We start from the raw sequence: 144,179 nt of genomic DNA, 5'->3' as shown, positions 1-144,179 counted from the left end.
TGGAGTTTAGATTTATGTGATAAAAGTACTTAATTACATCGAAAGTTATAAATATACGGCAGAATTCGATTTATTAACCCATCAATGACAATTTTAGATTGGAGTTTAGATTTATGTGATAAAAGTACTTAATTACATCGAAAGTTATAAATATACGGCAGAATTCGATTTATTAACCCATCAATGACAATTTTAGATTGGAGTTTAGATTTATGTGATAAAAGTACTTAATTACATCGAAAGTTATAAATATACGGCAGAATTCGATTTATTAACCCATCAATGACAATTTTAGATTGGAGTTTAGATTTATGTGATAAAAGTACTTAATTACATCGAAAGTTATAAATATACGGCAGAATTCGATTTATTAACCCATCAATGACAATTTTAGATTGGAGTTTAGATTTATGTGATAAAAGTACTTAATTACATCGAAAGTTATAAATATACGGCAGAATTCGATTTATTAACCCATCAATGACAATTTTAGATTGGAGTTTAGATTTATGTGATAAAAGTACTTAATTACATCGAAAGTTATAAATATACGGCAGAATTCGATTTATTAACCCATCAATGACAATTTTAGATTGGAGTTTAGATTTATGTGATAAAAGTACTTAATTACATCGAAAGTTATAAATATACGGCAGAATTCGATTTATTAACCCATCAATGACAATTTTAGATTGGAGTTTAGATTTATGTGATAAAAGTACTTAATTACATCGAAAGTTATAAATATACGGCAGAATTCGATTTATTAACCCATCAATGACAATTTTAGATTGGAGTTTAGATTTATGTGATAAAAGTACTTAATTACATCGAAAGTTATAAATATACGGCAGAATTCGATTTATTAACCCATCAATGACAATTTTAGATTGGAGTTTAGATTTATGTGATAAAAGTACTTAATTACATCGAAAGTTATAAATATACGGCAGAATTCGATTTATTAACCCATCAATGACAATTTTAGATTGGAGTTTAGATTTATGTGATAAAAGTACTTAATTACATCGAAAGTTATAAATATACGGCAGAATTCGATTTATTAACCCATCAATGACAATTTTGGATTGGATTGTAGAATTATGTGGGAAGCATACTTGATTAAAATGCAAATGTATACTGAAATCTCTCAAGGGGACGCAGTCAACTATCACTCAAACATAAGTATTTCTTAGAATATAAGTAAACATCTTGGTAAGCTTCATTTCCGCCAGGGAATGAGCCCACCAAGTCCAAGCGGTAGCCTACCAAGATCGCTGAATACGGGTAGTTCGACCCAAGCTGAAATTCTAAACAAACTCACTGCGTGGTATTCCCCCCCCTCATGTTAACATGAATGTAAGCAATTAGGAAGATCTCCATGAAAGCAATCTTCTCCATAATCAGCCTTAGGTTCTTTATCATAATAGAATAATATTATCCAATTCCATAAGACAACATACCGTAGGACATCAAAGTGGAATCGTGGGTAGTGCATTTTCACCGTATTCTTCATGGGTATGGTTAGTCCTTGATTTTTCAAGAGTAGTGAAGGGATTTGTTTTAGTGGCGACGAAGAAATCGAAGATATGCATATTTCGTAGGCACTTTATATCTAAAAATGTTTAGAAGCTGGTCTTGAAACTTAACTCTTGGCATCAACACTTTACCATCAGAAAGCAGATGTTTCAAAAGACAGTATTAAGTTGATATGTTTGCCTCCCATAGACGCAGGAATATTTTCGAATAGTTTCAGTTGCTTTTAACTGATCTTGGTTTTATAAAATTTATCATTGGAATAGTCGGTCCTCATATTGAGTTACCAGTATGCCATAATGTTATATATATATATATATATATGTGAAAACATCACTAACACTCATAGAGTTATTAACTAAACTTCGATTTATTTATTCATAAAAAATGATAAGAAAAAGAAAAGAAGAAGCATCGGCACAACCTTACACATCTGCATTCGTCATCGTCGCTCTTACTCATCTAGTTGCCGCAGGATAACTAATTACATCATTCAGGTACAGTTACAGTTGCTTAGGCATTTCTTGCTTACTTAAGTTAGCCTAAAAAGAAATGGATTATAAGTAGAAAAATATTTGTTTCAATCAGGAAACCTATAGTATTGTTTTATTGAGAAAGTCTTCTTTCGTTTGTATTTGTGACATCAGCGTCATGTGATCGCTTTTGATATCGTTCCAACAATATGACCGCTAATCACGTAGAAAAAGTCTTCTGTGTTTGAATATGGAAAGTAAAATTCCGTTACAGTAATTGTTTTGTAATTTAAAAAATATACAGCTGTATATACAATCGGGTAAGTAATGTGAATGATTTTGTCTTAACCATGCTAAAGGGCGAAGAAATTTATTTTAAATATATTTATTCTGCACACATTTATACATGTATATTTTAATAGAACAATATTTGATTCTACATAAGATAAATATTGTTAAGAATTTTGTAACTATGTATGCTATTTATTTAAATTATTGCTTTAGTACTGTATTCATTTTTCATTAGTGGTAAGTGTAGATTCCTGTGCGGGGATTGTACTGCCTGGTACCTGCTGTTCTTGGGAAGGGGGCAATGTTCCGAATTTGTTATATATATATATAAATAATTTTAGTGAACTTATACGTAAAATTTTCTTTAACATTGAGTTAAATGGCTCTCTCGTTAAATTGGCGAGATATCGCCAAGATGACGATGCTTTTAGCGACCAAATTTGGCAATAAATCACCCAAAGCCGCCAAACTTGTTGACCATTTGGCGATATTTTGGCCCGGTTACTATATAATTGTAATTGCTACATAAAAGATCCTTATGTATAACTTAAAACGTATATGCTTTCCAGTAATTTCGAGAAATGGAAAGTACTAGAGATTTCTCGGCGGCCGGAGAAAAACTATATGAGATCATTAAATCATTAGATTCATACTAAGAGCATTAGTTCTTAGTCTTTAGTTCACAGCTGCCTTCGGAGTATGAGAACTCCGTATGAGCCTCTCCAGATGCGCTTTTTATTGTGTTGTGTTTATATTGCGAATTTATGAGTGAAATTGTAGTATTTCTTGTATAATGCAACATGGAATGCTTGGAAGATTCGATGCTCTGCTGGACAAATAAGATTACAGGGGCAAATATATTAAACACCGAAGTAAATGGCTCTCTCGTTAAATTGGCGAGATATCGCCATACTGGCGACAGTTTTGGCGACTAATTTTTGTTATCAAATTTGGCGAGACATGCCAAAAGTTGCCGAACTTGGCAAACATTTGACAACATTTGGGTCAATAGTGATCACAGTTTAGTATTGAGAGTGAATAAATGTAATTGATCCCTATATGTAACTGTAACCGTATCGGACCCTCATATGCCTTCCAGTAACTTCGAGAAGTGGAAGGTACTAGAGATTTCTCGTCAACTTCGGGAAAATTATATAAGGCAGGAGAAAGCATTAGTTTCTCAGCTGTTAGTTCAGAGTTGAATTCTCAGTATTCAGTTATCTCCGTTTGAGCTTCACTCTTCAAATGCGCTTTGCATTGCATTGTATCTAACGTTCTTAGTAGTTTGAAGTAGTAACTACTGACTGTGCTTTGTGATATTGAGGAGACCTGTACGAATACTTTCATGGAATATTCCATAACTGTAAAGTGTTTCTTTTGGTAATATAAATTTTATCAAGTTATTATCGGTTCTGTGTATATATTCAGTCCATTACAAACTTGTACGCACACGAACCGTGTCTTTTTATTTATGCTCCTAAAAAAGTAATAAATAAATAAATAAAAGAGATTAAGTCGTTAGTATTTATTCTCAATCTTTTCACACTTGATACATTTTAATAATCTGTTTATTTTTATTGTAAATAAAGTAAGTTATTTAATGAATAACGAAACATCTTAAAATGGCTTAAAAGTGACAGTCTAATAATTGAATATTTCACTTGCAGTATATTTGAATTACAAAGTAAATCCAATAAAAATGTTTTACGATTTTAGATTACAGATTAGAACATAAATGTAAATTTGAATTTTTTTTTCTTTACGATATTATTATTATGTTTGTATATTATGATAAACATTTAGTAGAAGTTTAATTTTTTTGTTTAAAATAAAATAAATAATTAAAAAAATTAAAAATCTGAAAAGTTTCATTTTAAAATTACGTCCAAAGTAGCGCTTTTTTAACGTTTTGTGTGTTACCTTTATTTATTAAATATCATGTTCTACGTACTCAAAATATAAAATTCTATTCAACAGCAATATCGCAAAATTATTTTAAAATGAACATGCTTTTAGAATTTCCAATACACAATCTCGCGCGCTGGAGATATTTTTTTCCCCCGTACAGTGTTGCCATTGCTGGCTGGCTTTGAAATCGTTTAGTTTGTTAATAAAAAATTCGTTGAAGTGTTACAAAATATGAAATCGATCATAAAACAAATTTCAAATTCAGATTAGGACTTCCACATGCCCCTATTCTAAGGAATATTACGTTATTCAAATTTTGATGATTCTAGGTACCGTTGTTTTTTTTATCGCAGTGCGAGAAACATACATACATTCATGCAGATTCTTCATTATTTAATTTCTTTAAATATGGCGATAATATTTGGTGGCAACAACTTGAAAAGTGATTCGCCGTTTATAGTTTTCAACGCAAAATGCGAAAATGTGAAAATGAAATTAATAGTCCTTCAGGGCAAATTGGCCCTTTCGACTAATAAGTTAATAAAATACAGTAAGACCCCGCTTAACGCGGGGGATACGTTCCATCAAAGTAGAGCGTAATGCGAAACAGCGCTAAACGAGGCTATCTTTACATGTAAATATTGGGGTTAGGGGAAGATGGCTAGGAAATTGGTTAGGTATTAAATTTAAAAAGTATGTTTTTTTAATAAAAATAAAACCAAACATTTATTTCTTAAAGCCCAAATTAATACCACATTATTATTTCTTGCAAAAATAAAAACAAAATATAAATAACAAAACGAATATTCTTAAAAAAACAAATAAAATTCTCAGTCAGTCATATTTAGTTAGCCTTCCGCGTTTTCAGTGTTCTGCCTTTTTGTGACAAAAGCATCTAATGTTGTTTTCCTTTTTCTTTTGCGTTGTTCTCTTAAAAGTTCTTCATAAACGGATAGAGCATCTCTAACACCACGCCTTACTTTTGAGCTCCTGTCAAAATTCGGATCATTTTCAATGAATTGATCCATTATTTCAGTTATGGTAGACAAACTCCTTTTTACAAACGCCATCGAAAGTTCTTTTTGCTCTTCTTCTGAATCACTGCTGTCAACATTTTTGTTTTCTTCTTGTTCAGTTAATTCCTTGAGCTCATCATTAGAAAGACTAGCCGCTGCTTCTTGAATTATTTCTTCGACATCTTCCACATTTACCCCTTCAAAATATGTCTGTACAATACCGCACCAAACAAGAAATACAAGTACAATCTTTTGGATATGTATTTGAAACCTATCGCTGCATAATATTTCGGGGAATCCCCGTATGCTGCGAGCGATTTCGTGGAATCCCCGGGTTGAAATAAAAGAGCGCTAAACCGAAACAGCGCTAAACGAAACAGCGTTAAGCGGGGTCTTACTGTATAAATTTGAATTTTTTCCCTTTGCGATATATTATTATTATTGTATGTGTTTATTATGATAAATATTTAATAAACGAATTTAATTTTTTTTGTTTATAATAGAATAAAAAATTAATAAGTTGATAAAATTTTTCATTTTGATATTTGAAAAAAAAATTCTTGCGTGCTAACTGTTTTGAATGTGTATTCGGCCAGCATGCAATCTAAAGATGTTAATCAGTTGCGGTTTGAGGGACTTTGGAAATAGTTGAACTGGTTAACTGGTTAAGATGAGGAATAAGGGTGGTTTTTTTTTTTTTTTTTTTTTTGTTTGTTTTTGTTTTCTTGAATGCCATTTCGGATTCAATAAATTCTGAACTGATTTTTAACTTTTGTTTTTCTGGAATAAGTAAACTTTTAGGAAAAACATAACCATTAACTATGATCAACACCAGATTTTTTCAACGGAACTTATAATGTTAAAATCAGTGTCTCCTCTTTAGTGATGTGAAAATTTCAATCATTCGTAAATTGGCAGATTTCGAGTTCTGTATGAGAAGAACTCGATAAATCCGAAGTCCTTATATTTATGAAGCTAATCCACAATTCCCTATGCAGTTATAAATCTGTAGCCGTTTTATACATTTGAAAGAACTCAGCAAAATACAAACTATAGTAAAATAGGTATTCTCTTCCATTTGCAAACTATGAAATAATGTAGGATGGTTCTTTTTTACTTCCTTGTACGAAGTAAAAAGGAAGTATTGTAATCGCGAAAAGTTTCAGGCAGCATATTTCAACGAAAATATCCACTTTGACCGCTATCGAATGCAATTTAAGGATGTTTTTGCGTGATATCTGTACGTAAGGACAGAATAAAAGACTCGTTTCCTCCAAAAAAAAACTAAAAAACTGCTTTAAAATTAATTCTGAAGAGAATTTTTCGTGGCGTCTGTACGAACGTATGTACGTGCGTACGTATCTCTCATAACTCGAAAACGAGTAGCCTCAGAACGTTGAAATTTTGTATATAGGACTGCTATAACATGTAGATGGCACCTCCTATTTTGGTTGCAATCGGCCGCACCAAACGTATATAAATATATTTATATATATATCCACTCTGTAACCCGGCTGAGTGATCTCAGTTTCTTTACTCTTATATGTTTGTAAATTGTACATTTTTTGTTTTAAAAATGATTGAATTATGTTGTTTTTATCTTCTGGTTAAGGTTTTTATGCCTTTAGTAAATCTGTATGCAATATTTTTAGAATTATCAATAATTTTAAAGTTTTTTAAGTGCCTCTAAGCCTTTTTTTATGGCGGTTATTGATTGTTTACATTTGAAACAGCAGACTAGTGGATTTGTTGCCAATCTAGAGAAACTTAGCTTCGCAACAACAAAGATAACGCCTTCATTTATTATTGTCAATTAAATCATGCTTAATCCTTTCTGGAATTTTTTCGAGGAAATAAGTGTTTAAGATTTACTTCGTAATTTTTAATATAGATATTTTGAGTTTTTATGTATTTTTGCCTTCTCGCGGAGTAAGAACTGAATTAATTGAATGAGAAATATTCAATCGTCTGTGAAAAACTGTTTCTTTCTTTTTTTTTTTTTTTTCTTTTTTCTTTTTTCTTTTTTTTCTTTTCTTTTCTTTTCTTTTCTTTTCTTTTTTTTTTTTTTTTTTTTGGTTTGCTTAATTTCTTTTATACATCGTTCTAGCTTTTTTATAGTATTTGAATAGAACATGTGGCAACGATTAGATAATTCTATTCTTTAAATGATATAAATTTTGTACATTATGAGTTATAATATGAATGAAATATAATACTGTTAAGTGAATCTAGCGCCAGAGTGTCGCTATGATAAATAAATACTAGAGTGAATTTTAAAGAATGCGTTTATTCTATTGTGGTTTATGCGCTGTCGGCGAAGTAGATTTAATTCAATCCAATAAGTTTAAATGAAATGCAAGAAAAATATTCCGTACAAGGAAGTCATGTGGTGTACACATCAGATTTTTTAAATCTTTTACTCCCGAGAAACGGGCTGCCTGGTTTTGCATTTTCCTGGTTTTCTTCCTGTGTAAAGTGGATAAGAAAGAGTTTCGCTTAAGAAGTTGTTAAGTCATTATTTGAAAGTAACCAGTTATTATGATTTAGATCTGCAGTTTAAATTTTCCTTCTAATTTTCCTCACGAGAATATAAATGAGTTAGGTGATATTTAAACTGAGGTTTTTGTATTTTTTGGTAAGATAAATCTTGTTTCTTGCAGTTCCTGCTAGCATTGATTGCTGTCATTCTCGGTTTTGCCTTGTATTCGCTACCGGCAAATTAATTTTTATACGCCTTTAGAGTTACTGGACCGCCTTAAATTGTACATTCTTTGATTATTGTTCCAATCCGTTTAGTTTATTGAGTGTAGAAATGAGTATCGTATATGTGTCATAAGCACAGCGTAACGTTTCACATAATGTGTGTTATAGAAAGCATAATGTATGAAGCTTAGCAACGAGATTTATGTGTAGTAGTTGTGTCAATATCTAATATGACCTTGTAGAGTCATTAGGTTATTTTGAAGCAGGAGACATGAGAAATGTGCATTGACCTCGCCGGGACTCGAACCCTGGACCTCTCGAAATACGCCTCGAGTAGGCTTCCAACTACACCACAAGAAACGCGGAAAGGAGATAGAAAATACCTTATAACCTGAAGAATATTTAGATTTTAATTTCTAGTGAAAGGTAATTTAAGCATAGATGTTATTCTTGAATTATATACGAACGTTTTCGTGGTACTCTACCAAGCATCATGAATATTTCATCAGAAAGTAATTTCTGCAATTAATATCTCTATTACTTTTCGGTTATGTGTATTTTCAGTTGTTAATTTAAATGTGATAGTACATTTTTCATTAGCGAGAAAATGATTTTTAACTAAATTTTTATTGCAGTTAGTTAGCGATCAGCAATTATTGTAATTAAAATTCTTATGGCTGAGCTTATTAATTATTTGAGTTAACTAAATTCGAATCCAGATGAATTCTAAAAGGAAACCCTTTGGATATAACTCCAGTAATGAAAGCTGCTTTTAGTTGAAGAAATTCATTTGGCAGCTAATTTGCAAGAAAATAGGTCTTCAAGATGGTAACTCTTTTGTATTGGTATAGGAAGCCGTTTGCAATGACTTTATCGTAAGGATCGTTTTAATTTTATAACCCTTTATTTTATGTTAATTTCCTTTCCTTTCAAGCCTCGTTTCATTTTCCTGCCAAATCTCCAGCGCGCGCGACTTTCAAATTAGGTAGTGAGAAGGAAGTATCTAAAGGTTTCTGGAGGGTGAAATGAGGGCGTGTTCTGCCTGTTTGAAGCCCACATGGCTAGTTTTGATTCTGTAGCGTTAGAATTCTCTGGCGTTCAATTATTTTTGCCGTTAAGCTTGTTTACACTGACTTCTTTCACAGCGAGCTTCCGCGCTAGTTAAACTGTGAAGCACTTAAATTTCCTTAGCTGTCCTTAAATTTCATTAACCTTAGTTTACCCATTATATATGATTTACAGCCAAAAGTGTTGGCTTCTGTAAGCAGGAGTTTGTGCCATCTGCTAAACTTTCTTTGGATTAATAAAAGTTTCCTTTACAACCTTTCCCTGTCACTGTGGTATTTACAAGCCATAGCGATAATTCGCATATCGTCTTTTAGAGTTTTGCATCTTAGTTTATGTCCCAAAGAATACCTGTAGAAATATTAGGTTAATTCGAATTAGGAGACATGAAAAATCTGCAATGCCCTCGCCGGGATTCGAACCTTGGACCTCTCGAATGCGCGTCAAGTGTGCTGACCATTACACCACGAAGGCAGGTTATGAAGGCGGGAGAAATCCCTTATATACTCCCCCCCTTTTTTTAAGGGTGACTGGAGATTATCGCCAAATTCTGGTGGTGGATACTCATCATACATCACGTTTTTTATTTCGGGCGCCACTGTCGAGGCATTAACCCGGCGGAAGTCGCACCAAGAAAAGTTACTAGAGTGGGCGCGTGGGGTATCGCATACCCCAATATTTAAAATACGATAAAAATAGTTTTATTTAATTTTAAAGCTGTTTTTCTTGTTCTCGAGTATTATAAATACGTGAATGATAATTGGGTTTCAAATAATTAATTTCGAAAATAATCTGAAGTTAAAATTAAGATAAATGAAAATAATAAAAAAAATAAACATCATGCCTCTAAGTTTCGTTGCATCTCTAATATAGAATGCATATTTTATTTCTTCACACTTTGAACGAAATAAATTCATGTGTTCTTGGAACAGAATGTTTTCACATTTTAAACATTGCATTCACGTTCTTCTGTCCTTAGCACGAGGGCAAAAAAAATTATCACATCTTTCATACTTAGTTGTTTCGAATTTCATGTATTCGTTTTAATTCTTCGTCGAAACTTCTGCTTTTGTTTTGCATGCAGTACGTCAGTTTCTTGGTAAAGTATTAATCTCTGATCTTTGTTCAATACTTTTTTCATTAATTGCAATGCTAAGTCCTTCAAAAACAGACTTCTGTTTCTGGTTGGTGAATTAGCAGTTGAATGTAATATAATTCAAGCATTTATTACAGCAAAATTCAGTGTAGGAAAGAAAATTACCATTGGCCACCTCCTTGTTATTCTGGCAGTTGAATAATTATCTGACATTTCATCCCCCATATCCACTGCTCCTTTAGTCATATTATAAAAACATACAATTCCTGACGTTTTATTTTCTCCAATAGTATCATCTATAGTATGATCGTTATATAATGTAAAAAGCATAAGAATAGTTTTTCCTTTTTTAGGAACATCAGAAATTAATTCCTAATTTCATCTTCAGTTTCTGAAATGCAATCTTCATCGCTTTCAAATATTTCTAATAAATCTCACAGGCGTTGCATCTCCAATTCATAGGGGGTCATTCTTTTTACCTTAATGCAGTTAGGAATTTTTTTTAATTTAATGTCAAGTACTTTAAAATCACTTGCGAGTAGAAATATTTACTGTTACACTCTAGGAATAAATTTCGGAACTAAATATTCAGTCAGAAAAACACTTACGCGGACAGGCGCGTGGGGTGTGTCATACCCCAGTTCCAACAAAATACCGATAAATCTTTTTCTAAAACACACAGGCGAAGAAAAAGCGGTTCTAAAAGTCAACCACAACTAGAAATTCAGCTACTGAAAGCAGCACAGAATTTCAGTTTCACAAGTTAGGAATATTCCACTTTTATGTAGGGTTGGGGTAGGATACACCCCACGCGTTTTCCCGCGGGTTAATTCGAAGCAGGATGCATGAAAAATTTGCAATGCCCTCGCGGGGACTCGAACCTTGCACCTCTTGAATACGAGGCGAGCGTGCTGACCATTACACCATGAACGCATGCTAAGAAGGCGGGAGAAATACCTTATACACCAAACTCTATATTATTCAATTTTTTATAAAATTTTTTCAAAAGAAAAGTTTCCGAATACTTACTGGCGTGTTGCCTAGATTTCGGAAGACCTAAACATTCACTGAAAATATCCTTAAAACAGGTAGTAAAAAAGCACTTAAAACGGAAAAATTGCTCTTAAAAAAAATCCCCCCCCCGAAATTTAAAAATGACACAATTACCGTAAAATCCAAATAATTGCATATACTGTCACTTAAATTTTATTTTTTCATCCGAATTTCAACCTTACACAAAAATGCATTATAATTGCTTTGAATTATTAAGTGCTTCTTGACGTTATCGAAACTAAAAGACCTTTTGTTGTCAGAATGAATTTTTACATCGGGAGAAGCTTCTTTTGACGTGTACTACAGTTATTGAGCTTCTTCGACATGTATTACAGTTATTGGAGCATACTTGAAAAAAAAAAAAATTGCATCATTTATTCTAACTTTTCTTCAGTTTCAAAAGACTCTTTTTCTCCTGTCGAGATGAGGGATATCTTTAGCGTAGTTTGGAAGCCACCGTTTTTTTTTTTTTTTTTTTTTTTTTTTTTTTTTTGGAAAAACAGGGTTGAATTTAGCAAATGCAATATTTGAAACGTTGCATTTGAACTTTTTTAAAACTTCGTGTAATTTACTGCATCGGCAAGTTTCATATTTTACTGTTGTAAGGATTTAATAGATGATTGAAATTCTGATCCTGAAATTGGATCTGATGTACACCAAATTTCCTTCTTATGCATATGCACAAAAAGTCTTAAAGAGCCGGTATGGAAATAAGAAATGCTGGTATCATAAGAAATGCCGGTATCGAAAATTTCTTTGAAATGACACTTATACCTTTTGTAAAAACCCATTGTGATAGACGTCGTGTGTCGTGTGGGAAAAACCTGTCGTGACTAACAAATGACATAATCAATTGTCTGTGGATAGGATGTGGCTGCATAGTAAACAGTGTTGTTTCAAGGGTAACTTTATTTTTCAGTTTCATTACTACAGTGTTCCTCAAAATGCTCTGAAATGTCTCAAAAATACTCTAAAAAATTTTAAACTGCTTTAAAAAAGGAATATACTCAAAAAATGCAAACGTCATTAAATGTTATCCGGACCTTTCTTATCGGCATCTTGGAATTTCAGATTATTATAAAAGCTACTCATTAAAACTTGAGATAGGGAGCCTGCATTTCAGCGTCCTTCTATCAAGTTTGACGTTCCATTTAACAAACCAGCCGATATTATTTTCATATGGCTATACTGGCATTCCATTTTCTGTATATAGAACAAATCCGATATGACTGATATTCATTCATATCCGATCCGATTAATCCGATTCATATCAGATCCGATATGAATCTGATAAGACTTCAGTGTACGGTCTTTTAAAATATACTCATTTTTCTGTGCACCTCATTTAAACTCATTCCCTCTTACTATTTTAACTTCATTTACCGATCCCTGGAGGTAAGTTAAAAATGACACACACATACACACACAAGAAAAAAAAACTTCCTTGTACGGAATATTAAATTATACGCATTTATTCTTGCATTTTATTTAAACTTATTAGATTGAATTAAACCTACTTCGCCGACAGCGCATAAACCACAATAGAATAAATGCATTCTTTAAAATTCACTTTGTTTACTATAGCGACACTCTGGCGCTAGGTTTTATATTTCGTTCATATTATAACTCAGAATGCACAAAATTTATATCATTTACAGAATTATCTAATCGTTGCCACATGTTCTATTCAAATACCATAATAAAGCTAGAACTATGTATAAAAAATTAAGCAAACAAAACAAAAAAGAAACAGTTTTTCGCAGACGATTGAGTATTTCTCATTCAATTAATTCAGTTTTCACTTCGCGACAAGGCAAAAATACATAAAAACTCAAAATATCTGTATTAAAAATTACGAAGTAAATCTTAAACGCTTATTTCCTCGAAAAAGTTCCAGAAAGGATTAAGCATGATTTAAATAATAAATGAAGGCGTTATCTTTGTTGTTGCGAAGCAAAGTTTCTCTAGATTGGCAACAAATCCGCTATCCTGCTGTTTCAAATGTAAACAAGAGCAATGGCCGCCATCAAAAACATTATTAGGCTTAGCGGCACTTAAACAATTTTAAAATTGTTGGTAATTCTAAAAATATTGCATACAGGTTTACTAAAGGCATAAAAACTTTAACCGGAAAATAAGAACAACGTAATTCAAGTTTTTTAAAGCTAAAAATGTACAATTTACAAACATATATGAGTAAAGAAACTTAGATCACTGAGCCGGGTAACAGAGTGGATATATATATAAATATATTTATATACGTTTGGTGCGGCCGATTGCAACCAAAATACGAGTTGCACATCTACATGTTATAGCAGTCCTATATACAAAATTTCAACGTTCTGAGGCTACTCGTTTTTAAGTTATGCGAGATACGTACGTACGTACGTACGTTCGTACAGACGCCACGAAAAATTCTCTTCAGAATTCATTTTAAAGCAGTTTTATAGTTTTTTTGGAGGAAAAGAGTGTTTTATTTTGTCCTTACGTACAGATATCACGGAAATACATCGTTAAATTGCATTTGAAAGAGATCAAAATGGGATATTTTCGTTGAAATATGCTGCCTGAAACTTTTCGCAATTACAATACTTCCTTTTTACTTCGTACAAGGAAGTAAAAAAATCGCGGACAGTTTTGTCCTACAGGAGTTATACTTCTTTTGTTTTTCATAACGAGTACGCAATTGTACCAGATATCAATATATTCGGGAGACCACATTAAAAGTTAGATTTCGTTATTTGTTCAAAATTATTCATTTAAAAAGTTGACATATCCGAAACATGAATATTTTCATCATTTAAAATATTTCTGTAATTGGAAGTATATGACTACGATCAACAATTTCAAAAATAAAGGCCATGCTTTACTTTAGGTACTTATATATACATGTATACATATATATTACATAATGTTGGTACTGCGGATTGCAATAAAAAAAGAGAGCTGCACTAGTAGATGTTACAGCTGTCCCATATTCAAAATTTCAACGTTCTACGGTTAATCGTTTTTCAGTTATGAAAGATGCATACGTATGTACGTCGCGAAAAGATCGATCTTAAATCCATTCTGGTTGCATTTTACAGTCCATTTTGGAATAGAGTCCTTTATTATTCTGTCAATGCAGACGTCACGTAAAAAATATAGTCAAAATGGATCAAGGAAAGGTCAACATGGGTATTTCCTTTGAACTCTGATAACCGAAAACTTTCGTGATTACAATATTTCCTTCTCTTCGTTCAAGGAAGTAAAAATTCGTATCAGTTTAAAAATTTTAATTTTGATGTATCATTTATGAGTATAGTTCGACCGCCCCATCCTCGACCATGAGCGCAAACACGCATGCGCCATTCGGACCGAATTATTCTCAAAATAGGGTGGAAGGATGGGGATTTTCTTTCCGTCCAGCATAGCTCTTTCCGGAGAAGAGAAGACCTTTCACGTCGCAGCAAGTAATGCCGCTCCTTTTGGACGAGGCCCACCAGCGGCCGAGCGGTAAAGTCGCTGAACACTGGTAGTTCGGTCCGAGGTTCGAATCCCGCGAACGGGCTGGCTGCATGGGCGTTTTCGTGGTTTTCCCAATGTGTAACGTGTATACGAGCCAGTTTTCCTTAGAAAGTCCTCCACGAAGGCATCCCTCCTCTTAGGCAGATAGCCTTCGAGGCTTTGCCACACACACACACGCATAATCCCTTTTGGACGAGTCTATGTGTTTTGGCAGAATGCCAATCAGTGTTGCGCTTCCAGACGGTCGAACTATATGTTTTGTATCATTCTAAGTCAGTATGTTTTAACATGCTTAACCTGGCGGAAGTCGCACCAAGAAAAGTTACTAGAGTAGGCGCGTGGGATATCGCATACCCCAATATTTAAAATATGATAAAAATAGTATTATTTAGTTTTAAAACTTTTTTTTTTTTTGTTCTCGTGTATTATAAATGCGTGAATAATAATTGACTTTCAAAAAATTAATTTCCGAAATAATCTTAGAGTTAAAATTAAGATAAATGAAAATAATAAAAAATAAACATCATGCCTCTAAGTTTCATTGCATCTCTAATACACCATGCTTATTTTATTTCTTCACACTTTGAACGAAATACATTCATGTGTTCTTGGCACAGAATGTTTTCACATTTTAAATATTGCATTGACGTTCTTCTGTCCTTGGCGCTAGGGCAAAAAATTTGTCACATCTTTCATACTTAGTTGTTTCGAATTTCATGTATTCGTTTTAATTCTTCGTCGAAACTTCTGCTTTTGTTTTGCATGCAGTACGTCAATTTCTTGAAAAAGTATTAATCTCTGATCTTTGTTCAATACTTTTTTTCATTAATTGTAATGCTAAGTACTTCAGAAACAGACTTCTGTTTCTGGTTGATGGATTAGCAGTTGAATGTAATATAATTCAAGCATTTATTACAGCAACAGTCAGTGCAGGAACGAAAATTACCATTGGCCACCTCCTTGTTATTCTGGCAATTGAATAATTGGCTGACGTTTCATCCCCCATATCCACTGCTCCTTTAGTCATATTATTAAAACATATAATTCCTGACGTTTTATTTTCTCCAATAGTATCATCTATAGTATGCTCGTTATATAATGTTGAAAGCATAAGAATAGTTTTTCCTTTTTTAGGAACATCAGGAATTAATGTTTTATCTTTTTCGAAACCAAAACATTGTAGAAAATATTCTTAGTTTCATCTTCAGTTTCCGAAATGCAATCTTCATCGCTTTCAAATATTTCTAATAAATCTCACAAGCGTTGCATCTCCAGTTCATAGGGACTCATTCTTTTTACCATAATGCAGTTAGAAATTTTTAAGAATTTAATGTCAAGTACTTTAAAATCACTTGCGAGTAGAAATATTTACTGCTACATTCTAGAAATAAATTTCAGAACTAAATATTCAGTCAGAAAAACACTTACACGGACAGGCGCGTGGGCTGTGTCAGACCCCAGTTCCAACAAAATACCGATAAGTCTTTTTCTGAAACACACAGGCAAAGAAAAAGCGGTTTTGAAAGTCAACCACAACTAGAAACTCAGCTACTGAAAGCAGCACAGAATTTCAGTTTCACAAGTTAGGAATATTCCACTTTTATGTAGGGTTGGGGTAGGATACACCCCACGCGCTTTCCCGCGGGTTAAATCAGCCAAAATAAAAAGCTTCACAATTTTGTATTTTCAAAGAACACGAATTTCCTCTCAAGAATATCAAGGAAGGAAAGGGAACCGTATTGCTGGATCAAACGAATTCCTAATAGATAAAACTTGGGATAAATCTTCTTTATTACCATCAAAAAGCGCGAAAGCGTCGTCTGCGTAGCGAATCCAAAGACAAAATGATAGTTTCTCAAATAATTTGATCTCAAAATAGTTCATGCAAATGTTAGCAAGTTCAGGACTTAAGAGGATTACCCATAGCTAATCCTTCAATTTGGAGATAATATCTATTTTGGAAAACAAAGCAGATTTGTATCAAAGAGACTTTACTAAGAGAAATTATCCTCCAATTTCAGTATGAGTGAAATGGAGTTCTTAAAACTTAGTTTCAAGGTATTTTAGTGCTCCTTCGACTGGAACATTAGTAAGCGGTGATTTAACACCAAAAGAAACCATAATTGAGTGCATAGGAGAAATATCATAAGTTTATCAATGACTGCAAAAGAATTTTTTACAACGTAAATATTCCTAGAAAGTAAAGGAGAAAATCTAGAAACTGAAATTTGACCAAATTATATGATGCTTTCGCTAAGTTAGAAACTAAGTCGAAAAGGAATTCTAATTTTATGGGAGAGTTTAAAACCTGATTAGCAATAGATGGAAAGAGTTGATTTTTCAGAAGTGATTTGATTGTTTTCCAGAATGATTTTGCTTCTTTAGCGAGTTGATCTGCGCAGTAGTTACGAGAGAGGTCTGCCTGAGCTTTCACGCAACCATTTGTAATGTAATATTTAGGGTTATTATCGATTATCGAAAAAAAAATCTTGAACTACTCGTGAAGAGTCCTTCATGTTAGAAAAAGCGTAGGCATTTGATCGTTAGTTTGAGATTCTCTTCCAGATGACGTGTTCTTTCGATGGCATGAAAATCACATAAGCAGAGTTCACCCATACATCGATCTCTGAACCGTCGGTAAATGTTAATTATAAAGGCACCATAATCGGCTACTTGCTTTTTCTATAATTTGTTTAGGTTTCTTTCACCTGTTTAAATAATTTGTATCTCACCTGCGGTGTAGAATTTTTTATTTATTATCGAAAAGTCATCGTTTACTTTTTTTCTTCGAAGTACATAGGATCGTCTAAAAAAATCAAACTCGGTCTAAGGCTGAATATTTATACAACAAATATTTAACAGCTCTGTTGAAAAAGCATACTAATTTGTTGGTTAATAGATCTTGGAAGAAATGCATTCATAGAGAATTTTGTGTGGAAACCTGGTCATTTTAATAGTACATACAGGAAAACACACAAAATCGCAACCAGCCAGCCCATTTGTCGGAAAACAGACTTGGAACAAGTATCGGTACTCAACAGCTGTTGCCATCCAATCCATATGAATTTTAAAGCATTCACGTAGCTAATGCTTGCAAGTACAAAGATAAGTTCTCTGCGAGGGTATAAAGGGGTTACTTATTATTACCTATTATTTATATATTCATTAGAGATTTCTAGGATTTTCTACTCTATTGTAGTCCTCTCTCCGGGGGTCGACGTAGAGAACTCTGCGGCTAGAATCTGTACCTAGGCAGTCTCGGCCACGGGGATATACAATTTATGAACTTAGTGGTTCTGAAGGTCCTGGGAAAGGTCACTTATTGGCCAGCCCCGGGGTCTGGCACCTCCTAACGTGGCGTGGTTCTAGTAGCCCGGGGGGGGGTAGAGTCCTCAGGTTTGCTAGGTAGTGTCCCGCTTCTACGGGCAGCCCATGCGACTGGCAGGTAGCAAACCAAGAGACCAGTGCTGCCTGGCAAGAAGCCAGGTGGTACGCCCTCTCCTAGAGGGGCGGGGCAATAGCGGAGGTTGAAATTCTGAGACTTGCTCTAAAGGGAGAGGTGACTTGTAATGTTGTAAAGTCGAACGAGGCAGGGAAGCCCAAAATCGCTAGTTACTCTATTGTAGCATTGGTATCGCTTGAACACAGGCTTCTCTTTCATCATTTTCAATCTTGCAACTGAAGAAAAAGGTTCTATAGCGAAACCTTCGAAATTTTACCTTAGAACTGTAAATTTATAAAGATTACCATTGACTCCTGTCGCATGAACTCTACAATAACTGTTATTCGTCGTGTTATTTTTACTTTAATATTCTTTTATTTAAAGTAAAATGCATTACATTTAGAATTTTATAGGGTACTATTCCGTTTTGAGGACCGTAAAAAAACTGTATCGAAAATGTATGTTTAAAAGCGCCAAATCTAGCAAATGCGCCCATTTAACAGCGCGCCAAATCTAGCGTACGCGCTGATTTCAGATTGCGTAAGTTTATATAGTTCTATATTTCTTAAGATGCCATTGAAATACTAGTTTAATTTTTAAATCCTTTTTTGATATCCTATGGATTTAACAATTTGGGAATTGCCCATGACGAAAAGTCTGCAATAGAATTTTGGGTAAAGTGCAGAATCACCCACCGCTTGACACGTTTTTAAGAATTGCACATACTCGGTATCCATGTACACATCGACCTATTTTCACTTTAAAAAAAATCCCAAAATTGCACAAAAATGGCACTGCGCACACCCTTGACTTTATCTATGTACACATCGACCAATTTTCACTTAAAAAGTAAAAGAAAATTAACAAAAATCCAATTGTTTTTACCCTTGTAAAAAGTGGCAAACAAATAAGTGGGCGATTCTGCACTTTACCGAGAATTGTTTCAAAAGAAAGGCATTATTCATTATAGAAAATTATGTTTGCACAGCCAATGAGGTGAAACTATACTTTAGCGACAACTCGGTAGCGAAATAGCGATGCAGACATCCATTCAGTTATGTTTAGCAATTTTTACATAAATTATAATAATGATCTGAAATAGTTATTGACTCTTATGCTTCCATTCAGTCATGTATTTAGCCTTTTTTATATAAATTATAATAGTAAAAAAGTATTATATGAAATTAACCTTTCATCTAAATTAAAACATCAATCTTAGATAGTTATTTACTATTATACTTCCCTTCTTGCGTTAGGGTTGTCGCAATTATATTTGGCAGCACTGGCATCAACAATAGTTTGGCGATTTTTTACGGCCCTCAAAACCGAATACTAGTACCTTTTGTTGTAATATAGTTTGAATTATGTTTGGGAAAAAAGAAAGATTGTGAATTTAATGAAATAGCTGAATCAAATGTATTTTTTTATATTTGTACAAACAGTAAGCAAAACTTTATAGACATTCTTGATGGTTGCTCGCATATTTAACTGAATGCAGTAAAGATTACCAGACCTATCTCCCATAAGCGGATGAATGCCTTGCTAGAAGACTTAATAGAGACTGGTACATATTCACGTCATACATAGGAAAAAGCGGAAAAGTTTACTTAACATGCAGTTTACTTAACAAATTCCTTATAATTGAAACAGGAAGTCAAAATAGCAAAGATGAAATAACGTTTTTAAAACGAAAATGTAATTGTTCATCAAATAGTTCAGTAAGAAGTATCTTGACATGGTTTCATTTGAATTAAATTTTTGGATATGTTATCTGCAGTCCTAAACGAATCTCTAAAATGTTGCGGACATTCATTGTTCACCTCTTCGTGGAGGAGGGTGATAATCAAACTATACTATAAATAACATAAATATTTTACTTTGCTCCAAAATACAAAATGCAAACACAACGTAACATAACACCTTTAGAACAGTTATAATAAAAATAATCGTGTGTTTCCACATCGGTGAAACAAAATAATAGGAAAGTTAGTTTATTTAAAAGTAGAAAAATAGTTATTTTTAGTGTATTATGAATAACAGCAGCGCCCTCTTTCGGCGAGCAGCAATACAATGAATGTCGTAACATTTCGTCGTTTTCATAATAAGCAAGGATAAATTGTTTTCCCAGTTCTCCGTCAAAATATGGTAAAGAAAAATTTTGTTTGTTCAGGTGAAATTCTTAATGAACTAATCATTTCTTTCTGACAGCAAAATTTGATGGGTCACTTAGTAACGTGTCGAACACGGCGATGGCCTAAGCCTGTAGTTTCAAAAGTGCATGCGGGTCCAGTCCACGACCTAAAAGCAGATGAGGGGCTGAAATTTTTTAACCAAAATAAAAGTTTATCTTTATTTATTTTTTTAAACCAAAACAAAATTTTAGCTAAATTTAAAATTTTATCTACTGAATATTTATCAAAACTTATATAAACAATAATAACAACGCAAGGGAAAACTCCAATTTATGTTTATTTTCTATCTGAAAATTTCAGATAACAAACATGGATCAGATAACAAAGTAGTAATGGGCTTGCGATCTGAAGACTTCCGTTTTGAAGACATGTGTGTCATGTTTCTGGTACCCAACTTAGCAAGCTTTATGCAATGAGCGAATTCAAGGAATTATCGAGAGTATAAAGATGAATTACCGATCCTTTTTATATGTCCATGTGTGAACTTTAGAAATAGTGTTTACGGTTTTCTGAAACAGTTCACACCGAAGAATGCCATATTTACTTTGTCTCTTTCCTGGAAAGATATGAAGAATATTACGTTAGGTCGGTGTTGGTGTAAATTGCAACCAATGATCATGTTCTCAGATGTCGAGTCGAGTGACAAATATTGTCTTGGCTTTAAAATGCTAACATACATTTTTGATTTACTTTCATATTTGGAGAAGATTAGTATTAGTGAAGAAGAGGTGCAATTGGGATGGATGTAGACAATTATGTTTCAGTCGCACTCTATCGTGATGACTACAGAATAATTGGACATGCACTGGTAAAGGAGAGAGGTGGTAAGTATCAGAGAAGGGTGAAATTGAAGGCGACAGGCAGAGAAAGAAAGTTATGTGGAAGGAAGCGATGAAGAATTAAAGACTTTCATAAGATTTCCTGTGGAATGTTCATCTACGATCGTATATGTTACGAAGCTTCGTATCCACAGCGAATTCTTAAACCTATGGCTACAGTCTTAAAAGTAAGTAGGCATTCGAAGTTAGATGCTATCATTAAAGCATTCATAAATTTCATGTGATAATAAATATGGTAATTTTAAAGTGTTGTTTAACTTTGTTTTCCTGAAGTATAAAATCATGTTATATGTTTTAATTTTAAATAATTTGTACGTTTTACGATATTTATTTAATTGTGGCTGATAGATAAAAAAAACGTGTGGTGAGTGGGTGTAAAAGAATTGTCCCAACGTAGTCTAAGCGTGTCGTAAAAGGCGACGAAAAATAGGTATCCAGTGTCAAGGGTATGACCCTGACGCTGGATCAGGGGACACTAGACTGTCTATCCGAAGGCGACTTAGAAGAAATTTTAGGGATCTGAGTTTTGGAACATAGAATTTGAGGCTATTTTAACGGAACTAATGGATGATTATAAAATTGACGTGATGGCACTTCAGGAAATGAGATGGATTGGACAGGGAATTCAGGGTGGCCGAAAATACCCTTTGTTTTATAGCTGTGATCCTGGGAAACGTGTTTGGCACGAGTTTCATTGTTCATAAGAGGATTATCCATATTATTATCGATTTTGAAGTCTCCCAGCTTATGCAGGATTAAATTGAGAGGTAGATTGTTCAATTATAGTTTAATTACCATACATGCACCAGCTGAACGTAAGGAATCCTTAATCCTTATCTTCAGCTGGTGGAGCTGAAGATAAGGATGAGGAGATGGATAAAGGGAAGGTAAGGATAAGGCTGAAGATAAGGAGAGCAGCTGGGAAGAGAAGGATACTTTTTACGAAATGGGGCTGGTCATCTGGCCAGAATCCATGAAGATCGGTGTTGTAAGAAAATCTTTCTGGCAAAGTTCATGGGAGCCAGACATCGGGGTAGACCGACTCCCCCTGCCGGTGAGATGGCTCGATTGTGTTGCAAATGACCTAAACATTCTAAAGGTAAAAAAATTTTGAAACGGTTGCCAAACGTGGAGTTGACTGGAGCAGGCCATGGCCCACCTGGGTTGTTGAGCCAATGCAGAAAAAGCAGATTAAAAACATTATTGACGGACTTCGCATGCTGCAGCAAATATGAGCAAGATTCTCTTACATGGAATCCGCGTGGCTCCGTTGCTGCTGATTAAAAAGGATTCTCCTATAGTTTTTAGCAAAAAATGCTAATTTTTTAGCATTCTATTTTATATCTGGTATTTTGAATCACTGTATATAAATATGAAGTTTCTTAAAGGGAAATTAGTCAGATATTGAATACTGGAAAGAAATTAATTTATACGAATTTAAAATCATGCTGATTCCAAATTCTTTTTATTTTACTTCGCATGCTGTCAAGCGCTAATTTAAAATTTCATTCCATGAAACTGAGTCATAATTCACATGCTTCGTCTTGCAAATCGAGAGTTATGTTGGATGCTTCTTGAAATCCAAACATGTTCCCACATCTATATGAAAGTAGAGTAAACTTGTTTATTATTGGTAAAATTCAACAGATTTTATTCAGATATGTTATCTGTAGGTTACCGAATATTAACAAATTAATTCTAATGAAAGCGTGCCATTCATTACAAATAAAAAAGTACTTTAAATGCAGTTTTATAAAATCCCGTAGTTAAGATAATTTTTGTAAAATGTGCCAACAATATGCATAAGATTTGGAATGAAAATCATTTATTTGTTTGCTCAAACGGGCACAATACAATGTGAATTCTTGTAGTTCTGTAGAATAAAAAAGCCTAAAGATCAAACCACGTTCGAGTTATAGAAAAACTTCTGGCGAGACATAATGTACTACAGCAGACGTCAGCAAATTATGACCCGCGGGTCACTAAGTGACCTATTTCGTGATTTAGAATGACCCACATGGGTTCCGAAAATAAAGTATATGGAAATAAATTATGAGTCATAAATATGAAACGAACACTTAAAGAAAATAAATAATAAATAAATAGTGTATTTCGTAGAGTGTTGCCACTGCTCGCTTTGAAATCGTTGAGTTTGTTATTCAGAAATGCGTTAAAGTTTTACAAAATATGAAAATGATAATAAAACAAATTCGAAATTCAATTTTTCGGGCTTCCAGGTGCCCATGTTCGGATGGAGGACTACATACTTCAAAATTTAATAGCTCTAGGTATTGTTTATCTCCAATGCGAGAAATATACATATATTCATACATATTCTTCATTATAAATTTATTAAATATAATAAAGGGCGATAATGTTTGGTGGCCACAATTTGAAAAGTGATAAAACGTATTTAAGTGTTTCGACGCAAGATGCCATTTCGGAGGTAATATCCCATTCGGTACGAATATGTCTTTTGGGCCAAAAAAGAAAAAAGGGTTAGCAGAATTGAGTTATAAGAGCAGACTGGTTGACTGCGAGTTCAGCGACAGCATAAAAAAAACCTTGACAGGCTCATTAGAGCAACCCTTTAAAATCTGAACCTTTTATATTTTTTACTCGCGATTAATTTGTTTGTGTTCATCTCAGAATCGTTAAAAGATGCGTAGTATCCATCTCAGAATCGTTAAAAGATGCGTAGTATCCATCTCAGAATCGTTGAAAAATGCGTAAATTGCGTAATAGCTATTGACTTGCCGCTGTCGGAAGCACTCCCAACTGCGCACTACAATCCGCAAATTTCTTGTGCATTAATTTTTGCTTTATTTTGCTATTTTGTTTCCCAGTATTTGCCATCGTTGTTTATATTTTACCTTTATGAAATTGTGATAATGGCTGTGATAATGTTTGCTCTTAGTTTTAGAAGAAAAAGGACCTTTATAATAATTAACCTTTCTTAAAATGAATGACGAGGAGTATTTGTTTCATTGTGTGATGGTTTTAATAGCGTTGTATTCTAAAAATCTGTGTACATGTAAAATAAGTAATTGTAATAATAAATATTTTTTGTTCTTCATAATTGCTTAAACCTAGATGGCAAGAACAATACAATAGATGTAATCGAATTCTCGGTTTACTATTATCGAATCTCTTAAGTCCCGCCAGTTCGTTCACGAAAACATGGAACATGCATCTCTTTTTATTATCAGCAATTCGGTTAATTCGGTCAAAATTTTATAGAATAAACTTTTCGAACTGGAGTAAATTATGTAAAAATAAATTTTAGAAGTTGCCAAATGACTGAAAAATTTCACCGAGTAAGGGATAAAGTCACCAGATTGCTTCATTTTTATTTTAGTCAACCATTTAAAACTAGGGAATAAATAACCTGTTGTTTAGCTTGGCACATATTTTAAATAACTCTGTTGATTTCGAGAACGATCAGACACAGGTCTCCCTTCTTCAACGTACTACGCCAGAGGCTGTCTGAAATGAATCCAAGCGCATGACATCTTTATATGCATTTTTTTTTTTTCCCTGAAACGGTCCCTTCACGCAAGCTGAAAGTGACTTCAAAAATTGAAGATTTTGGAATTAAATATCCTGGTCAATTTAAATCGGACACGGAGGGTCAAACTTCTTATAATTTTATTTTTTCATAACTAGTAGAAAACTTTCCCACATAAAAGTATTCGAATCGGGGGACCACATTAAAAACTAGATTTCGTTATTTGTCCAAATTTATTTTATTTTTAGTTTGAAATATCCAAAACAGAAATATTTTCTTCATTAGAAATGTTTGTGAAAATCCTTTAAATGTGCAATCAATTGAAATTTTTTAAAACTTTTTTAATAGAGTTAATTTAAATGTAGCTAAAGATTCCTTTTAGAATACTCAATAATATTTATTTTAGGCTTACATCGGAGAAGATTATATCGTAATGATTAATTAAAATGAATTATAATTTAAAAGTTTAAAACATTTTTGCCTTATTACACTTTTAAAGGAGTTTAATATAATATTTTTATTGAATTAATTTTTGTTTTTTACAACTTTCTTTTGAATATTATTTCAAGAATGTGTAATCAGCCAGATATAACTTAGAAAGGGGTTTCTGTTGAAAATTCTTTGGCTGGACATTTTAACACTTTTTAAACATAAATTTTACAGTATTTCGTAATAATTGTATTGCATTACGTTATTCTATTCAATTGCTTTTGTTTCAGTTTTGATATGTGTACTTCCGACTAGCCGGTGAACTGCTTTTTACTTCCTTGTACGAAGTAAAAAGAAAGTATTGTAATCGCGAAAAGTTTCAGGCAGCATATTTCAACGAAAATATCCATTTTGACCGCTATCGAATGCAATTTAACGATGTTTTTGCATGATATCTGTATGTAAGGACAGAATAAAAGACTCGTTTCCTCCAAAAAAATTATAAAACTGCTTTAAAATTAATTCTGAAGAGAATTTTTCGAGGCGTCTGTACGAACGTATGTACGTACGTGCGTACGTACGTATCTCGCATAACTCAAAAACGAGCAGCCTCAGAACGTTGAAATTCTGTATATAGGACTGCTATAACATGTAGATGTGCACCTCGTATTTTGGTTACAATCGGTCGCACCAAAAGTACATAAATATATTTATATATATATCCACTCTGTTACCCGGCTCAGTGATCTCAGTTTCTTTACTCTTATATGTTTGTAAATTGTACATTTTTTGCTTTAAAAATGATTGAATTATGTTGTTTTTATCTTCCGGTTAAGGTTTTTATGCCTTTAGTAAATCTGTATGCAATGTTTTTAGAATTATCAACAATTTTAAAGTTTTTTAAGTGCCGCTAAGCCTTTTTTCTATGGCGGCCATTGATTGTTTACATTTGAAACAGCAGACTAGTGGATTTGTTGCTAATCTAGAGAAACTTAGCTTCGCAACAACAAAGATAACGCCTTCATTTATTATTGCCAATTAAATCATGCTTAATCCTTTCTGGAATTTTTTCGAAGAAATAAGCGTTTGAGATTTACTTCGTAATTTTTAATATAGATATTTTGAGTTTTTATGTATTTTTGCCTTCTCGCGAAGTGAGAACTGAATTAATTGAATGAGAAATACTCAATCGTCTGTGAAGAACTGTTTCTTTTTTATTTTATTTGCTTAATTTCTTTTATACATCGTTCTAGCTTTATTATAGTATTTGAATAGAACATGTGGCAACGATTAGATAGTTCTATTCTTTAAATGATATAAATTTTGTGCATTATGAGTTATAATATGAACGAAATATAATGCTGTTAAGTGAATCTAGCGCCAGAGTGTCGCTGTAGTAAACAAATACTAGAGTGAAAACAAATACTAGAGATATTTTAAAGAATACATTTATTCTATTGTGGTTTATGCGCTGTCGGCGAAGTAGATTTAATTCAATCCAATAAGTTTAAATGAAATGCAAGAAAAAATGCGTATAATTTAATATTCTGTACAAGGAAGTCGTGGTGTACACATCAGATTTTTTGGTTTAATTTGGGATTTAATTATTATTTCTTGATTATGTAGTTAAATTCGCAGTATGCTGCGTGATTTTAATAGTTTATTAATTTAATTTGAAATTTCTAAACTTTTATTTATCTGTGTATGTATATATTTGCACACACACGTACGAATTTAGTTATATAGTTGTAGTTAAAATAATATAATAATAAATATACGTATTGTAATAATAAATATATTTGTAGTTGCAATTATGTGTCTTTTTTTCCCTTTCCTTTTAAAATGTATGTGTGTGTGAATACTGTTTAGAATAGTTTTGTATTTCAAATGTCTAATTTGTTTGCATGTTATTTATTTCGAAATTAAATTATTCAATACAATAAATTAATTAATAAATAATAATAAATTTAAAAAAAGGTAATGAGTAAGTATCCAAATCGATTTCTCTTTATGGCTCGTAGCTAATAAAAAGCTGTCATACTGGAATGAATACAAGATATCCTCTAAGACAATGCTATACATTTGAAGTGTTCTACAAATTAGAGCGGATATAAAATAGCTTCACGTGCACGAATAAGACGCTAAATAGTATTGTATTGTAGTGAGGAACTATTGTAGGAACACTACAATAGAAGGTATTAAACAGAGTAGCTTTACTGAAACACGGAAAGATTTGAAAATTAGAAGTATGTTGTCTTTATTTATTTTAAACATTAGGCTAGGCTCATATGACGATCGTGGATTCTAGAAGGGCATTTTAACGGGGGAGGGGAGAATTAATATATTTGAACCGCTGTGGTATATTTCAGTTGTTTCTATTTTCATTTATTTAAATACCCATTTTAGTGTAATTTACAGGCCAAAACGCTTACAGCGTTTTTTTTTTTTTTTTTTTTTCCCCTGTTTGTTTGTTTTTTTAATCCTTAAATCTTCCGTTACGTTCTTTAGTTGACATGCGATTTTGACTTCGGTCCGATTGTTTATATTTTGAGCTTCGAGGACACTCCACTAGATGACGCAACTGTAGCGTGTTGTTACTTTTTATACGGGGTTCTTCCTCGTTAACTGCGTCGCATGGAAGTTCTATCGCAAGGTAATTAAATGTCTTATTTATACACGCTTGAATATAATTTAATTATTAAAAAAGATATATATTTGTCAAACTTAATATAAGTCTGATATGAATATCAACATATTTCTTTTAGATAAATTACTTATAAAATTTTTCCAAAAATTGCTTTCTAGACTTAACGATAATAATAATAATAATAATAATAATAATAATAAAAAGTTTATTTAACTAATTTTTAGAAAATTCTTTTTTTTCTTATAAAGAGAGCAGGATAGGTTTTTCTAGAAATAATTGAAAAAAAAACCTAAATGGTAAACCTATGACGTTTGGAACTTAAAAATTTTTAATACTGATATGAGAATTAAAAAATTTTTGAATAATTAATTGCAATTAGAAATTAATTCATAATAAATGGTTGTTAAATCATTCCAACTGTAAGTAATAATTTCCTGTAATTTAATGCCGAGTTAAAAGTATTTTTCAATTTTATTATTTTAACTATTTCTTTTGATTGAGATATTGCAATTTTGTTTGTTTACGCTCCTTTGCAGGTTAAATTTTATATTAACATTGGTCTCATTAACATTTTCTTAGATTGCAATCCGATTGGACCGGTGTTATTTAGAACTGTAATCTGATTAGGCAGATACGTACAGATATTTATCTATGCAATCAATAAAACCTATTTAGATGACTCTGCTGTTGTTAAAACGTTTCATGTTTATTTCTTGTTATTTTTATATTAGTGCATAAAATTTTTCCTGATATTTTATTTAGCACTTTTATTTAGTGCTACTGAATATTAAAATTCACTCATATGTTAATATGTAACTATCATTTTTCGTAACGTAATTTATACGTTCAATCATATAACTCTATTATCAGTTTCTTAATACATCTTAAGTTTATTAAATGCTGAATTTTGAAAGGAAATTTTGTATTTTCCTTCTTTACGCCTCGAATCAAAAACAAAAAAAATCTTGAAAATAACTTTATTTAGTTCTTGTTCTTAAATATCGACGTCTCTTGTAAATTCAAAATCTAGATTTGTTGGAAAATGGAAAATAATAAAAAGAAAAGAGAAGTAACCAGTATTATAATTAACAAACGAAAAATACTATTAACAGTTAATTTTTATTTTTAGTTTGATTAGAAGAATAAGTTAATTTACGTGTGGAAATTAAATTGCCATTCAAAATAAGAAGAATAAATTTCAAAACCGGAAAAACAGTATTCTTTTTACATAACTCTATTTTGATAGTAGTCAACAAAAACAAAAGATAATTGGCATAATTTATTTTTACGATTTATCAATTTATTTTGTATAACAATTTTAAAATATTTATACATACCAAATCACGTAAAATTAAATTACATACTGTTGTGGATTAAAACAATTCCAAAATAATGCGATATCGTCTGCTACTGCTGCTGTTATCCTTCGCATTTTTTTCTTCTTTTTGTATATTTCATAGAGACTTTACTTTTTCGTGATGGACTGTAATAGTAATTTTTCCATCGCTTCGCAATCAACGAATTCAGAGATTTTTAGAAAGACTTCAATAATTTAGCTATATTTTTCTACTGTGTAAAATCTAAGCTGCGTATATAGAAATTGTGGAGCCCGTATAGCACCCTCAGTATTGCATCAATCAAAAGATTGTATTGTCCTAAGAAAATAATAAATTATGTGTTGAATAAATTTATGTGTTGTATGCAAATCCATCATTCTATCTACGCAAGTTTTAAGCTGTATGCTATCTCCGTTCCCTCCACGACTGCTACGCAATTGGATTTACTTTTCCCCGAAACTGCGATTAAATATGGAATGATTTGTTAAAAACTCATTTTAGGTAATAAGTATTGTAAATGAATAAATGTAATTAATCACTGTATTAGCTGTAACCGGAATTCAGCTCTTATATGCCTTCCATTAAGTTCGAGAAGCAGAAAGTACTAGAAATATCTCGGCGACCGAATATTTATACTATATAACCTCGGAGCATCTGCTGTGTTATTAGTTCCGAGCGACTCTTTTTAGATGCGTTTTGCATTGTTTTATGTTTAACGTTCGTACTAGTTTGAAATGCAACTACTGATTGTACTTTGTGAAGAGTTATACGACTATTTTTGTGGGAAGTTCTGGAATTCTGAAGTGTTTCATTTAATAAAATTAATTTTATTAACCTATCTTCGGAGCCCGTACACAGGCTACAAGATGCTCTTGCTAGTCCCATTTTGAAAAAAGAATATGAACTATAATTTTGAATGCAAACAGAAATTAAAAGATGTGCTATATTTGATTTTGGGGAAAATTATAATGAATAATTTTCTTCAAATTTGTGTTTTTTTTAACAGTGGATGTTGGGTTCTTAAAACAAATCTAAATTTGTTTAAATAGAGAATGATCCGAAACGTCTCGGAATAAAAAATCTAAGATCTCTTAAAAAGACAAATTCTGACAGCAATCTACATTTTTGCAAGTAATCTTTTGTTACGAATCTCACTTCCTTGATGTAATCAGAACAAGCTCACGAATTAATCCTGCCGAAGAGTATTAGATTGCGTCAGTCGTCTGCGTCCGCCTTGAATACTATACAGGTGACATTCTGACTTTATGCTCAGTTCCGCCCCAGTTTTAATTCAGAGTATCCGAGGCGGACACGAGAGTCTCTTACCTCTTTTGCCCTGCCTCCAACCTCTCGAGAGGGCTTTAGGCTCGCCGCATGTTTTGAGTGCCCATATGCCGCACAGATATTGTACATTTACTAACATCCATGCATTCTCTGGGATTCCAACTCGGGCCCTTTCGTATGGCAGTCTGCATTGCTAAACAGTTTCTCGTCTGGGCAGCAAGTAATGTCTAACGTCGTTTAGAAACTTCATAAAATAAATCTAAAGTCATTTGTAAACTTCTAAAAACGTGTGTCAAACTATTTAGAAGCAACGAAAAGATTGTTTGGGAAGTTTTGTTTGTTTAGAACAGTGGTCTCAAACTGGTGGTCCGCTTTCGGTTCCCAAAACAATTCTATGCTATCCACGAATGACTTATTTGTTGCAAATATGGTGTCGCAAAGCTTTCAAGATTTTAGTTGTAATCTTTCATATTTACAGTATTTACATTTTATTCGAAAATGAGAATGAATAACGTAACAGGAAATCTGTAAAGGATTTTATTAATATACAATGTGATATGAAGATAATATATTTTATTAATTTTTATTTGTTCTGGTCAATAAATAAATAAGCTCAGTTACAAATTTTTGCGTCTAGAATAATCACTTTGTTTGGGAATACATTTATGTGTGAACAGCTTCTTTTTACTGTCGAAAATTAATAAGAACCCGTTTGACCGGTGACCATCTATCCTCATGGAAATAATTTCTAGTAATTTCTCTCCAACGCTGCAAACTTTATCAGGAACGAAAAGCCATCAAGCTGTGGTATGAAATAAAGAAGTTTGTAATTATTTACTTACACACATGTGTATTTTTATTTTTGCATCAAACAAAAATGTAATAAAAAGAGAAAGAGATTTAGTTGTCGCAGATTCTCATATCTCGACTGTGTCCCACTTGGTAAATTTTCTCTGAAAACTTAGAAAGCATCCGTAATTTTTATATTTAAGTAAATTAGGTAAGTTTAAATTAAATTCTTTAATGATTAATTGTTAGAATTATTTGAAATAAATACCAGACTGAAATATTGATATTAGGTCATTATATAACCAAAATGCCACAATTCTAATCTTGTTCGCTTCTTAAGTATTTTATTCTTTTCCTTTAAAACTAACATTACACTGAAATTATGTGTGTTGGTATTATAATTACGAACTTTATTACTAAAATGCATCCACATTATAAAAAGAAATAATTAACAGTCGTGTAAAAGGCTAAAGACAAAATATTCGCAGAACTCTAGTCCCATCGCTGACATTTTTCTTCAGTTTCTGTCCACTTAACTTCGTTAAAACGTTCTTTATGCTTAACATATTTTGTCAGTTACTGTCATGGGTCATAAGGTCATATCTTATTTAAGTGGGTTTCGACCGTTTTGGCTTTTACCACTCTATGTTGCATGTCCCAACAGGAATCCTAGAAATAATGAAAATAAATAAAAATCCAGAAATTTGGAAATTACTTCTACACCAGCTGTAATGCATCTCCAGTAGCAGAGTAAGATCTTTTACTAATTTATATGGCAGTTTTATGGCATTTCGGTCATACCTTTGAATCGCTGTGCCAGCAGCGTCCATTCAGTTTACTCTTATTCTGAAACTCTTTTAAACTTTTCTTACTGTTGCCATTTGCCATTGTCTTGCCGTGAACACGCGCTTGAAAGCCGTTTTGTTACAACTGTCAGTATATTTGAATGAGATGCATTCCGATGACCTCAGAGATCTTGTGCCTTATGTATAGCTAATGTATACACGGAAGTTCGAATAGATGGAGTTAGCATGACGTCACAAAAGTGAAGGCAAGGTAATTTCAGCAAAGTGACGTCGCGACTTATCATGGCAGCTATAGAATTTAAATTTGAAATCACTGATTTAGAAAATGAAAACCGTTTTATCAGCCTCTGAAAATTTATTTAGAAAATTCTGAAGGCAGGTTTAAAAGTGATCAAAATTTCGATTATTAAAAGTTATTTTATAGATTTATTTTGATAACACAAATTGTGTGTTTTACATTAAATTGAAGAGGACTAGCTTACAGATAAGACTGCGAAACATATTGTTAAATAAAATTACACCTCTTTTGAGAACAAATATCTATATCTGCACGCTCAGAAAATATTCTTAAGGCGTAATTTGAATACCACTGAAGCTTTCACTAGTAGTATTCTAGATTTTGCCATATGTTCATTAATTAGTCTTATAATTACTAGGTATTTCTCACACCTTTTAGCATGCCTTCGTGGTGTAGTGGTCGGCACGCTCGGCGCGTATTCGAGAGGTCCGTGGTTCGATTCCCGGCGAGGACATTTATCATTTTTTCATGTTTATAGCTTCCAAAAATCCTAATGTCTGTACTGTGGCGCCCGAACTAAAAAGGGCGGTGGATGACGATTCTTCACTACTAGGATTTGAAGAATGGGTCCTCTAATTCCCAGTCGTCTTTTAAAAGGGGAAGTATATAAGGTATTTCTCCAGCCTTCGTACTTGCCTTCGTGGTGGGTTCGAGTCCCGGCGAGGGTATTGCTCATTTTTCATATATCTTGCTTCGAAATAGCCGCCAAGACGGTATAGTGGTTAGGGAAGCCTGCCTGCGATACCGAAGGGCCTGGGTTCGAATCCCGGAGAAGGTATGGTTGTAACTGTCCGTCCCTTAATAGAAGGCGATAGTGGCCCACCTAATTAGGTGTTTACATAATAAAGAGACCACCATATCTGGCCTTGTATAGATTATTGGACTGTGTTACGCTGTTTTGTTCACCATCTGCCATTGGGGGGGGGAACAAAACAATGCTCAGAAATAACCCAATGTCTCCACAACCTTTTACACATTTTCATGTATCTAGATTTTTATTAAATTCAAAATTGCATTTATTTTCAACTCTTTTGATTTTTCTGTGCACTATGAGAACAGGAGACTTATAAACGCTCAATTATGAGCAGCTAATATGCAGACAACACCGAATAGAATGTCAACAAAAGCAACCAGAATTTCGCTTATGGTAGCGGCCATGATAGTCGTGACGTCATACCGTGATGTTTCGTGGCCTCGTTTTCCCTGCATTGGACTCGGGCAGGAGGCTTACACCATTTATTCTAACCTGAGTACATACAAACAAGTAGATAACCTCACAGCTCACCTGACTTATGTATGGCTAATGTAAACAAACAAGGTCATTCTTTCTCCTCATCTCTTGCGGAATGTTTCTCATTAGAAAGGGTAACCAGTAAAAATGTCTTGACTTCAGGTAGACCAAACTTCAGATTTCCGATAGAAAATAAATATCAATTTGATTTTCTTTTCCCTTTGCGATAGTATTATTATTGTTCATGTATGTTTTCATAAATGTTTAATAAGCAAAATTTGCAAATTATTTTAAATACTTTTTATATGAATAATAAAATTTTTCATTTTGTTCATGAAAAAAAAATCTGACCCGTCAGTTGTTATTTGAGAATTTGAATTTGAAATCACTGATTTAGAAGATGAAAACCGTTTTATCAGCGTCTGAAAATTCATTTAGAAAATTCTGGAGACAGGTTTAAAAGTGATCAAAATTTCGATTATTAAAAGTTATTTTATGGATTTATTTTGATAACACAAATTGTGTGTTTTACATTAAATTGAATAGGACTATTTAAAACGTCGCATGTATCTGTAGAATAAATTTAGAACCAAATATAAAGTTTTTTGTTACAGTAATAATGGAAACCGCAGGTTTCTTTGTTACAACTAAAGGATTAATTTTACCAGTTTGCTAATTATTTTTATTTCTGGAATTGCTGACTTTATTTCATTCAATCTGAATAATAAATTTAAGTGAATAGTTTTTGTTTTTTATTCATGAAGATAGATCCATGCTGTTACTTATTCTCCTTTAAATAATAATTATTGGGCTTTAACATACAATAATTAGCACATAACTATATCATTTCCAATAACGCTATTTTTACTGCCTTATTCTCTTGGCTCTTGATCGGGGCTCGAAACCCAGTGAACAGATTGGCTGCTTAGGTGTTTTCACGGTTTTCTCCATGTGTAACGTGTATACGGGCCAGATTCCCGTAGAAAGTCCTCCACGAAGACATCACTTCTCTTAGGCAGATAGCCCTCTTGTGCTTTGCCGTAATCAAACAAACCAAATCTTTACACTTTTTAAAAAATATTTAATAAAAGTAAATTTAGTTTAGCTAAAAGTGGATTAAAGAATTCATAGAAGGAACTCCAGGAACAGAGTAGCTGGTTCACTTAGGAGTAGTGCTTATCAGCCTTATTCTCAGCCTGTTTATGTCCTGCCTGTTTATCAGCTTGTTTATGTCCTGCCACTGATTCTAATTTCGCTCACAGGTCCGAATGCAGGTCTTTGTAGCAAAGGACAGCGAAAGTACAGTGTTAGGAGTGAAGTCAGTCGGCTAAAAGCATTATATTTTGTCTGCTCAACTGTTAAGCTTTGAGCGGTAAAATCGCTGAACACTGATAGTTCGGTCCGAGGTTCGAATCCCGCGAACGGGCTGGCTGCATGGGTGTTTTCGTGGTTTTTTCCATGTGTAACGTGTATACGAGCCAGCTCCCCTTTTTGCTCCACGAAGGCATCCCTCCCTTAAGGCAGATAGCCCTCGAGTGTTTTGCCGTAATCTAATAAACCAAATCAAACCAAGCCAACTGTTAAGCTGAAAGGGAAAGTGCATTTGTGCGGTTTTAAAATGCAGTTGTCTTACTCTGGGTTCTCCAAATACAGTACTGTTGCAAATATACTTTTATACTCATTTGAAAGTATATGCATGGTCTTAAACTATTACACATTACACAGAAACTAACACTGTAAAAGATATGATATAATTCATTAAAAAAGCACTTTAAAAATTGGGAAGTTCTGCAATAAAGAAACACTTGGTGTATCAGTGAAAATACATACATATAACGATACGATACAATTATAATATTGGCCTACCAGTGGCCGAGCAGTGAAATCGCTGAACACTGCTAGTTCGGTCCGGGTTTCCAATCCCAGCCAACGGGCCGGCTGCATGAGCGTTTTCGGGGTTTACCCCATGTGTAACATGTATGAGGGTTGGTTTCCCTTAGAAAGTCTTCAACGAAGGCATCGCTCTACTTGGCAGATAGTCCTCGAGTGCGTTGCCATAACCAAATACATCAAATCAATTATAATATAAGGTATTTTCTCCGTCATTTGTGCATGCCTTTGTGATGTAACGGTAGTGTTACGTTTTTGTCTTCCTCTTCTGACACCAGTTGTTACGCTATTTTCTTCCTTCACGTTCGTACGGGTTCGTATGGATTTGGAGTGAATTATGACGACACTACTTGATGAAGTATCGAAACACGCTTTATTAACCAGTATTGTTAGGACAACTCCAAAACACGTTTTACAGTCGTCGATGAACTCCTATAAACACGCTGACACGATCAGCGACACAGCTTTCACACTATCAGGCTATCACGGTGGAGACAGCTTCCTGCAAAGCACCCGACTCTGCTTTGCGGAGGACAGCTCCCAACTTCGCTTGGTTGTTCTTGGAACTCCACGTACTCTCGAGACTCTTCACGCTACAACTCGCGATGCACTCGACGACACATAGAGCACAGCTCCCGACTCTCGGTTCAGTCATTTCCGGAGCTCAACACGCTCTCCCGACGATGCACTAACCGCGATACTCGACGACCCACTCGGCACTCGCTGGCCGGCTGTCAACGCGATCGCCTCCGCAGGGATTGACTCGCTAGGCGAGACACCTCACTCGATGAGAGACGCACACTTCCTGACTTATGACTTACTTTTTTCCGGTCATTAACTACTAAAGCGTTTTCGCCAGTAGATCGCATTAAAGTGCACTAGGCAAAGATATTTTCAAATAAATGGTACTAGGGAAGTACCAACACCCGTGGGCGAAGAAAATTCAGCTGCGTGACCAGGCATATCTTAATACTTACGAAAGTAGGCGTTCATCAACACTTCCTGACTGTGGACCAGCAGGGTTTTGGCTTGTGTTCGGGAACACAAGCTGGTTTTGGGCTAAACCGGTAAGAATTCGTTCCAAAAGGATGGCACGTCGCCAATTTTGTTGCCAAATAGGAGATTTCTTGCCAAATGTGGCAACCTTGCCTCCTTTGCCATTTATGGCAACCCTAAAACTGCTTTGCGGGGAAGCTATATCTTACCGCGATTGTACATTTCGTAACAGTAACACACTCGGCGCGTATTCCAGAGCTTCAGCTTCGATTCCCGTTAAGGTCATTGTTCATTTTTCATGTCTCCTGAATCAAAATAACCCAGTGATTCTAGAATATTAGTACAATACTATGTTGCATTATTATATTCCTATACAATGCACTTTACAAATCTGTTGTACTTATATTAATAATGTTATACAGAATTTACATTAGAGATACAAGTTCGAAGACAACTTGAAAAGGTGTGCTGATATGCCACTATCTTGAAAAATATATGCTTATTATGCATTTTTCAAATTCATGGCGGGTTTTTTTTTTTTTTTTTTTTTTTCTCTTCTTTTCTCCCGACAATCCACTCACTCACTTTGGTCCACTCACGTTGATGGTTCTGGATTTTAACTGCATTCGTAAAAGGCTTAGAAACCATTGCTAATGAATCATTAGGAGTTAGTTCGCAAATTGCACTGTCTTAGTTAACGAAATAACCTGTATTCTAAGTCTGCCAGTGTGTTTGTTAAGAGCAATTGCACATTAATAAGTGCCTTATATTTTAAATGCTTTTTATTAAGAATAAAAGCTCTCATTTCTTGGACTGAGAACATTTATTCTTCGTAACAGGCATATTTTTTTTAGGAAAATATTATTATTTAAAATTATTGAAAAATGTGAAGACCGTCTCAAGAAAGATCTGAACGTTTTCATTTAAACGAGAGTAAAATTATTCTACAGAACTTTTCAAATGACGGTAAAATGAAGTATATGAATTTAAGTATAGTCTATAACGAAAAAATTCTCAATAATTTATAAATGCTTTCAAATAATCAGTGTGAAAATTTCTTTTCATCTCCTTAAAGAAAATTATATTTTAACGTTTAAATGCAACTTATAGTTTTTTTAATACCTCAGATTGATAAATAGCTGTTACTTAAACGTTCTTGTGATTGCACAGGTATCATAATGATTTACAATTTCCCTTGCTAGATGTAAGATTTTTACTTCCTTGTACGAGGTGAAGGAAGTATTGTAATCGCAAAAAATTTCGGCTATCATATTTCAATGAAAATATCAATTTTGACCGCTATCGAATGCAATTTAACGATGTTTTTGCGTGATATCTGTACGTACGGACAGAGTAAAAGACTCTTTTTTCAAATGGATTTAAAATCGATTCGATTCAGAATAGATTTTTCAGACGGCTGTACGTAAGTACCTACGTACATATGTATGTATCTTACGTCACCCAAAAACGATTAGCCGTAGAACGTTGAAATGCTTGTTTTTTCTTAGAAACTCTGATTGTAATTTATTATATTATTTGTATACACCATATCGAAGGAAAGAATATTTCAAGAAGAACGTTGCATTTATTAAGTTGAATGGCTAAGAATATAATGTTTTCTTCGAAATGCTGAAATATTCTAGATATTTTTTGCAATAAAAATGGCGAAATACTGAACATTTTGAAAGCAAACATCGGTCATTTTCTGGCGCATTATGGCCTTTATAGATAATGATGTTGTGAAAAGAGATTCTTTTATAAACGTCTAAAAATTTTCTGCAAAAAGTGAGTAACTAAATTTGAAACGAGAAAAGATGAAAATTTCTGAAATAGTAAATAACATTTTTTTATTCTCATAATATTCGTGGCGTATAACATAACTGCGTTAAGAACCAGCGGAACAGCGACTCTCTAGTGTAGAATTGGGTGCCCCTTCGATTAGCGACATTTTTTATTTTAATTTTGAAACCTAGCATGATAGTTTTAACTTTGTTTTAGCTTTCTGATTTTATTTAAATGAAAATTGATTGATGTGTATAGGGACAAATTTAAGGAAGTGCGCAATGCCTAGTTTGCAATTCTAGGATGTTAAGCGAAAAGAGATCGATGTGTACATGGACACAGAGTTTGTGCAATTGTTTGATTTCTTATTTTGGTTTCGTGTATCGGCCCTCTTGAAATTGTGCCTTCCTGGCGCCGATCTCGGCATCAAAAAAGAATCGCCAAAAACAAAGGGGCACCAAATTGTAAACTTTTACCGGAACAGCTTCAGTATAGCCCACCTTCAAAGTTTGGCGAATTTGTTTTGGCGCCAACGCACATGAAATATGTTGTTTTGAAAAATGGTTGCCATCCAGATTTTCGAGGAAACTCCGTGATTGAAAAATTGCGGCCATTTTGATTTCACCAGAAATCGTGGATAATAGGAATAAATTTAAGACTATTATATACGATTTTAAAAGAAATATTAAGGAATGATTAGTGAAACTGATTAAGGTTAAAAGAATGTAATTTTAAAAACAATGCCGGAAAATCTCACCTTTGCTTGGCTTTCCAAATGTAAGGTACCTATGCATGGTATCTTGCATTTTTCACAACAAGTTTTATCCTTCAATAATCCACAATCCATCAAAAATCCTCTAAAATGTTCATACTCTCTTGTTAATTCATACATAAAATATGTGTTTGGAATGCCTGGCTTTCCCAAACTTTTACGCTGGTTTAAAAATTCCCACCTTAAATTTTCCTTTAAAATCTCTTGATACTTAATTACAACATCACTAACAGCAGGCTTAGAGCAATCCATAACTAAATGCAAAAATCTGATCTCCAAAACAGTATTCTCCACAATATCTGAGGGTTAAACAATCGCCAAAAATAGTGTTACGAATTTTCTGTTTAGATAGTTAATTTCAATACAGTTCTAATTAAAAAATGTTGTATTTCCTCATGCAATGAAGCGCGAGATAAATTTTAAGAGAAGCTATGCCGGAAAAATATATTGGCACGTGCATTTAACTATGAGTAAATGGATATCTCGGTAATTTGTATCGAAATTGAATAAATGTAACTGACTACTATATTAGCTATAACTGTAATTCCATCCTCTTGTTTACATTGCGTTTGGCGAATAGTATGGGTTACCACATTCATATCATTAATCGCCGCTCTCGGCGATATTTTTTGATTCTGGGTCGGCTATACTGAAGCTGTGCCGAACCGGCTGACATGCAATGCTAATTCTTAAAATGTTCTTAATGAGAAGAAACTTGTGAATCATATCAGGTCTTTTATTTTAGTTGCTATGTGACATCGTAAGTTAGTAATTAAAATTAGATATTTACAGGTAAAAGAGGCGAAAGTTCTTTTTTTTTTAATTCAGAAGACTTGAAGCACAGTGCATAATGGAAAAGAGTCCGCGGTCTATGAGAAAGCCATGCAGTACATTATGTAGTACCTGTATCAAAATTTTAAAAATAATTATTTTCCATGTTTGGTTTTTCAAATTGTTGGTTTTCTTTTCGTTATATAAAAGAAATTCTCCAAATTATGGCTACAAGCTGAAAAGAGGACCGAGATCCGAATGCGAGGGTGGTGAAATCTATCTCCCAGATCGGAATCATAGAGCAAATATAAGCGACACAATTTAGAAAGTTATATTTTCATAACGCGCAAGACAGTTAGCATGGACGTACTGTATATTAGTGATGGCTTTAACATATGCATCTCACATTAGTGTAATTAATACACTAATACTACAGTATTTAATACAGTATTTCACATAGTGTATTAATTTACTGTGCCTATATTACCATATGTACTTTTATTCGATGAAGTAATATTCTTTTTTATACTTTTGTGAATGTAATTGAAAATGCAATATTTCAATATGGTTATCCGTGCAAATCATACGCCGTGCCTGCAGAAGTCCTTTTGTGGCCTTTACTATCTCAACCTTTGGTCGTACAGATATAATAATTTACATATCCTGTTCATTGGTTATTAACCTTACTTAGAGGACTACTATAAAATAAAATTCTCTTTTACAAAAATATCAAAAATATATATATATATATATATTCCACTTTATTTAGTTAATATTTATGCAGCATTCTGCATCATTCATGTAGAACATGACTGATTTAAGGATTTCATGCAACATTTTTAAACCGATACTAATAACAATAAAGATAGTAAAAGATTGTCTTTATTTTCTCCCTTCTACATGATGGTTTCCAATACATTCTACTGCCAAATCTAAAACACTGCAACTTAATACGCTGTTATCACTGCCTCCAGCTAAATTCTTCCATATTCTGTCTCATCTGTTTTGAAAGGTGAAAATATACTGCTTATGTTATTGCTGTTTTCGTCAATCGTGTATCTCACAAAAATGATCGGCCACAACAATATTTTTACTTTTTTAAGTAATAGGAGAAAAGATTTGCAGTAAACTAATGAAGAATATTTTCCCTTTGAATACATATGTTCTTTAGACTATCTAGTATTTATTTATACTACTATCTTGTATCTATTTGTACTAAATAAGTTTAAAAAACCAAAATGGTAAATTTAAAAAATAGCATTTTAGATTGAAATGGAAGAAAAAGATACCACAAAATTAACTGAATTAACTGAAAAGATTAAATGAAGTGAACAAGTGTAAAGGTTATCCTACAAAATATTAAGAAGGAAAAGCAATGTAAGTTTTTTTCACTGATGGCTGTTACAAACCGTGCCCGATTATTTTTGTGAGAATATTTTTTCTCATTAAACAAACGATACCGATTTTTTAATTTAATTTCATCTTTTCGAAAATATATTTACTACAAAAAATGTTAAATTTATATATAAAGAAATAATAATAAAAAAAAAAAATCTGAAATGTTTCAGATTTTAAATTACGTCCAAAGGGGCGTTTTTTAACATTTTGTGTGTTACCTTTCTTTATTAAATATCATGTTCCTCGCACTTAAACCATAAGATCCAGTGCAACAGCAATATCGCAAAATAGTTTTAAAACGAGCATATCTTTAGAATTTCCGATACAGAGACTCACGCGCTGGAGATAAAAAATGTTTTTTCTGCAGAACGTTGCCATTGCTCGCTTTGAAATCCTTGAGTTTGTTAATCAAAAATTCGTCAAAGTTTTAAAAAATAGGAAATCGATCATAAAACAAATTTCAAATTTCAAATTTGGTCTTCCACATGCTCATATTCGTTGGAGGATTACGTTATTCAAAATTCGATGACTCTATGTACCGTTGTTTTATCACAATACGAGAAATATAATACATTTATGCAGATTTTTCATTATTTAATTTCTTCAAATATAATGCAGGACTCTAACATTTTGTGGCAACAGTTTGAAAAGTGAACCGACATTTATGAGTCCGACGCAAAATGCCAAAACGAAACTAATAGTCCTTCGGGATTCAAATCCCTTTGGACTAATAATTAAAATAAAAGCCTTTTTTTGTTTTAATTTATTTTAGTTTTCATGTTCATTAAAGAATACAAAAGAAATCAAAGTTCCTGATCATTTTTGTGAGCCACTTAAATTTATGATTTAGTAGAAGTAGTTAATATATATGTGATATTTTGGCAGTCGTTGTGAAGTGGGAGGTAGCCGAATTGAAGAAACAGCAGAAAACTCCATATCTTTATATACTTAAAATTGCCAAATCATTATTTTTTTAGATTCTCCAGAATTACATATCCAATAACGATTTAAATTAAAATAAGATTAAATTTAAGCTTTCGACGCCATAACTATTCTAACAAAGGGAAGAAGAAGGGACAGAGCAGCGCAAGGTCTTACAGCAGCGACGGCAGGCAGCATTCTGACAAAAAATAGCGCGAACTCTACGTTTATACTAGCAATTACATACATGCCAGAATGTTTTCGAAAGCACTGGTCCAGGGGGAAGATTCTGAAATGGCGGAAAATTAATTAGAGGTTACCTGTTCGCGTAGAGCAAAGTCATCGTATTTTTTATATTTTAAACACACACACACACACACATATATATATGTTTCAAAAGAATATAGTAAAGTTAAATTAAATTTAAATAATTCTCTTGCGCCATTGCTGCCAAGGAATGAAATTTGAATTTAACAAACTGTCTCTTGCCTGCTCAACAATTAATCACGTATGCATGTGGTGTTGCGCGGCCCCAACCTACACGCAACAATAGTAGTGATTGCTATGAACTTAAGTACACAAAACTCTTAAGAAGGGTTTAATTCCCTTTTTATTCTACTTTAGAAGTTACAGATGCGTGCACTTGACGCTCACAAACTACGCCGACCCGGCGGTAAAATAAAAATAAGAAACTAAAAAATGAATAATAACAAGTTACTACCTACGAGGCTCTCTAAACGTAACTAACCTAACCGCGTTCTAAGATACAGCTGATATTTCAGCAAACTTTCTGAATATTAAGTTGAAAAATTCAACTATCTGCCGAGGCAAGCACACAGGCCGAAACGCGCGGTTCTTCAATTTCTACCTAGCAACCTTCACGCTCGTGAAGCAAGAAAGCACACCTACAAACTCGTTTCCCTTCTATTTAACTCAAATTATTTCTGCTTAAAGATTTGAATACTTTGCGCGTTCTACTAAAATTTACATACTCTGGCATTGGCAATTCCAGGGGAAAGTAAGGCTTGACAGGAAAGATAGTTTAAACTTAAAATAAATGTTAGTTAAAATAAATATAAACCCTACATGCATTTTTACAAATGTTTAGGATTCAAAAATTTATTGCAATTATATATTTATTCATAGATTTTGATACTTGCACTTGATTTACATATGCTCTCAGAATTTAAATGATGTTGTAAATTAGTTCGCAGCAATAATTAATCATTTATTTGTAAGTCAATTTCATTTAGAGTTTAATTAACTTTAAATTTGCTTTTTACGAATAGAGAATGTTTGTTAATTTCAATAATTCCATAGAAAATGTAAGGTCTATATTTATAACGCAGATCTTCACTATGGCATATGTTGGATATCATGGCTCTAGTTCAATGTATTTATCTATGCACTGTACCATTTTCTTAGGAAACTTAAGAAGCTTTTCCGTACCTGTTACTCAGAATGGTAGCTATCACCTTCAGTTTCAGATCTTTTAAGTTGCATGTACACCTTTCATAAAAAAGGACAGTTTTGTATCTCCAGTTCTATTGGGACGATTGACGAAATATAACATCCGTTTTTAATGTGTCGAAACCGCGACTTAGGATATATATTAGATTTATATATAGCATTGTTCTAACGTTAGGTATTTTGATATAAAATCGGAACTTTTTTTTTAAATGACATAACCTTTTGTGTGTGTGTGTGTGTGTGTGTGCAGCGTGTACCATTCAAACATTATTTTATATTTTCCCTCAAAATGTAATAAAGGCGGATAAATTAAGAGGTTATACAGTTTTCAAATAAACTTTAAATAAAAGATACCGTTAGCATCATCGTAGCAGAATTTTCAAAGTGACATTTTACGCCATCACGCTTAGATTCATATTTTCGTAATGTTTAACTTTAAAAAATAAATTTTGTGTAAAATACGAAATCCAACTTTTTACACATTTCTCTGTTTCCTATTCTTGTATTCTCTTATTCTTCTTTTCGTTTTGCAGGAATTGTGTATCTACTTGTTGGACTGCTTTCTCCAGACCTTCAGAAGTTGCGTAGCATCCGGGGGAAAATTCCCACCGCAACCTTTTCTGTTCAATTGGTCGGTGGGATTTTCGTCCGTCTGTAACGCATTCTCGAAACAACGAGTAACATATGACCCAACAAAAGAATTCAGCAATGTCCTTCTGTCTTGTGATGCTGGTTCTGCATCTTTCATTAATAAGGAAATCATAACGTCTTTTGTAAGTTTCATCGCATAATTATTTATTTTTTGAATCTGAATCATTACTTGAACTGGTTGTAAAATTTTACATGTGAATTACAGTTTATTTGTTCCAAGTATTCAAATGTTCTACTTGAAATTTCGAACGTTGTACATAATTTTATTCAGTGAAGTAAAAAGATTTTCTGAAATCCTGCTGTTTACTTTCTTGCACGAAGTGAAGAAAGTATTGTACTCGCGCGAAAATATTTATGTTTTGACAATGCCAAGTTAAAAAAAAAAATTCCACGAATAACGAAATCTAATTTTTAATGCGATCTTCTCGATCCTGTACTTATACTTACTTATATTTGGGTTTATAAACTCGTTGTGAAAAAATAAGTTAAAACACTTCAGTTTAATTTAGAACGTCAGTTAAAAAAATTTGTTCTATAATATTTTGATCATATTAACCGAATTGTTTGTCACAATAAGCGTAGTATTTTCCATGTTTTCGTGTTCAAACATGAGGGACTTTTACATGATCAGCTTAATGTTGTATTTAATAATTCAGCTTTGTAATACCAAAAACTGAAAGAGCTTATTCATTGTCGATTAGCAAGAATGCCAGACACGATATTCTCGCAACTGAAAGTAAAGTACCTCTTAGAGGTATCATAGGAAAGTTATGTCACATTTCGATTATTTATTTATTATTATTAGTCCAAAGGGGCTTTGTCCCTGAAGGGCTATTGTTTTCGTTTTGCGATTTTGCGTTGAATCACTATAAATGTCCGTTTCACTTTTCAAACCGTTGCCACCAAATGTTAAAGTCGTGCATTATATTTGAAGAAATTAAACAATGAAAAATCTGCATAAATGTATGTATATTTCTCGCATTGTGATAAAACAACAGTACATAAACGGTAAAGCCATCGAATGTTGAAAGACTCCTACGAATATGGGCATGTGGAAGACCAAATTTGAAATTTGGAGTTTATTTTATGATCGATTTCCAATTTTGTAAAACTTTAACGAATTTTTGATTAACAAACTCAAGGATTTCAAAGCGAGCAATGGCAACGCTGTACAGGAAAAACATTTTTATCTCCAGCGCGCGGAACTGTGTATCGGAAATTCTAAAGATAGACTCATTTTAAAATTATTTTGCGACACTGCTATTGAACTGAATTTTATGGTTTAAATGCAAAGAACATGATATTTAATAAATAAAGGTAACACGCAAAACGTTAAAAAAACGCCCCTGTGGACGTAATTTAAAATCTGATATCTTTCAGATTTCTTTCTTTTTTTATTTATTTGATAGTGTTATAATCCCCAATTTGTTGAATAAATAGTATAAACTTTTGTTATATTATACTTAGAAAGTTAGTTTTGAGTTTGATTTAAGAAAAAATATTCAGCGACAAATACTCCTCTCGAATTCATCTACATTCTGTGTAGCTGAAGCACTTTTTTTTCACATCAAGGGATTCACAATGGGGATGGTATTGCCCCCTGCCGGTTCAATTAAATTCTAAAGGGGGCAGTAAAGATCAAAGGATTCATAGCCGACTACCCCCCAGCAACTGATTGGCATAAGCAGGATTCCATTGATTACAAAAAAAAATTTAATAAAATTGATAGTTAATTGTTTGTTGATATAAAACTGTCTCATGTAGTGAGGAAGATATCTTACAAAATCAATATAAGGGACAAATGTACTAAGATTCTGAAATATGTTTTTAAATCAATAATTTTTTTAATATATAAATTTGTATGCAATAATTAAAATATGAAAAAGTAAAATGCAAGAAAACGAACACCCCCCCCCTCCAAAAAAAAAATCTAAGAGCGAAACAAACTAAACTGGGGGGAACAAGAAAGTGGTTGAATATTTTTGAAGGAAGTGATTTAAAAATTAGATAAAGCAGTTTTATGCTAAATATTTAAAAAATTATATCAGTACATAAGCGGAGCCATTACATTAGTTGAAATGGAACTTTTTCTGCAATTAGAATCGGTGATTCCCCCCCCCCTGAAAACGTGTTTGTATTTGTAAAATTAAAAATAATAATAATGCAAAGAATAATTTCTAAGAATTTATTTATTTTTATATAACCAGTTATTTTATGTTCAGTACCTCTACTGTCATTTTCTCTTTCCGTTTTCCTACCAGAATGCTAATTTTAGTTGGTGCATATGAGATAGAAAGAAATAGTATTTAAAGGAAGATTTTTGAATTGTTTAATCAGAGCATATTTCGCCCGCTGAGGGCCCCGTTCCTAGTTGAAATTCTAAGATAGCATTCTGACTACCGCTCTGTTTTATTCTTTCCAATAGTGCTTGTCACGCCGGTATAGGTTTGAGGCAACATGCACGTTAATCAATTCCGCATAGCCTTTGGCTAACTTACGACTTAACTTTGTTTTAATTTGAATTCATTATGCGTTATGCTGGTTGATTTGTAAGCATTAGAAGAGGCTTCTGTTAAACCCAATTGAGAGTTCTTAATAAAAGTGTCCTTTACACCCTTCTTATATTTCTCTATTTTATTACTGGACATATGATAAGTCGCTTAGATCCATTTAGAGTCTCGATTTAGTTAATGTTTTCCACGAAGGTGAGACTCTACAAATTAAACATAAATATAATAAACCATTTTCCCGAAACTTTTGTTCATATTCTTAATCTGATTCTTATCTTTTAGTAATGTACGCGCAATTATTTGTATTATACTTATGTTGCATATTGTATAGTATAGATTAAAACGAAAGAGATTTGATGAAGTAAACTTCTTTAAAAGAAGTTGATGAAAAAAAAAAAAAAAAAAAGGTTAGAAATCCGTTGTTTACATCAAATGCGCATCACATTAACCAGCCTTTTAAAAAATTCTACTGTATATTTTTCTTTGTTTTTTGCTTTTTATAACAGCAACAGTTAAAGTAGCTTCTCGGAAAGTATACTTAATTTTGTTGCGTATATCTCGCAAAAATTTGTTCAAATATTTCAAATTAACATTGCCATTTTCCCTATTTAATGTTACAGATAACAACTTTTACATACTTAGAAAACGCAGCAGAACTGATTGGTTAAGACTATGCCAAACAAATGGAGCTTCCGTCATACGAAGATAAATTGGGATTTCTGATAATGATCTTTCTTTTTCAGTTCAATAAAGATTATGTGGGTTATCTTAAAAAAAAAATCAGCAATTTAGTTCTCAATACCGCCCCGGTTTTGATTATCTATGTAATCTAAGTACTTTTTAAGAGAGGTGGAAAAAACTGCACTTTTGTGGGATCGAATCAGAACCGTTCGCTCAGTGAACTCAATCGGTTCTTTTTTATGACTCGGCGCTCAGTAACAAACTTAATGAAAAATATCGAGAACGAGGAGTGAATCAAGAGCAGTGGAATCGGAAGAGCAGACTCAAACAAATTCTCTGAATTGTTTTTTCTTTCAAATGTAGCCTTGAGATTCCCTAAAATCTTCTTTCTACATAAAACTAAAATAAAATTCTAGAATAAAAATTTTTTCCAAGAATTGGAAAATGATAAAAATTAAACTCATTTTTAACATGAAAGAGTCCGATTTGACCCAAAATCTAATCAACTGTTATATATGAATGGAGAAAGCTTAAATTCGAAAAGCATAAATTTTTCGAATTTTGATATAAGAGATACAGTGGACGAAAAAATCATCACACACATACAGACATCATTGCAAAGATAGTGGAAACGTGTTGTAAAGACACTAATTCGTGCTTATTAACTTAAAATTCACTATCGAATATTTGGACCGAAAGCGTTACCTCCTTTACCTATCTATGCATATAGGTCGGCGGGAGGTAAAAAAATGTGTGGTTTTGCAGCTGCTTTTTAGGATAGTGCATAGATTATTTTTCTGCTGCAGACTTAAGGATCATTTATATAGTTTACCGATCGTTTTAAATTTTTAATGTGTTCAGTGAAATCTAAATGCCATTAAAGGATTATTTTATTAAAACAAAACCACTTTATGATTGTATAATTCTGAAATGTCAATAAATCTGATTTGTAGGTATGTTTTACTTATAAGAAATAATAAACTTCATGTAATCAATCATTCAGCTATTTTTTTCAAATTAACAAAATCGACTTTAATCGAACTAATGAAAATTCATCGGTTTTATTTCTAAACAAAATAATGAACTGTAATGATTATTATGACAAGGGCATGGAAGCACGGGCTAACAAAAATATTCGTGAAATTTGCACACAAGAAACAACTAGTTCTATAGTTTTTTCTATGCCTTAATATCCGGATTGTTTTTCTGAAGTGTTCCCCAATAATTATTTTATTTTACGAAAAATTAATAATATTACAATATTCCCTTTAGTAGTAATTAATTGTTAAGTACTTAAAAGTGTCCGTTCACGAATACAAGTCTTGACATTCATACATTGTACATAAGTTTAACAGATACCAGAGCAGCAATTATCGCATATATTTTAGTTTCAAACATTTTAAAGTTAGCCTGTGAAGCACCAAGAAGAACAAGTATATCATTTACCTATGCCCGAGTATCACCAGTTACGAGCGCGAAGACCTTAAACGCTGACTTTATTTCCTCATCTGTAAAACTAGTTTCCTTGCATTCTCCAGTTGTATGCAGAGAAGCAAACTACATAGACGTGTTGGAATTGTGTTTGTTAAACAATTTCTCTCCTTTAAACTAACCTGTATGTAAGTGGTAATAAACACTTAATTGATATTTTAAGGATGAAAATATTAAAGGTAGGCTCTCTCTTTTATTTTAAAGAGCTGCTGGTGTTTAATGCGTAAGATTATTAATGAAAGTGTGAGGATCTTACAGGATAAATACAACAAACAAAAGATTTTACGCACAATATTTTGTTTTATTTTATTTTTAGTCTAAAGGGGCTTTGTCCGTTTAGACTATAAGATAAAGGTAAAAGTAAAGATAAAGGTAAGATAAACGTAAAGGTAAGATAAAGGTAAAAGATAAAGACTTTAGATAAAGGTAAAATAAAGGTAAAAGATAAAGACTTTAGATAAAGGTAAAAGTATGGCAGCATCCGGCGATGTACCATAGGTCAACTGGTAATGCCTTCTTAAAAAAAGGGGGAATTGCAAGTTTTATAGGAATTTACATAGACTGGAGCTTTCCAAAAGGTCTAGAGTTTGCCTATTTTGGTACATCGTGCAATCCCACAGTACGCTCCGCATCCAGTATTTATTAAAAATAATGATGTAGGACATAAGTAGATTACAAAATAGTCGGAATACAATTTGAGATTCACAAGATAAATTGAACATCTGATTTGGTGCAACAAAAATAGGAGATAAACATAATTAATAAACAGATAAACATAATGAGATAATTATAATTTGGCGCTCCTTTTAGTGGCTTCTGAGGCAACTGCCTCACTTGCCTTACCCTTGTCCCGGTTCTGCCCACAGTTAATGTGTGTGTTTAAGTAACTTGTTAATTGTCACTATTTAATTCACCTTTGAGTCACAACATAATACAACAACATGAGTTATAAACAGTGACTCATAGATAGTATTAGTATTTGTTCTGCATAAGATTATTTGTATAAATTTATTTATGCATTACCATGAAGAGTGCACAATGATCTAAATTAATCTAATAGCTTCATAAGATATCTGATATGGACCCCACATGACTTCCTTCTACAGCCCATTAAATTATACACACAATTCTGCTGCACTTCATTTAAATTTGTTTCCTCGAATTTCGTTAGAGGTACAGTTCTCATTCAATCAATTCAGAGTTCTCTCTTCGTGGCAAGACAAAAATACATAAAAACTCACCTTCATTAAAAACTATAAAATATAGAAAAACCTAAAACGCTAAATTCAGTTAAAAAAAACAATTTTTACAATTAGCGTTTGTAATAAAAAATAAGCAAATCGGCCAACGGACAGAAAGACAAAAATTTCGGTGCACAAAATTGAAAGTTAAATTTTGCTCCCACTCGACAAAAAGACACTGAAGTTCGTGCATAAACAGACTTAATTCACTATTCTACTGAGAGTTTCAAATGTAAACAAATGGAGGTCTTGTAAGGCATAGCACCACTTGAAAATTTTTAATAATTCTACAACTATTGGATGCAGCTAAACCAAAGGCATAAAAATCTTAACGGGAACATAAGAAAAACATAATTCAATAAATTTTAAAGCTAAAAGTGCACTAATTGCTAACACATAAGAATAAAAACTGAGCCCTCTCCCGGGTAACAGAGTGGGTAGATATATACGTTGGGTGCGGTCGATTGCAATCAAAAGAAGGTGCACAACTACATGTTATTGCAGTCCCATACAAATTTTTAACATTCTAAAGCTACTCATTTTTTGAGTTATGTGTAATACATACATACCTACATACGTCACGAAAAAATCTCTTTTGCTGCATTTAAATTAAACTTATTCCCCGAATTTAATTAGAGATATATTTCTCATTCAGTCAGTTCAGTTCTCACTTCGCGTCAAGAAAAAAATACATAAAAACTCAAAATATGTTCATTAAAAATTGTAAAATACAAAAAAAACCTAAAACACCACATAGAGTTAAAAACCGTTGAAAAAACAATTTTTACAATTAAAGTTTAAAAGTTTAAATTAATTAAGATTAGGCAGAAAGACAGAATTTTTGGTGCAAAAAGCTTTTGGCCCCACTCGGCAAGAAGACACTGAAGTTGGTGCAGAAACTGACTTAATTCACTATGCTACAAAGTTTCAAATGTAACCAAATAGCCGCGTCGTTAGGCTTAGTGGAACTTAAAGCAACTTTTAAACTGTAGGCATAAACCTTAATCGGAACATAAGAACAATATAATTCAATGACTTTGAAAACAAAAAAATACATTATTTACCAACGTATAAGAATAAAAAAACTTAGCTCGCCAGGTAACACAGTGGGTACATATATATATATATACATATATTTATATACTTTTGGTGCGGCAGTTTGCTACCAAATAGGGAGGTGCACATCCAGCAGTCCCACAAACAAAATTTCAATGTTCTGAGGCAACTCGTTTTGGAGTTATGTGAGATATATACAGACACACGTACTGACGTCCCGGGAGGGGGAAAAAAAAAAAAATCTTCTGAATCCATTTCACAATCTGTTTGGGGAAAAACAGTCCTTCATTCTGTCCGAAGTACAGATGTATCGTAGGAACATCGTTCAAATGGAATTGAAAGCGGTAAAAATGGATATTTTCGCTGAAATATGCTGCCTGAAACTTTTCGCAATTACAATACTTTCTTTATTACGTACAAGGAAGTAAAAATTTAAATTGTACAATATTATCTATTTTTGTGTTCTTTAAATCAGCGAAAAAAAAATAAAAAACTCTCGAGTTAGGAAGTTTAGTTATATTTCAATTAAAAAGAAAAACGACGCAATTCTAATGATTTTTTTATATAATTTTTAATCTATGAACGTCTCAGAGTTCATTGCATTATGAAAATCCCGCATAATGAAAAAAAAAAAAAAAAAAAAAAACTATTGCATATTAATTACGAATGCGGGATACAGAAATAAATGGAAATGGAGGCAATAATGATAAGCAGTCGTATGCTGGTAAAATCTGTCTCCCAATCTTATGCTATCTGCAGATTGAAAAAAATAGAATCTATTTTATCTAGATTGATTAAAATCTATTTATACTTACATTATTGGGAATTATTTTGAATAATCGTTATCAAAATAACTTTTTATAAGTTTTTTTTTTTTTTTTTCTTTCTGTCTTTTAAGTTCACTGATGTCGTTTCACTATGGTCGGAATTTTGTCACCGATTTTTAACCTACTTCATGATAAGCTATCGAGTTCAAATTTTGTACACATGTTTTGTAATGACAATGCAATGTTCTGAAGCGAATTTTTCAAACCTCTATTTTTTTTTTATTTAATATTTAAATGATTTTTCGCACATATCTTCGTTTAGCATATAACTCAAAATATCAAAATTTTACTGTTTATGCTATTATAATATATATAATTATATTATTTTAGAATGGGAAAGAAATCTTTTAAATGAAGCTTGTATGAAAATTGTAATTTAATTTCGGATTGTCTGGCAAAAAACTCAGTTATTTTCAACTATTTGATGAAATTATTTTCGACTCATTTATTTTCGAATCAACGAAATCGCTCCGTTATTTTGGACTATTTGACGTCCATAATTTTAAAATTTCAACTTTAAAGAATATATCCGATTGATATTTTCACAGAGTATAAAACAAACGCTTCGCCCTCTTTAAAAAATAAGAATTGTAAAAAAAAAAATAAAATAAAATAAATAAATAATAAAAATAATTAATTAAAAATAAGTTAATTTTGGGTTTTTCTATATTTATTTAAAAAATTTGTTGCAATTGCAAAAAAAGAAGGAAACTACAGTCTCAAGCAGCAAATCAATTCTTTCGCCCATCGTATTGCCTTGCAGATAAATTATCTTCAGGATTATGGATAGCATTAAATATCATAATTCTGTTACTTCTGTAGATATCTTTGCATTTATTATGTCTACACAGTTTGAGGATTGATTAGCGTTTAATGTTATTTGCAACTGAATGTACCCTCTCGTTTCTAATTTTTTCCAATCAGTAAGTTTATATACATTTTCCTCAGCATTTCATTTAAAAGTTAATTTTCTTACTTTTATTGTGGTACGTAATGTTATATTCTTTTATGGGACTTTAAAATTCTAACATGCAGAAATATATCTTTAATAAACATATCAAATTTTTAAAGGTTATGAAACAAGCTCTTCACCCTTTTTTTAAAACAAGAATGATAAAACAATACTGATTATGAATAACTTTCTAATCTGGGTCCCAAAAAAGCTATTACTCTCAAAACGCGATTTTGCGTCAAATCACCATAAATGCATCTTTTGAGTTTTCATTAGTGTCTGTTGCCATTCATCGAAATGCATGATAATTATCTTTCAAACTGGATCTGATCTGTAGCGAATTAACAAACTAAGCTATCTGAAAGCAATAGATGCAGTTTTTAAGGTTAGGTTAGGTTATTTAATAACGGCAAAGTCCCGAGGGCTATCTGCTTAAGGGAAGGAATGCCTTCGTGGAGTACTTTCTAAGGGAAACTGGCTCGTATACACGTTACACACGAAAACACCCATGCAGCCAGCCCGTTCGCGGGATTCGAACCTCGGACCGAACTACCAGTGTTCAGCGACTTTACCGCTCGGCCGCTGGTGGGCCTGCAGTTTTTAAGAAATTCGTTTCTACCACTTTTAAATAAAATTGATTTAAATAATAAAAATGTCTTTAATTTATGATATAACTAATTAAAAATATTCAATATTTCCACAGAAATGACGTCATATTTGTTTTATTATTTATTTCATATCTTGTAAAACTTTATTGAATTTTTGATTAACAAACTCAACGATATGAAAGCGAGCAGTGCAACACTATACGGAATAAAACATTTTCATCTTCAGCGCCCGAGATACGCTGTTTTTAAATATTTTTTGATTTGACCGTTGAATTGAATTTTATGTAGCTTTCGCTTCAGAACATTGCATTGTCATTTCAAAACATGTGTACAAAATTTGAACTCAATAGCTCATCAGGAAGTAGGGAGAACGTGATGTTTAATAAATAAAGTTAATACAGAAACGTTAATAATAAAAAGAAAAAAAAAATTAAGATTTTATATTACGCCCAAAAGGGTGTTTTTTTTTTTTTTTTTTTTTCGTTTTTTTTCGTTTTTTTTTTTTTTTTTTTTTTTTTTTGTTTTGTAATGATTTACCTTTATTTATTAAATATCATGTTCTTCGCACCTAAACCATAAAATTCAATAGCAATATCGCAAAATAATTTTAAAATGAGCATATCTTTAGAATTTCCGATTTATTAAATATGCTCTTCGCACTTAAACCGTAAAATTCAATAGCAATATCGCAAAATAATTTTAAAATGAACATATCTTTAAAATTTCGGATACACAGTCTCGCGCCCAGGAGATAATTTTTTTTTTTTTTTTTTTCCATCAAAAATTCGTTAAAGTGTTACAAAATATGATATAGATAATAAAACAAATTCCGGAGTCTGAATTTGGACTTCCAGATACCCATATTCAGTGGAGGATTACGTTATTCAAAATTTGATGGTGTAGGTACCGTTGTTTTATCACAATGCAAGAAACATACAAACATTTTTGCAGATTCTTCATTATTTAATTTCTTTAAATAGGAAAGGGAGAACTAATACTTGGTGGCAACAATTTAAAATGTAATTCGCTGTTTATAGTGGATCAATGCAAAATGCCAAAACGAAATTAATAGCCTAGGCAAGTTGACACTTTGGGCTAAAAAAGGGGGGGAGGTTAGCAGACTGGCTGACAGGGAACTCAGTGAGAACATTTAACAAACCTTTTTGGGTGATTGGTTAAAAATCTGAAATCTTTCAGTTTTTTTTTTTTTTTTAACTAGACGCATTTTTATAAGGTTTTATTTAACTTCCTTGTGGTATTTGTCAGTACGGTTAAAACTTTGACATTGGGTTTGAAACTGTTTCATGGCAAGCCGTGGAGCTCAAAATTTGGATAACAATAAGATATGGTGGAGCCATATTTTCATTTCAAAATTGTATTTATATATTTTTAAAATTTAACGCCGAATCGATTTTTCACACAGAGTGTTTTACAAAGGGCATGGTGATTGGATTGAGAAGGGCAGGTTGGTCCATATGGAAAATCTCCGCTGACACACAACTGGACGCGTCCACAGTGCAATAGTTGTGCCGACGATGGATGGAACAAGGAAATGTGCCAAGTTTGAGGGGTGCTGGTGCAGCCCATGGACCTTATAAGAAATAGACTAACCCAGTGGGCGGGGCGCGCGTCACCGACATGTCGGCAAGAAAGAGTAGGGACGATCTGGTTTACTTTAACACTGAAACCTATGGCGTTTGTATCACATAACTCATTTTAATTATTAAATATGATACGTTGTATAGTGATGAGATTATAAAAGCCACAGATTTTTCCAAATAGAATTTAATATATCTCATTAAAGCACTTTTTACTGCATTTCGGGCATTTTTTTCACACGTAATTCTTGTACAAACATGTTTACTTTGGTAAAACGATAAAAACGAAAAGTACAAAATTTATGAACTTAATTTTACGTACAAATGAAGTAAAATTAAATAAGATTGATAGTACATGATGCTTTGAAATAAATAAGGTAAAATTAAACAAGATCTGATAATTTTTTTAAAAAAATTTAATGAACATTTTCAGGCAGTGATTTTTAAAAGTATAACAACATTACAAAACGATTATTTATTTGATTATATCATCATTAAATTATTAACATTAAAGTGGATTGGTTATTTTAATAATTCATAAAATTTTCTGAGCGAAATGAAGGGAAAAAAAAGATAAAATAAAATCTAGAAGCACTCAGATTTTATATTATGCCCAAAAGGAACCTTTTTTTAAAGTTTTGTGTGTTACCTATATTTATTGAATATCATGTTCTTCGCCCATAAACCACATACATTTGAAAACAGCATATCTTTAGAATTTCCGCACTGGAGATAAAACTATTATTTTCCGTACAGTGCTCGCTCTGAACTCATTGAGTTTGTTAATCAAAAATTCGTTAAAATTTTACAAAATATGAAATAGATTAAAACAAATTCGAAATTCGACCGTCCAGATGCCCATGTTCGGGTGGAGGATTACATTATTCAGAATTTGATGGCTATAGATACTGTCGTTTTTGTCACAGTGCGAGAAACATACATGTATTCATGCACATTCTTCCTTATTTAATTTCTTTAAATATAATACAGGGCGATAATATTTGGTAACAACAATTTGCAAGGAGACACGGACATTTATAGTAAAACAGCGCAAAGTGCCGCTTCGAATCTAACAGCCTTTCTAGGCTACTGTCGCTTTGGGCTAATAAATTAAATTAACAGTAAATAAAAAAAAATCTTATGCAGAACTAAAAATAAATTTTAAAAAATAAACACTATAAAATACAAGCAAAATTAATTATTATGGTTAAATACAATTTTAATATTAGAATTAAATGTATAAAAATTTTCACAGAGTCAAAAGTGTTTATCAGTTTGATGTATTATGAAATATAATTCAAATAAAATTCCTTTATAAAAATTATGCTATAATACTCATCTATAATTTTAAAAAATCCGCACAATTTAGAATTTTAAACAAAACTTTCGAAAATTCGTTTTTAAATATTTTAGTATTTTTTACTTATTTACACCAATAAAAAGCAAAAAATTCCAAGAGAAAATTGCTTGTTTGAAATTTTCTATCAGTTCAGATTTAAAATATTATTTTCTAAAAGAAGTAGTTACAAATTTCCTTACAGCATAGGGAAAGCTAAAAAAAAATATCCAGTCCTCAAACCATGCAATAGCTTTATAATTATTTGGAACGTTAATTATGCTTCATAAATATGCTAAATTTTTAAAAATCAATCTCAATTTCAAAAATAAAAATATGTAGGAATTCTAATTTGCGAAATGAGGCGCTACAACCAGCTTTTTCTTGACAATTATACACGCTGCAATAGGCAACTACTGTTAAATTTCTGCAAGTCATCCCTACTCCTCCGGATGTGATCAAGGTGACAGCCGGCAACGCCTCAGACGAGGGAGAAAACCCGTTTGGGTTAGTCTATTTCTTATAAGGTCCATGGTGCAGCCAGAGTGACGTCAGCACGCATGGATCGACGCATCTGCCGATAAGCGGTGGTGCACCCGCAAGCCACTTTTACCTCCATTCTGCAGCATGTTCAAGACACTTTTACCTCCATTCTGCAGCATGTTCAAGACACTATGAATGTTCCCATATCGAAAAAAACCATTTGTCGTCGATTAGTGGCTAGTGGCCTTTTTAAAGTCCTTTAAGAAGCCTGCAACTGACCCTACATCATAGATGCCAACATCTGCAACGGTGCCAGGCTCGAGCGACAGAATGGCACGGGGTCGTGTTCTTAGATGACTCACGCTTCTGTTTCTCCAATGATAGTCGCCGCGTACGACTGTGGAGTTGATGCGGAGACAGCTCCAATCCGGCAGCGATTGTTAAGCATTCCACCATGCCAAAATGCGGCGCCATAATTCGAGATGCAATTACGTAAGATTTTAGGTCACCTATAGTTTGTATTCAGCGCACTATGACGACTCAACGATATGTGGATGATATGCTGTGTCCAGTGACACTCCCCTACATTCAAGGAGGGCCCAATGCCCCCTTTATCATCAGGATAATGCCTGAACACACACTGCTCGCATCAGCCAATGTGCTCTGCAAGGCGCACATATGCTTCCTTGGCCACCGTTTTCACCTGGTATCTCACCAGTCGAACACATTTTGGTATGTGATTGGACACCGTTTGCACACCCTCCCATTGCCGCATTCAGAAGATGAACTGTGGTAAATGGTTGACAGGGAATGGAGAGCCATTCCTCACTCAGGACATCATCCATAGTCTCATTAACTCTGCACCTAGACGTACTTCTTCCTGTATTGCCGCTCAAGGTGGTTCTACAACCTACTGAGCCGATGCATTATCGCTTTGTATTATGCATATAATTTCGAAATAAAAATCATTTATTGGTCGTTGCTGTTTCTCTCTGTCTCCCAAGTTTCATCAGTTTCCGGCCACTACTTTTTGGTGTTGAATTTAAATGCCGGTAGTGTATATTTGAAACAAAGAAAATTTGATAACAGTTAGCACATAAAGGTAATACTCAAAACCTAAGTAAAAAGTTAAATTTATTTAAAAAAACATAGAATATGAAAGCACACATTCAGTCATGATAAGATGATGTTAAAAAGATGACTTTTTAAAATTAAATACTTTCATATTGTAAAATGTGTTAAAAATATCAAAGAATTTTTTTAACAGTCAGTGAGTTGTTTTATTGAACACATGACGGCCCCTTGCTGGCATTAGTTACAGGCTAGTGGTAAAATATATTAATTCTTCGCTGCTATCTTAAAACTATTACTCTTTATGCAGGGGGAAAAAACCCACTATTTTATGCAGTCTAATAATTTGCTTTCATTGCACATTCAATGTGAAATACATAATTATTAAATATTCTAAAAAATAATATTAGCCTGTAACTAACATACATAAGAAGCATTCATATTTCCAACATATAAACTCACTGAATTATTAATACAATTATTAATGTTTTTAATTATTCGCATTGCTCTTTGATAACATAAAGTTCCACAGCATAAAAGTATTTAATTTTAATAAACTTTTATATATGTTTAACTGGAAAAGAAGAAACATACCAATGAAAAATGTTAAATTTGGATTGGGGGTGGGCGATCTTAGATTGCTGTAAGTTTTTTGCTCCAGTAAGAAAGGGACTTGCATTACACTGCCCTTGAAATTGATAGTTTCATTCAAAATCTAGGGCAATCCAAAGTTACCCTTTTGTCTGATTTTAATTTTTCTTATATATTTTATTTTACTGTTTTTATTAATAATATTCGTTAAATTTTTAAGATCTAAAAGGAAGCTTACAGTATTAAGTTTCTTATAGGTCAATAACAAAAATTCAGTTTACCGATTGTGAACATACACATTGATAAAAAGTATATATGCCAGGAAGGCAAATCTAAGATAGCCATCAAATTTTTAAAATTCTGAAACAAAAAGTCAGAAATCTGTTCAATGATGGTTTCTGAGATACTCTACAAAGAGCAAAACTCAAAATTGTCAGTGAAAGATAACTACCAAATTCAAAGACATTAGTAAAAATCTTTTATTATCAGGTTTCCATCTACTCTAAAAGTATCAACTTTCGAGATTAAATGAATATGAATCATTTAGTTTTATGATTTGAAGACAGCTAGACAGTCATATAAGTCAAGGTTAATAAAAGATTTAATTAATAAGAAGAAAATAAGTATTCATTAGCGAAGTAATAATTAACATAAAGATTTTAGATTAAAACAACTACTTCCTACTTACATTTACTTATAGATTAAAAATTTATTAAAATTTTTTAAAAAAAGTCATTTTACTGATTTTAACGGAAAACTTCTTTATAAATCAATCTAAAAAAGGGGGGAGAAAGGGTAAAAAAAGGAAAAAAAGTATATATTGAAATCAGCTGGAAAATGGATGTAAATGAAATTACATGAACTATGTACATCTAATGAAATGTTATCTGCTTTTTACAATATAAAACTATTTTTGCTTTAAACATATTGTCAGACTTCATAACAACAATAACAAATAAGAATTTTAACATTTATATTAATAATTACTCACTGTCAGGCACTCCCATAAACAGAAGGGATACTAATATATTTTCACTGAAGGTATATTAGAAATCTTAATAAATTTATATACATGTAAATATACATAGTGAAGATGGAATGTAAATAGTAGTACTCACAAAACATCACTTGGTCACAAAGATATACATATGTGCACAAGGATGAAAGATGTATAAATTTGCATTACAGAATATTAAATAAGGTAATTGAAATGAACTGAAAATGTTATATAAAATACTGGAAACTCTATTATTAATTATTTTAATATACTTAATTAAAATCAAAACTAGAATAAAACTTCTATCACGATTTTGAAGTAACTTTTTTAGGAAACATGAAAATCTTTTTTAACAAAATACATTTTCTATTAAAATCTCAATATTTAACAAAATACATTTATAAATACATTAATAAATACACTTATAATAAAATGTATGTAAAATTAAAGAAACAGATGTTTGAAAGAAATAGGATTTATGATTCACAAAAGTGATAACAATAAATACATATTATATTATGCATAAAAAGTGCACTTTTCTTTCAGAAAAATAAGCTCATCAGATTCAATTAACATTTAAAAATTAATTCAAATTATTATCAATAGTTCTTTATATTAGAATTCATCTGTCAGAACAATGTTTCATGAAGTATCCAAACGAATAGTTCTCAGTTTTAAGCGGTCTGCTAAAACACAAGCAGCTTCATTTGAGCCACCACAATATTTTGATGAAGAAAAAACGGTAAGTAATTTTCCATTTAACTGAACCTAAATAAAAAAGCTTAAAATTAATAATGTATGTTTTAAATTAAAAGAATAGTTAAATGTATCAAAAGACATATTTTCTGTCAGAAAACTCATGAGAAAGAGAGTACATTACTTTTATCTTAACAAACAGAGAAAACATTTTACTTTTCTAAGCCGCTTAATTAAATTTCCAGTTTTTATGTCATTGCAGTGACTCTAGTATTTTTCTAATATGTTAGCAAAAATTTCTACAGATACAGTAATCATGTATACATGTTATAATGATAACTAATAAAGCATTTTAAATTTATAATTAATAATCTTTAGACATTTGCTTCCTCTATTAACTAGGCTTTAACAAAAAATAATTAAAACTAACTTTGATTTTTCATGTTGATGTTTGTGCAAATACTCGTGCTTATTTATTTGTAATTTGTTTTTTATGCATTTTCGTATTGTAGTATATTTATTTTTGTTTAGTTATTTTTTATGTGTTGTATTTTTATGGTACAGTAAAAACTCGACTTTCGGAAAAGCTAAAAAAATGTGAAATGCATGAAAATTCAACATAGTTGAGCATATTAAAATTGCAATTCACAGTAGAAATGTCAAATGAATGTAATTATACATCTCCAATTTAAAATCATAAAAACATTCATATTATTTGCTACCAATTAAATTTTGTGAGATAAAAGAAAATGGATTTCAGGTGTAAAAGCCGACATATTCAAATGAAAGTAAAACATCTTATCGGATTAGAAATTCCATCAACTATAAAAGTAGGCAAATATCCTGTAAAACTTGAGCCAATTGTTCCGTCAGAAGTTTGAAAAAATACATCGCCAGTGTTATCGATTGTCTAGGCTGCAAACAATGCTTCTCAGTTTTACTTGTCTCTTTTCCCTCCTCTAGGACTTAAATGTGTGGAATAAATGTCTGTGTAATGTCTGGAAATAAGTAATGACATCAATGATTTTTTTTCATACACTCTGGAGAAGCAACATTTTTTATAGTACGAGGCGTATTCGGAAACTAAGTACCATTTTGAAAAAAAAAAAAAAAAAAAAAAAAGTAAAACAATTTTTTCGAATCCAATTTTATTTTTACATGAAAATACATGTCTTAAACTATTTTTCAACATAGTTTCCGCCATTGATCAAACACCTGTCATAGCGGGTGACCAGTTTTTGTATACCATCGTCAAAGAAACTTCCCGCCAGTTTCGATAACCACGACTCCACAGCATTTTTCGTGTCATCGTCAGATCCAAAGCGCTTGCCACCAAGCTCGCGCTTCATGTGCAGGAACGAGTGATAGTTGTATGGTGCCAAGTCCGGGCTGTACGGCGGGTGATCGAACTACTCCCAATGAAACTGTCGAATTAACGATTGAGTGACACCAACAGTATGGGGCCGAGCATTGTCATGGAGCAACACAATTCCTTTACTGAGCATTCCTCTTCGTTTGTTTTGAATGGCACGCCTTAGTTTTGTTAAAGTCTCGCAATATCGTGTCGCATTAATGGTTTCACCTCTGGGAAGAAATTCAGTAAGCAAAACACCTTTCCTATCCCAGAAGACAGTGCACATGATTTTTTGTGATGACATTGTCACTTTGAACTTTTGCTTTTCCGGAGAATAAGTGTGCCTCCACTCCTTCGATTGTTGTTTCGATTCTGGTGTGAAATGACACACCCAAGTTTCATCACCTGTCACAATTTGGTTTAAAAAGTTTTCTCCCTCATCACTGTACCGCGTGAGAAATGTCAGGGCACTACCAAGTCACTTTGTTTTGTGAACATCAGTGAGCATTTTTGGAACACAGTTTGTGATAATTCAAGCGGTCAGACACAATTTCGAACAAAACAGTATGTGAAATTTGTGGAAATGCCTCTGACAGAATTGTCATTGTGACAGAGTCGTAGCTAGGGTTTTCAGCACCCAGGGACAACTGAAGATTTTGCGCCCCCTACTGCTTGCAAGGATGGAAAACATTTAATTCTAAAATGTCGTATTTAATTCTAAATCGTCGAGTTTGGCGCCCCTTGGATTCTGCGCCCGGGGATAGATGCCCCCCTTGCCCCCCTCTAGCTACGCCCCTGCATTGTGAAGCGTCTGTTCTCATGAATTGCTTCATCAACTTTCCTTACCAAATCATCGGTGACAACAGAAGGCCGATCACTCCGAGCCTTGGCGTGGACATTTGTTCGACCTGCATTAAACATTCTTACCCACTTTCTCACCATTCCATCACTTATCGTGTATTCACCGTAAACTTCTGTCGCTTGACGATAAATTTTGGCCGGTTTAACATTAATCGCGTTCAAAAATTTAATCACGGCACGAATCTCACAGTCAGCAGGAGAACTAATTGTCTTAAACATTTTGAATGTGCACAGCAAACTGAAAACACAACATAGAGCAACCAAAATGGCAACAATTGAAAGTTAGTGAACAAGAAAGACTATCGCATGCGTGGGATGCCTACCACAGCGCTGCGACGGCGCTAGAATGAAACGGTACTTAGTTTCCCAATACGCTACGTAGAAAAGACAGAGGCCATGATTTTCTGCTAATGGTGCAACATTCAATTTTTTCCTCAAAAAACAATGGTATGTCCCTCCATCTCATAAATGCTTCTTTTACTTGTGTGATGAAATGAAGGATCCATTTCTCACCATCCATAATGGTGTGGATTAAGAAATCACTGCCTTCAGCAAAATAATGCTGAAAAAGGTCTCGCCTCTCACTCCTCCAAAAAAAATTTGGTTTTTTGTGATTGGATGTCAGTGAATGAAAAACTCATCATCTTCAAAAACTGGATTCATACTGACAAAAATTTACAAACAGGTGAAGAAGAAAATGATGAAGAAGACATCATGCAGGAAATTTAGCAGCAATGGATAATTTGTTTTTACTATTTCCAAATAATCAGCTAAATATATGAATATTTATTATGTTCATATGAATAAATAAATGATATCTGAGTGTGTAAATTTTTATTATTTAAATATATAAATATATTTATATTTTTAATTATATTAACATTATTATATGGAATTAATTCTTTAAATATATAATATAATATTTATACATTTTATTTTGTTATTTAAATATATAAACATATTTAAGCTGTAATATTTAATCAGCAACTGAGAAATATAATTTTAAATTGAAAAATATATTTATACATTCATTAATATTTGACTTACATCTGTATAATTTGAGTCTGAGAAAAATATAACAGTTTGTAAAAATATCAGCATTTAAAAAATTTTCGTCTTTTATAATCATTTGTTAATCAGATTCAAAACATACAAGACAAACATTTCTTAAAAACAATAACTATCATATATTACAATTCACAAGTCAAGACTTTAAAAAAAAAAAAAAAAAAAAAAACTTGATTTAAAAAGTTAAAACAATATCATATATTACAATTCACAAGTCAAGACTTAAAAAAAAAAAAAAAAAAAAAAAAAATCTTGATTTAAAAAGTTAAAAGTCTATCTAGTGAAAACAAAAGACTGAATAAAATTGTAGTTACTGTCATTTAAATGTACTCTTAAAATTACTTTCCAACATTTTTTTGATTAAAAATGATGTATACCTTGAAACCTGCCTGCTGAACTTCATGAGCTCGAATAACATGAGATAATCCATTGCAGTTCAAAAAATTTTCTAAAGCTTCTACAGAAAATACATGAGCTGTATTCCTCTTAACATTAGATAGAAATCCATTATTTTTCTTGAGTTGTTGTTCGATCTCTGGTGTAATATTGTCCAGACTAAAGCAAATTTTAGTTTCAGTGAAATGCAAAAATACTTAAAAAATTACAAAACTGCATAGCTTTGTTCAAAGATGCATTCTTAAATACAGTAACAGAAAAAAAAAAAAAAATTAAAGCACTACAATAGCTCAAAGAAAAATTGATTATAACAAAAATTTGTACGTTATTAAGCTGTTACGAAGATATGTACTTTTTTTCTAATTAACACATATACATATGTGCAATAATAAGTTAAAATAGCAGAATGTAAAATTTATTATTTTCATATACCATCTTCAAATCATCAAAATCTTTGAAAAAGTAAAAAAAATCAACTAAATCAAAAATAACAAACTTTAAATTCTAGAGTGATAAATCCATTTGTGCAAATAGGAATATTCATGCATTTCAAAATATGAAATCATTTCTGCATGCTGAAGAATTTCTAAATAATTCTTATTATTTAAATTTAACAAATATGATCAGTTTAGATTAAAGTTACATAGCTGTCAAAGTTTGAAATATGAAAAAAATAGGAGGTTTCCTTGTTGCTTGGCCACAAGACTTCAAAATAACTTCAGATCAACAAATTTGATTTAGAGTCCTTTTAACTCTTTCAGTCCTAATGGGCACATACGTCCCAGAGATTAGATTTCATGGCCTATTGATTAACTTTTAAATGGGTTTTTATGTTTGCAGTGTTTTTAAGGAATTTGAGAACAAATATATGACTAACAAAACCTGGCAACACTTTTAAATTGCAAATGGTGCACGTATGTTTTTGAGCACGCCGGTCACTTAAATTTCAATTTGTCTATTTTTTTAATTTTACAATAAATACAATTATATCTAAGGCATGCTTAGTATGAAATAGTTCTTATTGTTCTTATTAAGTAGTAATTTAACTTTTTTAATGTCAGATTTAAGAAATTTTTAATAAATTATTTTTTTGTGCGGTATATTGTCCCAGTCGTATTGAACAGTGGGTTAATATATCCCCCATCAGTGATCAAATTACTGCATACTGATACATTATGTTTATGAAACATATATGAAAAGTTTTGTTGTATATGAACATGTGGCAGAGTTTACATTTACAGTAATATTCACATTATATATTACCACAAATTTTAATTTTACTTTCTGAGAAAGGGTTCTCAACCTTTCGACTAATGCATACCACCTAAACAAAAATTTAAAACCTTTAGTACCACCACTACAAAGTACTACTACCACAAAGCTCAGATTGCATAAATTTACGAGTGTTAGTGAAAAAACTCAATCACGATGTTGGGGGTTTAATTTTCGAATTTAATAGTTAAAAATACTTTGTTTCTTTGCTTACCACCTATTTTTCTCTTGCGTACCACCGGTTGAGAACCCTTGTCCTAGGCAATTGGGACAAATAGTCCCAGTTGACATTACAATTGGGACATATTGTCCCAGGAGATTTCCAGGAAACGGAAGAAGTTAAAAATGTTAAACTCGTATTACACTTCTTTTAGTATGTCAACATTAAATTAAACTACTTTTCATAGTTAAATTTTAATCATGCAAAAGTTGGGTCAAAAGGGTTAAAAATCATCACTCACATTATTAACTTCATTACATTAAACAATTCTGAGCCATTCACATTAAACAATTCTAAGCCAAAAATATGATAAATTAATTAACTATTCTAAATTTTAATTTTACTCTATTCTGATTCATTTATTTTGTTATGTTCATTCAATATTGTAATTTTCCTAAAATTTTGTACTAATGAAAATCCAAGAACAAAATAAAACCTCTTAATTGCTTTAAAAAATTTTGAAAATAAAATAATTAATTAATGTTCACATACTCATGTTGATGAACTTATTAGAAGAACTATTAAATATAAAAGAACTGTTTACAGTTTTTAATTTTAAAATCATTACTTTCTGATTATCCTTCACCATTTTAATATGTTGTAAAACTGTTATGTTTTGTGGCATATTCCCAAGTATAAATGCAAAAGTATCCAACTCATGCATGCACATACCACACATGTTTGACAGCGGATGAATTTATAAGCTTTATATTTAATCATCATTTAGCTGAACAGTATTGGCTGTAAAAATCTAAATATCGGGTACATAGGTTTTTTTTTTTTTTTTTTTTTTTTCTTCAAAATTTCCTGTTTTTATGAAATGCTTCTTTAGTTATTCTTGGCACTTTCTTATTAAAATGGGCACTTGAACCAGTCACCAAAATCAGAAGACTAGTCACCAGGCTTGGCAAATATAATCCCTAGATTTTAACCCACAATGGATTTAATTTCAGATTGTTTTGATTATGATATTGTTTGGTGTGATATAACTATTTCGGTATTTCTTTTTTCTTTGTAAACCATGTGATATCATTCTTTCATTAATTATTTTCCCTCTAAAATGTTGATAATTTTTAATTTTCAATTAATATGAACATAATCATTAGTTTCTTTAGGATATCCTTCATTCTTTTGCTTTCTTCTTTTTCCTATAAAATTTTAATTATATTTAACTTACCGTCAACAGAAAAAGAAGCAATGGTTCCCCCCCCAAAAAAAAAATTGTGCATACTGAATGAAAGTATAAAAATAACCAACAAATGAAATTATTTACATGTAAATAGCTGAAGGGACAAAGAAAGGTCTTAATGCTGATTATTGATTTCATATTTCCAGAATTCCTTAGCTTCATATATTATTGGGTTGAAGAACTAATTACGATCAGAAGGTGCAACAGTTAAATATGAGTGAAAACACAGTAATTGATTGGAACAACTATATAAGAGAAGTTTATTGATTGTTTTTTATCAAACACTCGAAAAATAAAATTGGTAGATCTGGAAAATTTGTTGGGACTGACCAAGACTATTTCTCAAGCAAAAAGACAATATAGACAGAATTTTACCAAAACGGTGTGGTTTTGGAAGACTCTGAAAGGAAACTAACAAATGTTTCCTGATACAAATAACCAGATAGAGGCAATTATACTCTAACAGAAATGATAAAATAATGTGTACGTGAAAGAAGTATGATGTATTTGGATTGCTGGTCTGCTCACCACAACAAAGAATTAGAAAAGGCCAATTAATCATAAATACAACTTTGATCTAACATCTGGCACAAATATCAAAAAAAATAAAACGAATCTGAAGTGCAACTAAATGGCAAAATGAAAAGGAATTGCTTGCTAGCACTTGGATTCATATTTAAGAGAATTTATGTGGCTGCAGTATGTAGGATAAGAAAATATATTTGATTCTATTACAGCAGCAATTGCCAAATTATGGTCTTCATAAAGGTAAATAAATGCCATTTCTGCAAAGGCAAGTACAGTATAGTGTCTGAGGTCTGGAATCTTTGACATTTCAAGGATTCCAGACTTTAGACTATTAAAATGACATATAGAAATTATAAAATTAAAAATATGAAATAGTTATTTATGTAATAATGAAACATTTATGACTTTAAGGAAACCAAAATACACAAAAAAGGCTTAATATTTACTTTTTTTGTTTTATTAAACATTTCTATATAAGTATGCTAGTACTTTCTTTTTAATTTTATAGAACTAATTTCTTGTTCAGTTATAAAATTCCATCATTCAAGGTCCTTTATTTACTGTTGAGAATTTCCACTAAACTGTCAATTGTTCATTCCCGCTATCCCTACTTCAGCTAATAAGTTACAAGAATCGAGATATTATTAGAGTGAGTGAAGGTCAAGCTGTTTTCATTAGCTACCAAATATAAACATACTGTGAAAATCTACAGCATTTGGCACATTCCTTTCACAAGAGATACTTTAGCTGAAAGGAAAAATTGCTACATTTCTCTTCAAATAATGAGATAAGCTTTAAGTTTTTCTATACATTTTAAGATTTCAGACAGTGTTTAATATTTACAGATTGTTTCTGAATTTAGAAAATTGTTATATAATAAGTATTTCTGAAGGAAAAGATGTTTTATTACAAGTAACAGAATAAAAACAGGTATGATAATTCTTATGATGCTTTATAAGTGTCAGTATAACCAACATGAGAACTCATTCGATAAATCCACAATGCATAAGGTAAATAATTTCAATTCAGAGCTAAATAAATGAGAAACAGCTTCAGTTTAATCTTGAAATGCACTTTAACATCGTCCAGTACGCTAATGGAAATTAATATCAACATTCATTACGAAAAAACCCCAGTCAGACATGAATAGATTTCTAAAAACTATAAGTGTTATTAATTTTTAGTTAGTCAATAATTACATTATGGAATCTTACTTCATGGGGTCATTCCACATTAGTTCCCATGCTAAAGGGCTATCTGTTTCAGGATTTGGCAATGGTTTGGGTATCTCATTAATAGCATCCAACCTACCATTACCAATCCATGGTGGTGGAATGCCGCCATGTACACAAAATACCTAAAATATTAATAAAGAAAATATTTATATTAATATCCAAGGAGACTGGAAATGAAGGGCATACCAAAAAAAATTTACATGATTACTAGGTGATAGCACTTGCTTTATTTCTTTTCATTATTTTTCCTCCTTTTATTAGAAACAGCATCATAGTTATTAATTAGTATATTTTTGAAATTTCATTAATTTGCCTTTCCGTTTGTGAGACTTGTCAATCTCTTAGTTGAACCTAAAAAAGTTATCATGCTTCAATAGCTGAAAGCATTTCTGCTTAAATTCTTCCACAGATTAAAAAAGAGGAAAGGATTATTGCATTTTTTTATATTCTATTTAAGAAGAATATTTTATATATATATATATATATATATATATATTTATTATGAATTGAAATACCTTCTGCAGCCCTTTTTCCATATTTAAATAATCAGAATTTAAGCATAATAATTAAATTTACAAGCTAGTGCACAATCTGAAATTTAGATTTTTAAAGAGCATAATATTTTCATCATATCTACAAAATCTTTTCCCCCCTCACTACTATTTATTACTATTTTAGTTTCTTTCCATTAAATAAATACACCCAGATACAGTTACTTCTTACCCTGATATAGCATCTTTTCCACCATTCAAATATAATAATAACAATAAATAAAAGAAAAATGCATGGTATATTTTGTCTTAAATGCTATAATAAATGTTTTAATATGTTTATTTCCAAATTGAAGCCAAATACTTTTAAGAAAAACACAATTATGTGCTATTTGGATATGAAAAATATATTTTTATAATATATAGAGCAGACATGGCCAAACCGCTGCTCGTGAGCTACTTGTGATCCTTTACCATTTGAAATGCCATTTGTTTTGATTAAATATAGCTTACTTTTTTAATACAAATGGAATTTGAAATAGAAATCATGCAGTGCCACGTTTCTTAGTTCTTCCATGTTGCCTTTTGAACAGGTAATGGTCATCAGAATACACCAAGTTAATCTAAAACGCAATGCTAATTATATTATTTAATTATTTAATATTTTTCCTCTCAAATTAATTTTACTTTAGGCAAGTATCAGCTTACATTTTTGTGTGATCCCACTGTTCACAACAGTTGTGATCCATCTGGAAGATTTGCTATTTGTTTACTTTTATTCAGTCCTTGAATGGCGTGAGTAAGAGCTCAAGAAACTTGTTTCACTTTGCAATCCTTATAGAACTCTTTTTTAATGTGTGGAAGAATTTTACGAGGATTTTAATTTTGGTGGAGTCTCCACTTTCTCTGGAACTCCTTCAAAATTAATTTCCTATCCCTAAGCAATTCAGGCATTTTTATGCAATTGCTTCACAGATTTTGCACCCATTCACAATAATATGCTTAATGAACACTTTTCCCGCATGAAACTCTCTCTTTCGTAATAATTCTTTGGTAATTATGGGTAGAGATTCACCAATGGTTGTGCATGCTGAAATAAATTATAAAATGCCTGCAGTAGTCATGGGAAGAATCAATGGTTTGACAACAATTTAAATTTCAGTCAAAATGTTTAATTCCCATTTTATCAAATATTGTTATTCCAGATACAGGTCTTTGACTTTAATCATTGGATCTTCATATCAATAACGTTGTATCAAGTAATGAGGGATCAGCAGAACACAAACATCTCTCTTCTCCAAAGTTCCTATCAAAATCGGCATATTGATATTGGGGAAATCTCTTTAGCTTGTGATATTTTCATGATTTCTTGTTTAATGACTTTTTTCTTTATACCTCACAATAGGTTAGAGGCATTTTAGCCCGGCATATCTAAAATTGTTCACCCCTTAGTGCTGCCGCTCTGCAACTGCAACAGTTGTCCCGGCTCTGATGCCAGCATTATGCTTCTTTTAATCTGTTGATATTTTTTGTCTTCCTAATTTTTGATCATCATATATGCCTGATACATCCTTCATGAAAGTTTAGTAGCCAAACAAAAATTTGTACAATGATCCACTGCTTGATTACTACACATTTCAGACAATAATGTGAAATTATGCTCCAGTAAATGCTTATTTTTAAAGTTTCATTGAGATTTTCAGTACACAGATTAGGTAACCCAGTGGAAAGCTATACTATGTAAAGGATAGGCTGACAATAATTTATTTTAAACTTTTTTTGGATGTATTAGAAATTCAAGATGAGACAGTAAGTCATTTGACTGCCTTTATGGGTCCAACAGTTAGAATATGGTGGACCGATACACCCATTTGGCAAGAGCTTAAGAACTAAACTATTGTACAGATGTCTGCCCTGTTACAAAAGGCTTCCACATCAAACATCTCCATATCCATAGAAATATGAAGAGTTACACGTTCACATTATATCTGCATTTGTGAAATAAATTCATTACAGTAGTGACAGGTATGTTTTTGTTCTGTAACATTAAATTTGATTTACCATGTATTTGAAAAACAGCTCAAAATTAAACACCTAGGTTGAAGAATTCAGCTGGTAGACAGATAGAATACATGCTCAACAAAGCGCTTATGTAGCCTGGCATGAACTACTAGATTTAATAGCAATAGGCTATGTATGTCCAGAGTTATTGTAATGATTCAAGAGATGGTTTCGAGAATTTTCAATGATGTGCATGAACTTTGATATCTTGTGGAGTCATTACAATTTTTGATGTGGAAGACATAAAATTAGCTATGCCCTCTCCGGGACTTGAACTGGACCTTTCTAATACACAACAAATATGCTACCACTACAATACGTTACTATTTACTACTATTACTAGGTTATTTTTGTTAAAAATACACTTTATCTTATTTTTGTGATGCTGTATCTGCCAAAGCAATGCTATAATTATACACTCTATGTTCCTTAATATTCATATGTAGCCCCTTTTTGTTTTTTGCTGAATGGAAACGGTTTTAATTAGTCAAGTAAATAAACATGTAACGTGCATTTGTGGTTTGCTCATTTCTTTCCACTATATTTCAAAATATATCTGCCATTTAAGTAATTTCTATTATGTTATCAGCATGACATGCTCTAAAGAAATTTTGATTTTTCTGAAAGAAAAAGCAGCAACATCCATAGCACCGGCGAAGCTAAGCCTAACATGCTGAAAATGATCCGATGGAAGAAATTAAGATTCAGAAACTCGACGAAGATAATTACAATGCTTGGAAAATCTGAGCACAAGCTGTTTTAATTCAAAAAAATTGTTAGGTAGCGATTGATCCAGGTTACGGTGCTGAATTAAAGAATGATGAAAAGAAAATTAATGAGAAAGCCTTAACATTCCTATTCTTAGTGGTTAAGACCAGTTCTTAGATGACATCGTTGACTATGAAAGAGTGAAAGAAGCGTGGGATACTTTAAAAGACATCCATATGAAATTCGGACTCTTGCATTCTCTATGACTTTTAAAGGAATTTTTTAATGTGACTTTAAAAACAGGAGAAAGCATCAGTTCTTATCTAAGTCAATTGATGGACCTTCACCGAAAGGTATCGTCTTGTGAACATGGACTTGTGAACAGAGAAGTTGCCCTCATTATGTTAATGGGTTTGCCCAAGGAATATGAACGCCTTATCCTCAATTTAGAACGTGAAGAAGATACTTTGTCAACTCAAATCGTAAAATCGCATCTCATGGTTGAAGAGAGAAAGTTACTGTGCTACACATAAGTGAAAACAGAAGTTGCTACCAGTGAGGTCATGGGAGACAAAGCCCTCGAAACTTGAGATAAGTACAGAACTAAAACTATGCAGCCATTACAGAAACAGCATAAAAATATTGACAGAAAAACCCATTGCTTTTTTGTGGGGAGTAGGGTGATATTGCCAAAAATTGCTCTGCTGCTAAAACCCCAATGCAAAAATGGTTTCTAATGAAGTATATCAAGTACTGTTTGTTGATTCTTGTGGTGGGAAACCTGTCTGTGATTGGTACCTCAATAGCAGAGCCAATAAACATATATGTTCTCAAGAGCAGAAACTTACGAATTTAGCTTCAGCAAAATCACAAGTTGAGATAGCCAATTCTGAAAAAAACTGAAGTTTCTGGCATGGGGGACATTGTTTTGAATCCTGTCAGAGAATGTGGGAAAGATGCTATTCATCTAGCAAATGTTCTGTATGTCCTTAAGCTTGATGGTAGCCTTCTTTCAATAGGAAGAATAGAAGAAATGGGAATGACTGTTTCCTTTGAGAGGGGCAAAGCAATAATAAAAGATTCAAGACAACAAGATAAGGTCATCCTCACTGCACATAGGTGTGGAAGATTATATCAAATTGAAGAGAAGCTTAATGCATAAAATATACATTTCTTTCCAAATGTGAAGAAATTATGCATCGAAGATTAGGGCATTTCCACCATGATGCAGTTAAGAAACTTATGAAAAGGGATGTTCAAATATGACGTGTGAAGAAATCCAAGAAAAGGAGACAAAAATTATCGGGAACCATTTGAGAGATTGTTTTGAGAATTTTCAATGATGTGCAGTGTACTGATTACTAAAAACTTCTGAGATTCCGTTGGATACCATGCTGAAATACTATATCACTCAGGACTGTCAGGAGAGATACTGATTATTCAAATACCACTGAAATTGCAATCATATTCCCCCCTTCTTTTTTGTGTGTGTAAATTCTTCCATACTGGGCATCAGTAAAAGTAATTATTCCAAAGTTTTAGGAAAAAATCTGATGTGTACACCACGACTTCCTTGCACGGATTATTACATTATACGCATTTTTTCTTGCATTTCATTTAAACTTATTGGATTGAATTAAATCTACATCATCGATAATGCATAAACCACAATAGAATACATGCACTTTTTAAAATTCACTATATTTGTTTACCATAGCGACACTCTGGCACTAGGTTCACTTAACAGCATTACATTTTGTCTATATTACAACTCAGAATGCATATAAATTTATATCATTTGAAGAATTATCTAATCTTTGCCACATGTTCTATTCAAATATTATAATAAATCTAAAACAATGTATAAAAGAAATTAAGCAAACAAAACAAAAAAGAAACAGTTTTTCACACACGATGTAGTATTTCTCATTTAATTAATTCAAGACTTTCCAACAAGGCAAAAATACATAAAAGCTCAAAATATCTATATTAAAAATTACGAAGTATATCTGAAACACTTATTTCCTTGAATAAATTCCATAATGGATTATGCATGATTTAATTTGCAATAATAAAAGAAGGCGTTATCTTTGTCTTTGCAAAACTTAGTTTCTCTGGATTGGCAACAAATCCGCTATTTTGCCAAGTTTGAAATGTAAACAATCATGTCCGCCATTGCAAAATTTAGTAGGCTTAGCTGCACTGTAAACAACTTTTAAATTGTTGATAACTCCACAAATATTGCATTCAGATTACTAAATGCATAAAAACCTTAACCGGAAGATAAGAACAACATAATTTAATCATTTTTAAAGCAAAAAATGCACAATTTACAAACTTATAAGATTAAAGAAACTGAGCTACTGAGCCGAATAACAGAGTGGATATATATATGCATATATTTATATACTTTTGGTGTGGCGGATTGCAACCAAAATACGAGGTGCACATCTACATGTTATAGCAGTTCTATATACAAAATTTCAACGTTCTGAAGCTACTCGTTTTTTAGTTATGTGAGATACGTATGTACATACGTACGCACAGATGCCACGAAAAATTCTCTTCAGAATTCATTTTAAATGTTTTATAATTTTTTTTAAGGAAAAGAGTCCTTTATTCTGTTCTTACTTGCAGATGTCATGCAAAAACATCATTAAATTGCATTAGATAGCGGTCAAAATCGATATTTTCGTTGAAATATGATATCCGAAAATTTTTGTGATTACAATACTTCCTTTTTACTTCGTACAAGGAAGTAAAAAATGTTTAAAGATTTCTTAGGTTAAGATTTAAAGATTCAAATGATCTCAGTATAATGGACTTTATATTAAATGTGTGGAGAAACAAAGCAACTTTTTCGGCAAATCCTAAACAAGTTAATAGCTTATTTTTAAATAAATATATTTCCCAGAATGACAGTTTCTCTGCAATGCATGTTGACGTGTATCACATAATTCATCTTTCTAAATGACTGCTTATGAGTTAAAAAAAAAACACTCAATTTCTTTTTAAATAATGATTTGTAATTTACTCAAAGTTTCCCAGTACAAAAGTTACAAATTTTTATTTTCTTGGAATTTTCTAAACACAAAACAGCAGATATAAAATATATTTATATCTAATTATGTGTTAATTATATATTCATTAGAACATGATATTTAATAAATAAAGGTAACACACAAGACGTTAAAAAAATGCCCGTTTGGATGTAATTTAAAATCTGAAAGCTTTTTTTTTTTTTTTTTTTTTTTTTGTAGTTGTTGTAGTATTTTTATTTTGCACATTAAATGTTTTTCAGTATTTAGTTCCCATTTAGTGACTTTGACATTAAACAATTGACAACAAAAATTTTACTTAAAATTCATTTTTAGTATGATAAATTTCAAAGCAGAGATCTACACATAGTCCTGTGTTACAATCCTTGTATTGATAATAGCTCATTTTCCATTTTGGAGCCTTTTTGCCAGAGTTTGGGAAAAAAAAAAAATCATTGCCATTGCACTTTCTTAGAACTTTCGTTCGAGTAAAGTGTACTTCCCATCAATCCTTCAAAGCAGTGAAATTTAGGTCCCCCCCCCCCCCCCCCGCAAAACCAACATCTCACCAATTTTCCTTTTGGGTGGCAGAATCATTTCTTTCCTTCTCCTAATTACAGTTCCACAAGTATTTGTTCCAAGTCTAAAGTGTTCATCCACAATGATGGAGACATGAAAAATCAATAAATACATATATATAAATGGTACCCCTGACAAGAATGTTCTTCAAGAGAGATTTAACAAGTCTTTCCCCATATGAACCTGAAGTTTCTTTTCCTACATAAATGACATAACCTGATTTAGATTCATATAATTCATTAAAAAATTTCTATGCTTTGACAATAATGCTCAAAACAGAAACATTTCACATACACATGGTATAATTTTCGATTAGAAACTGAACTGCAAACCTAAAACACCCAATGCTCTGGGAGGGGAGGGGAGGGGAACTCCTATGACATTCATCAATAAATATCATATGCACATATAAAAAGATATCAGGAAGTCTACAAGTGGAAAACGTGCCTTTCGCCTTATGCTTATATAATCAAAATCCAACTGCATGGGAGTTATCTTTGTCTCATTTAAAGTAAAAGATGCATGTAAAAGACCAAATCTACTTGTATCTCAAATCCTAAAGACATTTAACACCATCTTATGGCAAAAATATTAGTTTCTGAAATGTTCCAAAAGTCTGACATGAATGTGATGAATGTGGAATAACAACGTGATGAATGTGGGTGAATGAGAAAATGACAATTCACGCTGGCATGCTACCTGAGAAATGAGTAAGTTTCATGTTGGCATTTATCTGCATGATAGGCATGGGTTAATGGTATGAAAACCCTGCATGTATGTACTTTAAAATTTTTTTATTATTATATTTATCAATAAATGACTTAATTAACCATTTTCCTGTAAAAAAAGAAACTTTCCAAAGAGAATACTATGAAATTATGTCTGATTTATTATTCCATGCTTAACTTTTAGGTGAACAATGTATTTGCCCACTTGAAGCAAATGTTACTCAAAAATACACAGCATAATAAAATATGCATGTTTCTTTTATATTGTTATTGTTTAAGATTTAAAAAGGGGCTTTATTTTATACAATTAAAATGTTCTTTTCACTATAAGGCTTACAACATTTATTTACATTTTTGGTGAGTTTACATACCTTGCCATCGATAACTGCAGCCAAAGGCATAACGTCAAAGCAATCATTGATAGCATTCCAGACTTCTAATCCATGTTCATACCCAAATTTTTTCAAACACTCTCTAAAACCAGAAAGGTTAAATATCTGAAAACTGCAATATGTAGTGCTATTCAGTACAAAAGGCAACTTTACTTTTTTAAATTTTATATGTAAATAGGTTAAATTAAATTTGAAAACATACTCTTGATTCATGCAAACTATGCTCACTTTGCAAAACAGTAGAGTTTTCATTGATTCGTGTATTCCATCAACCAAAATTCAAATGAATGGCTTTTTTTATTTTCACTTCCATTTATTGTGGTTTTAAACAGGATAGTTGTACTTTTTTAGAATAGACATCTCAGAAATTGAAAGTTGTTCTCCATTACAGATTACAGTATGACTTTGCAATGATTTCAGTGGCTTCTTTGATTTGAAGACCATTTTTTTGGCTTGGTTTTATAGATATTTATGGCATTATCCCATTCTCTAAATAAGTGCAGATGCTCTTTAATATATTTCGAAAATTATGTATAATTTTTATCGGTGCATTTATTATTATTAAAGATTTCATATCTATTCTTTCTGCTGCTTATTTCTGGAATGCTGAATCATCATATAGGATATTAATTTTTATTTCTATCACAGATGGCTCTACCATAGACGGTGTAAACATACCTGACATATTTATTTTGTTAACATTACATCTATTCCTTCCAGTTAATTTCTAGACACATGGTGATCAAATCATTACACATTTACATGCATATGTTTTTAAATATTGAAATGATACAAGATGTGTTAGGATGACATAATTATATACTAATAAATTTACCTTTATCTCATTAATGAATCGGCATTAATTTTTCTGTAGGCGAATTACTTCCAATAACAAATCTATTGATATTACTGTTGAGTTTTCCACAAATTCTAGAATGGTTTATTATTTCTTGCAATCTTAGGAATGTAGCTGAATTCATTTTAAACACAATCTAGCAGTCTATCCATTTGAAATTCCTTAAAAGCAACAAATCTAATGTTACATATACCATTCTCATCCACGAAGAGACTATTGAAAACTGCATTGGTTTTATATACAAGGTGTCCCGTAAATGTTGTGACAAACTTTTGGGGGAGGTAAGGCACATCATAAAGATTATGACTTGCATAGGAACCCATTGCCCAGAAACATCATTGTATGCTGCCAGGGGTGCTGCACAGGAGAGTGCTAGTTAAAAGTGAGGATTGCCTCATTTGGAGAGGTAGGTACTATACGAAGAGCATAGAACTCTATATGAAGCAGGAGCTTGCAGACATGCACTTAGTGTGTGGAATAGCTGAGGGTAATGGACGAACCACTGCACACATTTATCCAGAATGCCTCTCCGACATAAACCATACCACAGTTTGTTTGCATGTCTGCATCGAAATTTGTGCTACTGCAGGTGATTAAGAAGTGGACTCATTTTGGATTGGATGTTCGTAGCCATTTGAACAAATCATTCTTGCATCGATGGATTGAGCATGGTGGACCAGTTCCCTGGACCCCACGCTCACTGGATTTATCAAGCCTTGATTTCTTTTTGTGGGAAGCCATCAAAAGTGTCATGTATCAGATCCTGTTGTGTCTGAAATGGATTTCAAGGCAAGACGTGCCTGCACAGCTGCTACAAACAAAGAAACTCCCAGTGTGCTTGAATATGTCCGGCAATAAATGGTCTGTTGGTGTCAGGAATGTTTGGCGTCTGATGGTGCAAACTTCAAGCACCTGTTGTAATATTCAAGCTGTCGTACACCATTTGTATTCATCTCCAATAAATGCTTCAAATTAATTACTCTTGTTTCTTTTCCCATCTATCTCAAGAACACAGTTCCGAATATTGTAATACTACTGCACATTTGTCCCAGGATTGCTATAAGTATTATATGTTATGAGAAAAATTTTGTAAATGCAAATGTATTAAAATGGGCCAAGATCTAAAAAGGAGTATGTTGCATTTAAGAAATTTTAATATACTTTCACAACATGGTAAATGAAGTAAAAAAACTTCTAGAATGTCATCAACAATTTGGCTAACAAAGGGGGGGGGGGAAAGAAAAATAGCATTTTAATTATAGCACTGGAATTACAGTTTTATTCCAAAATAGATGCAAAGCTTTTTTTTATCTATATGTTGTTTTGACACATAGATAAATAAAAGTATATATATAAAAATATAGACTAAAAATATATAAAATTGTAAAAAAAATACAGATTTGACATATAAATAAAAAATTCTCTTCTCTACATGTTATCTTATCTTGACATTTTATAGATTTTGTGTGTGTGTGTGTGCATGTGTGCACTGAAAGGAGCAGAAAAAAAGGCTATGGCTATATCCTTGAGGTTATAAAAAAAATTTCCTTTCTATCCTCCATATATCTAGATGTCTATTCTAAAAGTATGGCAACCTTCAGTGAAACCATAAAAAGTACAGCAATGTTACATGAAACCACAATAAGAGGAAGTGAATAAGAGAAAGTCATTCATTTGGACTTCAACTGATGAAACTGATAGGTTATCTGCAAAAGTTATTTAATGTAAACACAAAATAATTTAGTATATGCACAATTTATTTATCATTTTAACATTGTGTGCTTTTAATATTGAAGTTAAAATAAAAAAAGTATATAAGTATATCTTCTGAATGTATTTATAAAACCAAATTATATATATATATATATATATATATATATATATAAACCTTAAATTTCTCGAAAAGCAAATACAGTCAAAAGTCGTTAATCCGGACTCGTCGGGACTTCGGCGATTCCGGATTATCGATTTTTCCGGATTACAGATCATCAGTTTAAATCTGGTAGGATGGCATGCAGAAATTACAAAATTAAAAATATGAAAATGTAATTTATGAAATAAAGAACAATTATGATCTAAAGGGTATCAAAATTTACAAAAAGAAAAAGCTTAATATTTATTTGTTTACTTTATTAAACATTTCTTTCAATGTAAGTTGTTTAAGTTGCTTCGTTTCATGTGATAATACTTTCTCTTTAATTCTATTAAACAGACATTTCTTGTTTAGTTAAAAAGTTCTGCTGTTCAAGTCCTATAATTGCTGTGTCGAAAATACCGACTAATTTGCCAATCGAAATTTTTTCATTTTCAATAACCTCTGTCACTTTCTTCACTATCGGAAGCGAATTATAATGACGAGGAACTTGTTTTAAATCATATCAAAGACGGAGTACATCGAGATGAAATACTACATTTAGTAAGGAATTATAAGCCAAATAAAATAAAAACATCTGCCCTGAAGATAAGGATAGTGCTGATTATCCAACTAATTGCGTGCCGCGGCGTTCCCCCCGCTGAGCAGCGTGAAAATGATAAACAGATTTCGGATTTCGAAACATACTTTCGCTTTAGATCCTTTACATATGAGCAAATATATATCGGAAATTCTATTTGATATAATCGAAAGTTCAAGCTTAGTTTTATAAAATTGCTCTAACAGTCTGCAAAAAATAATAAGCCGGATCCAATTCGAAGATTAAGGAACAACGCAATCTGCAACATTAACTGAATTAGATAATTTTAGCTTAGTTTATACCGTCCGTTATACATTAAACGTACACACGTAAACGTTTTATGCGCATGCGCACATGCATATTTGCAGCTGTAAAGGTCTTACGCGCACACGTAAACGCATGCGCAGAAAGTTTGTAGTTTTGAGGTCCGGATTATAGATCATTCCGGATTATGGGTGTCCGAATTAATGACTTTTGACTGTAGTAACAAATTATGCAGCAGTTATAGAAGAGGCATCCAGAAAGTAAGCTTCCTCATGTCCATAAATGAAAAACTATGGTAGAAGAGTAGTGCTCATGGATAAGAAGTCTTGATATGGTAATTATGTGTACTAGAAGACATTTTCTGACTGCTCACAGTATAATTGCTGCAGTGGTTGAAGATGACATCTCTTATTCCATCCTCTGGTGGCTGTGAGGTTTAATCTAAAACAAGTGTTTTTAATTTCCAAGCATAATAGCAATCAAAATTCATCATCATATCTCTCTGATATAGAGACCTGATATCATGAGCAAGTAGTAATGCACTCAATTTTCTGAAGATCAACAAAATATGGCTAATGAGGAGTGCAATGGGTGGCCACTGGTCATTATGTATGACCATGTAAAGTCAGTGCAGCAGTGTAATTTAAAGGATCATTGCTTCATGCTTATGAAATTCTACAGCCATTTCTCTCAAATTTCCTGCTCCTTCTTATAAAAAACTACTATGAAGTACTCGTTTTTCCAAAAAGTGCAAGGAATATGGGTGCCAAAAAGATAACATTCACGCAAAAAGAAAAGGGCATGGGTCCAACTTTATGTTTCTGTGGCAGTACCAACAAATTTCCATGCATGAAACATCACTGGCAATGAAATGTAGGTTGTATACTTTACCTCAAAAAAGAAGCAGCAAGTGCACTCTGGAAGTCAAAAAGCATTCTGTTCATTGAGTTCTTAATTCGAAGTGAGAGAATAAATGTTGACTATTGTTATAAAACTTCAATGGGCTATTCAAAAACAAAGCAACATGGTATGCTTGAAACCAGCACTGTCTTAAATTGCACAACAGATCTTCTGAAGGAGTTTTTCTGGAATGAACATCTAACATATAATTTCACAATGATTTACATCTTTTCATACACTTAAAGAAATTTCTGCTCAATCAGTATTTTTTAAAATGACACTGACGGCAGTCATACACTGGCTCTGATGCCATGTAACAGAATTCTACAATACAGAAATCCAAAAGTTAACCACACTGTATGATAAATGTCTCAATTTCCAATGGGGATCATGTTTAAAAGTAACTGAATAATTGCTATATTTATTTCTATAAATCTTTTCATGAAATATACTCACTCTTTGTAGATGGCATAGTGAAATTCACTTTCTGAATACCCATTATAATTATTATCACAGATTAGAGCAGGTATAACAAAAGTAAAAAGGTCCGACAACTTAAAATTCCAGATTGAAGTATGAAAAATATTATTAATGACAAAAAAAAAAAAAAAAAACTCACTTATGAAAAGTAAATGCCTCTTGAATAGCACGAACTTCATGATTTCCTCGTAAAAGGTAAAACTTTTCAGGTGCTAATATTTTTTGACAGAAAAGATATGCAACAACCTTCGAAATATAAAAAAGCAAGAACTATAAATATATGAAGTATTAAAACTAAATTTGTAATTAAACCAAAAATACACAATTTACAAATTTGCTAACTCAAACTAATAATGACTAATACTAACTGCTTTATAGAAAATTATTTAAAATATTTCTTTTGATTAATTAATTTCTTTCTATTCTATAAAAATTCCAAAAAATTTTCATTAAAATAATAAAGTATTTTTGGTCATTTTCATGCATGTTGTTAAAAAGGTGTAATATTGCTTTAGAAATAAACTTTTAATTCATGTAAAGTAATATTAGATGACAATTTTTGATTTTATCAAAACAAAAATTTGAAAACCAATTTTCATATAACATATTCATATAACATATTATCAAAAATATTTATCCAAAGAAACTGAACCACATTTGAATTTCTGGTTTCTTTTCACAACTCAACTGAGTGACACATAAAAACAGAGAAACAGATGTATTAATTGGTAATAATGAATGATTCATAATGAAATGGATGTAGGAGTAGAAAATGAATTAAGTAATGCATTCTATTACCAGAACAGGTACATTAAATCAAAATTCCCTGTGAAGTTAAGACTACAGGAAAGAAATCAAGATTCCCCGTAAAGATTTTTGAAATAATAAAAGTTTCTCACAATCAGAATAATAAAGTATTTAATTTAGACACTACTTTATGTGTGTATGTAAAAAAATTAAAAGTCCAGAGACCAGTACTTAAACAATATACATATCTAACCAATCACTGTGATTCTCAGAATAGACCCATTAAATTATAATTGCTAGTAGTTGTAGAAAAGAAGACTGCTTGTAAAGATATCTGAAATAAATTTATAAAAGTTTCTCTCAGTCAGAATAATCAAATATTTAACATAGATAGTGCCTATATTTATGTATATGGAAAGATTCAGAATCATGAAATAGGTGCATAAGACAATTCCGTGTCTAGCAGACTACTGTAATTCCTCAGTTTAGTTATACACTAATCTTCTCTTGCTAATTCATAGTTTCATTCAAATACATTATGCAATCTTTTCAAACCATTTGAGTACCCTTAAGCTACTTAATTGATTTACTTGATTTTGGAGTATGCCAGATCTATATGCATAAGAGAAGGGATGCCTTTGCAGACTCTCTAATGAAAATTCACTCAAATCCATATTACACATAGGAAAAACCATGAAAATGTTCATGCAGCCAAGGCATTAGTCTGGAATCGAACACAGGTCAAATTAACAGCATTCAGCGACCTGTCAGCCACTGGTGGGCCTTGAGTATTCTAAACAGTATTTTGTGGGATAAGCATAAAAACTGGCATTTGTTAAGCAGTATATAAGTGTTAAGTTTTGCAATTGCTCTGGCAAATGTCCAGCGGATACTGTGAAAAGCTGAAGCAGATTTCTGCTGATTACGCACTTCCATTTGAAAGTCTGAATGGAATAAGCAGTTCTGGTATAGCAGTGAAGAAAAATAAATATGAATAATTCAAGAGATGCAAGAATGCTGTTTGGCTAATTTTATACTACTGGCCATTAAAGCTGCTACACCAGGAAAGTTCCATGCCACACACATGAAATTTTCAAGACAGATAAAACATGATGTGATGTGTAAATGATTAGATTTTCAGCACATTCAAGCAAAACAGGCAGCGGCAGCAACACATGTCATTAGTCAAGATCCCATGACTGTAGAATGACTGTGGAATTGATGTGTTCAAGACAGTCATATGGAATATAGTGTAGGATCTCAGTGCCCCCCATCATTAATATCATACTTATGTGCATATATAGACAACTTATGTGCATGCCATTACGGCTCGTACAGCTGCATAACGAACCCCAAGTCCAGAAATGGAGTCGTTTGCAAGACAACAAGTTTCTGCTCAAACAGTTCAATGACATTTGCAGCAGCATGGGCTGTCAACACTGAAACCATGGCTCAGGCTACTCTTGAAACTGAATAAAAGACAGAAGTGCCTTCAATGTCATGATCAAATACAAACTTGGACCCAGGAATGCTGTCACGTCATCTTTACAAATGAATCACAGTTCTGTTTATGGCATCATGATGTCCACCACTATGTTTAGCGGCATCATAGAGAATGCACATTGCCAGCTTGCACTAGACATCGTCATAGTGGCCCATCAGTTGGAGTGATAGGATGGGGTGTCATTGGACACATGTCTCGGTCATGATGGAAGCTATGAATGAAAGATTTTCTAACCATATTTTATTTAAGAAGCACGTCTTTCTGTTATTTTTTGTAGCAGAATATTTTAATAGAGGCAAGATAAATGAAATTAGTTCTTAGTCATCATAAAATATTACCTCAATACCATGTTGCCCTCGATCCACATAATCACCAAGGAAAAGAAAAGTTGCAGGAGTGAGGACAGGGCCCATACGCCATAAAGTTTTCTCAAAGCATACCAAATCTGAGAAGTTACCATGAATATCACCTGCCAAAATTTTGTTAGAGATAACATTAATTTTATGATATGATTTAAAAATATACATACAATAAAAATTAAAAAAGATTTATTAAATAAAAAGCAGGAAGATATAAGTTTTAAAATCTAAAAAAGTATAAAGTAAAACATTACATGTGAAAAGTTATCAATTTGAAATTATATTCTTTATATTTTCCAAGGTTTTAGCTTTTAACCTAATATTTAATTCTTATTTCATAATGCCACATGATTCAGACATGATGAAAGCTAAATAAAATGCACATGAATGTATCAACTTTAAAAGCTTGAAAAATTCATATTTAGTTATATATTGATTTTAAATAAGATTTAATGCACTTCAAGATATAACCGATAAGAGTTTCTTTTCATTGACAGAAAATATTTTAAACAGCCAATCAAATCCAAATGTTTTAAATAATGGGCATGCAACACTAAATACACAAAACTGATGGGGATCTTGGAAATATGATCACTTACCAAATGAATTCTACTGAATCAGGCATGTGGTAAGATAATACTTCCTTTTTTAACAATAAAACTTATTTAGAAGAGAAACATTGGTTTATTTACACATCAATGCAGATTCTTAAGAATTTTGGTTCCAAATACCCCTTACTCGAATGATAAGTAAACAATCGATTGCCAATCTTCTCTAGCTATGTATTGGTAAGAAAGAACATGTGGCTTATCAACAGCTAACATTTCTCCCATCTTATGTTAACTTATAATATGTAAGGCCACCCATCCACCCACTCTGCAACTCACACACACACACAAAGAAAACACCATCATTTCAAAGAAAATACATTTAAAGACCTGACACATGTTTGAGTTCAAGAAAATTGAGTTATAAATTTTCTACATTAAATTCTTTTCTTTGCATTTTATAAAATGTGTATTTACTTCTTTTTGTAAGAATAAAATATAGAAAATAAAACTATAAAACACATCTACATAAACACAAAAAAATTTGGCAATCTGTGGTTTTTGACAAAGTGCTTGTATGTTATTAGTATGTTTTTAAAACAAGAATTTCATTACTTAGTGACTAATTATGAATTATATAGAATTTTAAAACCATTCATATCAGGTAATCAATGTAAGTAAAAGGAAAGGGGAGAAAAGGGTAGTCTTAATGTAATTCTGCATTACAGATCTTTAGTACCGTACTTCCTGTTAAAAAATAAGGCTCACATTGCACATATTATATATATTTATAATAACAATTTATCTTCAGCTTTGAGCTTCCATAAAGAAAATATTTGTTAAAGTTCTAAAAAAACCTGTGAATGCTATATTGATCAATAGCTCTATTGTTAACAAAGTCTGATAAAAATAATGGAAAAAATAGCTTAAAGTGAATCTATTGTGAATATGATACTAGGCAAAAGTTGAAAAGGACTAGCACTAGAAATGAAAACATGGGTAGCACTTGAAAGAACTGGGTAAGAATTTCAAATTGGATAACTACAAACAATAGATGGCACATGTGATGTCATTTTATATTATTTGCTAAAATATAGAAAATTAAAAAAAAAAAAAAAAACTGAGATATGAAAAACTACCTTCCAACACAGGAGCATGTCTGTTCTACATGCTCGTAAAAACAGCTAAAAAGTTGATAAAATTAAGAATTCATTTTGAATGATATTCAAATTTACAATTTTGACCTTTTTTCTATTTACTAAAAATTCCAAAAATATCACCAGTTTTCATTTGTTCTATTACTGTACTTAATTCCTTAGTGATCCCACAGGGGTAGTCCCCTTCCTTTTGGTGATTTCAGTCTTAATCTAGACAAGAACATCTATTTATCCTAAATTAATTTTTATTATAGAAAAACGCATTATTTTTTTTGACATAGTTATGAAATTAAAATGTACCAAGAGAAACAAAATGAACAAACAGTTTAGAAACTTTTGGCACAAATACTGGCACAAATCTGGATAAAGTCTACATTTCTGAAAAGTATGATATTTGGATGTAAAAACAAGTAGTATTAAAAAAAAATTAAGTCAATTCCTACTTAGATCAACAAAGAAAAATTTTATTTCAGTTACTTTTATTAACATTTTTTTGTTTCTAATTTATGAAGCTGATGGTGGTTTATAATTTCTCATTCTATCCATTTCTTGTAATGCTTCATTATTGCAAGGAACCTTTCCAGTGAGTTTTGAGCGGTCCAGTTCTTCAATTAATATTCCATCTAATGATTTCACATGACTCAAAGTGACATATGCTTGACCTGCTGCAAAGAGTTTTTGAAGGAATCTTTTCTTGGAGCTTACGTTTCCCCCCCCCTTTTCCTCTAATCGTCGCTTGCGTTGTGTTGCAGTTTCTTTTCGCTTTCTTTTCACATTCTCCGTTTGTGAAGTAAGGGGCATTTTAAAGGGTTATATTTTAAACATATATTATTATCATGTTAACATAGAAATATGGGGAGAATTTTTGCTACATGATGGGACATTACAATTGCTTCATCCAACTCTATAATACTACAATTCTTTAATTACGTACACTTAAAAAATCTTTAGAACTCTGCCTTACTTTTGCACTTATTTTCGTTAAATATTATAATCCCATTTATCACAGTCATGTATTATTATAAGTTGTTATAAAATTAATTTTTATAGCACATGAGAATCCCTAATAAGCAGTCATTATTTCTTAGTTTCATAATATATTTAATAAAAGCAGCATATCTTTAGCTCCAATAAACAGGAATAAATAAATAGGAATTGACTTTAACATGTGAAAAAACTGTATTAACATCAAGTGTCATCCACTACAAGTTTAAAAAAATGTACTTGAACTTGAGTGGATGATAAAAAAGCATTTTATTAACAATCGAAAATGTGAAAGATATACAGAGTGGAGCTAATAGTAGGATTTTAATAATAATAATAATAACAAAATAAAAAGTTCTGATAAAGTCTATTATCAGTTTGGTTCTATGGCTTGAAAAATTTCATTATTTAACTCAATCTGAGAAAAAAATTTTCTCCTTAATTTTGTGGGATGACATCGTTCATTATAATCGGATGACGCGACAAGCTGTGAAAATAAATCTTTTACCTTTTCCGATGATAGAAGGCAGACGATTCTGCCATTAAGACGATGACGCGACTGAAATATGTTTGCATCTAAAAAGACGATTCCTTCTCTTCATTTGTAAATAATCTCACCTATTCCCTTCTACGTATGTAATTACTTTGTAGTTTGTAGCAACTATTCATGTTTCATTAAATATTCAAGTTTTACATAAATCGGACTAGTTTATTAGCCCCTAGACAGCCACATCGGAAGTAAGTTTACAAACATCATATTCCTAGACAGTAAGTACCGATTCTACAGATTTGGGTGCTCAGGCCGCGATGAGCCTAGGAAGAAGCATTATGAATATTACAAAATAAGAGATGTAAGTTTTGTTTCGATTATTTCGACATTGTTACTTCTAAGAATAGTGTTCTGTGATACTGTGAATTAAGATGACTACCTTAAATTCTATTCCTAGAATTTCAAATTCTTTAAAGACTGGGCCTACTAAGTCAATTAAACTTTTACATCAAACTGTGTTTGCAACTTTGGGTGATCGAAAAAATAGAGCTAGATTGCGTAACTTTTGTGGTTTTCCATCTGATTTTAATATTGAAGAAACAAAACAAAAATTACTTAAAACTCTTACTGCAAATGATTTTATTTCTGTGTGTAATTTGTTACATCTTAATTATGATTCAAATCCTGATAAAAACTGTGATTTAATATTGAATAGTCTTTGTGATTTTAAGCTTTTAAAATCCGAAAGTGATGACGATAATGAGTTATCTGAAAACGAAAGGGTTTATGATTCTGATAAAAATGATGATATTAATTCTGTTCGGTCAGAATCACCTCCCATAAATAACTCAGTGGATGAAAACATTATAATGCGTAGCAATATTTCCTTACATTTTCGTGATATCTTAGAAACTGTTTCTGAATTTAATGGCACTGATACATATCCAGTTGAATCCTTCATTGGTGATTTAGAAGAATCTTTTAAATTATTTAAGTTATCGGAATTACAGAAAATTGTGTTTGCTAAAAAATTGCTTACTGGTTCTGCTAAAGTATTTATTAGGTCTTTGAAGCGTATAATATCATGGGACAAATTAAAAGAAAATCTTTTATCTGAATTTTGTTCTAAAATAAACAGTGCACAACTTCATAATTTGTTACAGAAACGACACTTAAAACCTGGTGAATCACTCTCCGAATATTTAATTGCCATGCGTGAAATAGCCAGTCGCGGTTCTGTTGATGATTCATCAATTCTTGATTACGTAATCAATGGGATACTAGATCAGAATAGTAACAAAATTGTTTTGTACGGTTGTAAAACTATTTCTGAATTCAAAGAGAAATTAAAAATTTATGAGAAAATTCGCGTTCCAGATACGAAGAATAAAGGTTATTCAAGTAATAACACACAAAATAAAGCACGCTCTATACCCAATAAGAGTAAAGAACAGAGGTGTTATAATTGTGGAAGTTTAGGTCATAAGTCTAATTTTTGTAACAATAAGTGTAAAGGATATAAGTGTTTTAAATGTGATTTGTTTGGACACAAAGCCGCAGATTGTTCCAAAGCATCATCTAAAAATATCCATGAGGCCAAAGCTATTACTCCAATAACTCAGACTTGTCAGAAAGAAATGCATAAAACTGTTAATTTGTGTAATTTGCAAATTGATGTTTTAATAGATACTGGTAGTCAAGTAACGCTAATCCGAGAAGATATACATAAGAAGATAGGTTCTCCTGAACTTAAGTCGGCAGATCTACAGTTAACGGAATTTGGCAACAAACCTATAGAGAGATTTGAAGGTGAATTAGAAATTGATGGTTCTTCATTTAGATCAAATATTTGTTTTATCGCAGAAAACAAGAAATCTGAGAATGATTCTGGAGAGCAAAGAAATGCTTATTGCAATGGAAATGGTTCTGAAGAAGGATTTGAAAAAGTTGTTAATTATGATTTTTTACTTCCAAAGCCAGAAACTGATCCTGTTAGTATAGTTCCTGTTACAGTACAGAATGTGATCAAACTGGATACCTCACCCACAATCAAAGCAAGTGGCAATGCTTTCCTGATTTTGAATTCTGATGACATCCCGAGTGATGCAGATCCTGCTGTAAATGAAAATGATGCTATTAAAGATGAATTAGTGCAAAAAGGAAACTCAAGCACAATACAATTAGCTTTGATGCCAAAGCGGAGAAACGCCACTGAAAAAGGAGATTCTCAAAAGAAGCATGTTCCTAAAGAAGAGTCTCATGTTAGAGTTTGTAATGAATTAATTGCTAATTCTACTAAAAAAACTTCAGCAACATATCTGATAACAGAAAAGCAAAAGAAACCACTGGAGACAAGGAAGCTACAGAGACCACCGAAGAAGAAAAGATTGAAAAGCAAAAGTCTGTCGGAAAACCTGATCACAACGACGCTGATACGGAAAGCAAAGACGGAACAAAAGAAATTAAAGAAGGTGAGAAAAAAGAAGCGAAAAAACAGATTCAGAAGATATAGGAAGAAACCCGAAAGGCTTTGACAATGAAATACCGATTTTGATGATTTCTGATTATAGACTTTTCCCCAAGTTGACAAAATTCTCACGATTTGACTAATGGACTATTTTTTTAAAGACGTGAACTAATTTAAGGAGACTGAAGATGATGTCTAAGGATGAAATGTATGAAAGAAGACGGCTTAAAGAAGATGATTTTGAGAAGACGCATTCGAATGACGGATCTTGAAGATATCTAACACGCATTCAGAAGACGTATCCAGACGATATCTAAGAAGACGCATTCAGACGACATTAAGACGTATGTAAAGACGAATCCAGACGAATTGTACCAGACAACATCAAAGGAAGACGTGTTTGTGAAATGTATGTATTCAGATAGACTGTTAAAGATGAACGAACACTGAAAGAGCATTAAAGAAGAGATAAAGCCGTTATTTCTGAGGATGTTAAGATGATAAGGGAAGATGGCTGAAATAAACCATTTAGGATGACTTTTCCCTCAATAGGAACTAAAGATTTTTTTTTTTTTTTTTTTTTTTGTTTGTTTTTTTTAAATTTTATTTTTCAGATCCCTAGATGTAGACAGTGGTGCTACGAGAATTCGAGGCCGCATTCCATCAGGATGGACGAGCAGTTGTGGGATGGCATCGTTCATTATAATCGGATGACGCGACAAGCTGTGAAAATAAATCTTTTACCTTTTCCGATGATAGAAGGCAGACGATTCTGCCATTAAGACGATGACGCGACTGAAAAATGTTTGCATCTAAAAAGACGATTCCTTCTCTTCATTTGTAAATAATCTCACCTATTCCCTTCTACGTATGTAATTACTTTGTAGTTTGTAGCAACTATTCATGTTTCATTAAATATTCAAGTTTTACATAAATCGGACTAGTTTATTAGCCCCTAGACAGCCACATCGGAAGTAAGTTTACAAACATCATATTCCTAGACAGTAAGTACCGATTCTACAATTTTTTGAATTCAAAGAAAAAAGGTTTAAAAAAAAGGAGGATAACACAAGTTCATAAAAAAAATCTGAAAGGTTTTAGATTTTAAATGTCACCTAAAAGGGTTTGTTAAGATTCTTTATGGTCTCGCTCAGCTTGCAGTCTAACAGTCTGCTGTTACACTCACCCCCCTTTCCCCCCTTCCTCTCTCTCTCTCTCTTTTTTTTTTTTTTTTTTTTGTCTATTCAGCCTTATTTAAGCATCACTTTCTTCACACTTGCACCATATACTATCAAACAGCAAAATTACAAAAGTTTTAAAAGCAGCATAGCAGTATACGCTTAGAATTTCCAATGCAGTGTTAAGTGTTGGCATACGTTTTTTTGTTCCCCCTCCCGATATTTTCTCATTTTATCATTTTAATGTTCAGTTTTCTTACTAGGCTGGCTTTAAAAAACTTCTTTTTGTCTTTTTACTATTAACGTTCTTGTGTGTTGACTTATTAAATGTCACGTTCTTGGCACTAATGCTATATAAAATTCAATTCAACAGCAAATTCACAAACTATTTAAAAACAGCATATCTTTAGAGTTTCCAACAGACAGTCTTACACACTGGATATAAACGTTTTATTCTGTACGGTGGCCACTGAACACTTTGAATAGTAAAAAATTCATTACAGTTTTAGAAAATATGAAAGAGATAATAAAGCAAATTCAAAATTTGGGTTTCCAGGTGCTCATGTTCAAGTGGAGTACTACATTATTCAAAATTTGAGACTCTAGGTGCCGTCGTTTTTTCAGAGTGCAAGAAACATGCATGCATTCATGGAAATTCTTCATTATTTAATTTCTTTAATTAAAATAGGGAGCGATTTGGTTGCAAAAATCTGACAAGTGAGACAGCACTTTTCAGTGTTTCAGTGTTTTGATGTAAAATGACATTTTGAGACTACTATCCCATTCAGGACTAACGTCCCTTCTGCGCTAAAAGAAAAAAGAAAATCTTATTTTACATAAAGTGGAAGTAAGTATTAGTCTATGAGACATTTTGCAGAATCTAATAGTTTACATAAAAATAAATAAATAAATAAATAAATAAATTATAAATTGTAGTTTCGTAAAATATTAGTCAGTTGTTTTAATAAAAATCCATATTAAAATTGAAATATTGTAACATTTAATCATGTTAGAAAATTTTCCTTTTTTAACCTACATATCAACTACTTTAAAGAAAAATAAAAGTGTTTAATTTGATACTTTTTGAACAGAAAGAATAGAAAAACGTATTACATTTATAAAATCAAATATCTGATTTAAGACTTACAATGCACAAATTAGAAAAATAGCAATTTCTATAACAATGCATTGAATAAAACAACTAACCTAAAACATAAGTTGGTGAAGTCACACGAATAAGTCTCTTTTCCCTACTAAGTATTTCATACACTGTATGGCAGATAGTCAAAAGACATCTTGCCAGAGCACCACGATCTGTTGCACCCCAGCTAAATGCTTCTTTTGGTGTACGCTTCAGACCATCTTCCTGCTTCACACAATGTTCAAAATAGGAAAGACCTTGAAGCATTTCATTTGCTTGTGACTGCTAAACATAAATAGAGCTTATTAAAATCACTCATAACTATAATGTAGTCATCAATTATCTATGAACCATACTCTTAAAAATATAGATTTGAAAGGCATAGTTCCATTTACATGCAGATTTTTTCATTAAATATAATGGCATTTTTCAGAGATTCATAACAGTCAGCAAAACTTGCAAACAAATTGAATAGCATGGAAATATTGAAGAAATTTAGAAAAAATTGCCATTAATGCATAAAACATACAAAAAAAGAAACTGATCACTTTTATTATTCACCCTTGTTAACATACACAAATCTCTTTAAAACTTTTCACTTCTGATGTTTAATGTTAGTAATGTGCAAATTCAATGTCTTGCATTATAGAGGACTAAATACCTAATTCTGCTTTATTTTAATTTTTGATTTTATTATAGGTATTATTTTTTCTTTCACTTATTCTTCTTAAAGAATAAAGTACTTAATACATAATAATAAAGGAAATGTGTGTGTGCTAATTTATGATATGGATAAGGCTTCCAGTCAGTAATAAAATTTTGGGAAAACTGTAGGTTACAATGTAAATAGTTTCAAATTATGTGCAAATAAAACTAATCAAAACTTAAGAACTTTTGTTGCTTTATGTGAGTCTTTTAGATTTTTTTATTTATTATTATTTTTTTAATAAAATCTGCCACTGAGGTGATATTCAGTTCTGGATGGCTTGAGATAGAAAAAATTTTATCTTTGGGGGAGAAACAGAGTGCCTTTTTAGACTTTCAGCCACATGCACTTATTTCAAGATCAATAAATAAAAGCTAAAAAATTAGTAAAATCTGAAATAAACATGTTACACAAAAATTTCTACATACAAGATTAAAAGAATCCACAGATGATACTCTTTCAACTCTTAATCTGGAAGGGAATTTAACACTTTTGCTAAGAGCAGAAGTTCCTGGAAAAGTAGTAATAGTAAAAATAACAGTAAAATTTAAAATACTTTGCAAACATTTACCTAAAAATAATGAAAGAGGAAAAAAAAAAATCTAACAAGATTCTGAGAAAGAATGCTGATATTTCATATTAACATGAAAATTAAAAATTTCTATTTAATCAAGAATGGAAATTTGCCAGTTTCATGATATGTTAACATGCCTATATAGAGACACTTCTTATTTAAAATATTTGGTTTGAATTTTGCTAAATATTACAGATATCTCCTTGTTTATGCATTTACGAAGGGAACAAAATTAAAAACTCTAATATAATGAATTTGATTTAAATTGCATCGTTTACAAAGTATTATAAAATAAATTATAAAAATGATGCTGGTGAAAATAATATCTAATTAATTTATAGAATATTTTAGTAAAAAAATCATAAAAATCTGCAGGAGGTTTGAACCATCATTAAACTGCAACCCTTAGAAGTAAGTCTATTAACAGTTGCAGCAGATGCAGTTAAGAAAGATGATGGCAAGAAAACTGGATTTGTGTAAAGATTTTTGATCTCTCAAGTATAATTTGTTTTCAAATTGACTCTTTTTCACTTTAAAATTTCATGATAGTATCAATATTTTTCCTTTACATTTTCAAGAAACATTCGGTATTTGGGTTTATAACTTCTAACGTAGCTGCATTTTGGGAGGCGGGAGTAATGAAGTTCTTTTGTATTTCTTCACTGTTTCCTCTACTTCTTCCATCAAATTCTATTGCATTTCCAACTCCGTTAAACTTTTATTAATGAATTTTCTTAAGCTGTGGCTTGAGAAATAGTACACATTGAATACTTTCCCCCTCGTTTTTTTCAAGTGCTAAAATTTGTAGGAAAGGGGAGGATACATGGGTAAGTATGGTATATTGAACTTAATTTTTTTTATTTGCTAAGTTTTAATATATATATATATAGATATTCTAAATAAAAGTAATTATGAGTATTTTAAAAAGGCCTATAACCTGTGCTAAAGATGCAAAGTAATAAACCAATAATTTATAATTAGAAAGCTTTTGCTATACCATCTCCAAGGAACGGAAATTCAATTATAACCATAAATTATTAAAAGAATTTTCTTTAGTCAGTATTTTAATTGAGATAGGGTGATTCAGAACTATAAGGACTATTGTTCAAAAGTGTATATATAGGTCATAAACACGATAACAAGCAAGACTCATATAAGAACATATGGTCACAAATACAATCCAGATGCGTTACATGCCCACAAAGCAGAGACTAAAAAATGCACGATAGGTCACAAATAATGATAATTTATTGTATAAAGATGAGCTTACACTGCCTTTTTGTTCATAAGAAAGTTTTAAAGCAGGTGTTCAAAGCTGCGGCCAGCAGATGTAATACATGCCTAGCAATGATGATACATATTTGCACGAATGGGTATCAGTAATAACTTCACCTGCACCAAGATTTTGTGCTACCAAATCCCTTTCCAGTTCCACAGGGGTCTCATACACTAGAGTTTTTGTATAACCTCAATGAAAAATATCAATAAGGGACAGATCTGTTGATCAAGGTGGTCACCGGATGAGCCCAGCAAGGCCAATTCATAGCCCTGAAAATGCAGAATCCAGATATTGGCAGGCAATTCAGAACAAATACACATGCATCTTGTTGAAGCCAAATCTGCTGCTGCACATGAGGTAGTATGCCACTCAGCTTTTCTGACAGGATTTGAAACAGGAAGGTGCTTATATGATAAGTCTCTCCATCTAGGATTGATGGAAACAAGTAGGGGCTATCATTTTATCATGAAGGAAACTTCTCCAGACATTGATGCTGCAGCAATGTTGAGCAGCATGGGACTGTGTGGCTCTTGGATTTTCATGCACTCATACATGCACATTGCAGATGCTTCCAGTGTAAACACTGCTTTATCAGTAAAATGGATGTCAGCTACAAAGTTAGTGACAACTTCAGTCTGCTGTACAAACCAACATGCAAATTCCTCATGCTGCTGGTGATTAATGGCAGACACAGCCTGTATACACTGCATGTGGTACAGGTGCAGCTCGTCCTCATTTAAGATATGCCAAACTTCTGGATTGAGATACATGTAAACATGCTGAAATACTTTCAGTACTTGTCCCTGGGTCATTTTTGATGTTTGACAGTACAGCTTATTCCATGCTGTGCATCCGTCTTACTCTGTCAACACCAGTATCGTCCATTCATGTTTCGAATTGATTATGTTTTCCCTCAACACTTTCCCTCTTTCCCTCAATTGATTATGCAGACATCCAGATGTGATATGAGCAAGGATACATCTCTTGGGAAACCAGGAATGAAGGTTCCCTAGCAGATGTTCCACTGCAATTAGCTGCCCTGTAAATGAGGTGCATATCCACCATTTCTCTATTCAAGCAGTGATTCATCCCAACTTATATTTATATGATTCTTGCTTGTTATCATGTTCCTGACCTATATGCAGATTTGTGAATAATAGTTCTAAAACATCCTGTATGTGTATGTATATATATATATTAGGAAGAAAAATTGTAGTGAGCTCGCCAAAAAAGTACCAGGAGCTCCCACTTGCTTAAAACTAAATAACACAAATACGGTGCAAAATAATGTAGTCTACCTTGACTTACATATTATTGATTACAATTTTGTAAAAGTTTACGACAAGAGAAGAGAATTCACTTTTTCTACACTAAAGTTAACCAACTGGAATTCAAATATTTTCAAAAGAATCATTCTAAACACATTTTATTCACAGCTACTTAGAATAAAAAGAATATGCAATATCACAGAACACCTTCAAGAAGAAATACTTTACTTTGTGACAATTTTGAAAAGTAACCTAATTCCTCATAAAATAATTAAAAATACCTTAAAAAAAGCTGGCATTAGCCTTACCAATTTTTAGATAATTTGAGTTAGATAATGAAATTTTATACTTAAAGCCCAATGGGACGGTATAAAGTGGATGGCTGATTCAGAGAATCTAATGTAAAAATGTACAGATAATTCTTGTCACTACATTTTCTTTCCTGCAACAGATTTTGGCACATTACTTTGGTACTATTGTTTTAATAGTTTTAAATTACTTTGATGGCCAATTCTACTTTTATTAACAAATCGGGCCTTTTCATTTTTCATTGTAGCTTGATTGCGCTCTAACTTGAAGAATTACGACTTTTATTAACAAATGACTTTTTTCCATTTTACTCTTACTTTTGTGGCCATGTTGAGTAATCTTTACTGAATTAGCCATTTTCACATTTAGATACAGTTTTATTCTTCTAACAACTTGACTGACGCCATTTTGAATTCTTTCCATGTCTCTTCTAGTCTTTCAACGCCCTCTTTAACTCGGGGAGTATGAGTTCCCGCCAAAGGACAATCTAATCGCATTGGCTGCTACACAGTGACATTGTTTCACCCGCCTACGTCACACGATGAGAGGGATGGTTTTTGAAAGACACAGAGGGGATAACAACCCCTTTTCAAATTTGCTTCACGTTCAAGAGGACAGCATAGCCACAGGTCTGTTTTTTATGTTTCTTTTTTTGTGTTTTTTAAAATATATTTTTCTTGGTCTTAGCAAGACCCACGGCGTTTGCTTTCATTTGAATTTAATTTTAGAACTACAAATTCATAAAGGTTTAATTCTTTAAGCTTGCAGGTCCAGCCCGTACGTTATTGTATAGTTTCACTAATAGCAGACCGCTATTTATTTTATTTTTATTTTAATTTTAGCTATAATGGGACTTGCATTTACATTTTTTTACACCTTAATGTGTCATTTTTTGCGAACGTGTTGGGAAATTGGAACAGTGAATTGAAGCTCCAAAAGATTTTTTTGGGACAGTTCATATTATTTAAAAAAAATTTTCGTCACCCAAGAGCTTCAATTGTCTGTTTCGGCGAAACGCGTAATGATGTTAGCTTGGTTGGAAGTCCAACTGAAATTTACCTTGAAAAGCCAGGTTGGAAGTCGAATTAGGCTAATTTACCATTTTCCGCTTTGTAATTTTTATAATTTTTGTAATTCTATGTTTTTCATATGTTTTAATTTTGTTTCAACTTGTTCTGTCGACCAGCTTTTTATATGTGTTAACTTTTCACTTATCACCTCGATAGGTTTTTACTATATTTTTTGCCATTCACATGTTTCCAACGATTGATTTTAACAGTTTTTTATATTCTGCATTTTATTTCGCGTGTAGGCTAGTTTTTCACCCTTCAATGTCATTATTTTAAAAAATACTGTGTTGAACTATTTCTTGGAGCCACAGCTCCTGGTAACTTTTTCGCGAGCTCACTGCAATTTTTCTTCCTAATATTTCATAATTTTTGCAGCATATTGCACAAAACTTTTTAAGACCAAATAGGTCTTACAGCACAGTACTTATTAGCTTTTCAATTTCAATTATATATATATATATGTGTGTGTGTGTGTGTAAAATAAAAAAATATAAAAAGCAAACTTCTAAATTCACTATAACCTCTTTTATTTTTTATTTCATTTGGAAACTTCATCTATTTGTCCTAAAAATAGCACTTAAGTCTAAACTGTGTCATTCAAATTAATAATGCGATCTTACGTAACCCAGGTGTCTCTTGACCAATCACCAAATTGCAAACCAAAACTTTTCTCTTCGCGTGCTTCCATCTTGGATAACTACTCACTTCAGCTTCTGTCTGTGCTGTGCTAGGACAAAATATCGCTATGCTGCTTCTATTTTTACGACACAATCAGAATACTTCCTCTTTAATATAAGATAACTACGCATCAACACTGCTGCTGCTTTTCTTTTCCTTAAGCTCTTATTATTAAATATATATAAAGTGACGGGATAGAAAATCCTTTTTAAAAAGAAGTAGATTAAAATATCAAAAAATACACAATTGCTTAATTCTATACCTTTTGTTAACATGAATTTTTGAATAAAATTTCATTGCACAACAAAGAAATCTCTGTATTAAATTTATCAACATTAAAATGTAGAGTATTTTAAACAGTTAAAAATGCTTAATCTGTATAGCTATTAAAATGTTTAAAACTACCTTCCATGTCCCAAAGTGAATTAACATCTACTAAAGTTCCTGAGCGTTTGACTTTCACAGAATGTGTTGCTAAGTCATACTTCCCTTCTAGCAGAGATCCATTTTGGCTATCTGAAAGTATCAGGATTAATTAGTGTTTTCATTGAACAATTTTACTTTAAAAAACTTTATGCTTGCCATTCTGAAACCAAATTAGGTAAATGGCAATGAATAATGAAACTATATGAACCTGAATGATATGAAAGAACTCTAAATACTAAAAATGTTTCCACTTTATTGAGCATGAATATCAAAAACTGATAGCTTTCAGAAAATTATTTAAGTTTAATACAATCAATTCATATGCAGTTAGGCACAATTAAAAATGAAAATATTGAGTTTTCCTCTCATTTCTTTCCACAGAACCAAGATTCAGTTCAGCAATAGCACATACAAACAAAACTTTAAATTTATTAAAATATTAACTTTATTTCCTTTGTTTCTTAAACAAGAAAAAAGCACCATCCAAAAACTTTTTTTGGCAAGAAATCTAAAGTTTTGGTTTAAAAAATTTATTTAGAGAAAAATTAAATCCCGCATTTAAGTAGTAAAACTTATCTAAATTTTCTAAGCGAAATCATTAAACGTATTAACTCCTAGTTCATTTTGCTGGATGGTAACGATATGGTTTTCTATTACACATTTTTAAGATAGATAACTACTAATTTATGATTTTTAAATACTACTTTAAATAATTTAAAGAAGGAAGCCAATTATTAGATTAACACGAGCAAGAAATGATACTAAGGAATAAAAAGCAATAATAAAGTTCTCAAATTATGAATTATAAAAGTAAATATATGTTTTACAAGCAAGTCATTAAGATCATACTACAAGCAAGCCATAAGCATAACATGCAGCAAAATCTGCATTTATTACACAACCAGAAAAATAGCAAAAAATGAATAATCCTTTGTATGTATACATTTTACTTATTACAGTGCCAATATTTCTACTGTTAATCAAAATTAGCATGAAATTTTGATGCAGGAATAGTAAAGCATATATTGAACTTTACTACTAACATTTACTTGAAGCTTAATTTGCAACAGAGTGATAAAATGTATAAAAAGGCTTTACAAACAATATTAAAACATGCATGTAGATATTTTTGAGTTCCTAATCTGCAAATTAAGAGAACACATAGATTATTGTTCAACTTTGAAACATGTAAAATATGTGGTCACTCAGCTATGTTAAATTTTGTCATTATGTATTATTTAAATGGGAGAAAATCACAAATTTATCGTTTTCAAATAATACAAATGTGAAAGGCTTCACAGAAATCCAATTTGCTAGCTAACGAAGGCCCTTGTGGATAATTTTCACAGAACCAAAGCCAAAACTACAATTAACTGCCCCACTGTGGTCTTTATTGACGTTATGTTTATTTCTTCTTTTCAGGCATGGGATTTGTATTTCTCAATATGAAATTTTAGCATTGTCTTAGCTTGGCTGATGTATATAAATCATACCCCCCTTACCCCCCTCCAAAAAAAAGAGTTCTATAAGTTTTCCTACAACTGAAATCAGAGACGATATTTTCAAAAAGTGAATAACAGATGACTAGTGAGAAAATGACTTAAAAATTGAAGTTCTGGAGAATCCGTGCAATTTTGTGACTGACAGAAGGATGAAATGGAAGCATGACAAGGTTATCAGTGTTATGTCTAACACAGGAATGCCTTCTTTGATGGCAATATGAAATTTTTTAAAGGCTTTATCAATGACCACAGAACATCCTCTGTCAATGGCAAATGATTTCAAACAGTTAAATTTCTGAGAAAATAAAAATTCTGAAGAACAAATCTTCAGAATAAGATATACAGGGTTCGGCAGGGAACTACCTTATTTTAAAAATGAATAACACAAATAGTATAAGTGATATCATTTTAATTTTTTTCCAAGTTATAGAGAGACATTTAATTTTTTTTTATTACAGTTTAAAAATAATATCATTAAGGTGGCCTCCGTTCTGGTCAATGCAATGAGATAGTTGTTTTGAAGTTTCTTTCCACCTTAACCAGCATATCAGCGGGTAGATTGTCGATAACAGCTTGAATATTGTTCTTCAGTTGAGCCAGGGTCTTTGGACGTTAGAAATTTCAGATAGCCCCACAAAAAGAAATCTCACGGAGCTAAATCACGTGAGCATGCTGGCCACTGAAAATTACCCCGTAATGAGATAAGGTGTCCAGGGAAATAAAGAAAATTAAACCTACAAATAATACATAATTTTTTTATTAATTTTTATAGGGTAGTTATTTACTGAATATTATAGACCCATTTTACTAAATTAAGTTTCTTGCATTGTGAAAAAACAGAAAAACCTAGAGCCACCAAATTTTTAATACACATGAACTCTTACTTGAACATGTGCACCTTCAAACCTAAATTTTGAATTTTTTTAAAAAATTTGTTTCATATTTTTTGCAATTTCAATGAATTTTGATAAAAAAAATGTAAAGATTTAAAAGCTTTGTGTTGACATTCCATAAAGCATAAGATATTTATGTTTCAAACTTAATTAGAAAACTCAGCAACAAAAAAGAAAAGTGTTGCTATTTGGCAAAATGCAATATATTTGCCTCTTGAATTTAACTTATATGTCAAAAAACAGCAGTACCTAAAACAAAAAAAATTTAAACACGCAGCCTTCCACCTGAATATGTGCACCTTGAAGCCTGAATTTGTTTTTTTTATTTAAGGAGGATTTAAGGAACTTCTGATTAAAAATTCAGCATATAAATGTAGTGTGTTGCCACATGGTAAAATGCAATAAATTTCTCTTTTAAATTTAATCAACAAATTCGGTCACTTAAAAGATATAAATTGCCTCTGTCCAAATAGTTTTGTTTTTTTTTATTTTCCACTTGTTAGTGTATTGTCGTTCCACAAAACTGAAGATCGTATTTAATTTTTCTTTCAAAATTATTCTACTATTAATTACAAACTAAGCAATTAATGCAGATTCATTTCAATTGTTACATGGATCCATTAAATCACATGTATTAGATTCTATAAAATCATTACAGTACAAAGTCCATAATCCGGACTCGTCGGGACTTCGGCGATTCCGGATTAGGGGTTTTTCCGAATTATAGATCATCAATTTAAATCTGGTAAGATGGCATGCAGAAATTATACAATTAAAAATATGAAACCATAATTTATGAAATAAAGAGCAATTATGATCTAAAGGGTATCAAATTTTACAAAAAAAAAAGTTTAATATTTATTTGTTTTCTTTATTAAACATTTCTTTCAATGCGCACATGCATAAAGCATACATTACGCATAGTCTAAATTAGAAAATTGCAACCAGAAAACTATTTGATGTGTATTCGTGATATTTATAATGATGAGGAAATTGATTTAAATCATATCAAAGACTGAGTATATCGAGATGAAATACTACATTTAGTAAGGAATTATAAGGCAAATAAAATAAAAACATCTGCCCTGAAGATGAGGATAGTGCTGACAGATCAACTTCCAGTTTATTGCATGTGACGTTGCCCACCCCCCTGCAGAGCAGTGTGAAATTGATAAACAGATTTCGGAATGGTTAGAGAAACAAATCATTAAGCCAAGCTGTTCTGATTACGCAAGTAATACCATGCTAAGTAGAAAAACATGCGGTTCATTTAGTTATGTCTGGACTTAAAAAGACACTTAAAAACCCTTTCCAAATATTTAATTGCCATGTGTGAAATAGCCGGTCGCAGTTCTGTTGATGATTCATGAATTAGTAACAAAATTATTTTGTATGGGTGTAAAACTATTTCTGAAATTAAAGAGAAATTTAAAATTTATGAGAAAATCCGCGTTCCAGATACGAAGAATAAGGGTTATTCAAGTACTAACACACAAAATAAAGCATGCGCTATACCTAATAAGAGTAAAGAACCACGATGTTATAACTGTGGAAGTATAGGGCGCGTGAATGTATGCATATTCTTTATGCACATGCGTAAAGCATGCAAAAAAAAAGTTTGTGGCTTTGAGGTCCAGATTATAGATCATTCTGGATAATGGATGTCCAGATTAAGGACTTTGTACTGTATATACGAGGGCTATCCAGAAAGTAGATTACGTTTTGGAATAAAAAAATAAACAAAGTATAGGAAACAAATTTTATTATATACAGATGAAAGCCACACTCAAATACTACTTTTCTACATAGTCACCATACAAATTAAGGCACTTATCGTAGCGATGTACGAGCTTGGAAATTCCTTCGTCGAAAAATTCGGCCGCCTGCGCCTTCAACCACTTCGTTACCTCTTCTTGCAGCTGTGCGTCGTCATCAAAACGCTGCATAGCCAGCCACTTCTTCATTGCTGGGAATAGGTGGAAGTCGCTCGGTGCCAGGTCGGGACTGTACGGCGGATGAGGAAACAACTCCCACTTAAAAGATTCAAGAACTTTACGAGTGACATTTGCCGTGTGGGGCCGGGTGTTGTCGTGAATCAACAAGATCTTAGAGCTCAACATTCCTCTGCGCTTGTTTTGAATTGCTCTTCTGAGTTTTTGGAGAGTTTGGCAATACCTTTGAGAGTTTATTGTAGTGCCTCTTTCCAGGAAGTCCACCAAAATTACACCTTTTCTGTCCCAAAAAACAGTCGCCATCATCTTCCTTGCCGACATTGTTTGCATGCATTTCTTGGGTTTTTGGGGAGAACTTGTGTGCCCCCACTGCATTGATTGCAATTTCGTTTCACAGTTCACATGTTTCACCCATGTTTCATCACCAGTAACGATGCGATCGAGTAAAGAGTCACCATCCTTATGGTAAGCGTCCAAAAAGTTCAACGCTGCAGCCATTCGCTGATTTTTGTGGTCCTCTGTCAAGATTTTTGGAATCCATCTTGCACAAAACTTGGGGTAACCAAGCTTTTCGCTGATGATTTCGTGCAACAAACTTCGCAAAATTTGTGGAAAACTCAAAGAAAGTTCCGTTATTGTGAAATTTCGATTTTCACGGACTTTAGCATCGACTTTTTCGAGAAGTTCGGCGGTCACTATGCTGGGTCTCCCACTTCGATCTTCATCGTGAACATTGGTTCGGCCATTTTGAAATCTTATGACCCACTGACGCACTCCACCTTCAGTGATAATGTTGTCCCCATACACTTCACGAAGCTGCCGATAGATTTCTATCGGTTTACAGTTTTTTGCAGTCAGAAACCTTATTACTGAGCGCACCTCGCGGGATTTTCAATTAACGCAGACATTTCAAACCGTCGCAGTATCTGAACGGAGCACAGCACGAACCTCTCACTAGCACGGCTAGATGCAGACTGAGCTGCGCAACGCTCTGACCCCAAGATGGCCGCGCTAGCCCCGCCCCTAGCGGACACAGACGGAAACGTAATCTACTTCCTGGATGGCCCTCGTATTTTCTACTTTTTTATAACTATTTTAGGGAGCAGGCTGTGCAAGCTACTAGTTATTTAAATTGATACAAAAATTTAAAACATCTCAATAAAATAACCATAATCTTGATTTTATTTTCTTTAGAAAAAACAATAAGGATCCAGATAATTGGAGTTTGATTTAGTGGAATCCAAACACTTTTTTACTATATTGATAATAATATGAAAAATGCAATAAGCCAAAATGCACATTATAACATATGTAATAGGATACATATTATAGATTATTTTAAAAAGTTAAATATGACAAGTAATAAAAACGTACCTGTTGTACTTAATCGTGGTCTTTTAAGTGATGAAGTCTCTTCTTTCTGCATTACAGTGAAACCTCTATTTAAAAATAATAAATAAAAAAATCTATATGTTTAATAAAATAAATTTGAATATCAATGGCAATTTATTACATTACCCCAATATATTACCTACTACTTAATCAGTGGCAGATTCAAACTGCAAGAGAAGCATGCCAATGTAAAATTTAAAATTAGGCAAAAACGCAACCTGAATTTGGCATAAATTTTGCATGCTCTCTTATTGATTTCAAGATCAATCAGACAAAGATCCTTTTTTTTTAGAAGCAAAATATTTTTTGCTCTTGAAGAAGGAAGACTTGTGTCTGATCACCCTATAAGTAGATAAAATTTTATTCAAAATTAATAGCAGATTGTCTACAATACCTGCCATATTTCATTTATTATAATTAAGTACCTTGTGCCAGTTAACAGCAATTCTACTGTATTAGATACACATGCATATGAACAACAAAGTCACAAAAATGGCATTTTAAAATCCATTATTTCTATTAAAATCTGTTCATTAAATACTATCTTATTATTATTTACGCCACTGAAGATCTGACATTTTTTATGTTCAGCAAAGTATGTCTGCATACCTTTTATGTAATATGGAATAAATTACTGATTCTGGGGCTCTAAATAGACATGATGTTCCACGAAATTTCAGCTGTCCAACTGTTAGGAGAAAATTTGTCAGAGTAAGTTTTCCAGATCCTTGAAGTTGAAAAGTTCTAAAATGAAATTAAATTAAGAAAATTTTCACAAACATTATAAACATATAAATTTATTAAAATTTTATATACTTCTGTTGTTTAATTTATGAAATACATTAAAAAATAATCTACATTTAAATAAATGAACATGCATTTTTTGAGTTTTGGAAAAAATGGAGGGGGACGATCAATTAGCAAGGGAGCAAAAGTTGAAAGCCACTATTATAATGAATTTAAAATTTTAAAACAATTGAAAAAAAATGATTTCACATCTAAAATCAGTAAATGCCTATTAATGTTTTTATCATTTAAAAATCACTTACTTAAAATAATAAAACTGCTTTTACACATTATTAAAAATGTGCATATGTAAAATGAAGCAAAAGCAACAACCTTGTGTTTAACATAGATTTTAGTCAAATAATTCTCACAGTTGTTCTTGCTGACATTTGCATGCACTATTTTGAGGACAAATTATTTGAGAAACTATACTTTTGTCTCCGGATTTGAAATTGCACAAGATGTCACTTGTGCACTTTTTATACTTTTGTCTCCGGATTTGAAACTGCACAAGATGTCACTTGTGCACTTTTTGATGGTAATGAAGATTTATCCCAGATTTTATTTGTCATAAATTCGATTGATCTAGCCAGACAGTTCATTTTTTAAACTGAATCTGAGAACACCCTTTCCTTCCTTGATATTCTTATAATCTGCAATTAATCTGATTTCAGAACTACTGTTTACCATAAACTTTTTTCTGATTGTTTGCCTCCCAATGTTTAGTCATGTCAAGATGCCCTATCAAATTACACTTGACTGAATCACCCGGCAATAGAACAAATAAGCATCCCACATTATCACTGATACTCGAGCTATTAGTACTATTTCTATTAATAAAAATGCTTTCATATTAGTGCAACCTATTTGATCTACATATCAAAAAACAACACACTTTAGCAATTTAAAATGCAACTTTTTATTATTAAATAAAAATATACTATACATAAAAAAAAAAATAAAGTTTATGTTTTTCACAAAGTATTTTAGTATATTTTTCAGAAAATCATTCCAAAAATTTTTTTTACAATTTTCTCCCTATGTTTTCAGCAATTTTCGCTTTAAAAAAAAATCTGAAAATCGCACAAACTTGGAATTGCACATACCCGCAGCGTTGTGTGCCAGCTAGCCACCAAACAGTTTTCATCATTGTTCCATTTAGAGATTTTGAGAAAGAATGCTGCATTCTTCCAGAAAGCTTACTGCACTTTCTTACATGGCAAAAATATCAAGATTTGTTCATATAAACCATTAAAACTTGGAATAAAACAAAAAGAAAGCATATGAAAATGGTAATGTTACTGGACTGAAGGAATGTTATGAGCATGGTTGCCTGTGTTTGGCACATTATGAAAATTTGGTGATTTCTGCTATGGTGGTTGTGATTATATGTAAATACCAATAAATGCTCGCAGTTTGTTTCATTAGTATTTCTAGCAATGAAAACACTTTTAGATATGTCCTTACATGTCAGATAAATATTTTCTGAAGTTGTGCATTTTTTCATAGCAAAATACTTCTTTGGCATAGCTTACTTGCCTTTTGAGTTATAGTATAGTTATGAGAATGGCTTCCTGCTGTACTCAGCTGTGCAATGGAAGTAATCCTTGTAAGCACAGTTACTGAAACAATTGAAGTATTACACCAAAAAAATGTATAGCTGAAGCAGTATGGCAAGCACTGCAATCAGTGAAAGAGCAAACGGGTGCTGAATGCTTAGTAGATTTTTAATACATTCTGTTTTGCACAGAAAATGCCCATACAACAGCTACATAAGTAACAATCTTTTCAATCACAATGCTATATAATTACTTCTGTATATAGATAGGGTTCAAACCCCAATTTATGCACTGAAATCTTTTAATGTGATCTGCAACTTTGTTCTCATTTTAAATTCTTAATATGGGAAATCCAATCTAACTTTAAAATATTTTAATTCTCATTTTCACATTCAGTTCTCTTTCCATTGAGTATGAATACAGTGTAATGCTTCATTTTCCCCTCATATTTACTGATTATTAGAGCAGAAGATTTATTTCCTGAAATGACTAATTTGTATTTGGAATGCAGTGTATTGAATAAGTTGATAATAGCACTGCAATTATTGTCTGATTGCTCTTTCTATTATTATCTTTAACAACAAATTCTGTATCAGCTACATAAGTCATTGCAGTAGTATAGTTTGGCCAATCAGTTAACAAAATTCTGTTCAAAATGATATTTCATTTTACAAGACCAAAACAAGATCCTTGAGGACAACCTTTTGTTTGCTTCCTTTTTATTATTATTTTAGGATAATTAATTCACAGTCTCCTATATAGTTCATGATAACTTCAAGTAAATACAATAAGCAATGTGTTTCTTTAAGCTGTTTTATTATTACTGGACACCAAAGTTTATCAAAAAGTGCTTTTAACATCTGAGCTTAGACAGCAATTTGGATTCCTGCTGTTTTATTTTCATGAATTACTTTTTTTTATCTTAGTAAGAGTATTTAGTCATTTATTTGGTGTGAAATCCATACTGATAAAAACTTGATTCTTTTAATATGATATTTGATTCAAGTGATGATAAGTTCTTTATATAGTTTTTTATAAAGCAGAAAAAGGCAGTTTGACTAAAAAGTTTAAGGATGTACAGGCTCATTATATTTTTAAGAAATGTAACTTTGCTTTTTTTGAAAATTTTGGGAAATATTTAACATTTTGGGAAATATTTCAAAGAAAAATTCAAAATGTGCCTTACATGCTATCTTAATTATATTGTAATCTAAGACATCTGGAATTGGCACTTTCTTTTTAAGATCACTAAATACATGTTTAATTTCATCTCCAATAAAGGAAAGATCATTTTTAATATTGTATGGAATAGAATCTGATCACATTTTCTTTTGCTCTAGTAAGTCTTCAGCTGGATATCATATGAGAAAATGGAGTCTAAAACTTCAGTAAGCATATTAGAAGTAAAATTTTTTTCTGTGGTACACAATTCAGAGGTATGCAGGCACAATTCAGAAGGAGTGAACAGTTTTCTTTTACCTATTTTATGCAATATATACATTAATATTTTTGGCAAAAAACTTTTCCAGATATTTAATTTCAGTGTCAAAATTATTAGCCTGAAAAGGCTATTAGTCTCAAACCTGAGTTTTTCATTGAATCACTTTGGATATCCATATCATTTTTCATAAAACTTTTCCAGATATTTAATTTCAGTGTCAAAATTATTAGCCTGAAAAGGCTCTTAGTCGCAAACCTGAGTTTTTCATTGAATCCCTCTGGATATCCATATAATTTTTCATACAAACAGGTGCACCAATATCACTTAACCTCAGAGAAAAAATGATGTTTCGAATCAATCATAGTAGTCAGGGTCACCAGAATTTGCATGAAGCACTTTTCAGAATATTACATGTTCGTAACCCTTGAATGAATCAATGAAAATTTTTCTTTCCCATCATATGGGAAAAGAAGAATTAATTAATAATGCCAAAGAAGAATCCCCATTTCATGTTATGAAAGTTTTTGGGGTGGAGAGAAAGAAATTTTTCTGAATAAAATATCGTCAGTTACAAATGATGGTGCTCCAACAATACCATAATCGATATTTGCGTGTTGTCACAACCACCTTAGCATAAGTCACCAAATGTGGAGCCAAATTCGCCAAATTCAGAATGTGGCAAACTCTGGCAACATGAACATAACCATTCTTCAGGCAACCATGACCATAATAATCCTTTAGTCAAGCAATGCTGGCATTTTCATGTGCATTCTTTATGCTGTATTCCAAGTTCCAACCATTTTTTTATACAAACCATGATATTTTTTGCCTTAATTTCAAAATTTTTTGAAATTTGTGGAATTTGCCAGCAATAGAAAAAACTTCAATAAAGTTTCTGCAGGAATATAGAATTCTGCCCAAAAATCTCTAAAGGAAATGAAAAGATACATTTAATAGACAGCTGATGTAGACGAGATTGCTGCATATTTGGGAAAAGAATAGCACAAAAAATTACAGAAATTTTTAAAATTTTTTAATGTATCACATTTTTCTTATTATTCCCTATTAAAATATGTACTTTAAATTGCTTTTTGTATGTTTATAATGTTTAACTGATTATAAATATCAGTAGTTTTAGAATCTTTCTAAAACAATTTGTGAAATCTACCAACTCACATCCGATAAGTTACTTTTACCTTTTCATTGGTAAAAGATTGCCAAAATGCATCAAGGTGATTGCATTAATACATAAGTACCCCATAACTTGGCATTCATGGCACATTTGAAAGCAGAGATATCAAATGTAGGTGTTATTGTGTTTGACAGTGTATTATTATGATGTCAAATGTATGTGTTTATTACACATATACAGCAGCCAGCCAAAACATTATGACCACTCCCACATTTTTCAATAAACTCACCTGGATGACATGGAGGGTAAGTGATTAAGTGAGAATAATATTTAACTACTGCTGGAGAAGGTGAGGAATCCTTCTTGCACTTACTTTTGTGAGTGATGGGAAAGGCTGCTGATCTAAGCGAATTTCACAGAGGTCAGACTGTAATGGCCCGAAGACTCAGAACGAGTGTCTCTGAAACTGCATGACTGGTAGGTTGTTCATGATCTGCCACTGTTAGCATTTATGCAAAGTGGATAAATGATGATGAAACCAGTAGTAGATGCCAAGGTGTTGAACTCCACACATCATCAAAGAAAGGGGACATCAGAGACTGTCCCACTTGGTACAACAAAATCAGTGCCAGACAGTGGTTCAGCTGACAGCACAATACAATGCAGGTCCAAGTACAAGTGTTTCGGAACATACAGTTCAGCAGACACTGTTGGATATGGCACTGCACAGCAGATGTCCCACTCATGAGCTTCTGTTAACCAAGTGTCATTGTCCACTATGCCTACAGTGGGCCCAGGGAACATCAAGAGTGGAAGACTGTTGCCTGGTTAGATGAAACATGATTTCTCATTCATCACATCAATGGTCATGTCTGTACGCCATCTTCCAGGTAAACAATTGCTCTGTGCCTGCACAGCAGGTTGTACACAGGCTGTTGCGGTGGTATTACGCTTTATGGGTTGTTCCCATGAGCAATCATGAAAGCTGCCGATTATCTGAATATAACTGTGGATCAGTTGCACTCTTACATGGCATCTGTCTTCCAAACTGGAAATGGAATCTTCCAGCAAGATGTGCCCTATATCATAAGGTTAAAATTCTGTTGGAGTGGTTCGAGGAGCATAAAGATGAATTCCAATTAATATACTGGCGAACTAACTCACCAGATCTTAACCCAATAGTGCACGTTTGGTATGTCATGGAGCAGCAGCTCAGAGCTCAAACACCACCATTTTGGAATTGTTAAAATTTAAATTATTCGTATGTTAAATAAATGACATAGTCCAGGTTGAACAATCAAATACATTGGTAATATTTTGGTTACATGGAAACAAGCAACCACAGTAATGCACATCAGATAAGGACAACATGACAACAGCACTGCTGTTGCCAACTAACATTAAGTAAATATTGTGATTGGCATGCATATCTTATTTTTTTTAGCACGCCTCCTTGCCAATTACACTATGTGCAAGATATTTACATACTTCCATAAAAAATTAATCATGCTGTGGTTGTACACATTTACAGAAAAACAATGTAGCTGCTATTACATGCTTAAACACTATTGACCTCTACTTATGAATTGTATCATTAAATAAAGACATATTAAGTTATATTAGGAAACACAATGTTTACATAGAAATAATTAAGAAAAATTAGTATCTAGGCTTCTTTCTGGAGTTTTAAGTCAAGTTTCTACACAGTTACTACCATAATGGTTTATGTTCAGTCACAAACTTCGAAGGAGATCATTTTTACGTGCAAGTCCTGGCATAGTTCATCTCACGTAAAAGTTTTTTCGAGATCTGCTTAGTTAGGAGATCAGCGAGATTGTCGCTGGATGGGACATGATCAAACGCAATCACATTTTCTTTCACTAGGTCTCTCAGAAAATGAAATTTAATATCAATGTGCTTACTTCTTTCAGAAGTAACATGTTTCTTGGCTAGGAATATTGCTCCTGGTTGTCGACTAGCACTTTTTGAGGTGAAGCAGCTAATTCACTACAGATTTCCTTGATCAAATTTTTAATCCATAGGATTTCCTTGGCAGTGTGACACATCGCCACAAACTCTGCTTCTGTCGATGACAAAGCTGTTGTGGGTTGCTTCTTGCTCGACCATGAGATTGGAGCCCCTGCGAGTAGCATTATATAACCACTGTAAGATTTATGGTCAGTTCTGTCATCTCCCCAGTCAGCATCTGAGTAGACTTGAAGTGGCTCACCTGTTTTCTGGAATCTCCAACTTTCTGTGTTATGTTCCTATTAGGTATCTTAGAATGTGCTTCACATCGCTCCAGTGTTCTTCAGTGTCTTTTTCATTAAATTGGCTCATGTAGGTGGAAGAATAAGCCATGTCTGGGCGAGTACCACAAGTCAGATAAAAGAAACTTTCTATAGCTTGTCTGAAAGGGATTTCCTTGCTGTTTTCTTTGATTTCCTCCCACTGTTGTTCATCTACCTTCTTATATTTTATGCTGGGGTCCATAAATATAAGAAGCTGGATATGCTGGGGATGCACATTTTGCTTCAGTCATTTTAAATGTTTCTAGGATCTCTGATACATAAATGATTTGATCTAGTGTGTCTGATCCCTTTTCTTCTTTGCATATTTGCATGGATAAGATATGGCTTGCAGGACCTAGGTCCTTGACATTGAACCTTTTCTTGATGCTTTCCTTGGATTCATTTATCTCTAGCATGTTCCCATCTATCAGGAGGTCATCAACATAAACTCCAATTATGATGTTCTTCTCATGACAAAAGTAAATACAAGGGTCTTCATTTGATCTTTTCAATCCATACTGGATCAGGAAGTCGTTCAAGCAAGTATTCCATGCATGTCCTGATTGTCCAAGACCATAAATGCTTTTCTTCAGGTGGCAGACAAAGTGTTCTTTCCCTTTCTCAATGAAGCCTAGCAGCTGTGCCATATATATGTCCTCTTTTAGAATTCCATTAAGATATGCAGCTGTCACATCCATTTGGAGAACCTCTAGCTTTTTCTCTGCAGTTACGGCAAGCAGTAACCTTATACATTTAAGTTTGATGACTGGTGAAAAGGTGTCTTGAAAGTCCACTCCGGGTATTTGCAGATAGCCTTTTGCCACCAATCTGGCTTTGAACTTTGCTCAGTTTTCAATCTCGTCTTTTTTCTTATGAAACAACCATGTGGATAGTATTATCTTGGCTCCTGTTGGTTTAGTAGTTAGTTCCCATGTTTGAGCTTGAGTGAGGTTCTGAATTTCTTCCTCCATGGCTTTTAACCACATGTCAGCTTCAGGTGATTTCAGGACATCTTTTAGAGTTACTGGGTCCTTTTCTTCAGATTGTCGTATCTCTTGGGCATCGTACAGATAAAAATCTTTGAAACGTTTAGGAATTCTGGTGTTTCTTTTTTCACCTCTCTCACTCCCATGGGTAGGATGTCTGGCTTCCTCCATGGCTTTTAACCACATGTCAGCTTCGGGTGATTTCAGGACATCTTTTAGAGTTACTGGGTCCTTTTCTTCAGATTGTCGTATCTCTTGGGCATCGTACAGATAAAAATCTTCGAAACGTTTAGGAATTCTGGTGTTTCTTTTTTCACCTCTCTCACTCCCATGGGTAGGATGTCTGGCTGCTGCTTTAACTTCAGGGTCTAGGTTGTTAACAACGTCTTGTATCTGTGTAACAGATTGGCCTTCATCTTCGTAATCTGGAGTATTTTCAAGCTGTAGGTCTGGACATCCTTTACAATTTTGGTCAATCGTATCTGTATTTAGACGTTGGGTTTCATCCAAGTCATTTACATCAGGAATTATGTGATCTAGAGATGAGTCACGAGCTTCTATCTCAGGTAGATCCAAGGGATATTCTGATTCAAAGTCTTCAATTTTAAGAGTAGCTTCTTCTGCAGGATTGTCACACTTGATTAGTTTTAAGGAGAAAACATGTTCTTCAAAATGACATCTCAGCTGACAAAAAAAATGTTTGAAACCCTTTAGATCATAATTGCTCTTTATTTCATAAATTACGGTTTCATATTTTTAATTGTATAATTTCTGCATGCCATCTTACCAGATTTAAATTGATGATCTATAATCCGAAAAAAACCCCTAATCCGGAATTGCCAAAGTCCCAACGAGTCCAGATTACGGACTTTGTGCTGTATGTATTAAAAACTTTTATCACCATACACTTACTCTATTTTTTCTGTTGGGAAATTCAATAAAATAATAACCATAAAAAATTCTCATTTTTTAAGATTAATTAAATTTCAAATTCTGGCCTATTTTGGCAGCTTATTTAATTGAGTCAAAGAATCATAATCCCAAAATCTGAATTGGATGTACTCATAAAAAAAACTCAACTTTTAAATGGTTTAAAAAATTAAATGAGAAGATATTGAATTTTAAAAGTAAATTCTTTTTCTTTGGATTCTCTTACTTGGAATGGGTTTTAACAGCATTATCAAGAGCTTCTTCATCCATTGTGATGCCTTTCAGACGATTTATATCAGAAAGAAGAGACCTAAAGCATAATTTATGATAAAAAATTTTACTCAAAAATTCAATATTAGCAATAAAATTATTTTAAAACTAATATATTTAAGTTTTTAATTTAGTACATTCATAGTGTTTGTCATAATGGTCAAAACTTTGCCATTAATTTTTAACCTACTTCATGAAAAGCTATCAAGTTCAAATTTTATACACTGTTCATGGATGAAAATGCAGTGTGGTGATGCAATTTTTTCCAGAATTTGATTGACTTTTTTTTTTTTTTTTCAATTTAACATTTAAACAATTTTTCAAACATAACCTTTGTTCAATAAGCAAACTAAAAATCTCAAAAATTTACTCTCTGCAACATTGGGGGAAAAAAGTTTAAAAAAAAAAGTTTAAATGAGATTTATGTCAAATTTTAAACATAATTTTTGCTTTTTCTTTTGTGAATTTTTGAAAATTGCTCGATTTTCCTGACAATTTGATGCTTATGATTTTAAAATTTCAATACCTAAAATACATCAGTTACAAAATTTTGAACTTTTCCCAAACTAAAAAACAAATTCTTTGCCCTCTTTTAAAAACAAGAATGATTTTAAAAAAATTAACTGAACATTTCATTTTGAGATTTTCATAATTTTATTGTGGTGCATAATATTATATTCTTTTATGGAACTTTAACATTCTTAAATGCATCTGTTATAAAGACTGAAAATTTTAAAGTTCATTAAAAAAACTCTTCACCCCCTTTTAAAGTAAGAATGATAAAATATATTAATTAGGTGACTTTCTACAGTTTTGTTTAATAATTTTTTAAACTAGCTGCATTTTTTAAAACTTTTATTTAACTCACTCTAGTTTTTGTCACTATGGTCAAAACTTTGACATCTCTTTTAAAACTATTCCCTGAGAAGCCATCAAGCTAACACTTTGCACTCACACTGATTATGGATGACAATAAAGTGTGATAAAGAGATTTTTCCAAAATTTGATTCAGATTTTTTATAACTGAATTTCGAAATGATATTTTCACACAGATCTTTGTTTCATGAACATATTAAAACTCTCTTCCATTGTTGGACAAAGCAGAAGAAATCTTTGAAATGCAATTTAACACTTTAACTTTTAAATGAAATTTATCATTGTAATACATCAATGATACTAAAAAGACAAAAATAAAAATTTTTAAAAAGTTTTTGCTTAAAATTTATAAAATAATTAATGAACTAAAAGGAGAAAAATATTTTCTAATAAACTTTAGCTTCTTAGAGGAGTTATTTAGATTATTAGGATTAGGCTACTGGATTATTAACTCAAATAGTTTACGTTATTTGGATATGGCAAAGCCACGAGGAACTAACAGAAGCAATGAATTCATGGAGAACTTTCTGAGAGAAATTGGTTCTATTCACATTACACATGGGGAAAACATATTGTATCATACAGTGGCAACAAGAGATTAAAGTTAAAAATTGAGAAAAAATTGAAAAAAGAAATTCTTTTTTAAATTGAGAAAATTATATCAAAAATAAAAATATTCAAAATTCATCTATGATTTTCTATAATAAATAATAAAAACTTTGATGCCTAAATAACGGAATTAAATTGCACTGCTAAAAGTATAAACCATTACCTTTATAAATTTATCAAGGATGCTACATACTTTTATAATTTATAATATAAAACTGTTGATGAATTTTTCAGAGAGAACTGCTTAATCTCTTGCTCCCACTATCCTATATGATAAATTATTTTGCTCTTTTTAGTTCATTAATTATTTTATAAATTTTAAATAAAATCTAATTTTATAACACCCCCTTTTTTGCACTTATTAGAAAATTTATAATTTAAAATGTAAAAATGGATATAAATTTTTAAGAAATCAATCAATTACTTTAAAAACAGCAGAATATCAAACTTAACCTTATATTAAATGGGCCATTTTTGAACAAAATGAGTTCCTTACCGAAATTCACTGTTCTCTAAGAAGCCATCACTGTTGCTGTCATAAAAACGAAAAATGTAACGGCAACGGATTTCTGCAGGTGGACCTCCATGTTGAGTACACTGATTCATTGCAGCCAAACCAACTATCATATCTTTATGGGTTAGATGACCATAAGAATTCAGATCAAAAGCTCTATATTACCAATAAAAAATATAATAAATAAAAAAAAAGTTATTATAACTATTTGATACAAATGCATTATATACAAAATCTCCCATTTCATCTTCTCTGGTAATGAGCTTAAGACATGGCATTCTTCAAATTTTCATTATCATAAACTATGAAAGAAAATATATCAAATCTATAACATGATATAATTTCTATGTAAAGATTAATATATATATATATATATATATATATATATTAGCCCAAAGGACTATTAATTTTGTTTTGGCATTTTGTGTTGATTCACTATAAATGTCTGTTGACTTTTCAAATTGTTGCTACCAAATATTATCGTCCTGCGTTATATTTAAAGAAATTAAATAATGAAGAATCTGCATAAATGTATATATATATGTTTCTTGCACTGTGATAAAACAATGGTACCTAGAGTCATGCAATTTTGAATAGCGTAATCTTCCACCGAATATGGGCAACTGGAACACTCAATTTGGAATTTGAAATTTGTTTTATTATCGATTTCATATTTTGTAACACTTCAACAAGTTTTTGATTAAAAAACTCAACAATTTCAAAGCGAGCAACGGTAAAATTGTATGGGGGGGAAAAAAAATTTATTTCCAGCGTGCGAGACTGTGTATTAGAAATTCTAAAGATATCAGGGTTCATAGCCACATTTTAGTTAAAAAAATAAGCACCTATAAGCACTTTTCAAGCACATTTTAAGAAAAAAAATAAGCATCTGTCTAATTACATTATACACAACTGCATAACTTCAAAAATTAGACTCGTAATTTAAAATATGAGAAATGCAGTATTTATTAAGAGAGCATAAGCATTACCTCAACCATGGAAAATAATTACTTTTTTTAAAATTTTAAATAACAGTTCAATTTACAGAACTAGCTTACAATGAGAGGGAAAAAAAAAACTATGCAGAACTAAACTATATTACAAGATTTAATGATGAAATTTCAGTTAAAAATACAGGAAATAAATAATAATAAGGCATATTTATTCTATTCGCTTGGAACTTGATAATAAATACAATTTATTTTTCCACTCATATTATTATTTAACTAATTTAAATCTAAATTCTGAACATTTTCTAAATTTTCATCGTATATCAGTTTTCCCTTAACAGATATTGCAAGCAAAGTAATTTAAGTAAAACAGAGGAACATTTCTGAAATCAGAAGACAGAAATTTGCTTCATGCATTCATCCTTTAACAGTAAAAGCTTAACTACCCGCATACTTGAAAATTGGCGAATATTCGGGCAGTCGAGCCTAACTTGAAAAAGAAGAGTGGAGGGGGGTAGACTGTAGCCATTCTTTAGATTTTTCCGCTAAATAAATGCTTTTGACATTTCGATATGTGCATCATATAAAAACAAACCAATGGAACAGAAAAATATTCTGCTTAGCAAGCACAGTAAAACTCTTTTAAGCGTTCCTAAAAAAATCTCGGACCGAACATCAAAATCAATTATCTCTGCAAAATATCGTTATTGCACAATACGTGCACCGTAATTCTTCCCTACATGATATTACGCAATCGGATTCAACAGCTGCCAGTATTGGGAGAATAAAGAACTAAATAAAGGAAAAGAGACTTACTAATCTGGGGTGTTTTTTCATTCTAATTTTCAACAGACTGCGTTAAATAATTTCCAGAATAGAATCATTCTTCGCTTGGGTTGGTAGACCACAGACCTTTTAGTCCTATTCAATCCAGATTGGAAAGTGACCAGAAAAAAAAAAAAAAAAAAGAGGTCCGTTGCTTGTTTTGCAGCAAAACAGTAACAGTTTCAATATTGTAACAGTTTCAATATTCAAGATTTTGCGGAGAAATGAAAGATCCTCCCAACCTTCGTACTGTATAATGTATCGGCCAAAAAAAATGGAATTATTTTGACTATTTGATTACTTTCCCTTTATTTAAGCCATTCCGAGTATTATTAATTAGAAAGCTAATCTGTGTTAAAACACAACCAATTTTTGGAAGTTTACTATACTTCAGCAGTTACTGCAACTATGTTATTATAAACATTCATACATATGCTCATAATATAAGCATAACGATCATAATAAACATGAATATGAACTGACCAAGCAGAACGAGAATTCAAATTATTAAGATCTTGATAGAAATTCAAACGTGTGTAGTATTTGGGTGGGAGGAAAAGAATGCCGAATGTACCAGAATTTTCTACTGCTTTCGCAATTCTTTGACCAACAGAACGACGGGCAGCTGTCTATACTCTCTGCATACACCAAAGGTTATGTTAATGCAGAGAAAGGGAAAAAAGCTATTTCCGGGAGTATGATTCACCATCTGACATTCCATTTTTTATTAGGAAGAAAAGTTGTTTATTTAGTTTCGGCTTTGGTACGGGGAAAAATTGCGCGTTCATTTAAAAAAAAGCACTAAAAGCAAAAAATAAGCACTAAAAACAAAAAAAATAAGGGCTTTAAAGAAAAAGTAAGCACCTATAACTAGCTTTATATTTTATTTTCAAATATAAGCACTTATAAGGACCGCTACGAACCCTGGATATGGTCATTTTAAAATTATTTTATGATATTGCTGATGAATTGAATTTTATGGTTTCAGTGCAAAGAACATGATATTTAATAAATAATAGTAACACACAAAAGGTTAAAAAAACAGTTCCTTTGGGCGTAATGTAAAATCTGAAAGCCTTCCAGTTTTTTTTTAAAATTAAAGCTAAGTTATCTTAAGACACAATAACACGCCGAACAAATACTAATTCAGAAGTCAAACAAAAATCAGCGTTATATTTTCAAATTTTCACAGGACTAGTTTCGATGGTTTTACCGAACCACCATCCTCAGCTGCAAAAAGTGCAAATGAAGGAGATAGGATATAATGATTAGATAAGATAAGAAAGCTTGGACAGAAAATAAACTAGTGGCGCCATCTGTTGTTGAAACCAGAACTAAAACATAATTTCTTTAAAGGCCAAAGGCAAAGATGGATTGGAATAAGGATCGTTAACTAGAACAGAAAGATTTTTTTGAATGTGAAATGCCTCTAGAAAATCCAGTTCTCCAATGGAAGATGTTTTTTGAATAATTTTGGCAGCAGAAAAATTGAAAATGTGATTTTGGGACCAACAATGTTGGGCAACCGATGACTTCTGTGTTTCCTTTTTTCTAACATATGGCTCATTTTCCTTGACATGAAATTTTAAGGCTCTCTTAGTTTGGCCAATGTAAATTAAACCACATTGGCAAGGAATCCTATAAACACCCCAGGAATTCATATCCGGAATGGGGTCCTTGAGTATGGAACTCGGAATTTTATTGATGGGAGAATAAATAACCCGAAAGTTAAATTTCTGCAAAATATGTGCAAAATATGTGCATGGAAAGAAGGGAATGACAACAGAATTTGTATAATCTCCTAAAACAAGAGTGTGCCTTATAGTGTGTTGAGATGAGAATTTTTTAACTGCTTGATTAATAATGTTGGGTTAAAAGCCCCTGTCAATAGCTATTGCTTTTAAATAATTTAGTTCTTCATCAGGGGACAGTTTGGAGGAGCAAACTTGAAGAGCACGGAAAACATAGGAATAAAATTAAGTTAACTTTTGTTTAGTCGGATGACATGATTTAAAGTGTGGTGGAAGGCAAACCGATGAAGGTTTACGGCAAATTGTAGTACTGAAGTTGGATGTGTTACGTGTGACCAAAATGTCGAGAAATGGAGGAGAATTGCAAGTCTCAAGTTCAAAAGTGAACTGAATAGCAGGATCAATAGAATTCATTGTTGAAAGAACTTTATTTAAATCATCTTTATTACCTTCAAACATAGTAAAAGTATCGTCTATGTAGCAGAACCATACTGGGAAGTTTAAAGTTTCAAACAATTTTCATTCATAATAATGCATGTAGATATCAGCCAGGATGGGACTGAGGGGGCTTCCCATGGCTAATCTCTCAGTTTGCTTGTAATACTTATTTTGGAAAAACAAAAAGTGTTTGTTTCAAAAAGAGTTGAGTGAGAGAAATTAGCTCATCAATTTTCAATGCAAGAGAAATGAAATTCGCGAAGTCTGGTTTCTAGACATCTTAATGCACTCTCCACTGGAACATTGGTGAATAATGATTTTACATCAAAAGAAACCATGAGTAAATTTCTAGGAGAAATGTTTTTAACCTTTTTTACAAACTCTATTGAATTTTTTATGGTGTAAATGTTACTGTCTAATAGAGTTGAAAAGCTAGAAAATAAATATTTAGCTAATGGATATGAGGCAGTACCTAAATTTGATACAATAGGGCGGAAAGGAATACTATTTGCATACAAGTGTTTATTGTGTGCACATACATATGCATATGTGTGCCTACACACATACATTCATACCTATGTGCATTCATATATATCTGAGTCTGGTCCTGATAACAGAAGATTACCCAGAAAGCATTAATGTTCAGAATATCCCACGAGGATTTCATCAAAATGGGATGGAGCCAAGACAATGGTGGAGATCAAGAGCCAAACATGCTAACCAGACCCCCAATACTGGTGCACAATAGTTCAGAATAATCTGGGAATTAATTATTATACAACTGCTAATCTGTTATGTTAAAAAACAGAAGTTTTTTCCATCATGCAGTGTCACGCCTTCAAAAAATTCCAAATTAACAAATTTGTTTTGAGGTCCTTTTATAATGTATACTTTGTATTAAAAAGCTAGTTCTAATATGATAAATTTCACACATCAAATAAATAAATATTTTATTAATTCTAAATTTTACTTTATGTCTTTTCACTAATTTCTTCAATATTGCAATTTCTGAAAATTTATACATTTATCAGAGTGCTATTAAACCTGATATAAACAAAATTAAGAGTAAATATGCATACAATAGAAAGAATAAATTAATAATATAATATTTAGAAATGTAAGGCGAAATTTAAATACTGACTTTCCATATTAACCATCATAAACTGCTGTATTAGAACAGAAAAATTTTAATTAATCTGAAAGGTTATGCTGCTGAAAGTTACTAGAAAAACAGAATTTACATTGTTTTAAGTTTAATTAAAGTATGACACAGCATTGGCAATTTTTTTATTTATTTACTTTTCATCATCAAAAAATTTTTATAGTCTTTTCCTTTCCTTCAATATTTAGTGCTTACCAATTCTTCTAAAAGTACATATGCAAGAGATGATCTTAATCAGATAAGTTAAAAATTGAGAAATGAATTGAGAAAATAGAAGTGTTTCCAGCTCTGTTGTCAGTTTAATTTACCTGGTCATCATATGCTCACTTCAGGTACATAAAATAGTTAATATGACCAAAATTTTGAGCTTCGAGTATTACACAATTAAATTTTCATAATTTAAAAAAATTAAAACCTGAGAGGGTTCAGATTTTAACATTCACCTGAACAGATTCTTTTAAAGTTTAAAAAGTTTTTTAGCAAAAGGTTATCAACAGAGATGGTCCGAATAAAAAAAAAAAAAAAATAAAGCATATTAGATGATTATGCATTTAGATCAACATGGGAACATTATATATCTTTTGAATATTTAAAAAGTAAAAAAAATATGTAATGTAATTCTATGAAAATCTTTAATGCTTTCATTAGATATATCATGAATTAAAGAATTTTCATTTAAACTAATCAGATTAAAAAATAAAATAAATAAAGATAGTTAATGTTTTTAATTAAATGTATCATAAATTAAATGCATTCTTATTTAAACAGTTTGTTTATCAGTTGCAGACAAATTAAATATGAAAGAAAAATATCTTACATTTTTCTAAATGGCAACAGACTTGAATGAAAAATTAAACAACACATTTACAGTGGACTCCAGAAAAATCACATTTTGAGACTAATAGCTCATTTAGTCTAATAATTTTACTTATTTTTATGAAAATCTACAAATGTTTTGAAACTTCGAATACCTGTCTAAGTTGTAGACACCTGAAAAGCAGCATTTTAAAAATCCTGCAAAATACAGTGTACTTTATACACATGCTTTTCTTTCATACCTTTGCATCTCAAAAAGTGTAAGAAATGAATGCTAATAAACAAATATTTAAAAAATGGGAAGGCATAATTTTTTTAATGTAACCATTAAAATTTATTATAAATTTATAAAATTCAGAAATTTCGCATACCTAAATAATGATTTAATGTTCTTTTCTGCTATCAGTTCTTCCTCTCCCCAGTTAAAGGATCTCATGTAATTCTTAAAAGAATGTACATTCATAGTTTCGCAAGGATATACATGGCACATAAAGTCATAGTAAATCAAAGCTTGTCCTGAAAATTAAAATATTAACAAATATGTAAACTTTTAATCAAAATATAAAAATTAAGAGAAGGTCTCGTATTTGGCAACAGCATTTCCACTATAATATAAAGTTTCATAAGCAAGCAATTATTTCAACAAATTTTCAAAATAATTCAGTTTATATTAAAATTTTATGCATTTCATAAAAATTCAGTTGTTAATATCTTAGCAACAGCCACCTCCTACAAAAAAATCTGCATTAGAGTTCAGCAATTTAATTTTATTTATTTTTTCTTCAGTTTTTATGAATGATAATCAAGATTTAACAAAACAAATCAAATATCACATAATCATAAAATATAAATTTAACTTCAAATTTATGATGTGGAAAATATATTTAAAATACATTCATAAAAATGTATCCCACTTCATAATTAAGAATCAATGGATTCTAAAAGCAAAGAAAAATTATATAACACATGGACATATTCAGATATTATATAATATAATTTCACATGCAAAGTATTACATATAAAGCATATAAAATAAAAATTAAACAAATGTTACATACACATGCATGAACATAACTACTGCATCCTGTTTAAGTGAAAAAATGTTTTGGGGGGAAGAGAGAGAAAGGTAAAATAATATAAGAACAGATAAGATATATAAGTTGTGATTTATAATAGGCCCTTAATTCTTCTTTTTAACTTGCTTATTTCTCCTTTTTTGTCCTAAAAATAGTAATATTCTTGCATGCATATGGGTTCGTAATGAATTGAATGCACACAGAATCAATGATAGCTTCATAAAATTTATTTTACCAAAGAAAACACTTTACAATTAAAACTTTCCACAAAAATACTTGTACAGCTCTTTTCAGAATCACAGAGTACAATCAGTAATTACACTTCAAACTAAGAATGTTAAACACAATGCAAAGCAAAGTACATCTAAAAGGTGCAGTTCACAGTGAGATCTTTCAGTGCTCAATGCTGTAGTAAACAATTCAGAAATAATCTTTGATCTTTTCTTTTCTTCTGGCCTGCAACTACGATGAGTTATTAGCAGATACTTTCCCCAGTCTTACGTAGTTTTCCACCAACAGCTAGGAAATTTCTAGTACTTTCCATTTCCCAAAATTACGATTCTCAAAAGGCATATTTGCTTAAAGTTACATATAAGGGCCAGATATGGTTATAGTTACATGCAGGGATCAATTACAGTTGTACAGGGACTGGACCAAAATGTCACTAAGTTTCGTGATATTTGGCGATTTCTCACCGAATTTGTCTACAACAATTAGTCGCCAAAACCTTCGTCAGCTCGACGATATCTCACTAATTTAGCGAAACTGCCATTTACTTCAATGTTAAATAGACTTGCCCCTGTAACCTTACTTTTCGGACAGTACCATAATTTCACTAAAACTATTTACATATACACAAAATTTACAACAATATGCTTAAATAAATTTTTCTCACCTGCATCATTTCAAAATTAATCCTTGTCATAAGATTCTTATACATGTACATACATAAAAATTACTTCAGTCAATAAGAGAGCTGAATTAGCAAACAGAATCCTAACTAAGAGAAATACAGTGGAAGCATGCTTTCACTAACGTCAATCTAGCATTCATCAAAATCTTTACACTGCTGATATCATCATGTAATTTCTATTCTATAATCAATTAGATTTTCTATGAGTATGAGAAATCTGTGTGTATATTGCTTTATTAGATCTAATTCAATGGAAGGTGCTACAGAAACGATAATTTGTGAAAGCTTAATCATGCATCATATTACATGAAAAACTGTCACTACATATAACATGTACAAAGACAGACATATCCTCTAAAATACTTTTTGGCTTTTTGTCAAGTTAATATCAGTTGCATTGTAGAGACATTAGGTTTTTTTTTTTTTTTTTTTTTTTTTTTTTTTTTTTTTTTTTTTTGAAGCCAGAGAGATAAAAAATGAGCAAACACCTTCGCCGGGAATTGAACTGCCGACCTCTGGAATACGCGCTCAGTGTGCAGACCACCACACCACGAAGGCATGCCAAGATGGTGGGAGAAATACCTTATATACTCTCTCTTTTAAAGGGCGACTGGGGTTTTTTTAGGGCACCCAATCGCCAAATCGTGTGTGTGGAGGATCATCATCCAACACCCTTTTAGTTCAGGCGGCACTGTAGAGACATTAGGATTTTTTAGAAGCAGGTGAGATGAAAAATGAGCAATGCCCTCACCGGGAATCAAACCACGGACCCCTCGCCCTGTCCCAGCATGGAGACCACTACACCACGAAGGCACGCTAAAAAGTCAGGAGAAATACCTTATAGCATTATCAAAGAAATTTGAATGAATTTTTACCAATCATTTATATTCTTGGTAAATGTACATGTCTTGCATTTTGATGGTATTATTTTAATGAAATGAGAAGTGTGTGTTTAATTATTTTTGTTTACACGCTCACACATAGTACCCAGAATGGTACAAATGATTTCAGTTTCTCTTTCAAAAGTGCCAAAAAACACGGAAGATGCATAGTGAAAAAATAACATATTCTTTTATTTATCATTGATAATAAAAAGCTGCAGTGTTAATTTATTAACTAAAAAAAAGTTTACTTATTAATATGAGTTTACCTTCAGAAGTAAAACCAGCTGATTCTAGCAGCATGTCATAGCTAGATTTAGGCATATTGTCAATCTCTTGCATCTGACTTACAATGGCACCATTCACACTGTACTCAGAATAACTGCAATAAGGTTGGGATATTTCTTTCAACGTTTTCATAAGTATTACAGGTTCCATTCCTTTCAATTCAGTTTTAGACATCAGCTCAATTTCAGTAGTTGAGAACCAATTAATATTAGAGCTCTAGGAAATAGTACAATAATATAATTGATCCAGTGGCCACCAAATACACTGATAAGAAAAAAATAAAGGAACAACTGTAAAAAGGTGCTTTATGTTAATTCTATTATGTAGTCCAATAAAAGGTAGTTGTCTGGTAGCCCAAAGTCAACACTATAAAATTGTATTAGGGTTTTCACCTTCATTCACAGAAATATCTAAATTTTTTGGTGCCTACCCTTTTGGTACATATGCAAAGGACTGCAAGTGCTTCAAACTCTAACTTCAAGGATTGTATCAGTGGCTGGATAAAATTTTACACAAGGATGGTGGAACTGGGGCTAGTGCCAAATCTGTTTCAACCAGTGCGACGGCAGGAGAATTTATGGGCAGCAATTTTTTTTTTTTTTTTAATTCAGAGAAGCATCAAGCAGCAAACTTGGAATGGCAAAAATGTAGAATTTAGGAGAAAAATGCCTAGTGCCAGTTCTGAGTGGAACATTCCAGTGAGAAGGCATTAAATGGATTGTGAGAAATAGTATGCAAATGGGAGAACTGAAGCAGAACAGACTCTGACACAGTCTGTAAAGATATAAACATAGCCAAAAATGTCATGTCAAGAATCTGAAAACGGTTTAAAGACACTGGGAATGTAAGCAGAAAACAAAATCAAGGTAAAAAATATGCCATAAGACTCTCAAGATTATTTGGCAATGATTGCTAAAATTTAAGTAGATGAAGGACATCAGCCCAAATTGCAGGGAAGTGAGTGCAAAATACACTCAGTTGCAGTGGTGAAGAGATCATTGCAATTGGAATACCACGGACTGCAGGTGACTCTTCTTTGCTAATGAGTTTCATTTTTATTTAGAGAGTGAGTCAACACTATAAAATTGTATTAGGTGGATCAGGATGTAAATAAAAATGAGATTCTTGAGCCTTATGTCAAGTTTTTAGGGGTGCAATTTTTAATAACTTCTTCTTAATGGATGACATTACTTCTGATTATTCTGATCATGCTGCACCAGTAGCCAAATAATTATCTTGAGAATAAAAGAATCCAGTGGATATAGCGGCTCGCATTCTTTGGATTTAAATCTGATAGAACATGTATGGGAGGCACTAGAATGCTGACTATCATCACTGCAGCTCTATCTAGCACTCACCAGAAGCTTCAAGGCGCTATTTATTATAAATCCCTTGGTTATCACAGGAACTGCTGGATAATGTAATAGAAAGCATAGAAAATCAATTTAAAGCTTGCATTTTGATTAGGGATGACAACACACATTATCATTTTTATATGCATCTCTAAAGGCTTGTAACAATAACTTTTTCCTATTGAACTTCATATATTTCCCAAGTTTTTAGAGTTGTTCCTTTAATTTTTTAAGTAGTGTACGTAGCGTATTCGTAAAAAAAGTACCGTTTCATTCTAGTGCTGTCGCAGCGCTGTGGTAGGCGTCCCGCGCATGCGCACTAGTCTTTCTTGTTCACTGACTTTCAATTGTCGCCATTTTGGTTGCTCTATGTTGTGTTTTCAGTTTGCTGTGCACATTCAATATGTTTAAGACAATTAGTTCTCCCGCTGACTGTGAGATTCGTGCCGTGATTAAATTTTTGAACGCGAGGAATGTTAAACCAGCCGAAATTTATCATCAAATGACAGAAGTTTACGGTGAATACGCGATAAGTGATGGAATGGTGAGAAAGTGGGTAAGAATGTTTAATGCAGGTCGAACAAATGTCCATGCCGAGGCTCGGAGTTTTTGGCCTTCTGTTGTCACCGATGATTTGGTAAGGAAAGTTGATGAAGCAATTCATGAGAACAGACGCTTCACAATGACAACTCTTTCAGAGGCATTTCCACAAATTTCACGTACTATTTTGTTCGAAATTGTGTTTGACCGCTTGAATTATCGCAAACTGTGTTCCCGATGGTTTCTAAAAATGCTCACTGATGTTCACAAAACAAAACGACTTGGTAGTGTCCTGACATTTCTCACGTGATACAGTGATGAGGGAGAAAACTTTTTAAACCAAATTGTGACAGGTGATGAAACATGGGTGTGTCATTTCACACCCGAATAGAAACAACAATCGATGGAGTGAGACACACTCATTCTCCGTAAAAACAAAAGTTCAAAGTGACAAATGTCATCACAAAAAATCATGTGCACTGTCTTCTGGGATAGGAAAGGCGTTTTGCTTACTGAATTTCTTCCCAGAGGTGAAACCATTAATGCGGCACGATACTGTGAGACTTTAACAAAACTAAGGCATGCCATTCAAAACAAACGAAGAAGAATGCTCAGTAAAGGAATTGTTTTGCTCCATGACAATGCTCGGCCCCATACTGCTGGTGTCACTCAATCGTTAATTCGACAGTTTCATTGGGAGCAGTTCGATCACCCGCCGTACAGCCCGGACTTGGCGCCGTCCGACTATCACTCGTTCCTGCACATGAAGCGCGAGCTTGGTGGCAAGCGCTTTGGATCTGACGATGGCACGAAAAATGCTGGGGAGTCGTGGTTATCGAAACTGGTGGGAAGTTTCTTTGACGATGGTATACAAAAACTGGTCACCCGCTATGACAAGTGTTTGATCACTGTCGGAAACTATGTTGAAAAATAGTTTAAGATATGTATTTTCATGTAAAAATAAAATTGGATTCGAAAAAATTGTTTTACTATATTTTTTTTTCCAAAACAGTACTTAGTTTCCGAATACGCCTCGTACAATCATGATTTACATCCTGAACTTCAGAAAATAATAAAGGTTAAGGAATCGTACATAAAAAAGAATCGTACATAAAATAATTAGTACTTGTGCATTAGCTGGATGCAAAATCATTTTCCACTCTTTCAGAAACAAGAAATGTGACATTTGAACGAATTAATATTATATTAAATAAATATTCTATGAAAAAATGTGTCTTAATGATAATTAGTAATAAATTTATTTTAACTTTTTTAAAACCTTTAAACTGCAAAGTTTGATCAGTTATAATTCATAGGAAATTTCCTTTGTTTAAATAATTTTATTTTTGCTTTGATTCTATGATTAAGTTGACAAATTTTGTTTATCAATAATATGTATAACTGGGAGTGCATAAGCTATATTTGTCAATTTATTATTTGCATTAAACAGAAAATGAATCACATTACTACAGTCAAAAGTTGTTAATTCGGACACCCATAATCCGGAATGATCTATAATCCGGACCTCAAAGCTAAAAACTTTCTGCGCATGCGCCGCGTTGACACATGTGCATAGGCGTTTACGCGTGCGCATAAGACCTTTACGTGCATGCACATATGCATGTGCGCAAGTGCAGAATACGTTTTCGCGTGCACGTTTAACGTATAACGGATGGTATGAGCTAAAATTATACAATTATGTATTTCAGTTAATGTTGATGCTTGCGTTATTCCTTAATCTTCGAATTGGATGCAGCTTATTATTTTTTGCAGACTGTAAGTGCAATTTTATAAAAGTAAACTTGAAATTTCGATTATGTCAATTTCCGATTCTGGAGCTCCCAAAGGATCTACAAAACGAAAGTATGTCTCGATGTCCATCAAACAAAAAGTGGAATTGCTGCAAAAAATGGATAAAGACATGAAGAAAGTGACAGAGAGGTTAGTGAAAACAAAAAAATTTCGATTGACAAGTTAGTCGGTATTCTCGGCACGGCAATTACGGGACTTGAGCAGCGGAACTTTGTAACTGAACAAGAAATTATGTCTGTTTATAGAATTAAAGAGAAAGTATTATCACATAAAACGCAACAACTTACATTGAAAGAAATGTTTAATAAAGTAAACAAATACATATTAAGCTTCTTTTTTTGTAAATTTTGATACCCTTTAGATCATAATTGTTCTTTATTTCCTAAAATACGGTTTCATATTTTTAATTTTAGAATTTGTGCATGCCATCTTATGAGATTTAAACTGATGATCTGTAATCCGGAATCGCCGAAGTCCCGACGAGTCCGGATTAACGACTTTTGACTGTATAATTATTTAATTTCACATTACATAAAACATTTTTAACTGTGGAAATTAAAAATATTAACACTGTATTTTAGATAGAAAATCATGATTTGTCTATAAACATCATTAGAATTTTGAAAATAATAAAAAGAAATGCACAAAAATAAAGAAATTACTTGTTAAAACTGAAGAATTGTTACATGCACAGTAAGAGCCGTTAGCTGCATGATTTCCAGAACTGCCACATTCTGTTAATATGGTGATTTCTGCTAAGGTGATAGTGCTAATACATAAGTATCATATCGAAATAGAAAAGTTACTAGTAATTAGATTAATTACCTTTGAAATTAGATTAAACCGAAAAAGAACTGGATGTATTAATTATGGAAAAGAGTGCGAGGATTATCTACCTAAAATAGGAAATGGCATTGAGATAAATTATCTCGCATTCATATTAACATGAAGAAAATTTAATGGAAAAAAATAATCATAAGTTAATGAAAAGAAAAATTTATATGGGGAAAAAGGGAAATATACAATAATCACTGGTACTTCATTATTATTATGGCCTGTTTCATAAATGGTACAAAAATTTTCAAAATATCATGAACACAAACCATCTTCAAATGGCCAGCAACTCTCATGATGAGAAGTTTCAAATACAAGCAAATGTTAACAATTCTTAACCACTCAATAATTATTCTCATCATGAAAAGGACTCAAATATTTCATGTGCTGAAGTATTTTGATTTTCTCAAACAAAGGTGAAAATGTTTAATGCCTTTGTTTCATGTAAGATGCATTTCACTTTTATTTGAATATATGAAAATGACCATTAAATAAGACTACATATCAGTAAAAGCATTTGGAGGTGCAATGTGGAAAGCTGAAAATAAAAGAAATGCATTTGTTTTGACAATTGGTTTAGTGGTTCTAGAATACTGTTTGTAATAGCTTTATAATTTATTGACTGTTGAGCAAAGGAATTGGCCTTAATTAAATAATGGAAAAAGCAACACAGTTTTTACAAAAGCACAAATATCGACTGGAAAAGTTTTATGAGAGAGGTGTATATGGTACGTCGACAACCAAATAAGCCAAGAGGTGGCCCTAAAAAAAATTGTGAACATTAACAAAAATCTGTTCAGAAGGAAAAGAATAGTACTATCAGTGTTCTTCCACAGTACTAGCAGTAAAAATAGTACTAGGAAGGTAGTATATTTTGTGGGATAACCAAAAAAAAAAAAAAAAGACAATACTTATGGCAAAATAATTAAACAAGTATAAAGACAGATCGACGAGTTATTCAATTGTTGGCAAATATATAAAACAAAAGAATGAGTCAAGGCAGGTCAGAGACATTTTGTAAACTCTGAATTCATTTTGTTGCCCCCAAAACAGCTGCTAATACACAAAATGTTGAGAGACTGTGGCATGCCATTAAGTGGTAGAATAAAAATTAATAAGACAATTCACCATCCTTATGAGTCTTACCTTGCTCGTTCATGCGGTGGAAGTCCTTGGGATGACAAAATGCTTCTGATGCTATATTAAAAGCAATTGTGGAAACATGGCAGCCACAAAGTGTATGTGAGAAGTAAACATGAACTTGGCAATAAATCTGGCAGCAACTTGAAATTTAAAAAGCAAAGGCTATAATAATAAGGAAGTACCTTATATATTTATTGAGAGAGAAAGAAAACATAGAAACTACTTTGGTAAGATTGTGAAATGGTTCATGAAGTAGAAAATTATATATATACCAATCAGATCAGATATGACTGATAAAGTGAATTAATGTCTGAAATAATTTACCTACATTCAAGCATCATTATATTACTTTTCAAGTGATACGCAGAAAGATACTGAAACTAGCACAATTATGATACAAAAGTGTCATTCATCTAGATATCTAATAATATTTAAGCAAGCAACAGCATGCATCTTAAGATAATAATTTTAGCTATCTTGGTTAGTGTCCTGATAAGCAAACATTGATTATGTGTTGATTGGCTCAAGTTAAAATTCCAAGTAAAAGTACATACTATGAATACTATCAATCTAAAAGTCTTTTTGAATAATTCATAGCTAGGGAAAATAACAGACTCATGAAAAGAGTCACCAGTATTAGGCACTCTTATTTAAACGTATTAGGCAACATTTTCTTATTTCAAATTTCTTATGTAGTCTGGTACAAGCTTTACACACATATATGATTACACATTTCATTATACTAATAATGTTCTTATAATTTAGAATATATCATTCATCACACTTTTAGAAAATTATTATTATTATTTTTTTTTATTTTTTATTTATTTATTTATTTATTTATTTTTTCTATTTAAAAAATATCTGCATATTTCATCTTTTCCTCCAAAATTCTGACCACACTTATTTAATTCCCGATAGAAAATTTAAATTCTGAATAAAAATTTATAAATGTTATAAATATGAAATAAATAAGAAATAAAAACTTATTTCAGAAAATATTCAGTCAAATGTTTAAACCATTACCTCTGAAATTTGCTCAACTTCTGCAAGAAATATCACTCTTTTTACTGCAGGTGCATTTAAATGGTATTGAATATGACACACATGGACAATACCAAGAATTTTTCCAGAACATCCATTTGCCTGAAAAGTAAAAAATATGCCTCATAATAATATTAGAGCACAGTAAATAGTTTGAAATAAGGATATTCAGTTCAAAATATAGTAAATTTCACAAACAAAAAAATGAATATAGGGTATCTGTACTAAGAATACAGTTTTGCTGTAAAAACAAAGAAAGTGGTTTGTCAATTAGAATACATACAAAATTTTTGGTAAAATTTGAAACTCCCCCCCCCAAAAAAAAAAATTCACCAGATAAATCTGAATTATCCAGCAACTTTCAAATATCTTTATCAATAATAATATTTCATAAAAATCTTTACAGTATACCTTTAGTATTATTTTAAAATAAGATCTGAAATTAATGTCCCCAGAAAAAATTCAAATATACACATAACCTTTAATTTTTACATTCAACCTAAATAGAAAAATATATTTCTTATGGCACTTTTCTGACTGTGTCACTGTCACACAGATTATATGAAATTCAAGGTGTTTAAAGCATCTATGTGATGTACCTTTATCACAATATTTTCTGAAAATGACATACCACTTATTCAAAGAATCTGTTTACATGTTTCCCTATCTGTATTCTGGGTAGCAGCAGTGAGGTTTATTTAGCTTATTAAAGCATGTGTAATACTAATACAGCACAGATCCGAGATCTAGACTCGTCGGGACTTAAGCTATTCCAAATTTGGGATTTTTTTGGATATTAGATTAGTTAAAATCTAGTTGAGATGACATGTAAAAGTTATTAAAAATATGAAATAGTGATTTATGATAAAGAAAATTTTAAAAAAAAAGGTTCAATAATTATTTGTTTGCTTTAAACATTTCTTTCAATGTAAGTTGTTTAATTTGCTTCATTTATTCTACTAATCTTTCTCTTTAATTCTATAGATATAAATAGTTTCTTGTTCAGTTACAAAGTTCCATCGTTCAAGTCCTGTAATTTCTATATCAAGAATTCCTGCTAAATTGTCAACCGAAATCTTTCATTTTCAACAATCTCTCTGTCACTTTCTTCACAATCAGTAGCAACATTTCCTGGATTTAAAACCATACTATAGATTTTGCCATGTGTTATTTGATTGAATGACTGGGTAATTGTCTCCATCATTTTCATTTATTACCACTTCTCCATATTTCTTCACAAATTACATTAACTGAATATTTTGCTTTTACTTTGTGATATCTGAAAACCTTCAAATTCATGGCTATTATCATAAAGCTAAGCTAGCATTCATTATACACTGTTCGCAATGTTATTCTGCTAAATTTTGTCTTGCTTCCATCACACACTGACAAAGTTAAGTCATAATATTCAGATACAATTGTCATCAAAAAATTCTTCCAACATCTTTCAGTCAGTGCATAGCTAGGGTGGGGCAAGGAGGGACATCTGCCCCCGGGTGCAGCATCCAAGGGGCGCCAAACTGATGCTACGAAATTTTTTAATGAAACATTTTCTATTCTTGTCACACAGAAAGGGGCACAAATTCTTCAGTTGTGCCCGGGCGCTGGAAACTCTAGCTACGCCCCTGCTTTCAGTGATAATTTACACTATCTTAATATATCCAGAAGTGATGCTGTATCACTTGCAATAAGATAACGAAATGCAATATGTATTTTCATGAAATCATGTTTCACAGTATAAAATTCATTATCAAAAATAAAAATGGTACTACTTTGGTAGACGGTTGGACGGATTTTTCGCGATTTACATTGCCGATTACATGCTGTTCTGCTAAATTTTGTCTTGCTTCCATCACACACTGACAAAGTTAAGTCTGAATTATATTAGTTTAGTTACTTAGGCAACCACCTTGGTGCAATTTGGCAAATTTTACAGAAAAGAAAGAATGACGACTCATAATTGCAAAACACCATTTATTACATAGAAGTATGAACAAGCACCATCAAATGCACCATGAAAAAAATTTTAAAAAATAAAGGTTGCTGGTGATCCAAAGGTTCAGATTTTAGATTTTTGCATATTCAATGGACAGATTTTGGACTTTGTATTATATAGAAATACAGATTGTTTTAAGTAACCCTATAAAAAATAATTCAGCTCAGAAACAGCTAAATAACTGATGTCATAATTTTCAGATACAATTGTCATCAAAAAATTCTTCCAACATCTTTCAGTCAGTGGCATAGCTAGGGTGAGGCAAGGGGGGACATCTGTCCCTGGGCACAGCATCGAAGAGGCGGAAAACTAATGCTACGAAATTTTTTAATGAAACATTTTCCATTCTTGTCACACAGAAAGGGGCACAAATTCTTCAGTTGTGCCCGGGCGCTGGAAACTCTAGCTACGTCCCCGCTTTCAGTGATAATTTACACTATCTTAATATATCCAGGAGTGATGCTGTATCACTTGCAATAAGATAACGAAATGCAATATGTATTTTCATGAAATCATGTTTCACAGTATAAAATTCATGATCAAAAATAAAAACATGGACACAAATGAATTTTTACAAAAATAACAATCAGAAATGCAAAATACAACATGACTGTGTTCTACATCTCCTTCTCACGACACTCATCAAACCCTTTTCCTGTTTCTTAAGAATTATGCTCCTGCCACTAACACCATTAAATCAGTTTGTCAACCTTTTAAAAACTATAACATAACAATACAGGGAACCACGGAACCACTGCAGGCAAATATGCAATTGACTTTCAAACTGAAAAATTAAGAAAGAAAAGTCAAAGGCTTTGAGAGTACATGCAAGTGCCCTCATCTGCACACTTTTTTCAATAACAGCAAGTTGATCAAGAAATTAGTACACACATTTATTATGTTCCACATTCCATTCAACAAATTCATAACAGCATTTACTGATATGAAATTAATATCGGCATTTTCTGATATAAAATGAACATTTCTCATGTTCATGAGCCCATGAACATGAAAAATATTTGACAGCACTAAATTTTTATTTCTATCAAACTAAGTGATTTTTGTTTCAGTCTTTTCTTTTGAATCATAATTATACATAACAATAGCTATTAAAAATATATCACATATATGCAAAAATATGAGGGACAAAATGAAGCCACTAGTTTAACTGTTAATTACAGAGAACAGAAGTTTCTAATAAAGAGATTTCGTTGTGGATTAACACCATTATAAATTATTAGAAACAAATCATACATTTCAGCGGAGAGAGAATTATTTAAACCCTTTATCAGAAAAAATTGGTACCTGTAAGATGTCATCAGCACACATACCCCACGATTTACCAGGCTCAAGATTTCTATACGGAAACCACCAACCATCATTATCATAATTTTGCAGGCCAATTTTCTTATCGGCTGTTCTAATCATAAGGATACAGATTGCATCACTTAGAAATTTAGTCAAATTTTGAAACTGTTTAAGGAATTTCGAGTAATCAGCCATAATTAATATCATGCAGTTTTTCAGAAAATAATTCTATTCTTCATAGCTTACTCAGAAAAAAAATGAAAACGGAAACGAAACTGTGCGTATCATTAAAGGAACATCCGGCGTGATTTTAAATTTTGAACACTTCCATTGCACGATCAAAACAAATAAGACATGATGATGATGATGATGATAGTGGTTTACAGCAAATAGTTCTGGTGTATTAGAGTGGCTGTGTTGCAAATTTCAACAACAACAATTAAGTATTAAAAGTCGTAACAAATTCCCATAACTTAAAAAATTAATAGATTAAGGATTATAAAACAGTAGCCAGAGACAATCGCTTTCTTCTACTCTCTGTGATATTTACATTCATTATCTCAAATTAAAAATTTTATGAACATTTACTTTGCACTTTTGGATATGTTTTGACGATATATTTAAACTTTTTCAATCGCGACCCTTTTTTATCACTGAGATTTTTTTCGCGACCTCAGGATCCCATAATATTTACGAAAATTTTGCGGGACTCCATAAGCATTGCGCAAATCCAACACACGCATGAGTGAAATTGTCAGTTTTTTCACTTGTACTGTAATTTACTACTGCAGTTTTTAATTTCTAATTTTATGATATAGAATACTATGAAAACTTTAAATAAGTAATAGACGAAATGACAGCGTCACGTGCAAAGCAAGTAAAATAAACGTTTATACTACAAAAGAATGAGTCGAAATGCGTTTTCGCATTTTCTTTGTCTGTATTGTCTTATCTTTATCTATTTTCAGATACATTGTGTAAAAATATTTGGTTATTGTAAAATTATTATAATAAGTCAAAGAAATATCAAATCTGCTAAAATTTTTGGTGACCCCCTGCTGCAGGTTCCGTGGATCCCATGGGGGTCGCGATCACTCGACCCACAGTTTAAAAGGAAGAAACAGTTTAGAGGAAACAGTTCTCGCGTATTTGAGTGACTATTTTGCAAATTGAATAATAATAATTAAGAATTAAAAGTCGAAGAAAATTCACAGAACTTAAAAATGAAAATGGAAAGGAATAAAAAACAGCACCCAAGGTCAGCACATAAAGTAGGCCCTTCTCTCCTACTTTATGTGATATTTACATTCACTATCACATATTTAAAATTGTATGAACATGTACTTTGCACTTTTGGATCTTATGGTTTGGTGATATACTTGTTCTTTCCAGTGAGCCTACTGATGACGATCCAATTTTCTTTTTACGCTTAACATTTTAGGTGAAAACATACAATTTAGAACTTTTGAACAATCTTAACCATCTCTTTCTTTCTTGGACTCACTGGACATGGAATCAGAATTTTATATTAGTATTTTTATAAGGCGTTTTCCGTCTCATTGACTCCACGAATTCTTTATGATCGCCGCACCCCCCCAAAAAATTTTTTTTTCAGTCTGTATTTTTCCATCCTTTGATGCAATTCGATAACACTACACACCTGCAGCACTGACAATTTATAATCTAAAATTCTAAAAGATATTGCTATTTTTTGAGGTTATCCTTTACCATTAATGTCATTAGGCTATAAGTTATTCTGAATATAATAAAGCCGTGAGGGTTATCTGCGTAAGAGGAGCGATGCCCTCGTGGAAAACTTTCTAGGAGAAATTAGCTCATATTCAGATGACACATTGGCAAAACCACCAAGCAATCCACGAAGTATAAAGATTAATGGTGACCTCGCCACGGAGTATATAATACAATGTATTATTTTAAGGGATATTAGAAACAAAATCACTCTTTTTTCCAGTACACAAATGAAAAAAGAAGGGTTGAACGTTTAAGCGCAAATAATGAAAATTAGACAGAGTGGCTAGAAACAGTATGTGAGTATGAAAGGAAATTTTAAAGAAGAAGTGTAGGTTTTTAAACAAAGAAAAAGAAACATTTTCTGACCACGATCTTCTACCATGAAACGAACAGAGTTCAACATCATATTGTCCCTGGTGATATGGTTAAGCTATGAAGGTGGTTTTAAGAGGAATGCTTTTGGACACTCCTGCAGAGATGACCAAATAACTGAAGAGTTTAATGTTATAAAAGTGTGTTCTGTAATTAAATTTCGTACATTTATTCTAAAGCGTTTGTTCCAGGTGCAGTTAGCTAACAAGCCTGGGAAATAGAAAATTTATAGAATTACTGAACTGTTAAGTTTACACATTCCGTGGATAATTAAGAACTCAAGGATTGTGTGACTTTGTATCACATCTGCCGTCATTTATTCCACTCCTCGGCTGAGCAAATTCATCCCAAGATGCATCAAGTGTGCCGTCGACCATATAAGCAGTGAATGTGATGCAAAAGTATTGAAAATTCTTACTGTAATATAAATTATCTAACTGTAATGAATGATATATTCTAACTGTAATATAGATCATACGGCCAGTTATAAAGTAATGGGCCCAAAACCCCTTAAGCATCAAGTAAAGGACTTCTGATCACGTGGCTAGCTTGAATACGAGGTTGAATATTTTTTCCTCCGTCCGATTGGGAAAGATATTCAAAAATTCAGAGGATAGTGCTAAGCCCAACAACAACTGGAAAACTGGTTTCAAGCTAATTGAATTTTCAGTCAATATTTATCTCGAAAAAGTTATTGATTCTAGGAAAGGGCAAAAAATAAGCTGGTAGCATTTCTGAATAAAAAACATCTCTGACATCTCAATTCTGAAAACATATCTGCGACATTCTTCCTTTATTCCTCATCGTTAAAGAAATTATTAGCATCTGAGTTGAAATGACAAATCAAATAACAATTTTTCGGGGTGATAAGACAACAGGAAGTGCTAAAGCCCCTCGAAGCGCCTTAGCACTTCCTGTTGAGGAAAGCTTTACATTTGCTTGTTTTTTTAGTAAAGTTTACAATTTTCCTGCTGAAGAGGAAAGCTTTACATTTAAGACTTCGAAACTAGTTCTGAGAATCTGTGAACTAATCTGCGAATTACAGTAACAGAAAAACTATATTTAAACTGGCAGCTTTGCAAACAGCGTTGCTCAGTCCGCTTAAACAAAAATTATAATTAATCAAGAACTAATAAAAAATGCAAATTTCCCAAGGACGCGCAAGGAAAAAATAATAACTAAAAACATTAAAAAAAACATAAAATTGAGAAACGTTGAAATAGATCTCCTAGTATTCTTTCAAGATATAAAGCTAAAAAATATTTCTAGAGCTTTTTTAGCTAAATGCTAGTCGAATTTTATATCAACTGCCAGATGGCTGAGAAGCTGGAGAAAGAGAAACCTAACATCGTTCATTAGAAATCGCATGGTGAAAAGCAAGAAACAGATCATCGGGCAGGTGATAATGGATAAACGACGTTTGACTGGAGCTGTCAAATGAATATAAGCACACGAAATTTATAATATAGACTAAACTGGACTGCATTACAGAGCATTGCCAAAAGACATGTTCGATTTCAAGAGCCACTGAACGCTCTCAAAATTTGAAAAAGTCAGAATTCTTGAACCTAGCGCACGGGAGCTCTTTTGCGCTAGTGATAGATTTCGACTCAAATGAAGCAGACCCGTGATCAGATCCCATGGTCATGATCATCTTAAAGAGTATGCGAATCTTTTGCGCCATTACACCCCTCATTGGTAATAATAGATGACGACACGAGCAAGCAATTACATACCAGAACCCATCGATATCTTTCGCACCACGTGATCGCTGTATTCGACACCTGGAGAACTACAAGCACTTTCGTCCACTGAGCACATATGTCTAACTATGTCATACACGCTCCACTTGAACCTAATGGCAATACAAATGCCAACACCCCGGGTACTCTCAAGCATGCTCCACCATGCAACAACGATCCAACTGATTTTACTTTCAACAGATCCAACGGACTTTTGTTTAACTCCAGCCACTGACTAGGGTTAAAGAGAAAGGCTAGTTCATTCCTTTGAGCGACTCCTCGCCGACGCCAGCCTCATAGGGAGGAGTTAAACGGAAGCAATCTGACGTCATTGTGTTGCATCTGCTCTGATTTTGCGCTTTCAAAGCTGTAATTCCGTTCTGCTGCGAGGCGATTTTCTGGAGGTCGCCTATTCCAAATTAATTTTAATCATATATATTTGTTTTCTAATGATGTAAATATTTAAAATAACCTGTATATTATATATATTTTTAGTCAGTTTTCCTTTTAAATTCTATATTGTAAAATATCGTTTATGTAACATGGCTGCTTGCGCTGTAGCAACATGTCGTAACACTTATAAAAATACGAAAGGAAGAGATGTTGTATTTCATGCTTTCTCAAAGAACAATTTGCTTTCGACGAAGGAATGGATACATAAATGTCGAAGACAAGATTCGATATGTGGAAAGAGAGCAAGAATTTGGATGTAAATGGCTCTCTTATTACTAAACTAGGGAAAACATTATCTTGAAGTAAATAGAGATGCAATTCGTTTACTTTGCAGAGTTCGAACTTTTACAAGGACACGTTTCTTAAATAGGAATGCATATGTTTTTTCCCAATAGAAAGCAACTCAAAATGCAAAAAAGAGGATTGCTTTGAATGTGACAGCTAATAAATAATATTTAAACAGCTTGCAGTTGCAGTACACCTATGCAAGTGAGTATTTATATCATTTGCATTTAAATATAATATGTTTTGATTTGAAAATTTTCTGGATGATATTTTAGACAGAGCATATTTTGAATGAGAATTAGTTTATTCAAGCACTTAATAAAGTTATTCTTCTTGTATTCTTTGCAGCTAATTATTGATTCGATTTTGTGCTAGTTGAGACTTCTAGATCAATTATAATAGTATAAAACATCAAAGTAATTAGCATAAAAAGACCTGGCTCCTTAGCTCCCATTTATGAAAATTAAATAGTGCATTTTAGGTACTGTGAGTAAAACTGTTTTGTCAAAATTAAGACAGCAATCTTACACATCGTATTTATTTAAATACAGTATATATGTGAGTACAAGTTACAGAATTATTTAAAAAATATCTGTTATTATATTGATTCGGAAAAGAAACATGCCAATGTAAAATTTACAAATAGGCAAAAAATCAACCTTAGATTAGCAGAAATTTTGAATAAAGCTATCGATTTTAAAGGCAATCAAACATACGGCATATACATTTAAGGGCAATCAACTGCGTGCCCGAAGCCATCGCGGTCTTCGCACCAAGTGATCGCTACAGACACATTAATATTTAAATGTGAAACAGCAGTTGGCTTAAGAAACTGAAGGAATAAGTTTTTTTATTAGTAATAGGCAGCATGAGTCCAATAATGAAGAAAATAACGCTGGTTATTGACAAAAACCAAAAGTCTCAATGCTTGAAAGAAGTTAAGAATTTACTTCTAAATTGCCATAGCAACAAGAATTCATGGATGACAAATAATGTAGAATTCTTATCAGATCTTCTTGGAATGGATTCTAGCCTAATAATAATTCACACCTTTCGTGAATAAGTGAGCCGTGAATTTATGAAGCTTGATTCAATGCAATCGAATAATTTTTAAAAAATATGAAGGGAACACAAATAGAATAGTTGTTTTAAAATGATAAAATTGCACCAAGAATGTAATTATAAAAAACTTAAAAACGAATTCCAGAATTGCACAAAATAGATTAATTTTAATTTATAAGAGTAATAATTAATTCTTAATTATTATTTTAGGATTAATAACAACAATAAAACATTTATCTAAGGATGAGCAACTGATGATCGTGTCATTATAAGTCAGAGTTTCTTTTGTCACTGATCAAAATACTGTTTGCGCATAGCACCATCTATACAAAAATACATCTATACATAATATACCATCTATACATAAATCTATACATCTTATAAATATATTTTTACTGATTTTCTTTTGAAATGAAATAGGGTATTAAAAAGTGAAAAAATAACGTGTAGAGTCATTGGGTTATATCGATGGAAGAAAATGAAAATCTGCAGTGTCTTGCCGGGATTTGAACTCCGAGCTTTTAAGTACGCGTCAAACGTGCTTTCAGTTATAGCACGAAGGCATGCGGAAGGGAGGGAGAAAATACCTTATAAGCTTTACTAATTAGATAACTGTGAAGAGCATACAGCTCTGATCTCTTTCTGAAAAATACATGTGTGACTTTCCGCAAACATTACTTCTAAAATTCAGCCTTGAGACAAGGATATTATAAAAGCTTTCAAACGTTGCTACAAAAGAGATGGTTAAAAAATGATAAACAGAACTCAGTTTTATATAAATACAAGCATTGCGAATGAGACTAGCACTACAAATTCTAAGAATTTTTTTTTTTAATTGAAAGCTGCTCATTAGAAACCTGTCTGCAGCTTTACGAAATTGAATGCAATCGAATATTTTTTTTAAAAACTATGAAACAAACTGAGATAGTATAGTCGTTTTCAAGAGTGTAGTGACATTAGGTTAATTGGAAAAGCTAGAGAGATGAAAAATTAGCAATCGCCTTCGCCGGGAGTCGAACCACGGACCTTAAACACCGGCCCAGCATGCAGAACCACTACACTAGGAAAGCGAGAGAAATACCTTATATACTCCCCCTTTCAAAGAGCGACTGGAGTATTTAGGGAACCCAGTTGTCGAATCCTGGGTGAGGAGAATCATCATCCAGCACTCTTCTAGTTCTGGTGCCACTGTAGAGACATTAGGTATATTTTTGGAAGCGGGAAGATGAAAAATAGCAAACGCCTTCGCCGAGAATCGAACGACGGACCTCTGGAATACCGGCCCAGTGTGCAGAACCATTTCACCACGAAGACACGCCAAGAAGGTGAGAGAAATACCTTATAAGAGATAAAATTGCATCAAGAATGCAATTATAAAAATTTAAAAATGGATTTTAGAATTACGCAAAGAGTTTAATTTTAGTTTATAAAAATAATAACTATATCTTAATTATAATTTTAGTTTTAATTAATGGATAAATTGTTAGTCCAAAGGGGCTTTGTCCTGGAAGGACTATTGTTTTCGTTTTGCGATTTTGCGTTGATTCACTACAAACGGCGAATAATTTTTCAAACTGTTGCCACAAAGTATTATCGCCCTGTGTTATATTTAAAGAAATTAAATAATGAAAAATCTGCATAAATGTATGTATATTTCTCGCATTGTGATCAAACAACGGTACATAGAGCCATCGAATTTTGAATGATGTAATCCTCTTAGGAATATGGGCATGTGGAAGACCAAATTTCAAATTTGGAATTTGTTTTATTATCGATTTCCTATTTTGTAAAACTTTAACGAATTTTTGATTAACAAACTGAAGCAAGCAATGGCAACGTTGTAAAGAAAAAACATTTTAATATCCCGCGCGTGAGTCCCTGTATCGGAAATTCTAAAGATATGCTCATTTCAAAACTATTTTGCGATATTGCTTTTGAACTGAATTTTATGCTCTAAGTGCGAAGAACGTGATATTTAATAAATAAATGTAGCACACAAAATGTTAAAAGAACGCCCCTTTGGACGTAATTTAAAATCTGAAACATTTCAGACTTTCTTTATTTTTATTTTCATTTTATTTTATTTTATTTATTTATTTATTTTATTTATTTATTTTTTGAGTTAAATGACGAATGCAATACTTAAGTTTAATCTGATTGAGTCTTAAAAAATATTCATAAGAATACTTGGAAAAATATCTAGTTCCCTAATATGCAAAATAAGTGCTAAATATAGTGAGATACAAAGTTTTCACGTAGCAATTTCAACCTGATAAAGCACTAGCAAGCTACAGTATAAACGTTTTCAGTAATAATGCCGTCTCACTTTACAAAAGATTTAAAACGTAACTAACAGTAAGTTACATTGGGCAAATTTTGAGTGAAACAGAGGTGGAGTCGAATGGTGTTCAGACACAAAAGCAAAGACAAAGAAAATACCGCTAAAGTTATTTTACTTTATGTATTTATGGAAGGGAATTTCATGGAGGTAGGAAAGGGAGGAGGGGCCAACCCGCGCTAAAAAGGAAGCACTGCTTTGAAGCTTGGGTCACTAGATGCGGTGTTCTTTGTTTACATTCAGAATTTGAAGAAAAACTGACCTTTGAGTGGGTATTAAAAATAATACTTATAATTTTCATTCAAATTATATTCATATATATATATTATGTAAAACTTCGGGTGTATGCTAAATTAGTGTAAATTACTTTACACGAAAAATATAGTGAATGCACAGAAATTAAAGATTTGCACATGCCGGAAATGAAAAATAGGAAATATGTATGGGTATTTATGCATGTGCTTGCAAAAAGCATGTATCTGCCTTTGACAAAATACTTAAATATTCATTAAATTATTTATAAATGTATTTGAAATGAAGAATTTATTCACTTATAAACAACTGTGAAAGTACTGTGAAGAAATATAATTATTAAATGTATCTAATTTATAATGATTATAAATGTTATCTAAATATATAATAACCTTAATATTGAATTGTAAACATAAATTGAAATCCTGTTGACAAATACGTTGTAAAACTATTTAAGCAAGAATTGTTCGTATTGGAAAGCAATCTGTTAAAAGGTATCCTAAAGCAAATGCTATGAAATGCGCACTTAAATACGTAATAAAGAGTTTTGGAATATGTATTGTTGAAAAGAAGAGTAAAAAAAAAAAATCTGATAAGTATAATTAAAAGAATTATTCCCCTTACATTTTATAATAACTCAGTTACAAGTTTTAAATAATACTTAAAAAAAAAAAAAAAAAAAAAAAAAAAAAAAAAAAAACTTATTTTATTCCCTTTCAGAAATGTTCAGAGAAAGTCAAGTACTATTTAATACCTATTTAATTATTAGGAATTAGCTAATTTGCTAATTCCTAATAATTCTCTAATTTAAAATGAACCGAATAGAGCATTAATTATAAATTGATTTACATTTTTCGATTAAAAAGATGCCTCAGAAGCCAAAAAAATCATGTTATATTTAAGAAAGTATTTTAGGAAGCAGCTCTATAAATAGAAAAGAAATAATGCATAATTTTAATATTAATAATACAATAAACTTTGATCTTAATTTTTGTACCTTAACCTAATAAAATCGAATTACCTTAATTTTTTTTCTAATGTAATTAACGAAAACTTGTGACAATATTTCATTCAAATTAAACCATTCTGAGAAAACTGTCCTGTGAAAAGTACAGCATTTTATTCCGTTCAGAATGAAATGTTGTTTAAAAATATGTTGTTTTCACATACTTAGGACTCTGAAGTGTTGTAGAAAAAGAAAATATATTTACGATATATTATTAATATATTATTAATTTTTATATGTATATTTACGACGTAATTACAAAATATTTACATTCGAACGCGTCAAATCCCATAGAACTCAATGGTAAATGACCCAATGTTTTGGTCACCACGTAGGGATCGCCGATGCTTCAGACCAGAGTACGGGAGAAACTTTTTTAGGGCGACTCCATCTTACTTCCTACCTCCATGGGGAATTTCGAATCCAAACAACAATGGCTTCCTCAATATTTTTCATTT

The 144,179-nt window shown here is 32.0% G+C and overlaps 1 protein-coding gene and 1 non-coding gene across 6 annotated transcripts; both read right to left on the bottom strand.

Moving 5' to 3' along the window:
- Window positions 1-9,393: 9,393 nt before the first annotated feature.
- TRNAA-CGC (transfer RNA alanine (anticodon CGC)) lies at window positions 9,394-9,466 on the bottom strand. The gene has a single exon. It is a non-coding gene; the product is annotated as a tRNA-Ala (tRNA).
- A 48,534-nt stretch (window positions 9,467-58,000) lies between these two features.
- On the bottom strand, window positions 58,001-134,812 carry LOC118198953 (uncharacterized). 5 transcript variants are annotated; one of them, XM_035370732.2, is made up of 17 exons: window positions 134,457-134,811; window positions 131,138-131,257; window positions 124,412-124,646; window positions 121,644-121,788; window positions 115,313-115,486; window positions 113,288-113,371; window positions 104,546-104,680; window positions 103,919-103,983; window positions 98,177-98,287; window positions 93,022-93,104; window positions 91,953-92,172; window positions 83,902-84,032; window positions 81,452-81,558; window positions 76,339-76,441; window positions 68,342-68,484; window positions 63,900-64,077; window positions 58,001-60,311 (listed from the first exon to the last, which is right to left on the bottom strand). In XM_035370732.2, exons 1-17 carry the CDS (start codon window positions 134,664-134,666, stop codon window positions 60,186-60,188), a joined length of 2,370 nt encoding a protein of 789 aa, XP_035226623.2. In that variant the 5' UTR covers window positions 134,667-134,811; the 3' UTR covers window positions 58,001-60,185. The 5 variants fall into 5 exon arrangements, with proteins under 5 accessions (XP_035226623.2, XP_035226624.2, XP_035226625.2 ...); XM_035370733.2 differs by having other exon boundaries at window positions 91,953-92,169; XM_035370734.2 differs by lacking the exons at window positions 58,001-60,311; window positions 68,342-68,484 and having other exon boundaries at window positions 63,904-64,077; window positions 134,457-134,812.
- Between the last annotated feature and the right edge of the window lie 9,367 nt (window positions 134,813-144,179).

Source organism: Stegodyphus dumicola, chromosome 3 (genome assembly GCF_044657685.1).
Source record: "Stegodyphus dumicola isolate Sdum_Otavi_A_Nest chromosome 3, ASM4465768v1".
NCBI lineage: Eukaryota > Metazoa > Arthropoda > Arachnida > Araneae > Eresidae > Stegodyphus > Stegodyphus dumicola.
Note: the sequence above shows the minus strand (reverse complement) of the source record. Positions and strands in the feature narration are given on the sequence as shown.

Bases quoted from the DNA above. Each gene is read 5' to 3' on its own strand.
- LOC118198953 (XM_035370732.2), bottom strand. From the start codon at position 134,666: ATGATATTAATTATGGCTGATTACTCGAAATTCCTTAAACAGTTTCAA. The intron at 115,487-121,643 runs GTATGCGAAATT...TTGGTAATATAG, and splicing joins AACATTAAATCATTATTTAG to AGCTTTTGATCTGAATTCTT. The intron at 104,681-113,287 runs GTAAGAGAATCC...ATTTCATTTTAG, and splicing joins GCTGTTAAAACCCATTCCAA to AACTTTTCAACTTCAAGGAT.